The sequence below is a fragment of the Protomyctophum bolini genome (genome assembly GCF_963924005.1).
Source record: "Protomyctophum bolini genome assembly, chromosome: 10".
In the NCBI taxonomy this organism is placed as follows: domain Eukaryota; kingdom Metazoa; phylum Chordata; class Actinopteri; order Myctophiformes; family Myctophidae; genus Protomyctophum; species Protomyctophum bolini.
The window spans coordinates 22,403,487-22,547,665 of record NC_137871.1 but is presented as its reverse complement, the minus strand read 5'-3'; the positions used below and the strand labels follow the sequence as shown (position 1 = coordinate 22,547,665).

At 39.7% G+C, this 144,179-nt stretch overlaps 3 protein-coding genes across 9 annotated transcripts in view; all 3 read right to left on the bottom strand.

Moving 5' to 3' along the window:
- Positions 1-57,606: 57,606 nt before the first annotated feature.
- Positions 57,607-105,704, bottom strand: cyfip2 (cytoplasmic FMR1 interacting protein 2). Of its 2 annotated transcripts, XM_080773189.1 has the most exons (31): positions 105,562-105,704; positions 96,399-96,550; positions 94,367-94,456; positions 92,411-92,488; positions 89,997-90,098; positions 89,537-89,718; positions 88,784-88,880; positions 87,796-87,924; positions 87,295-87,399; positions 87,058-87,146; positions 85,438-85,675; positions 82,631-82,783; positions 81,834-81,973; positions 81,539-81,686; positions 78,973-79,126; positions 76,447-76,603; positions 75,940-76,036; positions 75,754-75,830; positions 75,499-75,607; positions 74,652-74,771; positions 73,997-74,196; positions 71,933-72,020; positions 71,636-71,779; positions 71,051-71,141; positions 70,632-70,762; positions 68,466-68,538; positions 67,016-67,110; positions 63,669-63,907; positions 61,605-61,752; positions 60,073-60,259; positions 57,607-59,033 (listed from the first exon to the last, which is right to left on the bottom strand). In XM_080773189.1, exons 2-30 carry the CDS (start codon positions 96,513-96,515, stop codon positions 60,092-60,094), a joined length of 3,759 nt encoding a protein of 1,252 aa, XP_080629315.1. In that variant the 5' UTR covers positions 96,516-96,550; positions 105,562-105,704; the 3' UTR covers positions 57,607-59,033; positions 60,073-60,091. The 2 variants fall into 2 exon arrangements, with proteins under 2 accessions (XP_080629315.1, XP_080629314.1); XM_080773188.1 differs by having other exon boundaries at positions 57,607-60,259.
- A 2,332-nt stretch (positions 105,705-108,036) lies between these two features.
- itk (IL2 inducible T cell kinase) lies at positions 108,037-120,408 on the bottom strand. The gene is made up of 17 exons (XM_080774668.1): positions 120,246-120,408; positions 119,639-119,743; positions 119,166-119,247; positions 118,932-119,057; positions 118,662-118,699; positions 117,606-117,763; positions 117,195-117,260; positions 116,696-116,750; positions 115,309-115,388; positions 113,358-113,500; positions 112,495-112,548; positions 111,623-111,803; positions 110,846-111,062; positions 110,070-110,134; positions 109,778-109,896; positions 109,196-109,353; positions 108,037-108,604 (listed from the first exon to the last, which is right to left on the bottom strand). Exons 1-17 carry the CDS (start codon positions 120,381-120,383, stop codon positions 108,539-108,541), a joined length of 1,851 nt encoding a protein of 616 aa, XP_080630794.1. The 5' UTR covers positions 120,384-120,408; the 3' UTR covers positions 108,037-108,538.
- Positions 120,409-141,194: 20,786 nt separating this feature from the next.
- The window catches only part of zcchc9 (zinc finger, CCHC domain containing 9), a 9,257-nt gene continuing 6,272 nt past the window's right edge, over positions 141,195-144,179 (bottom strand). For all 6 annotated transcript variants that reach the window (XM_080774115.1, XM_080774119.1, XM_080774120.1 and 3 more), the window contains exons 6-9: positions 144,175-144,179; positions 143,986-144,078; positions 142,700-142,768; positions 141,195-141,733 (exon numbers count right to left, since the gene is read on the bottom strand). The exon at positions 144,175-144,179 is cut by the window's right edge and continues 146 nt beyond it. In XM_080774115.1, the coding sequence (XP_080630241.1) occupies positions 141,621-141,733; positions 142,700-142,768; positions 143,986-144,078; positions 144,175-144,179 (280 nt within the window). In that variant the 3' untranslated portion in view covers positions 141,195-141,620. The remainder of the gene's footprint in view (positions 141,734-142,699; positions 142,769-143,985; positions 144,079-144,174) is intronic.

Sequence of the window (144,179 nt, the reverse complement as noted above, 5' to 3'; positions counted from 1 at the left end):
TATAGTCAAGATTCAAATTGAGCGTGTAGGCTCTCTCTTTTTATTTATTTATTATTTTGCAAAATTGAAACTAATGACTGATTTGGACCTGTAAATTATAAAACAAAAACTAAGGCACTGGTGTGGTACTCCTGGTTTACCAGAACGGGGTTCAACTCCCTGCGGTGCCCTCAATTTGTTGTATTTACATGGTTCATTTTCTGCTCATTGTTTCCTTTTCATAGATGATAACTCCCAGGTTCTTTACTGTGTTTGTACTCCCTACAGTTGGGTTACAAGTCTATTTAGGGACCAAGCCCGAAGGGACTCTTGGTCCCTTATTTTTCTCTTCTCCTTCCACCAAAAATGTTAGTTCTGGCTGAACTGTGCTGTCGGGTTTTCGTCAAACTTGGCAATATGGTAGCCCTCTATTTTTTTTTTTTGGGCTCTCAATAATTTGAAAATGATGCTTTGCCCTGATTTCCCATCACCCCATCTGATCAGGACAACCTAGAGGGCAATGCCAAACGGCGAGGACACAAAGCCCACAACCATTGTCCAATGGGTGGCGCTATAGCACTCAACTGAAAATTCAAACTTTAAACGGGCATAGCTCATGAACCGCTTGACCGTGAGCAATAAAACCTTGATACCCATGTGTAGGGATGGAGCTCGATACCCGAAAAAAAAAATCCTTAATAAACTTGAGTACCAGTTATCAATAAGCTTTGGGCTTGTTGAGCATAGTCGTCCGTTCATGTTTAAATAATCAGAATCAATAAATGCCAACCAGCACTATCCAGGTAAACACAATTACGCTTTTAAAGTGGCGGAACATATTAACCTGTTAACAGTTTATTTAATATTTTATTCTTAAAAAGGTCAATTGCCCTAGTATAAGATACTGGTTCTGTTCAGAATTTATTGTCTCCTGTCTTTCCACAAAATAATATAAATTCCTCAAAGCCTGATCGTTATCGATATAAATTAATGAGCTGACACCCATGTGTCTCCTCTTGCCTCACTTTCGTATTCTGACTTTTGGATCTTTGCTAAAAATGCCTAAACATTTCTATATGAAAATTAAGTAAAAGACTGAGTTTACTACAAACTGTAGTCCTGTCCGAACCTGGAAGGACCACAGACAAGGTTTTTACATGTATAACAATCTTTATTAAAGTAAATACTCAGTGGGTTATAGAACCTCACTAGAATGAGGCAAAACGGTAAACTACGACAAGACATTTCATATATGCAAAGCACTTAAACACAAACTCCCATCACATAATAAAGCCTTTCTCTATAAAATACTATAGCCTATTACGTGTACATGATATACTGTATATACAACAGTGTTTGGTTGTGCAATTAACTGGCCCTGGTGGCGTGACCACGCCGAGGGCTTTGGTGGAGGCCAGGGGTTCTCTTCTCACCCTTTTTACTCTGTCGGGTGACCTTTTGTCATAGAGGTTTTTAATCTAGTCTTGACCGTGCAGAGCGTGTCACCCCCGAGGACAGATGCCGGGAGAACTTAAACGCTCTGCCTCCTATTGTAACTTTTGATATTCAGGACTAAACATTGTTGTAAACTATGAACACACTGTTCTGTTAAGATTGTAGGGATCGATTTAGTTCTCTGAGATATTCTGGTGCCTGACCATTGTGGGCTTTATATGTAGGTGAGGAGGATTTTGAACTCTCTTCTGTATTTAACCGGGAGCCAGTGTAGAGAGGCCAGTGATGGTTCTCTGACCCCTAGTATAGGGGTTCCTTGTTACTACAGAAGAGTTCCAAATCTTTGATTGCAACTTTTTTCATTGAATATTCGTTCGTATCGTTAATGTAATAAATCCAATTTTCATTCATGAATTTACTACATTAATTACATTAACCCTAGAATCACTATTCAGAGGGGAACACTGGCAAAAAAAATCTGATCTACAAGCTCTACAAGCTTTAAGAGGATTGGAAAAAGCTTTCATGACGATGCCAGGCCCAGGAAATGAATCCCAATGCATTTTTCCCATAGACATTTCAAAGTATTTATTTAAAGACCCAAGTGTCGTACAAAGCAGAGTGGTGACGAATCATGACAACAAACACAATATCTTGGACCAAACAAAGAAGAAAAACAAAGTGTTGTACCTGCCGTTTTTTTTTCTAATTCTTTGTTTTGCCCAAAACATTGTGCCGTCATGATTTGTCACAACTCCAGTTGTCTTTGTCCGCGGTGTAAACGTCTTTAAATAAATACTTTCTGAAAAGTCTGAGGAAAATGAACAGGGATTTCTTTTCCGGGTCTCTCGAGGGGGCGGGACTGCGACGCTCTATAGTATGCCGTGGTGCAACTCAGCAGAGTTGCAGCACTTACTTCACACGGGTGTGATTTTTCAAGATTTTGGAGGATTTGAAAAAAAGATTAATCAGGTAAAAAAGGTATACTATAGTCCATGGTTTTGCATGACGTTTCTCATGATTTTGCAGGATTTGAGTACAGGATGAAAATAATGGACCTGTAAATTACAATAAAACGAACTAAGGCACTGGTTGTGGTACTCCTGGTTTACCAGAACGGGCTTCAAGTCCCTGCAGTGCTCTGCTCAATTTGTTGTATTTACATGGTTTATTATTTTCTGCTCATTGTGTTGCCTTTTCATAGATGATAACCCCAAGTAGTAGTATACTGATATTTATAAGTAGTATAATAAGTATAAGTAGTAGTATACTTAGCGGCCCATGGTCAAAAATGATGAAAAACGATGATTTGAAAAAAGACGAAAATCACTCCAAGACCATGGGCTATATATAGTCCATTGTCTCGAGTGATTTTCGTCTTTTTTTTCAAATCCTCAAAAATTATGAAAAACTCCATGCTATAGTAAGACTCCATATAGGCCTATCTGCCGTTTGTTTGACAGACAGACAGAAAGACACCCATGTTGTTGCTTCATGTACTGCATACGTACTGTACTGTACTTTACATACTGTATGCTCAGTGAATATACTGCTGTACAGATAGTTTCTAGCAGATGTGGAACCGCTTCTCCACGTTTTGCATTCAATAAACCATGAAAGCCTTTCGGTTTAATATCTATGTCATATGATATCGTTGCATGACAATAATATAGATGCTGTACATTGTCCTGACTGTCATGCCAGAGGGAGGGGGGGGGATGGGGGGGCAGTATTCCCTTCCTGCTGCTGTCTGTGTTCCAGACCAGAGAACAGCTGGGCTCTCAAGTTTTAACACATTCTGACCTGAGATCAGATTCTAAAAATGTATATTTCATCCTGACAGTTTCATTATTGACCCATTCTGACCTGAGATCAGATTCTAAAAGTTTCATTGATTTTTCAAAAATAGCAGAACCTAAAAGCTCATAGCGCGCCACTCGGTGGCGCGCTATGAGCTTGTAGATCTGCTATTTTTAAATAGCTGAAGCATAACGTAATGCTAACACCAAAAGGGGTTCCCGCCCAAAATGCATTAACCTGGTTTGACTCCTGGAAACAATGCAGATCTCAGAGGATGCCAGAGGGAGCGAAAAGGGGGGGGGACAAAATGGCAAGAGTCCAATCGGAAAATGTTGGTCATTAATGATTTTTGTCTGTTTCCCTTTTTTTTCGGGGGGGTTTAACCCATTTTGGGCGGGAACCCATTTTGGTGTTGGCATCATGTCGTACTTTAGCTATTGAAAAATAGCAGATCTACAAGCTCATAGCTCATAGCGCGCCACTCGGTGGCGCGCTATGAGCTTGTAGGTCTGCTATTTTTTGATTTCGTCATTTTTTTCAAATCTTCAAAAATGATGAAAAACTGCGCGCTATAGTATGCCGTACGATATGGGCTATAGCCCACGGTCCAAAATGATGAGAAACGAGGCTAACTTTTTTTTCCAAATTTTCAAAAAACATGGGCTATAACCCATCGTTTTTGTCATTTCGTCATTTTTTTCAAATCCTCAAAAATGATGAAAAACGGCGCGCTATAGTATGCCGTACGATATGGGCTATAGCCAATGGTCCAAAATGATGAGAAACGAGGCTAACTTTTTTTTTCAAAATTTCAAAAAACATGGGCTATAACCCATCGTTTTTGTCATTTCGTCATTTTTTTCAAATCCTCAAAAATGATGAGAAACGGCGCGCTATAGTATGCCGTACGATATGGGCTATAGCCAATGGTCCAAAATGATGAGAAACGAGGCTAACTTTTTTTTTCAAAATTTCAAAAAACATGGGCTATAACCCATCGTTTTTGTCATTTCGTCATTTTTTTCAAATCCTCAAAAATGATGAGAAACGGCGCGCTATAGTATGCCGTACGATATGGGCTATAGCCCACAGTCAAAAATGATGAGAAACGAGGCTAACTTTTTTTTTTCAAATTTTCAAAAAACATGGGCTATAACACATCGTTTTTGTCATTTCGTCATTTTTTTCAAATCCTCAAAAATGATGAAAAACTGCGCGCTATAATATGCCGTACGATATGGGCTATAGCCCACGGTCCAAAATGATGAGAAACGAGGCTAACTTTTTTTTTCAAAATTTCAAAAAACATGGGCTATAACCCATCGTTTTTGTCATTTCGTCATTTTTTTCAAATCCTCAAAAATGATGAAAAACGGCGCGCTATAGTATGCCGTACGATATGGGCTATAGCCCACGGTCCAAAATGATGAGAAACGAGGCTAACTTTTTTTTTCAAAATTTCAAAAAACATGGGCTATAACCCATCGTTTTTGTCATTTCGTCATTTTTTTCAAATCCTCAAAAATGATGAAAAACTGCGCGCTATAGTATGCCGTACGATATGGGCTATAGCCCACGGTCCAAAATGATGAGAAACGAGGCTAACTTTTTTTTTCAAAATTTCAAAAAACATGGGCTATAACCCATCGTTTTTGTCATTTCGTCATTTTTTTCAAATCCTCAAAAATGATGAAAAACGGCGCGCTATAGTATGCCGTACGATATGGGCTATAGCCCACGGTCCAAAATGATGAGAAACGAGGCTAACCTTTTTTTCAACATTTCAAAAAACATGGGCTATAACCCATCGTTTTTGTCATTTCGTCATTTTTTTTAAATCCTCAAAAATGATGAAAAACTGCGCGCTATAGTATGCCGTACGATATGGGCTATAGCCCACGGTCCAAAATGATGAGAAACGAGGCTAACTTTTTTTTTCAAAATTTCAAAAAACATGGGCTATAACCCATCGTTTTTGTCATTTCGTCATTTTTTTCAAATCCTCAAAAATGATGAAAAACGGCGCGCTATAGTATGCCGTACGATATGGGCTATAGCCCACGGTCCAAAATGATGAGAAACGAGGCTAACCTTTTTTTCAACATTTCAAAAAACATGGGCTATAACCCATCGTTTTTGTCATTTCGTCATTTTTTTCAAATCCTCAAAAATGATGAAAAACTGCGCGCTATAGTATGCCGTACGATATGGGCTATAGCCCACGGTCCAAAATGATGAGAAACGAGGCTAACTTTTTATTCCAAAATTTCAAAAAACATGGGCTATAACCCATCGTTTTTGTCATTTCGTCATTTTTTTCAAATCCTCAAAAATGATGAAAAACGGCGCGCTATAGTATGCCGTACGATATGGGCTATAGCCCATGGTCCAAAATGATGAGAAACGAGGCTAACTTTTTTTTCAAAATTTCAAAAAACATGGGCTATAACCCATCGTTTTTGTCATTTTGTCATTTTTTTCAAATCCTCAAAAATGATGAAAAACTGCGCGCTATAGTATGCCGTACGATATGGGCTATAGCCCACGGTCCAAAATGATGAGAAACGAGGCTAACTTTTTTTTTCAAAATTTCAAAAAACATGGGCTATAACCCATCGTTTTTGTCATTTCGTCATTTTTTTCAAATCCTCAAAAATGATGAAAAACGGCGCGCTATAGTATGCCGTACGATATGGGCTATAGCCCATGGTCCAAAATGATGAGAAACGAGGCTAACTTTTTTTTTCAAAATTTCAAAAAACATGGGCTATAACCCATCGTTTTTGTCATTTTTTTCAAATCCTCAAAAATGATGAAAAACTGCGCGCTATAGTATGCCGTACGATATGGGCTATAGCCCACGGTCCAAAATGATGAGAAACGAGGCTAACTTTTTTTTTCAAAATTTCAAAAAACATGGGCTATAACCCATCGTTTTTGTCATTTCGTAATTTTTTTCAAATCCTCAAAAATGATGAAAAACTGCGCGCTATAGTATGCCGTACGATATGGGCTATAGCCCACGGTCCAAAATGATGAGAAACGAGGCTAACTTTTTTTTTCAAAATTTCAAAAAACATGGGCTATAACCCATCGTTTTTGTCATTTCGTCATTTTTTTCAAATCCTCAAAAATGATGAAAAACGGCGCGCTATAGTATGCCGTACGATATGGGCTATAGCCCATGGTCCAAAATGATGAGAAACGAGGCTAACTTTTTTTTTCAAAATTTCAAAAAACATGGGCTATAACCCATCGTTTTTGTCATTTCGTCATTTTTTTCAAATCCTCAAAAATGATGAAAAACTGTGCGCTATAGTATGCCGTACGATATGGGCTATAGCCCACGGTCCAAAATGATGAGAAACGAGGCTAACTTTTTTTTTCAAAATTTCAAAAAACATGGGCTATAACCCATCGTTTTTGTCATTTCGTCATTTTTTTCAAATCCTCAAAATTTATGAAAAACTGCGCGCTATAGTATGCCGTACGATATGGGCTATAGCCCACAGTCCAAAATGATGAGAAACGAGGCTAACTGTTTTTTTCAAAATTTCAAAAAACATGGGCTATAACCCATCGTTTTTGTCATTTCGTCATTTTTTTCAAATCCTCAAAAATGATGAAAAACTGCGCGCTATAGTATGCCGTACGATATGGGCTATAGCCCACGGTCCAAAATGATGAGAAACGAGGCTAACTTTTTTTTTCAAAATTTCAAAAAACATGGGCTATAACCCATCGTTTTTGTCATTTCGTCATTTTTTTCAAATCCTCAAAAATGATGAAAAACGGCGCGCTATAGTATGCCGTACGATATGGGCTATAGCCCATGGTCCAAAATGATGAGAAACGAGGCTAACTTTTTTTTTCAAAATTTCAAAAAACATGGGCTATAACCCATCGTTTTTGTCATTTCGTCATTTTTTTCAAATCCTCAAAAATGATGAAAAACTGCGCGCTATAGTATGCCGTACGATATGGGCTATAGCCCACGGTCCAAAATGATGAGAAACGAGGCTAACTTTTTTTTTCAAAATTTCAAAAAACATGGGCTATAACCCATCGTTTTTGTCATTTCGTCATTTTTTTCAAATCCTCAAAAATGATGAAAAACGGCGCGCTATAGTATGCCGTACGATATGGGCTATAGCCCATGGTCCAAAATGATGAGAAACGAGGCTAACTTTTTTTTTCAAAATTTCATAAAACATGGGCTATAACCCATCGTTTTTGTCATTTCGTCATTTTTTTCAAATCCTCAAAATTGATGAAAAACTGCGCGCTATAGTATGCCGTACGATATGGGCTATAGCCCACGGTCCAAAATGATGAGAAACGAGGCTAACTTTCTTTTTCAAAATTTCAAAAAACATGGGCTATAACCCATCGTTTTTGTCATTTCGTCATTTTTTTCAAATCCTCAAAAATGATGAAAAACGGCGCGCTATAGTATGCCGTACGATATGGGCTATAGCCCACGGTCCAAAATGATGAGAAACGAGGCTAACTTTTTTTTCAAAATTTCAAAAAACATGGGCTATAACCCATCGTTTTTGTCATTTCGTCATTTTTTTCAAATCCTCAAAAATGATGAAAAACGGCGCGCTATAGTATGCCGTACGATATGGGCTAAAGCCCACGGTCCAAAATGATGAGAAACGAGGCTAACCTTTTTTTCAACATTTCAAAAAACATGGGCTATAACCCATCGTTTTTGTCATTTCGTCATTTTTTTCAAATCCTCAAAAATGATGAAAAACTGCGCGCTATAGTATGCCGTACGATATGGGCTATAGCCCACGGTCCAAAATGATGAGAAACGAGGCTAACTTTTTTTTCCAAAATTTCAAAAAACATGGGCTATAACCCATCGTTTTTGTCATTTTGTCATTTTTTTCAAATCCTCAAAAATGATGAAAAACGGCGCGCTATAGTATGCCGTACGATATGGGCTATAGCCCATGGTCCAAAATGATGAGAAACGAGGCTAACTTTTTTTTTCAAAATTTCAAAAAACATGGGCTATAACCCATCGTTTTTGTCATTTCGTCATTTTTTTCAAATCCTCAAAAATGATGAAAAACTGCGCGCTATAGTATGCCGTACGATATGGGCTATAGCCCACGGTCCAAAATGATGAGAAACGAGGCTAACCTTTTTTTTCAAAATTTCAAAAAACATGGGCTATAACCCATCGTTTTTGTCATTTCGTCATTTTTTTCAAATCCTCAAAAATGATGAAAAACTGCGCGCTATAGTATGCCGTACGATATGGGCTATAGCCCACGGTCCAAAATGATGAGAAACGAGGCTAACTTTTCTTTTCAAAATTTCAAAAAACATGGGCTATAACCCATCGTTTTTGTCATTTCGTCATTTTTTTCAAATCCTCAAAAATGGTGAAAAACGGCGCGCTATAGTATGCCGTACGATATGGGCTAAAGCCCACGGTCCAAAATGATGAGAAACGAGGCTAACCTTTTTTTCAACATTTCAAAAAACATGGGCTATAACCCATCGTTTTTGTCATTTCGTCATTTTTTTCAAATCCTCAAAAATGATGAAAAACTGCGCGCTATAGTATGCCGTACGATATGGGCTATAGCCCACGGTCCAAAATGATGAGAAACGAGGCTAACTTTTTTTTCCAAAATTTCAAAAAACATGGGCTATAACCCATCGTTTTTGTCATTTTGTCATTTTTTTCAAATCCTCAAAAATGATGAAAAACGGCGCGCTATAGTATGCCGTACGATATGGGCTAAAGCCCATGGTCCAAAATGATGAGAAACGAGGCTAACTTTTTTTTCAAAATTTCAAAAAACATGGGCTATAACCCATCGTTTTTGTCATTTCGTCATTTTTTTCAAATCCTCAAAAATGATGAAAAACTGCGCGCTATAGTATGCCGTACGATATGGGCTATAGCCCACGGTCCAAAATGATGAGAAACGAGGCTAACTTTCTTTTTCAAAATTTCAAAAAACATGGGCTATAACCCATCGTTTTTGTCATTTCGTCATTTTTTTCAAATCCTCAAAAATGATGAAAAACTGCGCGCTATAGTATGCCGTACGATATGGGCTATAGCCCACGGTCCAAAATGATGAGAAACGAGGCTAACTTTTCTTTTCAAAATTTCAAAAAACATGGGCTATAACCCATCGTTTTTGTCATTTCGTCATTTTTTTCAAATCCTCAAAAATGATGAAAAACGGCGCGCTATAGTATGCCGTACGATATGGGCTAAAGCCCACGGTCCAAAATGATGAGAAACGAGGCTAACCTTTTTTTCAACATTTCAAAAAACATGGGCTATAACCCATCGTTTTTGTCATTTCGTCATTTTTTTCAAATCCTCAAAAATGATGAAAAACTGCGCGCTATAGTATGCCGTACGATATGGGCTATAGCCCACGGTCCAAAATGATGAGAAACGAGGCTAACTTTTCTTTTCAAAATTTCAAAAAACATGGGCTATAACCCATCGTTTTTGTCATTTCGTCATTTTTTTCAAATCCTCAAAAATGATGAAAAACGGCGCGCTATAGTATGCCGTACGATATGGGCTAAAGCCCACGGTCCAAAATGATGAGAAACGAGGCTAACCTTTTTTTCAACATTTCAAAAAACATGGGCTATAACCCATCGTTTTTGTCATTTCGTCATTTTTTTCAAATCCTCAAAAATGATGAAAAACTGCGCGCTATAGTATGCCGTACGATATGGGCTATAGCCCACGGTCCAAAATGATGAGAAACGAGGCTAACTTTTTTTTCCAAAATTTCAAAAAACATGGGCTATAACCATCGTTTTTGTCATTTTGTCATTTTTTTCAAATCCTCAAAAATGATGAAAAACGGCGCGCTATAGTATGCCGTACGATATGGGCTATAGCCCATGGTCCAAAATGATGAGAAACGAGGCTAACTTTTTTTTCAAAATTTCAAAAAACATGGGCTATAACCCATCGTTTTTGTCATTTCGTCATTTTTTTCAAATCCTCAAAAATGATGAAAAACTGCGCGCTATAGTATGCCGTACGATATGGGCTATAGCCCACGGTCCAAAATGATGAGAAACGAGGCTAACTTTTTTTTTCAAAATTTCAAAAAACATGGGCTATAACCCATCGTTTTTGTCATTTCGTCATTTTTTTCGAATCCTCAAAAATGATGAAAAACGGCGCGCTATAGTATGCCGTTCGATATGGGCTATAGCCCACGGTCCAAAATGATGAGAAACGAGGCTAACTTTTCTTTTCAAAATTTCAAAAAACATGGGCTATAACCCATCGTTTTTGTCATTTCGTCATTTTTTTCAAATCCTCAAAAATGATGAAAAACGGCGCGCTATAGTATGCCGTACGATATGGGCTAAAGCCCACGGTCCAAAATGATGAGAAACGAGGCTAACCTTTTTTTCAACATTTCAAAAAACATGGGCTATAACCCATCGTTTTTGTCATTTCGTCATTTTTTTCAAATCCTCAAAAATGATGAAAAACTGCGCGCTATAGTATGCCGTACGATATGGGCTAAAGCCCACGGTCCAAAATGATGAGAAACGAGGCTAACCTTTTTTTCAACATTTCAAAAAACATGGGCTATAACCCATCGTTTTTGTCATTTCGTCATTTTTTTCAAATCCTCAAAATTGATGAAAAACTGTGCGCTATAGTATGCCGTACGATATGGGCTATAGCCCACGGTCCAAAATGATGAGAAACGAGGCTAACTTTTTTTTTCAAAATTTCAAAAAACATGGGCTATAACCCATCGTTTTTGTCATTTCGTCATTTTTTTCAAATCCTCAAAAATGATGAAAAACGGCGCGCTATAGTATGCCGTACGATATGGGCTATAGCCCACGGTCCAAAATGATGAGAAACGAGGCTAACTTTTTTTTCAAAATTTCAAAAAACATGGGCTATAACCCATCGTTTTTGTCATTTCGTCATTTTTTTCAAATCCTCAAAAATGATGAAAAACGGCGCGCTATAGTATGCCGTACGATATGGGCTATAGCCCACGGTCCAAAATGATGAGAAACGAGGCTAACTTTTTTTTCAAAATTTCAAAAAACATGGGCTATAACCCATCGTTTTTGTCATTTCGTCATTTTTTTCAAATCCTCAAAAATGATGAAAAACGGCGCGCTATAGTATGCCGTACGATATGGGCTATAGCCCATGGTCCAAAATGATGAGAAACGAGGCTAACTTTTTTTTTCAAAATTTCAAAAAACATGGGCTATAACCCATCGTTTTTGTCATTTCGTCATTTTTTTCGAATCCTCAAAAATGATGAAAAACGGCGCGCTATAGTATGCCGTTCGATATGGGCTATAGCCCACGGTCCAAAATGATGAGAAACGAGGCTAACTTTTTTTTTCAAAATTTCAAAAAACATGGGCTATAACCCATCGTTTTTGTCATTTCGTCATTTTTTCAAATCCTCAAAAATGATGAAAAACTGCGCGCTATAGTATGCCGTACGATATGGGCTATAGCCCACGGTCCAAAATGATGAGAAACGAGGCTAACCTTTTTTTTCAAAATTTCAAAAAACATGGGCTATAACCCATCGTTTTTGTCATTTCGTCATTTTTTTCAAATCCTCAAAAATGATGAAAAACTGCGCGCTATAGTATGCCGTACGATATGGGCTATAGCCCACGGTCCAAAATGATGAGAAACGAGGCTAACTTTTCTTTTCAAAATTTCAAAAAACATGGGCTATAACCCATCGTTTTTGTCATTTCGTCATTTTTTTCAAATCCTCAAAAATGGTGAAAAACGGCGCGCTATAGTATGCCGTACGATATGGGCTAAAGCCCACGGTCCAAAATGATGAGAAACGAGGCTAACCTTTTTTTCAACATTTCAAAAAACATGGGCTATAACCCATCGTTTTTGTCATTTCGTCATTTTTTTCAAATCCTCAAAAATGATGAAAAACTGCGCGCTATAGTATGCCGTACGATATGGGCTATAGCCCACGGTCCAAAATGATGAGAAACGAGGCTAACTTTTTTTTTCAAAATTTCAAAAAACATGGGCTATAACCCATCGTTTTTGTCATTTCGTCATTTTTTTCAAATCCTCAAAAATGATGAAAAACGGCGCGCTATAGTATGCCGTACGATATGGGCTATAGCCCACGGTCCAAAATGATGAGAAACGAGGCTAACTTTTTTTTCAAAATTTCAAAAAACATGGGCTATAACCCATCGTTTTTGTCATTTCGTCATTTTTTTCAAATCCTCAAAAATGATGAAAAACTGCGCGCTATAGTATGCCGTACGATATGGGCTATAGCCCACGGTCCAAAATGATGAGAAACGAGGCTAACCTTTTTTTTCAAAATTTCAAAAAACATGGGCTATAACCCATCGTTTTTGTCATTTCGTCATTTTTTTCAAATCCTCAAAAATGATGAAAAACTGCGCGCTATAGTATGCCGTACGATATGGGCTATAGCCCACGGTCCAAAATGATGAGAAACGAGGCTAACTTTTCTTTTCAAAATTTCAAAAAACATGGGCTATAACCCATCGTTTTTGTCATTTCGTCATTTTTTTCAAATCCTCAAAAATGGTGAAAAACGGCGCGCTATAGTATGCCGTACGATATGGGCTAAAGCCCACGGTCCAAAATGATGAGAAACGAGGCTAACCTTTTTTTCAACATTTCAAAAAACATGGGCTATAACCCATCGTTTTTGTCATTTCGTCATTTTTTTCAAATCCTCAAAAATGATGAAAAACTGCGCGCTATAGTATGCCGTACGATATGGGCTATAGCCCACGGTCCAAAATGATGAGAAACGAGGCTAACTTTTTTTTCCAAAATTTCAAAAAACATGGGCTATAACCCATCGTTTTTGTCATTTTGTCATTTTTTTCAAATCCTCAAAAATGATGAAAAACGGCGCGCTATAGTATGCCGTACGATATGGGCTATAGCCCATGGTCCAAAATGATGAGAAACGAGGCTAACTTTTTTTTCAAAATTTCAAAAAACATGGGCTATAACCCATCGTTTTTGTCATTTCGTCATTTTTTTCAAATCCTCAAAAATGATGAAAAACTGCGCGCTATAGTATGCCGTACGATATGGGCTATAGCCCACGGTCCAAAATGATGAGAAACGAGGCTAACTTTTTTTTTCAAAATTTCAAAAAACATGGGCTATAACCCATCGTTTTTGTCATTTCGTCATTTTTTTCAAATCCTCAAAAATGATGAAAAACTGCGCGCTATAGTATGCCGTACGATATGGGCTATAGCCCACGGTCCAAAATGATGAGAAACGAGGCTAACTTTTCTTTTCAAAATTTCAAAAAACATGGGCTATAACCCATCGTTTTTGTCATTTCGTCATTTTTTTCAAATCCTCAAAAATGATGAAAAACGGCGCGCTATAGTATGCCGTACGATATGGGCTAAAGCCCACGGTCCAAAATGATGAGAAACGAGGCTAACCTTTTTTTCAACATTTCAAAAAACATGGGCTATAACCCATCGTTTTTGTCATTTCGTCATTTTTTTCAAATCCTCAAAAATGATGAAAAACTGCGCGCTATAGTATGCCGTACGATATGGGCTATAGCCCACGGTCCAAAATGATGAGAAACGAGGCTAACTTTTCTTTTCAAAATTTCAAAAAACATGGGCTATAACCCATCGTTTTTGTCATTTCGTCATTTTTTTCAAATCCTCAAAAATGATGAAAAACGGCGCGCTATAGTATGCCGTACGATATGGGCTAAAGCCCACGGTCCAAAATGATGAGAAACGAGGCTAACCTTTTTTTCAACATTTCAAAAAACATGGGCTATAACCCATCGTTTTTGTCATTTCGTCATTTTTTTCAAATCCTCAAAAATGATGAAAAACTGCGCGCTATAGTATGCCGTACGATATGGGCTATAGCCCACGGTCCAAAATGATGAGAAACGAGGCTAACTTTTTTTTCCAAAATTTCAAAAAACATGGGCTATAACCATCGTTTTTGTCATTTTGTCATTTTTTTCAAATCCTCAAAAATGATGAAAAACGGCGCGCTATAGTATGCCGTACGATATGGGCTATAGCCCATGGTCCAAAATGATGAGAAACGAGGCTAACTTTTTTTTCAAAATTTCAAAAAACATGGGCTATAACCCATCGTTTTTGTCATTTCGTCATTTTTTTCAAATCCTCAAAAATGATGAAAAACTGCGCGCTATAGTATGCCGTACGATATGGGCTATAGCCCACGGTCCAAAATGATGAGAAACGAGGCTAACTTTTTTTTTCAAAATTTCAAAAAACATGGGCTATAACCCATCGTTTTTGTCATTTCGTCATTTTTTTCGAATCCTCAAAAATGATGAAAAACGGCGCGCTATAGTATGCCGTTCGATATGGGCTATAGCCCACGGTCCAAAATGATGAGAAACGAGGCTAACTTTTTTTTTCAAAATTTCAAAAAACATGGGCTATAACCCATCGTTTTTGTCATTTCGTCATTTTTTTCAAATCCTCAAAAATGATGAAAAACTGCGCGCTATAGTATGCCGTACGATATGGGCTATAGCCCACGGTCCAAAATGATGAGAAACGAGGCTAACTTTTTTTTTCAAAATTTCAAAAAACATGGGCTATAACCCATCGTTTTTGTCATTTCGTCATTTTTTTCAAATCCTCAAAAATGATGAAAAACTGCGCGCTATAGTATGCCGTACAATATGGGCTATAGCCCACGGTCCAAAATGATGAGAAACGAGGCTAACTTTTCTTTTCAAAATTTCAAAAAACATGGGCTATAACCCATCGTTTTTGTCATTTCGTCATTTTTTTCAAATCCTCAAAAATGATGAAAAACGGCGCGCTATAGTATGCCGTACGATATGGGCTAAAGCCCACGGTCCAAAATGATGAGAAACGAGGCTAACCTTTTTTTCAACATTTCAAAAAACATGGGCTATAACCCATCGTTTTTGTCATTTCGTCATTTTTTTCAAATCCTCAAAAATGATGAAAAACTGCGCGCTATAGTATGCCGTACGATATGGGCTATAGCCCACGGTCCAAAATGATGAGAAACGAGGCTAACTTTTTTTTCCAAAATTTCAAAAAACATGGGCTATAACCCATCGTTTTTGTCATTTCGTCATTTTTTTCAAATCCTCAAAAATGATGAAAAACTGCGCGCTATAGTATGCCGTACGATATGGGCTATAGCCCACGGTCCAAAATGATGAGAAACGAGGCTAACTTTTTTTTTCAAAATTTCAAAAAACATGGGCTATAACCCATCGTTTTTGTCATTTCGTCATTTTTTTCAAATCCTCAAAAATGATGAAAAACTGCGCGCTATAGTATGCCGTACGATATGGGCTATAGCCCACGGTCCAAAATGATGAGAAACGAGGCTAACTTTTCTTTTCAAAATTTCAAAAAACATGGGCTATAACCCATCGTTTTTGTCATTTCGTCATTTTTTTCAAATCCTCAAAAATGATGAAAAACGGCGCGCTATAGTATGCCGTACGATATGGGCTAAAGCCCACGGTCCAAAATGATGAGAAACGAGGCTAACCTTTTTTTCAACATTTCAAAAAACATGGGCTATAACCCATCGTTTTTGTCATTTCGTCATTTTTTTCAAATCCTCAAAAATGATGAAAAACTGCGTGCTATAGTATGCCGTACGATATGGGCTATAGCCCACGGTCCAAAATGATGAGAAACGAGGCTAACTTTTCTTTTCAAAATTTCAAAAAACATGGGCTATAACCCATCGTTTTTGTCATTTCGTCATTTTTTTCAAATCCTCAAAAATGATGAAAAACGGCGCGCTATAGTATGCCGTACGATATGGGCTAAAGCCCACGGTCCAAAATGATGAGAAACGAGGCTAACCTTTTTTTCAACATTTCAAAAAACATGGGCTATAACCCATCGTTTTTGTCATTTCGTCATTTTTTTCAAATCCTCAAAAATGATGAAAAACTGCGCGCTATAGTATGCCGTACGATATGGGCTATAGCCCACGGTCCAAAATGATGAGAAACGAGGCTAACTTTTTTTTCCAAAATTTCAAAAAACATGGGCTATAACCCATCGTTTTTGTCATTTTGTCATTTTTTTCAAATCCTCAAAAATGATGAAAAACGGCGCGCTATAGTATGCCGTACGATATGGGCTATAGCCCATGGTCCAAAATGATGAGAAACGAGGCTAACTTTTTTTTCAAAATTTCAAAAAACATGGGCTATAACCCATCGTTTTTGTCATTTCGTCATTTTTTTCAAATCCTCAAAAATGATGAAAAACTGCGCGCTATAGTATGCCGTACGATATGGGCTATAGCCCACGGTCCAAAATGATGAGAAACGAGGCTAACTTTTTTTTTCAAAATTTCAAAAAACATGGGCTATAACCCATCGTTTTTGTCATTTCGTCATTTTTTTCAAATCCTCAAAAATGATGAAAAACGGCGCGCTATAGTATGCCGTACGATATGGGCTATAGCCCACGGTCCAAAATGATGAGAAACGAGGCTAACTTTTTTTTTCAAAATTTCAAAAAACATGGGCTATAACCCATCGTTTTTGTCATTTCGTAATTTTTTTCAAATCCTCAAAATTGATGAAAAACTGCGCGCTATAGTATGCCGTACGATATGGGCTATAGCCCACGGTCCAAAATGATGAGAAACGAGGCTAACTTTTTTTTTTCAAAATTTCAAAAAACATGGGCTATAACCTATCGTTTTTGTCATTTCGTAATTTTTTTCAAATCCTCAAAAATGATGAAAAACGGCGCGCTATAGTATGCCGTACGATATGGGCTATAGCCCACGGTCCAAAATGATGAGAAACGAGGCTAACTTTTTTTTCAAAATTTCAAAAAACATGGGCTATAACCCGTCGTTTTTGTCATTTCGTCATTTTTTTCAAATCCTCAAAAATGATGAAAAACTGCGCGCTATAGTATGCCGTACGATATGGGCTATAGCCCACGGTCCAAAATGATGAGAAACGAGGCTAACTTTTTTTTTCAAAATTTCAAAAAACATGGGCTATAACCCATCGTTTTTGTCATTTCGTCATTTTTTTCAAATCCTCAAAAATGATGAAAAACTGCGCGCTATAGTATGCCGTACGATATGGGCTATAGCCCATGGTCCAAAATGATGAGAAACGAGGCTAACTTTTTTTTTCAAAATTTCAAAAAACATGGGCTATAACCCATCGTTTTTGTCATTTCGTCATTTTTTTCAAATCCTCAAAAATGATGAAAAACTGCGCGCTATAGTATGCCGTACGATATGGGCTATAGCCCATGGTCCAAAATGATGAGAAACGAGGCTAACTTTTTTTTTCAAAATTTCAAAAAACATGGGCTATAACCCATCGTTTTTGTCATTTCGTCATTTTTTTCAAATCCTCAAAAATGATGAAAAACTGCGCGCTATAGTATGCCGTACGATATGGGCTATAGCCCATGGTCCAAAATGATGAGAAACGAAGCTAACTTTTTTTTTCAAAATTTCAAAAAACATGGGCTATAACCCATCGTTTTTGTCATTTCGTCATTTTTTTCAAATCCTCAAAAATGATGAAAAACTGCGCGCTATAGTATGCCGTACGATATGGGCTATAGCCCACGGTCCAAAATGATGAGAAACGAGGCTAACTTTTTTTTCCAAAATTTCAAAAAACATGGGCTATAACCCATCGTTTTTGTCATTTCGTAATTTTTTTCAAATCCTCAAAAATGATGAAAAACTGCGCGCTATAGTATGCCGTACGATATGGGCTATAGCCCACGGTCCAAAATGATGAGAAACGAGGCTAACTTTTTTTTTCAAATTTTCCAAAAACATGGGCTATAACCCATCGTTTTTGTCATTTCGTCATTTTTTTCAAATCCTCAAAAATGATGAAAAACGGCGCGCTATAGTATGCCGTACGATATGGGCTATAGCCCACGGTCCAAAATGATGAGAAACGAGGCTAACTTTTTTTTTCAAAATTTCAAAAAACATGGGCTATAACCCATCGTTTTTGTCATTTCGTCATTTTTTTCAAATCCTCAAAAATGATGAAAAACTGTGCGCTATAGTATGCCGTACGATATGGGCTATAGCCCATGGTCCAAAATGATGAGAAACGAAGCTAACTTTTTTTTTCAAAATTTCAAAAAACATGGGCTATAACCCATCGTTTTTGTCATTTCGTCATTTTTTTCAAATCCTCAAAAATGATGAAAAACTGCGCGCTATAGTATGCCGTACGATATGGGCTATAGCCCACGGTCCAAAATGATGAGAAACGAGGCTAACTTTTTTTTTTCAAAATTTCAAAAAACATGGGCTATAACCTATCGTTTTTGTCATTTCGTAATTTTTTTCAAATCCTCAAAAATGATGAAAAACGGCGCGCTATAGTATGCCGTACGATATGGGCTATAGCCCACGGTCCAAAATGATGAGAAACGAGGCTAACTTTTTTTTCAAAATTTCAAAAAACATGGGCTATAACCCGTCGTTTTTGTCATTTCGTCATTTTTTTCAAATCCTCAAAAATGATGAAAAACTGCGCGCTATAGTATGCCGTACGATATGGGCTATAGCCCACGGTCCAAAATGATGAGAAACGAGGCTAACTTTTTTTTTCAAAATTTCAAAAAACATGGGCTATAACCCATCGTTTTTGTCATTTCGTCATTTTTTTCAAATCCTCAAAAATGATGAAAAACTGCGCGCTATAGTATGCCGTACGATATGGGCTATAGCCCATGGTCCAAAATGATGAGAAACGAGGCTAACTTTTTTTTTCAAAATTTCAAAAAACATGGGCTATAACCCATCGTTTTTGTCATTTCGTCATTTTTTTCAAATCCTCAAAAATGATGAAAAACTGCGCGCTATAGTATGCCGTACGATATGGGCTATAGCCCATGGTCCAAAATGATGAGAAACGAGGCTAACTTTTTTTTTCAAAATTTCAAAAAACATGGGCTATAACCCATCGTTTTTGTCATTTCGTCATTTTTTTCAAATCCTCAAAAATGATGAAAAACTGCGCGCTATAGTATGCCGTACGATATGGGCTATAGCCCATGGTCCAAAATGATGAGAAACGAAGCTAACTTTTTTTTTCAAAATTTCAAAAAACATGGGCTATAACCCATCGTTTTTGTCATTTCGTCATTTTTTTCAAATCCTCAAAAATGATGAAAAACTGCGCGCTATAGTATGCCGTACGATATGGGCTATAGCCCACGGTCCAAAATGATGAGAAACGAGGCTAACTTTTTTTTCCAAAATTTCAAAAAACATGGGCTATAACCCATCGTTTTTGTCATTTCGTAATTTTTTTCAAATCCTCAAAAATGATGAAAAACTGCGCGCTATAGTATGCCGTACGATATGGGCTATAGCCCACGGTCCAAAATGATGAGAAACGAGGCTAACTTTTTTTTTCAAAATTTCAAAAAACATGGGCTATAACCCATCGTTTTTGTCATTTCGTCATTTTTTTCAAATCCTCAAAAATGATGAAAAACGGCGCGCTATAGTATGCCGTACGATATGGGCTATAGCCCACGGTCCAAAATGATGAGAAACGAGGCTAACTTTTTTTTTCAAAATTTCAAAAAACATGGGCTATAACCCATCGTTTTTGTCATTTCGTCATTTTTTTCAAATCCTCAAAAATGATGAAAAACTGCGCGCTATAGTATGCCGTACGATATGGGCTATAGCCCACGGTCCAAAATGATGAGAAACGAGGCTAACTTTTTTTTTCAAAATTTCAAAAAACATGGGCTATAACCCATCGTTTTTGTCATTTCGTCATTTTTTTCAAATCCTCAAAAATGATGAAAAACGGCGCGCTATAGTATGCCATACGATATGGGCTATAGCCCACGGTCCAAAATGATGAGAAACGAGGCTAACTTTTTTTTTCAAAATTTCAAAAAACATGGGCTATAACCCATCGTTTTTGTCATTTCGTCATTTTTTTCAAATCCTCAAAAATGATGAAAAACTGTGCGCTATAGTATGCCGTACGATATGGGCTATAGCCCATGGTCCAAAATGATGAGAAACGAAGCTAACTTTTTTTTTCAAAATTTCAAAAAACATGGGCTATAACCCATCGTTTTTGTCATTTCGTCATTTTTTTCAAATCCTCAAAAATGATGAAAAACTGCGCGCTATAGTATGCCGTACGATATGGGCTATAGCCCACGGTCCAAAATGATGAGAAACGAGGCTAACTTTTTTTTTCAAAATTTCAATTTCGTCATTTTTTTCAAATCCTCAAAAATGATGAAAAACGGCGCGCTATAGTATGCCGTACGATATGGGCTATAGCCCATGGTCCAAAATGATGAGAAACGAGGCTAACTTTTTTTTTTCAAAATTTCAAAAAACATGGGCTATAACCCATCGTTTTTGTCATTTCGTCATTTTTTTCAAATCCTCAAAATTGATGAAAAACTGCGCGCTATAGTATGCCGTACGATATGGGCTATAGCCCACGGTCCAAAATGATGAGAAACGAGGCTAACTTTTTTTTTCAAAATTTCAAAAAACATGGGCTATAACCCATCGTTTTTGTCATTTCGTAATTTTTTTCAAATCCTCAAAAATGATGAAAAACGGTGCGCAATAGTATGCCGTACGATATGGGCTATAGCCCATGGTCCAAAATGATGAGAAACGAGGCTAACTTTTTTTTTCAACATTTCAAAAAACATGGGCTATAACCCATCGTTTTTGTCATTTCGTCATTTTTTTCAAATCCTCAAAAATGATGAAAAACTGCGCGCTATAGTATGCCGTACGATATGGGCTATAGCCCATGGTCCAAAATGATGAGAAACGAGGCTAACTTTTTTTTTCAAAATTTCAAAAAACATGGGCTATAACCCATCGTTTTTGTCATTTCGTCATTTTTTTCAAATCCTCAAAAATGATGAAAAACTGCGCGCTATAGTATGCCGTATGATATGGGCTATAGCCCACGGTCCAAAATGATGAGAAACGAGGCTAACTTTTTTTTCCAAAATTTCAAAAAACATGGGCTATAACCCATCGTTTTTGTCATTTCGTAATTTTTTTCAAATCCTCAAAAATGATGAAAAACTGCGCGCTATAGTATGCCGTACGATATGGGCTATAGCCCACGGTCCAAAATGATGAGAAACGAGGCTAACTTTTTTTTCCAAAATTTCAAAAAACATGGGCTATAACCCATCGTTTTTGTCATTTCGTCATTTTTTTCAAATCCTCAAAAATGTAGAAAAACGGCGCGCTATAGTATGCCGTACGATATGGGCTATAGCCCATGGTCCAAAATGATGAGAAACGAGGCTAACTTTTTTTTTCAAAATTTCAAAAAACATGGGCTATAACCCATCGTTTTTGTCATTTCGTCATTTTTTTCAAATCCTCAAAAATGATGAAAAACTGCGCGCTATAGTATGCCGTACGATATGGGCTATAGCCCACGGTCCAAAATGATGAGAAACGAGGCTAACTTTTTTTTCAAAATTTCAAAAAACATGGGCTATAACCCATCGTTTTTGTCATTTCGTCATTTTTTTCAAATCCTCAAAAATGATGAAAAACGGCGTGCTATAGTATGCCGTACGATATGGGCTATAGCCCATGGTACAAAATGATGAGAAACCAGGATAACTTTTTTTTTCAAAATTTCAAAAACATGGGCTATAACCCATCGTTTTTTTCATTTTTTCATTTTTTTCAAATCCTCAAAAATGATGAAAAACGGCGTGCTATAGTATGCCGTACGATATGGGCTATAGCCCATGGTCCAAAATGATGAAAAACGAGGATTAAAAAAAAACAAAAACGATGGGCTAAAAATAGACGTCTAAAACACGTCTAAAATAGACGTGTTTTATACGTCTATTTTTAGACGTTTTCTGACGTCTATTTGCAGATGTTTTTCATCCCATTTTTAGACGCACGTCTAATAGCCGGCTATTGCTCAGTGGGATGGTCCAAAATGATGAGAAACGAGGATAACTTTATTTTTCAAAATTTCAAAAAAAAGGGCTATAACCCATAGTTTTTTTCATTTTTTCATTTTTTTCAAATCCTCAAAAATGATGAAAAACGGCGTGCTATAGTATGCCGTACGATATGGGCTATAGCCCATGGTCCAAAATGATGAGAAACGAGGATAACTTTTTTTTTCAAAATTTCAAAAACATGGGCTATAACCCATCGTTTTTTTCATTTTTTTCAAATCCTCAAAAATGATGAAAAACGGCGTGCTATAGTATGCCGTACGATATGGGCTATAGCCCATGGTCCAAAATGATGAGAAACGAGGATAACTTTATTTTTCAAAATTTCAAAAAAAAGGGCTATAACCCATCGTTTTTTTCATTTTTTCATTTTTTTCAAATCCTCAAAAATGATGAAAAACGGCGTGCTATAGTATGCCGTACGATATGGGCTATAGCCCATGGTCCAAAATGATGAGAAACGAGGATAACTTTTTTTTTCAAAATTTCAAAAACATGGGCTATAACCCATCGTTTTTTTCATTTTTTTCAAATCCTCAAAAATGATGAAAAACGGCGTGCTATAGTATGCCGTACGATATGGGCTATAGCCCATGGTCCAAAATGATGAGAAACGAGGATAAGTTTATTTTTCAAAATTTCAAAAAAAAGGGCTATAACCCATCGTTTTTTTCATTTTTTCATTTTTTTCAAATCCTCAAAAATGATGAAAAACGGCGTGCTATAGTATGCCGTACGATATGGGCTATAGCCCATGGTCCAAAATGATGAGAAACGAGGATAACTTTTTTTTTCAAAATTTCAAAAACATGTGCTATAACCCATCGTTTTTGTCATTTTTTCATTTTTTTCAAATCCTCAAAAATGATGAAAAACGGCGTGCTATAGTATGCCGTACGATATGGGCTATAGCCCATGGTCCAAAATGATGAGAAACCAGGATAACTTTTTTTTTCAAAATTTCAAAAACATGGGCTATAACCCATCGTTTTTTTCATTTTTTCATTTTTTTCAAATCCTCAAAAATGATGAAAAACGGCGTGCTATAGTATGCCGTACGATATGGGCTATAGCCCATGGTCCAAAATGATGAGAAACGAGGATAACTTTTTTTTTCAAAATTTCAAAAACATGGGCTATAACCCATCGTTTTTGTCATTTTTTCATTTTTTTCAAATCCTCAAAAATGATGAAAAACGGCGTGCTATAGTATGCCGTACGATATGGGCTATAGCCCATGGTCCAAAATGATGAAAAACGAGGATTAAAAAAAAACAAAAACGATGGGCTAAAAATAGACGTCTAAAACACGTCTAAAATAGACGTGTTTTAGACGTCTATTTTTAGACGTTTTCTGACGTCTATTTGCAGATGTTTTTCATCCCATTTTTAGACGCACGTCTAATAGCCGGCTATTGCTCAGTGGGATGGTCCAAAATGATGAGAAACGAGGATAACTTTATTTTTCAAAATTTCAAAAAAAAGGGCTATAACCCATAGTTTTTTTCATTTTTTCATTTTTTTCAAATCCTCAAAAATGATGAAAAACGGCGTGCTATAGTATGCCGTACGATATGGGCTATAGCCCATGGTCCAAAATGATGAGAAACGAGGATAACTTTTTTTTTCAAAATTTCAAAAACATGGGCTATAACCCATCGTTTTTTTCATTTTTTTCAAATCCTCAAAAATGATGAAAAACGGCGTGCTATAGTATGCCGTACGATATGGGCTATAGCCCATGGTCCAAAATGATGAGAAACGAGGATAACTTTTTTTTTCAAAATTTCAAAAACATGGGCTATAACCCATCGTTTTTTTATTTTTTTCATTTTTTTCAAATCCTCAAAAATGATGAAAAACGGCGTGCTATAGTATGCCGTACGATATGGGCTATAGCCCATGGTCCAAAATGATGAGAAACGAGGATAACTTTTTTTTTCAAAATTTCAAAAACATGGGCTATAACCCATCGTTTTTTTATTTTTTTCATTTTTTTCAAATCCTCAAAAATGATGAAAAACGGCGTGCTTTAGTATGCCGTACGATATGGGCTATAGCCCATGGTCCAAAATGATGAGAAACGAGGATAACTTTTTTTTTCAAAATTTCAAAAACATGTGCTATAACCCATCGTTTTTGTCATTTTTTCATTTTTTTCAAATCCTCAAAAATGATGAAAAACGGCGTTCTATAGTATGCCGTACGATATGGGCTATAGCCCATGGTCCAAAATGATGAGAAACCAGGATAACTTTTTTTTTCAAAATTTCAAAAACATGGGCTATAACCCATCGTTTTTTTCATTTTTTCATTTTTTTCAAATCCTCAAAAATGATGAAAAACGGCGTGCTATAGTATGCCGTACGATATGGGCTATAGCCCATGGTCCAAAATGATGAGAAACGAGGATAACTTTTTTTTCCAAAATTTCAAAAACATGGGCTATAACCCATCGTTTTTGTCATTTTTTCATTTTTTTCAAATCCTCAAAAATGATGAAAAACGGCGTGCTATAGTATGCCGTACGATATGGGCTATAGCCCATGGTCCAAAATGATGAAAAACGAGGATTAAAAAAAAACAAAAACGATGGGCTAAAAATAGACGTCTAAAACACGTCTAAAATAGACGTGTTTTAGACGTCTATTTTTAGACGTTTTCTGACGTCTATTTGCAGATGTTTTTCATCCCATTTTTAGACGCACGTCTAATAGCCGGCTATTGCTCAGTGGGATGGTCCAAAATGATGAGAAACGAGGATAACTTTATTTTTCAAAATTTCAAAAAAAAGGGCTATAACCCATAGTTTTTTTCATTTTTTCATTTTTTTCAAATCCTCAAAAATGATGAAAAACGGCGTGCTATAGTATGCCGTACGATATGGGCTATAGCCCATGGTCCAAAATGATGAGAAACGAGGATAACTTTTTTTTTCAAAATTTCAAAAACATGGGCTATAACCCATCGTTTTTTTCATTTTTTTCAAATCCTCAAAAATGATGAAAAACGGCGTGCTATAGTATGCCGTACGATATGGGCTATAGCCCATGGTCCAAAATTATGAGAAACGAGGATAACTTTTTTTTTCAAAATTTCAAAAACATGGGCTATAACCCATCGTTTTTTTATTTTTTTCATTTTTTTCAAATCCTCAAAAATGATGAAAAACGGCGTGCTATAGTATGCCGTACGATATGGGCTATAGCCCATGGTCCAAAATGATGAAAAACGAGGATTAAAAAAAAACAAAAACGATGGGCTAAAAATAGACGTCTAAAACACGTCTAAAATAGACGTGTTTTAGACGTCTATTTTTAGACGTTTTCTGACGTCTATTTGCAGATGTTTTTCATCCCATTTTTAGACGCACGTCTAATAGCCGGCTATTGCTCAGTGGGATGGTCCAAAATGATGAGAAACGAGGATAACTTTATTTTTCAAAATTTCAAAAAAAGGGCTATAACCCATAGTTTTTTTCATTTTTTCATTTTTTTCAAATCCTCAAAAATGATGAAAAACGGCGTGCTATAGTATGCCGTACGATATGGGCTATAGCCCATGGTCCAAAATGATGAGAAACGAGGATAACTTTTTTTTTCAAAATTTCAAAAACATGGGCTATAACCCATCGTTTTTGTCATTTCGTCATTTTTTTCAAATCCTCAAAAATTATGAAAAACTGTGCGCTATAGTATGCCGTACGATATGGGCTATAGCCCATGGTCCAAAATGATGAGAAACGAAGCTAACTTTTTTTTTCAAAATTTCAAAAAACATGGGCTATAACCCATCGTTTTTGTCATTTCGTCATTTTTTTCAAATCCTCAAAAATGATGAAAAACGGCGCGCTATAGTATGCCGTACGATATGGGCTATAGCCCACGGTCCAAAATGATGAGAAACGAGGCTAACTTTTTTTTTCAAAATTTCAAAAAACATGGGGTATAACCCATCGTTTTTGTCATTTCGTCATTTTTTTCAAATCCTCAAAAATGATGAAAAACTGTGCGCTATAGTATGCCGTACGATATGGGCTATAGCCCATGGTCCAAAATGATGAGAAACGAAGCTAACTTTTTTTTTCAAAATTTCAAAAAACATGGGCTATAACCCATCGTTTTTGTCATTTCGTCATTTTTTTCAAATCCTCAAAAATGATGAAAAACTGCGCGCTATAGTATGCCGTACGATATGGGCTATCGCCCATGGTCCAAAATGATGAGAAACGAGGATAACTTTTTTTTTCAAAATTTAAAAAACATGGGCTATAACCCATCGTTTTTTTCATTTTTTTCAAATCCTCAAAAATGATGAAAAACGGCGTGCTATAGTATGCCGTACGATATGGGCTATAGCCCATGGTCCAAAATGATGAGAAACCAGGATAACTTTTTTTTTCAAAATTTCAAAAACATGGGCTATAACCCATCGTTTTTGTCATTTCGTCATTTTTTTCAAATCCTCAAAAATGATGAAAAACGGCGCGCTATAGTATGCCGTACGATATGGGCTATAGCCCACGGTCCAAAATGATGAGAAACGAGGCTAACTTTTTTTTTCAAAATTTCAAAAAACATGGGCTATAACCCATCGTTTTTGTCATTTCGTCATTTTTTTCAAATCCTCAAAAATGATGAAAAACTGCGCGCTATAGTATGCCGTACGATATGGGCTATAGCCCACGGTCCAAAATGATGAGAAACGAGGCTAACTTTTTTTTTCAAAATTTCAATTTCGTCATTTTTTTCAAATCCTCAAAAATGATGAAAAACGGCGCGCTATAGTATGCCGTACGATATGGGCTATAGCCCATGGTCCAAAATGATGAGAAACGAGGCTAACTTTTTTTTTTCAAAATTTCAAAAAACATGGGCTATAACCCATCGTTTTTGTCATTTCGTCATTTTTTTCAAATCCTCAAAATTGATGAAAAACTGCGCGCTATAGTATGCCGTACGATATGGGCTATAGCCCACGGTCCAAAATGATGAGAAACGAGGCTAACTTTTTTTTTCAAAATTTCAAAAAACATGGGCTATAACCCATCGTTTTTGTCATTTCGTAATTTTTTTCAAATCCTCAAAAATGATGAAAAACGGTGCGCAATAGTATGCCGTACGATATGGGCTATAGCCCATGGTCCAAAATGATGAGAAACGAGGCTAACTTTTTTTTTCAACATTTCAAAAAACATGGGCTATAACCCATCGTTTTTGTCATTTCGTCATTTTTTTCAAATCCTCAAAAATGATGAAAAACTGCGCGCTATAGTATGCCGTACGATATGGGCTATAGCCCATGGTCCAAAATGATGAGAAACGAGGCTAACTTTTTTTTTCAAAATTTCAAAAAACATGGGCTATAACCCATCGTTTTTGTCATTTCGTCATTTTTTTCAAATCCTCAAAAATGATGAAAAACTGCGCGCTATAGTATGCCGTACGATATGGGCTATAGCCCACGGTCCAAAATGATGAGAAACGAGGCTAACTTTTTTTTCCAAAATTTCAAAAAACATGGGCTATAACCCATCGTTTTTGTCATTTCGTAATTTTTTTCAAATCCTCAAAAATGATGAAAAACTGCGCGCTATAGTATGCCGTACGATATGGGCTATAGCCCACGGTCCAAAATGATGAGAAACGAGGCTAACTTTTTTTTCCAAAATTTCAAAAAACATGGGCTATAACCCATCGTTTTTGTCATTTCGTCATTTTTTTCAAATCCTCAAAAATGATGAAAAACGGCGCGCTATAGTATGCCGTACGATATGGGCTATAGCCCATGGTCCAAAATGATGAGAAACGAGGCTAACTTTTTTTTTCAAAATTTCAAAAAACATGGGCTATAACCCATCGTTTTTGTCATTTCGTCATTTTTTTCAAATCCTCAAAAATGATGAAAAACTGCGCGCTATAGTATGCCGTACGATATGGGCTATAGCCCACGGTCCAAAATGATGAGAAACGAGGCTAACTTTTTTTTTCAAAATTTCAAAAAACATGGGCTATAACCCATCGTTTTTGTCATTTCGTCATTTTTTTCAAATCCTCAAAAATTATGAAAAACGGCGCGCTATAGTATGCCGTACGATATGGGCTATAGCCCACGGTCCAAAATGATGAGAAACGAGGCTAACTTTTTTTTCAAAATTTCAAAAAACATGGGCTATAACCCATCGTTTTTGTCATTTCGTCATTTTTTTCAAATCCTCAAAAATGATGAAAAACTGCGCGCTATAGTATGCCGTACGATATGGGCTATAGCCCACAGTCCAAAATGATGAGAAACGAGGCTAACTTTTTTTATCAAAATTTCAAAAAACATGGGCTATAACCCATCGTTTTTGTCATTTCGTCATTTTTTTCAAATCCTCAAAAATGATGAAAAACTGCGCGCTATAGTATGCCGTACGATATGGGCTATTGCCCACGGTCCAAAATGATGAGAAACGAGGCTAACTTTTTTTCCCAAAATTTCAAAAAACATGGGCTATAACCCATCGTTTTTGTCATTTCGTCATTTTTTTCAAATCCTCAAAAATGATGAAAAACGGCGCGCTATAGTATGCCGTACCATATGGGCTATAGCCCACGGTCCAAAATGATGAGAAACGAGGCTAACGTTTTTTTTCAAATTTTCAAAAATTATGGGCTATAACCCATCGTTTTTGTCATTTCGTCATTTTTTTCAAATCCTCAAAAATGATGAAAAACTGCGCGCTATAGTATGCCGTACGATATGGGCTATAGCCCATGGTCCAAAATGATGAGAAACGAGGCTAACTTTTTTTTTCAAAATTTCAAAAAACATGGGCTATAACCCATCGTTTTTGTCATTTCGTCATTTTTTTCAAATCCTCAAAAATGATGAAAAACGGCGTGCTATAGTATGCCGTACGATATGGGCTATAGCCCATGGTCCAAAATGATGAGAAACGAGGATAACTTTTTTTTTCAAAATTTCAAAAACATGGGCTATAACCCATCGTTTTTTTCATTTTTTTCAAATCCTCAAAAATGATGAAAAACGGCGTGCTATAGTATGCCGTACGATATGGGCTATAGCCCATGGTCCAAAATGATGAGAAACCAGGATAACTTTTTTTTTCAAAATTTCAAAAACATGGGCTATAACCCATCGTTTTTTTCATTTTTTCATTTTTTTCAAATCCTCAAAAATGATGAAAAACGGCGTGCTATAGTATGCCGTACGATATGGGCTATAGCCCATGGTCCAAAATGATGAGAAACGAGGATAACTTTTTTTTTCAAAATTTCAAAAACATGGGCTATAACCCATCGTTTTTGTCATTTTTTCATTTTTTTCAAATCCTAAAAAATGATGAAAAACGGCGTGCTATAGTATGCCGTACGATATGGGCTATAGCCCATGGTCCAAAATGATGAAAAACGAGGATTAAAAAAAAAAAAAAACGATGGGCTAAAAATAGACGTCTAAAACACGTCTAAAATAGACGTGTTTTAGACGTCTATTTTTAGACGTTTTCTGACGTCTATTTGCAGATGTTTTTCATCCCATTTTTAGACGCACGTCTAATAGCCGGCTATTGCTCAGTGGGATGGTCCAAAATGATGAGAAACGAGGATAACTTTATTTTTCAAAATTTCAAAAAAAAGGGCTATAACCCATCGTTTTTTTCATTTTTTCAGTTTTTTTCAAATCCTCAAAAATGATGAAAAACGGCGTGCTATAGTATGCCGTACGATATGGGCTATAGCCCATGGTCCAAAATGATGAGAAACGAGGATAACTTTTTTTTTCAAAATTTCAAAAACATGGGCTATAACCCATCGTTTTTTTCATTTTTTTCAAATCCTCAAAAATGATGAAAAACGGCGTGCTATAGTATGCCGTACGATATGGGCTATAGCCCATGGTCCAAAATGATGAGAAACCAGGATAACTTTTTTTTTCAAAATTTCAAAAACATGGGCTATAACCCATCGTTTTTTTCATTTTTTCATTTTTTTCAAATCCTCAAAAATGATGAAAAACGGCGTGCTATAGTATGCCGTACGATATGGGCTATAGCCCATGGTCCAAAATGATGAGAAACGAGGATAACTTTTTTTTTCAAAATTTCAAAAACATGTGCTATAACCCATCGTTTTTGTCATTTTTTAATTTTTTTCAAATCCTCAAAAATGATGAAAAACGGCGTGCTATAGTATGCCGTACGATATGGGCTATAGCCCATGGTCCAAAATGATGAGAAACCAGGATAACTTTTTTTTTCAAAATTTCAAAAACATGGGCTATAACCCATCGTTTTTTTCATTTTTTCATTTTTTTCAAATCCTCAAAAATGATGAAAAACGGCGTGCTATAGTATGCCGTACGATATGGGCTATAGCCCATGGTCCAAAATGATGAGAAACGAGGATAACTTTTTTTTTCAAAATTTCAAAAACATGGGCTATAACCCATCGTTTTTGTCATTTTTTCATTTTTTTCAAATCCTCAAAAATGATGAAAAACGGCGTGCTATAGTATGCCGTACGATATGGGCTATAGCCCATGGTCCAAAATGATGAAAAACGAGGATTAAAAAAAAACAAAAACGATGGGCTAAAAATAGACGTCTAAAACACGTCTAAAATAGACGTGTTTTAGACGTCTATTTTTAGACGTTTTCTGACGTCTATTTGCAGATGTTTTTCATCCCATTTTTAGACGCACGTCTAATATCCGGCTATTGCTCAGTGGGATGGTCCAAAATGATGAGAAACGAGGCTAACTTTTTTTTCCAAAATTTCAAAAAACATGGGCTATAACCCATCGTTTTTGTCATTTCGTCATTTTTTTCAAATCCTCAAAAATGATGAAAAACTGCGCGCTATAGTATGCCGTACGATATGGGCTATAGCCCACGGTCCAAAATGATGAGAAACGAGGCTAACTTTTTTTTCAAAATTTCAAAAAACATGGGCTATAACCCATCGTTTTTGTCATTTCGTCATTTTTTTCAAATCCTCAAAAATGATGAAAAACGGCGCGCTATAGTATGCCGTACGATATGGGCTATAGCCCACGGTCCAAAATGATGAGAAACGAGGCTAACTTTTTTTTTCAAAATTTCAAAAAACATGGGCTATAACCCATCGTTTTTGTCATTTCGTCATTTTTTTCAAATCCTCAAAAATGATGAAAAACGGCGCGCTATAGTATGCCGTACGATATGGGCTATAGCCCATGGTCCAAAATGATGAGAAACGAGGCTAACTTTTTTTTTCAAAATTTCAAAAAACATGGGCTATAACCCATCGTTTTTGTCATTTCGTCATTTTTTTCAAATCCTCAAAAATGATGAAAAACTGCGCGCTATAGTATGCCGTACGATATGGGCTATAGCCCACGGTCCAAAATGATGAGAAACGAGGCTAACTTTTTTTTTCAAAATTTCAATTTCGTCATTTTTTTCAAATCCTCAAAAATGATGAAAAACGGCGCGCTATAGTATGCCGTACGATATGGGCTATAGCCCACGGTCCAAAATGATGAGAAACGAGGCTAACTTTTTTTTTCAAAATTTCAAAAAACATGGGCTATTACCCATCGTTTTTGTCATTTCGTCATTTTTTTCAAATCCTCAAAAATGATGAAAAACTGCGCGCTATAGTATGCCGTACGATATGGGCTATAGCCCATGGTCCAAAATGATGAGAAACGAGGCTAACTTTTTTTTTCAAAATTTCAAAAAACATGGGCTATAACCCATCGTTTTTGTCATTTCGTCATTTTTTTCAAATCCTCAAAAATGATGAAAAACTGCGCGCTATAGTATGCCGTACGATATGGGCTATAGCCCACGGTCCAAAATGATGAGAAACGAGGCTAACTTTTTTTTTCAAAATTTCAATTTCGTCATTTTTTTCAAATCCTCAAAAATGATGAAAAACGGCGCGCTATAGTATGCCGTACGATATGGGCTATAGCCCATGGTCCAAAATGATGAGAAACGAGGCTAACTTTTTTTTTTCAAAATTTCAAAAAACATGGGCTATAACCCTTTGTTTTTGTCATTTCGTCATTTTTTTCAAATCCTCAAAATTGATGAAAAACTGCGCGCTATAGTATGCCGTACGATATGGGCTATAGCCCACGGTCCAAAATGATGAGAAACGAGGCTAACTTTTTTTTTCAAAATTTCAATTTCGTCATTTTTTTCAAATCCTCAAAAATGATGAAAAACGGCGCGCTATAGTATGCCGTACGATATGGGCTATAGCCCATGGTCCAAAATGATGAGAAACGAGGCTAACTTTTTTTTTTCAAAATTTCAAAAAACATGGGCTATAACCCATCGTTTTTGTCATTTCGTCATTTTTTTCAAATCCTCAAAATTGATGAAAAACTGCGCGCTATAGTATGCCGTACGATATGGGCTATAGCCCACGGTCCAAAATGATGAGAAACGAGGCTAACTTTTTTTTTCAAAATTTCAAAAAACATGGGCTATAACCCATCGTTTTTGTCATTTCGTAATTTTTTTCAAATCCTCAAAAATGATGAAAAACGGTGCGCAATAGTATGCCGTACGATATGGGCTATAGCCCATGGTCCAAAATGATGAGAAACGAGGCTAACTTTTTTTTTCAACATTTCAAAAAACATGGGCTATAACCCATCGTTTTTGTCATTTCGTCATTTTTTTCAAATCCTCAAAAATGATGAAAAACTGCGCGCTATAGTATGCCGTACGATATGGGCTATAGCCCATGGTCCAAAATGATGAGAAACGAGGCTAACTTTTTTTTTCAAAATTTCAAAAAACATGGGCTATAACCCATCGTTTTTGTCATTTCGTCATTTTTTTCAAATCCTCAAAAATGATGAAAAACTGCGCGCTATAGTATGCCGTACGATATGGGCTATAGCCCACGGTCCAAAATGATGAGAAACGAGGCTAACTTTTTTTTCCAAAATTTCAAAAAACATGGGCTATAACCCATCGTTTTTGTCATTTCGTAATTTTTTTCAAATCCTCAAAAATGATGAAAAACTGCGCGCTATAGTATGCCGTACGATATGGGCTATAGCCCACGGTCCAAAATGATGAGAAACGAGGCTAACTTTTTTTTCCAAAATTTCAAAAAACATGGGCTATAACCCATCGTTTTTGTCATTTCGTCATTTTTTTCAAATCCTCAAAAATGATGAAAAACGGCGCGCTATAGTATGCCGTACGATATGGGCTATAGCCCATGGTCCAAAATGATGAGAAACGAGGCTAACTTTTTTTTTCAAAATTTCAAAAAACATGGGCTATAACCCATCGTTTTTGTCATTTCGTCATTTTTTTCAAATCCTCAAAAATGATGAAAAACTGCGCGCTATAGTATGCCGTACGATATGGGCTATAGCCCACGGTCCAAAATGATGAGAAACGAGGCTAACTTTTTTTTTCAAAATTTCAAAAAACATGGGCTATAACCCATCGTTTTTGTCATTTCGTCATTTTTTTCAAATCCTCAAAAATTATGAAAAACGGCGCGCTATAGTATGCCGTACGATATGGGCTATAGCCCACGGTCCAAAATGATGAGAAACGAGGCTAACTTTTTTTTCAAAATTTCAAAAAACATGGGCTATAACCCATCGTTTTTGTCATTTCGTCATTTTTTTCAAATCCTCAAAAATGATGAAAAACTGCGCGCTATAGTATGCCGTACGATATGGGCTATAGCCCACAGTCCAAAATGATGAGAAACGAGGCTAACTTTTTTTATCAAAATTTCAAAAAACATGGGCTATAACCCATCGTTTTTGTCATTTCGTCATTTTTTTCAAATCCTCAAAAATGATGAAAAACTGCGCGCTATAGTATGCCGTACGATATGGGCTATTGCCCACGGTCCAAAATGATGAGAAACGAGGCTAACTTTTTTTCCCAAAATTTCAAAAAACATGGGCTATAACCCATCGTTTTTGTCATTTCGTCATTTTTTTCAAATCCTCAAAAATGATGAAAAACGGCGCGCTATAGTATGCCGTACCATATGGGCTATAGCCCACGGTCCAAAATGATGAGAAACGAGGCTAACGTTTTTTTTCAAATTTTCAAAAATTATGGGCTATAACCCATCGTTTTTGTCATTTCGTCATTTTTTTCAAATCCTCAAAAATGATGAAAAACTGCGCGCTATAGTATGCCGTACGATATGGGCTATAGCCCATGGTCCAAAATGATGAGAAACGAGGCTAACTTTTTTTTTCAAAATTTCAAAAAACATGGGCTATAACCCATCGTTTTTGTCATTTCGTCATTTTTTTCAAATCCTCAAAAATGATGAAAAACGGCGTGCTATAGTATGCCGTACGATATGGGCTATAGCCCATGGTCCAAAATGATGAGAAACGAGGATAACTTTTTTTTTCAAAATTTCAAAAACATGGGCTATAACCCATCGTTTTTTTCATTTTTTTCAAATCCTCAAAAATGATGAAAAACGGCGTGCTATAGTATGCCGTACGATATGGGCTATAGCCCATGGTCCAAAATGATGAGAAACCAGGATAACTTTTTTTTTCAAAATTTCAAAAACATGGGCTATAACCCATCGTTTTTTTCATTTTTTCATTTTTTTCAAATCCTCAAAAATGATGAAAAACGGCGTGCTATAGTATGCCGTACGATATGGGCTATAGCCCATGGTCCAAAATGATGAGAAACGAGGATAACTTTTTTTTTCAAAATTTCAAAAACATGGGCTATAACCCATCGTTTTTGTCATTTTTTCATTTTTTTCAAATCCTAAAAAATGATGAAAAACGGCGTGCTATAGTATGCCGTACGATATGGGCTATAGCCCATGGTCCAAAATGATGAAAAACGAGGATTAAAAAAAAAAAAAAACGATGGGCTAAAAATAGACGTCTAAAACACGTCTAAAATAGACGTGTTTTAGACGTCTATTTTTAGACGTTTTCTGACGTCTATTTGCAGATGTTTTTCATCCCATTTTTAGACGCACGTCTAATAGCCGGCTATTGCTCAGTGGGATGGTCCAAAATGATGAGAAACGAGGATAACTTTATTTTTCAAAATTTCAAAAAAAAGGGCTATAACCCATCGTTTTTTTCATTTTTTCAGTTTTTTTCAAATCCTCAAAAATGATGAAAAACGGCGTGCTATAGTATGCCGTACGATATGGGCTATAGCCCATGGTCCAAAATGATGAGAAACGAGGATAACTTTTTTTTTCAAAATTTCAAAAACATGGGCTATAACCCATCGTTTTTTTCATTTTTTTCAAATCCTCAAAAATGATGAAAAACGGCGTGCTATAGTATGCCGTACGATATGGGCTATAGCCCATGGTCCAAAATGATGAGAAACCAGGATAACTTTTTTTTTCAAAATTTCAAAAACATGGGCTATAACCCATCGTTTTTTTCATTTTTTCATTTTTTTCAAATCCTCAAAAATGATGAAAAACGGCGTGCTATAGTATGCCGTACGATATGGGCTATAGCCCATGGTCCAAAATGATGAGAAACGAGGATAACTTTTTTTTTCAAAATTTCAAAAACATGTGCTATAACCCATCGTTTTTGTCATTTTTTAATTTTTTTCAAATCCTCAAAAATGATGAAAAACGGCGTGCTATAGTATGCCGTACGATATGGGCTATAGCCCATGGTCCAAAATGATGAGAAACCAGGATAACTTTTTTTTTCAAAATTTCAAAAACATGGGCTATAACCCATCGTTTTTTTCATTTTTTCATTTTTTTCAAATCCTCAAAAATGATGAAAAACGGCGTGCTATAGTATGCCGTACGATATGGGCTATAGCCCATGGTCCAAAATGATGAGAAACGAGGATAACTTTTTTTTTCAAAATTTCAAAAACATGGGCTATAACCCATCGTTTTTGTCATTTTTTCATTTTTTTCAAATCCTCAAAAATGATGAAAAACGGCGTGCTATAGTATGCCGTACGATATGGGCTAAAGCCCATGGTCCAAAATGATGAAAAACGAGGATTAAAAAAAAACAAAAACGATGGGCTAAAAATAGACGTCTAAAACACGTCTAAAATAGACGTGTTTTAGACGTCTATTTTTAGACGTTTTCTGACGTCTATTTGCAGATGTTTTTCATCCCATTTTTAGACGCACGTCTAATATCCGGCTATTGCTCAGTGGGATGGTCCAAAATGATGAGAAACGAGGCTAACTTTTTTTTCCAAAATTTCAAAAAACATGGGCTATAACCCATCGTTTTTGTCATTTCGTCATTTTTTTCAAATCCTCAAAAATGATGAAAAACTGCGCGCTATAGTATGCCGTACGATATGGGCTATAGCCCACGGTCCAAAATGATGAGAAACGAGGCTAACTTTTTTTTCAAAATTTCAAAAAACATGGGCTATAACCCATCGTTTTTGTCATTTCGTCATTTTTTTCAAATCCTCAAAAATGATGAAAAACGGCGCGCTATAGTATGCCGTACGATATGGGCTATAGCCCACGGTCCAAAATGATGAGAAACGAGGCTAACTTTTTTTTTCAAAATTTCAAAAAACATGGGCTATAACCCATCGTTTTTGTCATTTCGTCATTTTTTTCAAATCCTCAAAAATGATGAAAAACGGCGCGCTATAGTATGCCGTACGATATGGGCTATAGCCCATGGTCCAAAATGATGAGAAACGAGGCTAACTTTTTTTTTCAAAATTTCAAAAAACATGGGCTATAACCCATCGTTTTTGTCATTTCGTCATTTTTTTCAAATCCTCAAAAATGATGAAAAACTGCGCGCTATAGTATGCCGTACGATATGGGCTATAGCCCACGGTCCAAAATGATGAGAAACGAGGCTAACTTTTTTTTTCAAAATTTCAATTTCGTCATTTTTTTCAAATCCTCAAAAATGATGAAAAACGGCGCGCTATAGTATGCCGTACGATATGGGCTATAGCCCACGGTCCAAAATGATGAGAAACGAGGCTAACTTTTTTTTTCAAAATTTCAAAAAACATGGGCTATTACCCATCGTTTTTGTCATTTCGTCATTTTTTTCAAATCCTCAAAAATGATGAAAAACTGCGCGCTATAGTATGCCGTACGATATGGGCTATAGCCCATGGTCCAAAATGATGAGAAACGAGGCTAACTTTTTTTTTCAAAATTTCAAAAAACATGGGCTATAACCCATCGTTTTTGTCATTTCGTCATTTTTTTCAAATCCTCAAAAATGATGAAAAACTGCGCGCTATAGTATGCCGTACGATATGGGCTATAGCCCACGGTCCAAAATGATGAGAAACGAGGCTAACTTTTTTTTTCAAAATTTCAATTTCGTCATTTTTTTCAAATCCTCAAAAATGATGAAAAACGGCGCGCTATAGTATGCCGTACGATATGGGCTATAGCCCATGGTCCAAAATGATGAGAAACGAGGCTAACTTTTTTTTTTCAAAATTTCAAAAAACATGGGCTATAACCCTTTGTTTTTGTCATTTCGTCATTTTTTTCAAATCCTCAAAATTGATGAAAAACTGCGCGCTATAGTATGCCGTACGATATGGGCTATAGCCCACGGTCCAAAATGATGAGAAACGAGGCTAACTTTTTTTTTCAAAATTTCAAAAAACATGGGCTATAACCCATCGTTTTTGTCATTTCGTAATTTTTTTCAAATCCTCAAAAATGATGAAAAACGGTGCGCAATAGTATGCCGTACGATATGGGCTATAGCCCATGGTCCAAAATGATGAGAAACGAGGCTAACTTTTTTTTTCAACATTTCAAAAAACATGGGCTATAACCCATCGTTTTTGTCATTTCGTCATTTTTTTCAAATCCTCAAAAATGATGAAAAACTGCGCGCTATAGTATGCCGTACGATATGGGCTATAGCCCATGGTCCAAAATGATGAGAAACGAGGCTAACTTTTTTTTTCAAAATTTCAAAGAACATGGGCTATAACCCATCGTTTTTGTCATTTCGTCATTTTTTTCAAATCCTCAAAATTGATGAAAAACTGCGCGCTATAGTATGCCGTACGATATGGGCTATAGCCCACGGTCCAAAATGATGAGAAACGAGGCTAACTTTTTTTTTCAAAATTTCAAAAAACATGGGCTATAACCCATCGTTTTTGTCATTTCGTAATTTTTTTCAAATCCTCAAAAATGATGAAAAACGGTGCGCAATAGTATGCCGTACGATATGGGCTATAGCCCATGGTCCAAAATGATGAGAAACGAGGCTAACTTTTTTTTTCAACATTTCAAAAAACATGGGCTATAACCCATCGTTTTTGTCATTTCGTCATTTTTTTCAAATCCTCAAAAATGATGAAAAACTGCGCGCTATAGTATGCCGTACGATATGGGCTATAGCCCATGGTCCAAAATGATGAGAAACGAGGCTAACTTTTTTTTTCAAAATTTCAAAGAACATGGGCTATAACCCATCGTTTTTGTCATTTCGTCATTTTTTTCAAATCCTCAAAAATGATGAAAAACTGCACGCTATAGTATGCCGTACGATATGGGCTATAGCCCACGGTCCAAAATGATGAGAAACGAGGCTAACTTTTTTTTTCAAAATTTCAATTTCGTCATTTTTTTCAAATCCTCAAAAATGATGAAAAACGGCGCGCTATAGTATGCCGTACGATATGGGCTATAGCCCATGGTCCAAAATGATGAGAAACGAGGCTAACTTTTTTTTTTCAAAATTTCAAAAAACATGGGCTATAACCCTTTGTTTTTGTCATTTCGTCATTTTTTTCAAATCCTCAAAATTGATGAAAAACTGCGCGCTATAGTATGCCGTACGATATGGGCTATAGCCCACGGTCCAAAATGATGAGAAACGAGGCTAACTTTTTTTTTCAAAATTTCAAAAAACATGGGCTATAACCCATCGTTTTTGTCATTTCGTAATTTTTTTCAAATCCTCAAAAATGATGAAAAACGGTGCGCAATAGTATGCCGTACGATATGGGCTATAGCCCATGGTCCAAAATGATGAGAAACGAGGCTAACTTTTTTTTTCAACATTTCAAAAAACATGGGCTATAACCCATCGTTTTTGTCATTTCGTCATTTTTTTCAAATCCTCAAAAATGATGAAAAACTGCGCGCTATAGTATGCCGTACGATATGGGCTATAGCCCATGGTCCAAAATGATGAGAAACGAGGCTAACTTTTTTTTTCAAAATTTCAAAGAACATGGGCTATAACCCATCGTTTTTGTCATTTCGTCATTTTTTTCAAATCCTCAAAATTGATGAAAAACTGCGCGCTATAGTATGCCGTACGATATGGGCTATAGCCCACGGTCCAAAATGATGAGAAACGAGGCTAACTTTTTTTTTCAAAATTTCAAAAAACATGGGCTATAACCCATCGTTTTTGTCATTTCGTAATTTTTTTCAAATCCTCAAAAATGATGAAAAACGGTGCGCAATAGTATGCCGTACGATATGGGCTATAGCCCATGGTCCAAAATGATGAGAAACGAGGCTAACTTTTTTTTTCAACATTTCAAAAAACATGGGCTATAACCCATCGTTTTTGTCATTTCGTCATTTTTTTCAAATCCTCAAAAATGATGAAAAACTGCGCGCTATAGTATGCCGTACGATATGGGCTATAGCCCATGGTCCAAAATGATGAGAAACGAGGCTAACTTTTTTTTTCAAAATTTCAAAGAACATGGGCTATAACCCATCGTTTTTGTCATTTCGTCATTTTTTTCAAATCCTCAAAAATGATGAAAAACTGCACGCTATAGTATGCCGTACGATATGGGCTATAGCCCACGGTCCAAAATGATGAGAAACGAGGCTAACTTTTTTTTCCAAAATTTCAAAAAACATGGGCTATAACCCATCGTTTTTGTCATTTCGTAATTTTTTTCAAATCCTCAAAAATGATGAAAAACTGCGCGCTATAGTATGCCGTACGATATGGGCTATAGCCCACGGTCCAAAATGATGAGAAACAAGGCTAACTTTTTTTTCCAAAATTTCAAAAAACATGGGCTATAACCCATCGTTTTTGTCATTTCGTCATTTTTTTCAAATCCTCAAAAATGATGAAAAACGGCGCGCTATAGTATGCCGTACGATATGGGCTATAGCCCATGGTCCAAAATGATGAGAAACGAGGCTAACTTTTTTTTTCAAAATTTCAAAAAACATGGGCTATAACCCATCGTTTTTGTCATTTCGTCTTTTTTTTCAAATCCTCAAAAATGATGAAAAACTGCGCGCTATAGTATGCCGTACGATATGGGCTATAGCCCACGGTCCAAAATGATGAGAAACGAGGCTAACTTTTTTTTTCAAAATTTCAAAAAACATGGGCTATAACCCATCGTTTTTGTCATTTCGTCATTTTTTTCAAATCCTCAAAAATGATGAAAAACTGCGCGCTATAGTATGCCGTACGATATGGGCTATAGCCCACGGTCCAAAATGATGAGAAACGAGGCTAACTTTTTTTTCCAAAATTTCAAAAAACATGGGCTATAACCCATCGTTTTTGTCATTTCGTAATTTTTTTCAAATCCTCAAAAATGATGAAAAACTGCGCGCTATAGTATGCCGTACGATATGGGCTATAGCCCACGGTCCAAAATGATGAGAAACGAGGCTAACTTTTTTTTCCAAAATTTCAAAAAACATGGGCTATAACCCATCGTTTTTGTCATTTCGTCATTTTTTTCAAATCCTCAAAAATGATGAAAAACGGCGCGCTATAGTATGCCGTACGATATGGGCTATAGCCCATGGTCCAAAATGATGAGAAACGAGGCTAACTTTTTTTTTCAAAATTTCAAAAAACATGGGCTATAACCCATCGTTTTTGTCATTTCGTCATTTTTTTCAAATCCTCAAAAATGATGAAAAACTGCGCGCTATAGTATGCCGTACGATATGGGCTATAGCCCACGGTCCAAAATGATGAGAAACGAGGCTAACTTTTTTTTTCAAAATTTCAAAAAACATGGGCTATAACCCATCGTTTTTGTCATTTCGTCATTTTTTTCAAATCCTCAAAAATTATGAAAAACGGCGCGCTATAGTATGCCGTACGATATGGGCTATAGCCCACAGTCCAAAATGATGAGAAACGAGGCTAACTTTTTTTATCAAAATTTCAAAAAACATGGGCTATAACCCATCGTTTTTGTCATTTCGTCATTTTTTTCAAATCCTCAAAAATGATGAAAAACTGCGCGCTATAGTATGCCGTACGATATGGGCTATTGCCCACGGTCCAAAATGATGAGAAACGAGGCTAACTTTTTTTCCCAAAATTTCAAAAAACATGGGCTATAACCCATCGTTTTTGTCATTTCGTAATTTTTTTCAAATCCTCAAAAATGATGAAAAACTGCGCGCTATAGTATGCCGTACGATATGGGCTATAGCCCACGGTCCAAAATGATGAGAAACGAGGCTAACTTTTTTTTCCAAAATTTCAAAAAACATGGGCTATAACCCATCGTTTTTGTCATTTCGTCATTTTTTTCAAATCCTCAAAAATGATGAAAAACGGCGCGCTATAGTATGCCGTACGATATGGGCTATAGCCCATGGTCCAAAATGATGAGAAACGAGGCTAACTTTTTTTTTCAAAATTTCAAAAAACATGGGCTATAACCCATCGTTTTTGTCATTTCGTCATTTTTTTCAAATCCTCAAAAATGATGAAAAACTGCGCGCTATAGTATGCCGTACGATATGGGCTATAGCCCACGGTCCAAAATGATGAGAAACGAGGCTAACTTTTTTTTTCAAAATTTCAAAAAACATGGGCTATAACCCATCGTTTTTGTCATTTCGTCATTTTTTTCAAATCCTCAAAAATTATGAAAAACGGCGCGCTATAGTATGCCGTACGATATGGGCTATAGCCCACGGTCCAAAATGATGAGAAACGAGGCTAACTTTTTTTTCAAAATTTCAAAAAACATGGGCTATAACCCATCGTTTTTGTCATTTCGTCATTTTTTTCAAATCCTCAAAAATGATGAAAAACTGCGCGCTATAGTATGCCGTACGATATGGGCTATAGCCCACAGTCCAAAATGATGAGAAACGAGGCTAACTTTTTTTATCAAAATTTCAAAAAACATGGGCTATAACCCATCGTTTTTGTCATTTCGTCATTTTTTTCAAATCCTCAAAAATGATGAAAAACTGCGCGCTATAGTATGCCGTACGATATGGGCTATAGCCCACAGTCCAAAATGATGAGAAACGAGGCTAACTTTTTTTATCAAAATTTCAAAAAACATGGGCTATAACCCATCGTTTTTGTCATTTCGTCATTTTTTTCAAATCCTCAAAAATGATGAAAAACGGCGCGCTATAGTATGCCGTACGATATGGGCTATAGCCCACGGTCCAAAATGATGAGAAACGAGGCTAACGTTTTTTTTCAAATTTTCAAAAATTATGGGCTATAACCCATCGTTTTTGTCATTTCGTCATTTTTTTCAAATCCTCAAAAATGATGAAAAACTGCGCGCTATAGTATGCCGTACGATATGGGCTATAGCCCATGGTCCAAAATGATGAGAAACGAGGCTAACTTTTTTTTTCAAAATTTCAAAAAACATGGGCTATAACCCATCGTTTTTGTCATTTCGTCATTTTTTTCAAATCCTCAAAAATGATGAAAAACGGCGTGCTATAGTATGCCGTACGATATGGGCTATAGCCCATGGTCCAAAATGATGAGAAACGAGTCTAACTTTTTTTTCCAAAATTTCAAAAAACATGGGCTATAACCCATCGTTTTTGTCATTTCGTCATTTTTTTCAAATCCTCAAAAATGATGAAAAACGGCGCGCTATAGTATGCCGTACGATATGGGCTATAGCCCATGGTCCAAAATGATGAGAAACGAGGCTAACTTTTTTTTTCAAAATTTCAAAAAACATGGGCTATAACCCATCGTTTTTGTCATTTCGTCATTTTTTTCAAATCCTCAAAAATGATGAAAAACTGCGCGCTATAGTATGCCGTACGATATGGGCTATAGCCCACGGTCCAAAATGATGAGAAACGAGGCTAACTTTTTTTTTCAAAATTTCAAAAAACATGGGCTATAACCCATCGTTTTTGTCATTTCGTCATTTTTTTCAAATCCTCAAAAATTATGAAAAACGGCGCGCTATAGTATGCCGTACGATATGGGCTATAGCCCACAGTCCAAAATGATGAGAAACGAGGCTAACTTTTTTTATCAAAATTTCAAAAAACATGGGCTATAACCCATCGTTTTTGTCATTTCGTCATTTTTTTCAAATCCTCAAAAATGATGAAAAACTGCGCGCTATAGTATGCCGTACGATATGGGCTATTGCCCACGGTCCAAAATGATGAGAAACGAGGCTAACTTTTTTTCCCAAAATTTCAAAAAACATGGGCTATAACCCATCGTTTTTGTCATTTCGTAATTTTTTTCAAATCCTCAAAAATGATGAAAAACTGCGCGCTATAGTATGCCGTACGATATGGGCTATAGCCCACGGTCCAAAATGATGAGAAACGAGGCTAACTTTTTTTTCCAAAATTTCAAAAAACATGGGCTATAACCCATCGTTTTTGTCATTTCGTCATTTTTTTCAAATCCTCAAAAATGATGAAAAACGGCGCGCTATAGTATGCCGTACGATATGGGCTATAGCCCATGGTCCAAAATGATGAGAAACGAGGCTAACTTTTTTTTTCAAAATTTCAAAAAACATGGGCTATAACCCATCGTTTTTGTCATTTCGTCATTTTTTTCAAATCCTCAAAAATGATGAAAAACTGCGCGCTATAGTATGCCGTACGATATGGGCTATAGCCCACGGTCCAAAATGATGAGAAACGAGGCTAACTTTTTTTTTCAAAATTTCAAAAAACATGGGCTATAACCCATCGTTTTTGTCATTTCGTCATTTTTTTCAAATCCTCAAAAATTATGAAAAACGGCGCGCTATAGTATGCCGTACGATATGGGCTATAGCCCACGGTCCAAAATGATGAGAAACGAGGCTAACTTTTTTTTCAAAATTTCAAAAAACATGGGCTATAACCCATCGTTTTTGTCATTTCGTCATTTTTTTCAAATCCTCAAAAATGATGAAAAACTGCGCGCTATAGTATGCCGTACGATATGGGCTATAGCCCACAGTCCAAAATGATGAGAAACGAGGCTAACTTTTTTTATCAAAATTTCAAAAAACATGGGCTATAACCCATCGTTTTTGTCATTTCGTCATTTTTTTCAAATCCTCAAAAATGATGAAAAACTGCGCGCTATAGTATGCCGTACGATATGGGCTATAGCCCACAGTCCAAAATGATGAGAAACGAGGCTAACTTTTTTTATCAAAATTTCAAAAAACATGGGCTATAACCCATCGTTTTTGTCATTTCGTCATTTTTTTCAAATCCTCAAAAATGATGAAAAACGGCGCGCTATAGTATGCCGTACGATATGGGCTATAGCCCACGGTCCAAAATGATGAGAAACGAGGCTAACGTTTTTTTTCAAATTTTCAAAAATTATGGGCTATAACCCATCGTTTTTGTCATTTCGTCATTTTTTTCAAATCCTCAAAAATGATGAAAAACTGCGCGCTATAGTATGCCGTACGATATGGGCTATAGCCCATGGTCCAAAATGATGAGAAACGAGGCTAACTTTTTTTTTCAAAATTTCAAAAAACATGGGCTATAACCCATCGTTTTTGTCATTTCGTCATTTTTTTCAAATCCTCAAAAATGATGAAAAACGGCGTGCTATAGTATGCCGTACGATATGGGCTATAGCCCATGGTCCAAAATGATGAGAAACGAGGATAACTTTTTTTTTCAAAATTTCAAAAACATGGGCTATAACCCATCGTTTTTTTCATTTTTTTCAAATCCTCAAAAATGATGAAAAACGGCGTGCTATAGTATGCCGTACGATATGGGCTATAGCCCATGGTCCAAAATGATGAGAAACCAGGATAACTTTTTTTTTCAAAATTTCAAAAACATGGGCTATAACCCATCGTTTTTTTCATTTTTTCATTTTTTTCAAATCCTCAAAAATGATGAAAAACGGCGTGCTATAGTATGCCGTACGATATGGGCTATAGCCCATGGTCCAAAATGATGAGAAACGAGGATAACTTTTTTTTTCAAAATTTCAAAAACATGGGCTATAACCCATCGTTTTTGTCATTTTTTCATTTTTTTCAAATCCTCAAAAATGATGAAAAACGGCGTGCTATAGTATGCCGTACGATATGGGCTATAGCCCATGGTCCAAAATGATGAGAAACCAGGATAACTTTTTTTTTCAAAATTTCAAAAACATGGGCTATAACCCATCGTTTTTTTCATTTTTTCATTTTTTTCAAATCCTCAAAAATGATGAAAAACGGCGTGCTATAGTATGCCGTACGATATGGGCTATAGCCCACGGTCCAAAATGATGAGAAACGAGGCTAACTTTTTTTTTCAAAATTTCAAAAAACATGGGCTATAACCCATCGTTTTTGTCATTTCGTCATTTTTTTCAAATCCTCAAAAATTATGAAAAACGGCGCGCTATAGTATGCCGTACGATATGGGCTATAGCCCACAGTCCAAAATGATGAGAAACGAGGCTAACTTTTTTTATCAAAATTTCAAAAAACATGGGCTATAACCCATCGTTTTTGTCATTTCGTCATTTTTTTCAAATCCTCAAAAATGATGAAAAACTGCGCGCTATAGTATGCCGTACGATATGGGCTATTGCCCACGGTCCAAAATGATGAGAAACGAGGCTAACTTTTTTTCCCAAAATTTCAAAAAACATGGGCTATAACCCATCGTTTTTGTCATTTCGTAATTTTTTTCAAATCCTCAAAAATGATGAAAAACTGCGCGCTATAGTATGCCGTACGATATGGGCTATAGCCCACGGTCCAAAATGATGAGAAACGAGGCTAACTTTTTTTTCCAAAATTTCAAAAAACATGGGCTATAACCCATCGTTTTTGTCATTTCGTCATTTTTTTCAAATCCTCAAAAATGATGAAAAACGGCGCGCTATAGTATGCCGTACGATATGGGCTATAGCCCATGGTCCAAAATGATGAGAAACGAGGCTAACTTTTTTTTTCAAAATTTCAAAAAACATGGGCTATAACCCATCGTTTTTGTCATTTCGTCATTTTTTTCAAATCCTCAAAAATGATGAAAAACTGCGCGCTATAGTATGCCGTACGATATGGGCTATAGCCCACGGTCCAAAATGATGAGAAACGAGGCTAACTTTTTTTTTCAAAATTTCAAAAAACATGGGCTATAACCCATCGTTTTTGTCATTTCGTCATTTTTTTCAAATCCTCAAAAATTATGAAAAACGGCGCGCTATAGTATGCCGTACGATATGGGCTATAGCCCACGGTCCAAAATGATGAGAAACGAGGCTAACTTTTTTTTCAAAATTTCAAAAAACATGGGCTATAACCCATCGTTTTTGTCATTTCGTCATTTTTTTCAAATCCTCAAAAATGATGAAAAACTGCGCGCTATAGTATGCCGTACGATATGGGCTATAGCCCACAGTCCAAAATGATGAGAAACGAGGCTAACTTTTTTTATCAAAATTTCAAAAAACATGGGCTATAACCCATCGTTTTTGTCATTTCGTCATTTTTTTCAAATCCTCAAAAATGATGAAAAACTGCGCGCTATAGTATGCCGTACGATATGGGCTATAGCCCACAGTCCAAAATGATGAGAAACGAGGCTAACTTTTTTTATCAAAATTTCAAAAAACATGGGCTATAACCCATCGTTTTTGTCATTTCGTCATTTTTTTCAAATCCTCAAAAATGATGAAAAACGGCGCGCTATAGTATGCCGTACGATATGGGCTATAGCCCACGGTCCAAAATGATGAGAAACGAGGCTAACGTTTTTTTTCAAATTTTCAAAAATTATGGGCTATAACCCATCGTTTTTGTCATTTCGTCATTTTTTTCAAATCCTCAAAAATGATGAAAAACTGCGCGCTATAGTATGCCGTACGATATGGGCTATAGCCCATGGTCCAAAATGATGAGAAACGAGGCTAACTTTTTTTTTCAAAATTTCAAAAAACATGGGCTATAACCCATCGTTTTTGTCATTTCGTCATTTTTTTCAAATCCTCAAAAATGATGAAAAACGGCGTGCTATAGTATGCCGTACGATATGGGCTATAGCCCATGGTCCAAAATGATGAGAAACGAGGATAACTTTTTTTTTCAAAATTTCAAAAACATGGGCTATAACCCATCGTTTTTTTCATTTTTTTCAAATCCTCAAAAATGATGAAAAACGGCGTGCTATAGTATGCCGTACGATATGGGCTATAGCCCATGGTCCAAAATGATGAGAAACCAGGATAACTTTTTTTTTCAAAATTTCAAAAACATGGGCTATAACCCATCGTTTTTTTCATTTTTTCATTTTTTTCAAATCCTCAAAAATGATGAAAAACGGCGTGCTATAGTATGCCGTACGATATGGGCTATAGCCCATGGTCCAAAATGATGAGAAACGAGGATAACTTTTTTTTTCAAAATTTCAAAAACATGGGCTATAACCCATCGTTTTTGTCATTTTTTCATTTTTTTCAAATCCTCAAAAATGATGAAAAACGGCGTGCTATAGTATGCCGTACGATATGGGCTATAGCCCATGGTCCAAAATGATGAGAAACCAGGATAACTTTTTTTTTCAAAATTTCAAAAACATGGGCTATAACCCATCGTTTTTTTCATTTTTTCATTTTTTTCAAATCCTCAAAAATGATGAAAAACGGCGTGCTATAGTATGCCGTACGATATGGGCTATAGCCCATGGTCCAAAATGATGAGAAACGAGGATAACTTTTTTTTTCAAAATTTCAAAAACATGGGCTATAACCCATCGTTTTTGTCATTTTTTCATTTTTTTCAAATCCTAAAAAATGATGAAAAACGGCGTGCTATAGTATGCCGTACGATATGGGCTATAGCCCATGGTCCAAAATGATGAAAAACGAGGATTAAAAAAAAAAAAAAACGATGGGCTAAAAATAGACGTCTAAAACACGTCTAAAATAGACGTGTTTTAGACGTCTATTTTTAGACGTTTTCTGACGTCTATTTGCAGATGTTTTTCATCCCATTTTTAGACGCACGTCTAATAGCCGGCTATTGCTCAGTGGGATGGTCCAAAATGATGAGAAACGAGGATAACTTTATTTTTCAAAATTTCAAAAAAAAGGGCTATAACCCATCGTTTTTTTCATTTTTTCATTTTTTTCAAATCCTCAAAAATGATGAAAAACGGCGTGCTATAGTATGCCGTACGATATGGGCTATAGCCCATGGTCCAAAATGATGAGAAACGAGGATAACTTTTTTTTTCAAAATTTCAAAAACATGGGCTATAACCCATCGTTTTTTTCATTTTTTTCAAATCCTCAAAAATGATGAAAAACGGCGTGCTATAGTATGCCGTACGATATGGGCTATAGCCCATGGTCCAAAATGATGAGAAACCAGGATAACTTTTTTTTTCAAAATTTCAAAAACATGGGCTATAACCCATCGTTTTTTTCATTTTTTCATTTTTTTCAAATCCTCAAAAATGATGAAAAACGGCGTGCTATAGTATGCCGTACGATATGGGCTATAGCCCATGGTCCAAAATGATGAGAAACGAGGATAACTTTTTTTTTCAAAATTTCAAAAACATGTGCTATAACCCATCGTTTTTGTCATTTTTTAATTTTTTTCAAATCCTCAAAAATGATGAAAAACGGCGTGCTATAGTATGCCATACGATATGGGCTATAGCCCATGGTCCAAAATGATGAGAAACCAGGATAACTTTTTTTTTCAAAATTTCAAAAACATGGGCTATAACCCATCGTTTTTTTCATTTTTTCATTTTTTTCAAATCCTCAAAAATGATGAAAAACGGCGTGCTATAGTATGCCGTACGATATGGGCTATAGCCCATGGTCCAAAATGATGAGAAACGAGGATAACTTTTTTTTTCAAAATTTCAAAAACATGGGCTATAACCCATCGTTTTTGTCATTTTTTCATTTTTTTCAAATCCTCAAAAATGATGAAAAACGGCGTGCTATAGTATGCCGTACGATATGGGCTATAGCCCATGGTCCAAAATGATGAAAAACGAGGATTAAAAAAAAACAAAAACGATGGGCTAAAAATAGACGTCTAAAACACGTCTAAAATAGACGTGTTTTAGACGTCTATTTTTAGACGTTTTCTGACGTCTATTTGCAGATGTTTTTCATCCCATTTTTAGACGCACGTCTAATAGCCGGCTATTGCTCAGTGGGATGGTCCAAAATGATGAGAAACGAGGCTAACTTTTTTTTCCAAAATTTCAAAAAACATGGGCTATAACCCATCGTTTTTGTCATTTCGTCATTTTTTTCAAATCCTCAAAAATGATGAAAAACTGCGCGCTATAGTATGCCGTACGATATGGGCTATAGCCCACGGTCCAAAATGATGAGAAACGAGGCTAACTTTTTTTTCAAAATTTCAAAAAACATGGGCTATAACCCATCGTTTTTGTCATTTCGTCATTTTTTTCAATTCCTCAAAAATGATGAAAAACGGCGCGCTATAGTATGCCGTACGATATGGGCTATAGCCCACGGTCCAAAATGATGAGAAACGAGGCTAACTTTTTTTTTCAAAATTTCAAAAAACATGGGCTATAACCCATCGTTTTTGTCATTTCGTCATTTTTTTCAAATCCTCAAAAATGATGAAAAACGGCGCGCTATAGTATGCCGTACGATATGGGCTATAGCCCATGGTCCAAAATGATGAGAAACGAGGCTAACTTTTTTTTTCAAAATTTCAAAAAACATGGGCTATAACCCATCGTTTTTGTCATTTCGTCATTTTTTTCAAATCCTCAAAAATGATGAAAAACTGCGCGCTATAGTATGCCGTACGATATGGGCTATAGCCCACGGTCCAAAATGATGAGAAACGAGGCTAACTTTTTTTTTCAAAATTTCAATTTCGTCATTTTTTTCAAATCCTCAAAAATGATGAAAAACGGCGCGCTATAGTATGCCGTACGATATGGGCTATAGCCCACGGTCCAAAATGATGAGAAACGAGGCTAACTTTTTTTTTCAAAATTTCAAAAAACATGGGCTATAACCCATCGTTTTTGTCATTTCGTCATTTTTTTCAAATCCTCAAAAATGATGAAAAACAGCGCGCTATAGTATGCCGTACGATATGGGCTATAGCCCACGGTCCAAAATGATGAGAAACGAGGCTAACTTTTTTTTTCAAAATTTCAAAAAACATGGGCTATAACCCATCGTTTTTGTCATTTCGTAATTTTTTTCAAATCCTCAAAAATGATGAAAAACGGCGCGCAATAGTATGCCGTACGATATGGGCTATAGCCCATGGTCCAAAATGATGAGAAACGAGGCTAACTTTTTTTTTCAACATTTCAAAAAACATGGGCTATAACCCATCGTTTTTGTCATTTCGTCATTTTTTTCAAATCCTCAAAAATGATGAAAAACGGCGCGCAATAGTATGCCGTACGATATGGGCTATAGCCCATGGTCCAAAATGATGAGAAACGAGGCTAACTTTTTTTTTCAACATTTCAAAAAACATGGGCTATAACCCATCGTTTTTGTCATTTCGTCATTTTTTTCAAATCCTCAAAAATGATGAAAAACTGCGCGCTATAGTATGCAGTACGATATGGGCTATAGCCCATGGTCCAAAATGATGAGAAACGAGGCTAACTTTTTTTTTCAAAATTTCAAAAAACATGGGCTATAACCCATCGTTTTTGTCATTTCGTCTTTTTTTTCAAATCCTCAAAAATGATGAAAAACTGCGCGCTATAGTATGCCGTACGATATGGGCTATAGCCCACGGTCCAAAATGATGAGAAACGAGGCTAACTTTTTTTTCCAAAATTTCAAAAAACATGGGCTATAACCCATCGTTTTTGTCATTTCGTAATTTTTTTCAAATCCTCAAAAATGATGAAAAACTGCGCGCTATAGTATGCCGTACGATATGGGCTATAGCCCACGGTCCAAAATGATGAGAAACGAGGCTAACTTTTTTTTCCAAAATTTCAAAAAACATGGGCTATAACCCATCGTTTTTGTCATTTCGTATTTTTTTTCAAATCCTCAAAAATGATGAAAAACGGCGCGCTATAGTATGCCGTACGATATGGGCTATAGCCCATGGTCAAAAATGATGAGAAACGAGGCTAACTTTTTTTTTCAAAATTTCAAAAAACATGGGCTATAACCCATCGTTTTTGTCATTTCGTCATTTTTTTCAAATCCTCAAAAATGATGAAAAACTGCGCGCTATAGTATGCCGTACGATATGGGCTATAGCCCACGGTCCAAAATGATGAGAAACGAGGCTAACTTATTTTTTCAAAATTTCAAAAAACATGGGCTATAACCCATCGTTTTTGTCATTTCGTCATTTTTTTCAAATCCTCAAAAATGATGAAAAACTGCGCGCTATAGTATGCCGTACGATATGGGCTATAGCCCACGGTCCAAAATGATGAGAAACGAGGCTAACTTTTTTTTCCAAAATTTCAAAAAACATGGGCTATAACCCATCGTTTTTGTCATTTCGTCATTTTTTTCAAATCCTCAAAAATGATGAAAAAAGGCGCGCTATAGTATGCCGTACGATATGGGCTATAGCCCACGGTCCAAAATGATGAGAAACGAGGCTAACTTTTTTTATCAAAATTTCAAAAAACATGGGCTATAACCCATCGTTTTTGTCATTTCGTCATTTTTTTCAAATCCTCAAAAATGATGAAAAACTGCGCGCTATAGTATGCCGTACGATATGGGCTATAGCCCACGGTCCAAAATGATGAGAAACGAGGCTAACTTTTTTTTCCAAAATTTCAAAAAACATGGGCTATAACCCATCGTTTTTGTCATTTCGTCATTTTTTTCAAATCCTCAAAAATGATGAAAAACGGCGCGCTATAGTATGCCGTACGATATGGGCTATAGCCCCATGGTCCAAAATGATGAGAAACGAGGCTAACTTTTTTTTTCAAAATTTCAAAAAACATGGGCTATAACCCATCGTTTTTGTCATTTCGTCATTTTTTTCAAATCCTCAAAATTGATGAAAAACTGCGCGCTATAGTATGCCGTACGATATGGGCTATAGCCCACGGTCCAAAATGATGAGAAACGAGGCTAACGTTTTTTTTCAAATTTTCAAAAATTATGGGCTATAACCCATCGTTTTTGTCATTTCGTCATTTTTTTCAAATCCTCAAAAATGATGAAAAACTGCGCGCTATAGTATGCCGTACGATATGGGCTATAGCCCATGGTCCAAAATGATGAGAAACGAGGCTAACTTTTTTTTTCAAAATTTCAAAAAACATGGGCTATAACCCATCGTTTTTGTCATTTCGTCATTTTTTTCAAATCCTCAAAATTGATGAAAAACTGCGCGCTATAGTATGCCGTACGATATGGGCTATAGCCCACGGTCCAAAATGATGAGAAACGAGGCTAACTTTTTTTTTCAAAATTTCAATTTCGTCATTTTTTTCAAATCCTCAAAAATGATGAAAAACGGCGCGCTATAGTATGCCGTACGATATGGGCTATAGCCCACGGTCCAAAATGATGAGAAACGAGGCTAACTTTTTTTTTCAAAATTTCAAAAAAACATGGGCTATAACCCATCGTTTTTGTCATTTCGTCATTTTTTTCAAATCCTCAAAAATGATGAAAAACGGCGCGCTATAGTATGCCGTACGATATGGGCTATAGCCCACGGTCCAAAATGATGAGAAACGAGGCTAACTTTTTTTTTCAAAATTTCAAAAAACATGGGCTATAACCCATCGTTTTTGTCATTTCGTCATTTTTTTCAAATCCTCAAAAATGATGAAAAACGGCGCGCAATAGTATGCCGTACGATATGGGCTATAGCCCATGGTCCAAAATGATGAGAAACGAGGCTAACTTTTTTTTTCAACATTTCAAAAAACATGGGCTATAACCCATCGTTTTTGTCATTTCGTCATTTTTTTCAAATCCTCAAAAATGATGAAAAACGGCGCGCTATAGTATGCCGTACGATATGGGCTATAGCCCATGGTCCAAAATGATGAGAAACGAGGCTAACTTTTTTTTTCAAAATTTCAAAAAACATGGGCTATAACCCATCGTTTTTGTCATTTCGTCATTTTTTTCAAATCCTCAAAAATTATGAAAAACTGCGCGCTATAGTATGCCGTACGATATGGGCTATAGCCCACGGTCCAAAATGATGAGAAACGAGGCTAACTTTTTTTTCCAAAATTTCAAAAAACATGGGCTATAACCCATCGTTTTTGTCATTTCGTAATTTTTTTCAAATCCTCAAAAATGATGAAAAACTGCGCGCTATAGTATGCCGTACGATATGGGCTATAGCCCACGGTCCAAAATGATGAGAAACGAGGCTAACTTTTTTTTTCAAAATTTCAAAAAACATGGGCTATAACCCATCGTTTTTGTCATTTCGTCATTTTTTTCAAATCCTCAAAAATGATGAAAAACGGCGCGCTATAGTATGCCGTACGATATGGGCTATAGCCCACGGTCCAAAATGATGAGAAACGAGGCTAACTTATTTTTTCAAAATTTCAAAAAACATGGGCTATAACCCATCGTTTTTGTCATTTCGTCATTTTTTTCAAATCCTCAAAAATGATGAAAAACGGCGCGCTATAGTATGCCGTACGATATGGGCTATAGCCCACGGTCCAAAATGATGAGAAACGAGGCTAACTTTTTTTTTCAAAATTTCAAAAAACATGGGCTATAACCCATCGTTTTTGTCATTTCGTCATTTTTTTCAAATCCTCAAAAATGATGAAAAACGGCGCGCAATAGTATGCCGTACGATATGGGCTATAGCCCATGGTCCAAAATGATGAGAAACGAGGCTAACTTTTTTTTTCAACATTTCAAAAAACATGGGCTATAACCCATCGTTTTTGTCATTTCGTCATTTTTTTCAAATCCTCAAAAATGATGAAAAACGGCGCGCTATAGTATGCCGTACGATATGGGCTATAGCCCATGGTCCAAAATGATGAGAAACGAGGCTAACTTTTTTTTTCAAAATTTCAAAAAACATGGGCTATAACCCATCGTTTTTGTCATTTCGTCATTTTTTTCAAATCCTCAAAAATTATGAAAAACTGCGCGCTATAGTATGCCGTACGATATGGGCTATATCCCACGGTCCAAAATGATGAGAAACGAGGCTAACTTTTTTTTCCAAAATTTCAAAAAACATGGGCTATAACCCATCGTTTTTGTCATTTCGTAATTTTTTTCAAATCCTCAAAAATGATGAAAAACTGCGCGCTATAGTATGCCGTACGATATGGGCTATAGCCCACGGTCCAAAATGATGAGAAACGAGGCTAACTTTTTTTTCCAAAATTTCAAAAAACATGGGCTATAACCCATCGTTTTTGTCATTTCGTAATTTTTTTAAAATCCTCAAAAATGATGAAAAACGGCGCGCTATAGTATGCCGTACGATATGGGCTATAGCCCATGGTCAAAAATGATGAGAAACGAGGCTAACTTTTTTTTTCAAAATTTCAAAAAACATGGGCTATAACCCATCGTTTTTGTCATTTCGTCATTTTTTTCAAATCCTCAAAAATGATGAAAAACTGCGCGCTATAGTATGCCGTACGATATGGGCTATAGCCCACGGTCCAAAATGATGAGAAACGAGGCTAACTTATTTTTTCAAAATTTCAAAAAACATGGGCTATAACCCATCATTTTTGTCATTTCGTCATTTTTTTCAAATCCTCAAAAATGATGAAAAACTGCGCGCTATAGTATGCCGTACGATATGGGCTATAGCCCACGGTCCAAAATGATGAGAAACGAGGCTAACTTTTTTTTCCAAAATTTCAAAAAACATGGGCTATAACCCATCGTTTTTGTCATTTCGTCATTTTTTTCAAATCCTCAAAATTGATGAAAAACTGCGCGCTATAGTATGCCGTACGATATGGGCTATAGCCCACGGTCCAAAATGATGAGAAACGAGGCTAACTTTTTTTATCAAAATTTCAAAAAACATGGGCTATAACCCATCGTTTTTGTCATTTCGTCATTTTTTTCAAATCCTCAAAAATGATGAAAAACTGCGCGCTATAGTATGCCGTACGATATGGGCTATAGCCCACGGTCCAAAATGATGAGAAACGAGGCTAACTTTTTTTTCCAAAATTTCAAAAATTATGGGCTATAACCCATCGTTTTTGTCATTTCGTCATTTTTTTCAAATCCTCAAAAATGATGAAAAACGGCGCGCTATAGTATGCCGTACGATATGGGCTATAGCCCCATGGTCCAAAATGATGAGAAACGAGGCTAACTTTTTTTTTCAAAATTTCAAAAAACATGGGCTATAACCCATCGTTTTTGTCATTTCGTCATTTTTTTCAAATCCTCAAAATTGATGAAAAACTGCGCGCTATAGTATGCCGTACGATATGGGCTATAGCCCATGGTCCAAAATGATGAGAAACGAGGCTAACTTTTTTTTTCAAAATTTCAAAAAACATGGGCTATAACCCATCGTTTTTGTAATTTCGTCATTTTTTTCAAATCCTCAAAATTGATGAAAAACTGCGCGCTATAGTATGCCGTACGATATGGGCTATAGCCCACGGTCCAAAATGATGAGAAACGAGGCTAACTTTTTGTTTCAAAATTTCAAAAAACATGGGCTATAACCCATCGTTTTTGTCATTTCGTCATTTTTTTCAAATCCTCAAAAATGATGAAAAACGGCGCGCTATAGTATGCCGTACGATATGGGCTATAGCCCATGGTCCAAAATGATGAGAAACGAGGATAACTCTAATTGTAGTAGTGGTGAAGATGTTGGCTTTCCACGTGGGAGACCAGGGTTCGATTCCCGGCTGTTACACTATCATACAAAAGAAGACCTCAACAGCGCTAAGAAAGATCTGATTAATATGATGCTGTGTTATTTAAACTTTACTAACTGAAGGCTAACGAACAAAAGATCACTTCAAAATTACCAGGAGACTTTGCCTGAGAGTGTCTGACTGATGGTGCAGTGGTCTAATCATCAGGGTTTCAGTACAGACATTCCATGTTCAAGGCCTGTTCCTCCTACAGCTCAATGCTGCAGTAATTTGAACTTTTTAAGGCTAGAATAAAAAATAGAAACTCAAAAGCACCCGGAGACATCTGCTGAATGCCCAAAGGTGCTGTGGCGTAATGGTGTGGAGCGCTTGGCCCGATGCCTCTGCTACAGTCAGTTGGCCGGTTCAAGTCCCATGTCATGACATCAAGGTGCTGGAGGACCATCGGGAGTTCCTCCTACAGCTCAATGCTGCAGTAATTTGAACCTTTCAAGGCTAGAATAAAAAATAAAAACTCAAAAGCACCCGGAGACATCTGCTGAATGCCCAAAGGTGCCGTGGCGTAATGGTGTGGAGCGCTTAATGCATTTTGGCCCATCATCTGACAGAATAGTCTGTGACTATATGAATTTGACAATGAAAAACTGCAAATTGCGGAAATTGCGGAAATTGCAAATTTGGGAAATTGGAAATTGCGGAAATTGAGGAAATTGAAAATTGCGGAAATTGAAAATTGTGGAAATTGAAAATTGCGGGAATTACTATAGCGCGCTGTTTTTCATCATTTTTGATGATTTGACAAAAATGAAAAAATGAAAAAAACAATGGGTTATAGCCCATGTTTTTTGAAATTTTGAAACAAAAAGTTATCCTCGTTTCTCATCATTTTGGACCATGGGCTATAGCCTATATCGTACGGCATACTATAGCGCGCCGTTTTTCATCATTTTTTATGATTTGACAAAAATGCAAAAAACATAAGAGTAACTGAAATTAATTGGACAGCCAACTAGTGTTGCACGAATCTTGCTCAAATTTAGAAATGAGATTGCATATAGGTGTCTGAATCTAGATCTCGATCTTGCAGCATTAACCTACATCAAATCATGAAAAGTAATTACATCCGTGGACTAATCTACACTCAGTACTAATCTACAGTCAGATGAAATCTGTAAAGTGTTCCACAAATAGCCTATGTGTAGAAATCCACTATCAGACAACAGAGAAACATGCAATAGTTTTAAGATTTTTTTTTGTTAGATATTTTTATTTCATGGAAATACAACATTTCAAATCCTTCACAGGACCATTATTGTTGTACATCTTATAGTCTTTTCTCTCTTTTTTTGTATTTCAAAACATGGTCACTCATACAACAATATAAACAAAACCTCATGTCACAAATGGAGTCATTGATGACAATAAATTACACTTGCCATGCTAAGGTTTGAAGATGATGCATTGGTACCTTCATTCTTATTTTATTATTTTCTTCTTCATTAGATTAACCCTTAAATGAACAATAAGTTGGACCTGTGTGGATAAATATAATAAAAGTACCACTGGAATTACAAAAGAAGCTTCATTCAAAAATGGAACAGATAAAGGTAGACAAAACCAAGTGGGTGTTTGTAAGTTTTCCCTCTAAAGATTTCACACAGTTTTGCTTAATAAAAACAAAAAATAAAATAAAAAATAGGGACTATTTTTTGCATATTTTGATAAGACTGCTAAATCTAAAGCAAAATTCCAACAATAGTAAATGCTGAATATATTTGTGGAAACATCCCTTGAGATGATATTTCTTTTTCCTAAAAAGGGATATAATTTCCCTTGGGGGAGATTTAAATGTACAGATTAATTTGCAGGTCTTCTTTCCAGACCAACTTCCATTCACACTCAAAACTGGGTAATCTAATACAGCATTGTCTTCATACAACCTAGAGGTATTTTCTAAAATGTTTGCTTCTTTGTTTTTACCCTAAACACATTTTGCGCAGATGAGGATGTGTCTTTAAAAATGGTAAACAATATCACTGTATTCATGTACAGAATATTAAAAATGAAAAAGTTTAACAAACTGACAAAAGAGAAGGAGAAAAAGAAAATAGTTGATGAGGTTTCCGGTCAGTAGACGAGGCAAGTATACATAGAGTAGGATGTAAATTAAATTATCAATAATTAAAAAAACAATAACAATTACAACACTCAAAACACTTAACTTCTTTGTGAAATTTACAGTGGGGGTGGTACCCAATCCAAGGCAAGAAAACCGGAAAGCAGGTAATAAAAAATAAATAAAAAATAAAAGCAAACCAATGAATGATGCCGTTACCTCATTCCATTGAAAGCGGGGGAGGTGTGCTGTGAGGTGAGAAGTACTGTAATGTACGGCATCACTAAGAAAATCTAGTTTTAAGTGGTTACGGGTCTGGGGTCATAACACAAAAAACAATGATGTCTGCAGCAGTACTTACAGCATAGTAGTACTTATCAGAACACAGCATGGGACGTAAACCATCAATCACTTTAGGCTACAATAATACTCGTACAAAATTAGTCGTTGAGTTAATCGGGTATATGTTTTCAACCCCGTTTAGTTCATCGATATCTCGACTGTTAATTGGATTTCGTCTGCCAGGATCGCTGGACAGCTTCAGAATGACCATGAGGACAAAATTAGGCATAGAGATTATAGTGTACTTAAGTCTGTTGGCATTTTGAATAAGTGGCAGACATGCATGAGTGTGAGTGACAGCCACACGGATAGGAAAAGTAAATACAAAAAAGAGAGAAAGAAAGAAAGAAAACAAAAGAAAGAAAAACGGGAAATGGTGTCAATATTACACTTTCACCATTGGTCTCATCCACGTCACAAGTTGCTAAGATTTTGGAGGGTTTAGAGCAGTGGTTCCCAAAGTGGGGTCCGGGGACCCCCAGGGGTCCTTGAGGGAGTTCCAGGGGTTACCCACCACCTGTAAATGATAGTTTGGAACCTTATGTAACTCTGAGAGTGTACAACTGGAACCAAATGGACCCGTTAGTCAGTCTAGTCTAGTCTAGTCTAGTCTAGCACGGGTCCATTTGGTTCCATTTGTACACTCTCAGAGTTACATTAACATTGATTTTACAATATAAATCGGGGGTCTCAGAGATAGAAATGCCATTAAATGGGGGTCTGTAGACTAATATGCATGTCAAACTGGGGGTCCTTGGAATTAAACGGGCTGAGAATCACTGCTAGAGCCGTCAAAATCTTCTCTTATGGAGGTCCATGGCATATTTTTTTTTTCAAATGGGGGTCCGCGGGCTCATCAGTGTCAATTTGGGGGTCCTTGACATGAAAAAGTTTGGGAACCACTGGTTTAGAGGGGTTCAAGAGCCACAAACAACAAGAGATGACAACGTCAAGTTGTAGCTTTTCTACCATACAGACAGTTCTTATGGCCGTTGTAGCTTCAAGCATTATTAGAGACAGCCACATTCTGGACCCCATCATGACAAATTTCCAAGGCCATTTGTCTTGGTATATATACTAATACTATACCATCAGAGTACATATAGTAGCTCTGAATGACGGACCGACCGACCAGTGAGAGGCAGAGTGTGGATCACAGCTATGGAGAGAGAGAGTGTGTGTGTGTGTGTGTGTGTGTGTGTGTGTGTGTGTGTGTGTGTGTGTGTGTGTGTGTGTGTGTGTGTGTGTGTGTGTGTGTGTGTGTGTGTGTATGTGCGTGTGTGTTTTAACCTGTGCAACGGGTGTGTCTTCAGCAAGTGGTGGCCAGGGACTGGTGTATAGGAGGCTGGAAGCAGCGGACATGCTCCACGGTGGAGCTGTCCGTCTCCACGGCCTTCATGTACTTGTTGAGGATGGCGAAGATCTCGTTGTTCAAGATCTGGTACTTCCTGATGCGATCCGCCATCTTCTTCAAGGGCTGTGGGTTACACGACAAAACAAGGAGAGAGAGGACAGACAGTGGTTTTCAACCAGTGTTCCTTCAAGGGGTCCCAACTTCCGGTTCCCCAGCTAAATGATGGAAAGTTGGTAACCAAATGGATGGACCCTTATAGATCTTTAAATGAAACCATTTGGTTTCAGTTTACACTCTCAAGAGTTCAATTATTGTTAAACATCTGCATTGGTTAATCTACAAGAAGTCTACACAATTAAAGAATGTACTAGCGCACTGAGCGCACTGTGAAATGCAAACCAATAGGCAAGTGCCCTCCAGTGCGGAATTTTCAAACGCGCCCAAATTGTTATTTTGATCAACATTTGCCTGTTCTTTCTCCTATGGTACCAACATCAAGACAAAATATTATATATTTTTTATACCGTATACATAACGGTAGCACAACACTGCTTGTGTATCCATATTTCAACTTTTTAAGTTTTCTTCCTTGCCAAAATGAAACGATTCCATGCCACCATTGACTGCGGTGCTGTGGCATCAGTGCCAAAAGAATGCACGAAAAAAGCCGCGAAGAAGACCCCGTGAACCAGCCCCTTGAACCGGAAGTAGTAATCAGTAAGCCATTTTCGTGCCAACGTGTGTTCCCTTCTCTATAGCACAGGTTCCCAGAGTTAAAACACTGTTAGTTTAACAGAGTTAAACGGTGATTTTACAATATATAAATTGGGGTCTCAGAGATAGAAATGCCATTAAATGGGGGTCCGTGTAGACTAATGCATGTCAAACTGGGGGTCCTTGAAATTAAACTGGTTGAGAATCACTGCTAGGGCCGTAAGAATCCTCTCTTATGGGGGTCCCAGGCATATATTTTAAAATGGGGGTCCGCAGGCTAATTAGTGTCATTTTGGGGGTCCTTGGTACGAAAAAGTTTGGGAACCACTGCTCTATAGCATCAGAAATGCTATTATGCTAACTGGGAGGTCACACTAATTTGTTATTGAGCTCCTAACATCGTCCCTCACCTCTCATATCACCTCAATCTGAGTAAATTCTGAGAAAACGCAGCTAAGATCGCGTGTGACTCAAAAATAGCAGATCCAGTGTCGGGAGCTGGACGCCTTATAACTCTATGGGAGAAGCATGTGCAGCGATAGTGCTGGCGGTGCGCCTGAACACACGCACGTTCATTCATTCACTGGGTGCGCAAATGCAAAAGGTGTCGTTCTTGACACCTTTTGATTTGGTGAAGCGCCAGGGCCCTCAGAGGGGTTGATAAATATTTAAGAAATGCAAAATATTAACACTTACTTTAAAATACAAATAAACCTAACGTGAAAAAAAGAATAGAAATCCATTAGAAACCCACCACATTCTTGATGATCTCATCTTTGCCGTCCTGTCTTTGCACCTTGAGCAGGTGATAGCAGAAGTCAAAGAGGTCGAAGCGGCGCTGCTGGCCCAGCAGAACGATGATGGAGCAGCCGGCCCAGTTCAGGCCATCACCGAAGCACTGTCTGGAAGGACAGAAACAACACATACACAGTTCAGGACATCACCAAAGCACTGTCTGGAAGGACAGAAACAACACATACACAGTTCAGGACATCACCGAAGCACTGTCTGGAAGGACAGGAACAACACATACACAGTTCAGGACATCACTGAAGCACTGTCTGGAAGGACAGAAACAACACATACACAGTTCAGGACATCACTGAAGCACTGTCTGGAAGGACAGAAACAACACATACACAGTTCAGGACATCACTGAAGCACTGTCTGGAAGGACAGAAACAACACATACACAGTTCAGGACATCACTGAAGCACTGTCTGGAAGGACAGAAACAACACATACACAGTTCAGGACATCACTGAAGCAGAAGCACTGTCTGGAAGGACAGAAACAACACATACACAGTTCAGGACATCACCGAAGCACTGTCTGGAAGGACAGAAACAACACATACACAGTTCAGGACATCACCGAAGCACTGTCTGGAAGGACAGAAACAACACATACACAGTTCAGGACATCACCGAAGCACTGTCTGGAAGGACAGGAACAACACATACACAGTTCAGGACATCACTGAAGCACTGTCTGGAAGGACAGGAACAACACATACACAGTTCAGGACATCACTGAAGCACTGTCTGGAAGGACAGGAACAACACATACACTGAGTACACAGTTCAGGTCATCACCGAAGCACTCAAGAGTTACATTAGTATTGATTTTACAATATAAATCGGGGGTCCCAGAGATAGAAATGCCATTAAATGGGGGTCCGTAGCCTAATGCATGTCAAACTGGGGGTCCTTGAAATTGAACGGGTTGAGAATCACTGCTAGAGCCGTAAAAATCTTCTCTTATGGGTGTCCCTGGCATATCTTTTCAAATGGGGGTCCGAAGGCTACTTTGGGGGTCCTTGACATGAAATAGTTTGGGAACCACTGATGTAGACGATGCATGCAGATTGACATGAATACAGAATGTGTGTGCAGTGCACGGTGCACACACATTCACCCATAACACATATATAATAGCGCAGGGTTCCCCAATACATTTTCCTCAAGGGCCATATTTTGACTAGGGCTGGGGGCCGAGTCCACGCACGTGAAAAATTGGGGTTTTTATTTTTTGTAGATGTAGAACTGTGGTTCTCAACCAGTGGCCCGGTGACCACCAGTGATCCTTGAGGGGGATCCAGTTGGTCCCCAGCTAAATAATGTAGAGTTGGTAACCAAATGGACCCTTATAGATCTTTAACTCTTGAGAGGGTAAAATTAATTCATTTTCATGGCAAGACCCCATTTGAAAATATAATGGCAGGGCTCTAATAATAATGATAATAATAATAAAACTTATTTGTATAGCACCTTTCATGACATGAAATGCAGCTCAAAGTGCTTTACAGAGCAATGGAGAAAGAAAGAAAAGAAAAGCAAGGCATAAAACATAAAAAATAATAGCAGTAATGCAATACAGTGAGGACATGAATAACAAACATTTTAAAAGATCAATTAAAAGCAAGAGTGTAGAAGTGGGTCTTGAGCTGTGCTTTAAAAATGTCTACAGAGGCTGCCTCATGTCGAAAGTACAGTGGGAGCAGTGATTATATCTGGGACCTCAATTTATTATAACTTGTATTTATTTTATATCGTAAAATCAATGTCAACTCAACTCTGAGAGAGTACAAATGGACCATGGACCATAACAGGTCCATTTGGTTCCATTTGTACACTCTCTGAGTGCCAAAAACCCTTGAATATGATTAAGGATTACTGTCATTATGGTAATCTCACACTTCAGGTCTTTCATTAGACCTAAGACCAGGGGCCACAAGGGGGGTACCTCGTAGGCTGCAAATGGCCCGCGGGCCACCTATTGGGGAACCCTGTAATAGCGTATATAAATGGTAACTCACTCTGCCGTGAACTCGTGCGTGCCGACAGGGATGCAGTAGACAAACTGCATGGCGCTCCACAGGCGGTGGAACTCCATGCACTCGTCCACGTGCATGACGCCATTGGTGGGCGGGGGCCCACGCCACACGGCGTCCTGCAGAAAGCTGCGGATGCGCGTCAGGATGACCTCGAACATGGAGAGGCCGCAACACAGGCGCTCTTTGGTCAGCAGGTCCCCCTCGCGGGCGATGGCGATTTGCTGAGGGATGGCCGGCCGTGGGTTTTGCCAGAAGAAAGAGAAGAGAGGACACAATTATACGTAGATCAAAGAATATAATGTTTCCACTTTCCAGTATTGATTATTTTCTTGTGAATTACTTTTTCGATTAATTTAAATAATGTTTTTGTTAAATCAACATTCAACACAAAACATTGTTCATGGCAGGCTGTACCTTTGCCGCTCGACTGAGGCCTACTGTAGGCAAAGGCCTACAGTAGGCCTCAGTCGAGCGGCTTTTTGTGTATTATTTGCTATGTAGCCTATATATTTTGCCATATTCAAGACTGACAGACAGTGTATCAGACAGAGACAGGAGAATACTCTCTGTGTCCTGCGTGTCTGGAAGGTGTTGGGTCTTTTCACACTCTAGTTAGTGTGAAACGTCTCGGCTAGGTGCCTGTATGGCTGCATGCAATTCAATTCAATTCAAAGGGCTTTATTGGCATGAGAAAAAATATGTTTACATTTCCAAAGCAGAAAGAACAATACAACAATACAGCAATACAATAAAAACAAAAATTATGTACTTTGAAGGTCAGAATCTTCAATAGATCAACTTCTGTGTACCAAGATCACTCGATGCAGGTATAGTGCAGGAATATACACAATGATTAGTCTTTAGGGTGGTTATGTTCCATTTGATATCCTTCTCCTATCACAGCAACTCACAAATCTTGCTGCTGTGTTTGCACATTGTTGTACTTCGCCCAGCAGATATGTGAGTTTTTTGTCATTGGTCATGTTTTCAAAATCTCTGTGTGTGGTTGTAATCTGTGGGAAGTATGTGTCTCTGATGTCTTGGTACAATGGACAGATGGTTAGGAAGTGTAGCTCGGTTTCCACTTCGTTTAGTGTGCAGTGGGTGCATAGTCTGTCTTCTCTCGGGATACAGGTCTGCCTATGACGGCCTTTCTCGATCGCGAGACTGTGCTCACTGAGTCTGTACCTAGCATCCCCCCAGAACCGGTTTTCACGTCACGACATATAAAACACCAAACACACAATGTTCTGACCTCATTCTCCATATGATTCCTGAGACAGCAGAAAATGGGGGATATATCATGCTATGATCGAGGAGCCACCAATATCCATTTACATGGCTTGAATACAGCCATGGATATACAGTGTTTGTTTTTTTTTGTTTGTTTTTTTGGCTTTCGCCTCTATTTAATTTTAATTTGTTTATGGAGGGACAGACAGTAGGCTGACAGGAAATGGGGAGAGAGATGGGGGAAGACATGCAGTAAAGGCCGTCGGGATCGGGAGTCGACTGGATTACCAGCCAAGGTGCCTGGACCACTGAGCCATGGCCCAGGCCGGATATACAGTGTTTTGACACGGACATTTAAAAGAGAACTAATAGGCAGACAGATTATGATGTGATTAACAGTGCTTGTGGTTCAAGAAAGTACAAAATAAAAGTGTATGTCGTTGTCATGTCATGGTTAATTATTTACCAATCATCTAATTATTGTACCTTATAAGCTAAAACATACATTGTAGTCGGTTACTACAAGTTCAAATACATTTCAAACTCGGACCGAAGTGGGTGATCCGAGACCTCCAGGAGGGAGGAGGCTCTCTTAAACATCTGCTTCTTGTAAAGGTCTATGAGCTGGGCTTGGGTTCTCCCAGAAATCGTACTGGCCACTTTGACGAGGCTGCTGAGCCTGTTCTTGTTAGCCAGGGTCAGATTACCGTACCAGGCAACAATACAAACATAAGAACAGATTCAAAAAAGCTTCTGTAGAAAAAGAGTCATTATATACACGAGACATTAAAAGAACGCATTTTCCTCCAAAAAAAAAAAAAGACGCTGCTGGACGTTTTCAATGTCAATGGGGGTCAATGATCCAGCCAACAAGGTTAAGATCCAGTTTAAAGAAATTGATTAGCTTTTGGGATAAAAAAAAAAGTGGCTGGCTCGTGTTAATGGCAGAGGAAAAATCAACGCCACCTCAAGGTGGCGATACAGAAAATGCAATAGGGTGATAGTGGCATCATCTACACCAGTGTTTCTCAACCTTTTTTGTCCCAGGGCACACTTTTCATAGCCTAAAAATCTCGGGCACACCTAGATATACGGTGTGTGTATATACCGTGTATATATATATATATATATATATATATATTCTACACGTACCTCTGCCAGACCTGAAAGCAAACTGCAGGGGATCCAGAGATTCCTTTCTAAGGATTTCATTACTAAGGAAGTCAAAGCAACAGGCCTAAAATCATTTAATGTCTTTGGGTCCTAATTTTGGCGACTGGGACAATTGTGGACTGTTTCCATAACTTAGGGACCCGCTTTTGCTGAAGAGATAAATTAAAAATAAAATGAAAGATGCTGCAGAGCTGTTCAGCACATGTTGAGAGAACCTTAATGCCACAGATGTTTTGAGTGACAACAAGTTGACAACAAGTCAACTGACAACAAGTTTGCTTGTTGGTTTCACCCAACAAACTTATACAAAGTTTATATATCAAATGGTGTGTTTCCTTTTATTTTCATGACATACGTACAAGAAAGACCCGCACTATGCAAATACTTATTCAAGTCTTCATGTCCTCACTGTAACTATGAGAGGTACAAAAGAAAAGTTTGAAAACCACTTGGTCTTCAGAGATTGTCTGTCCTGGGCTGGCATCCATGAGCATGAGTATGATATTATGCTCTGTGTGTCCTTCACCAGCACTGGAAGCACCGTGTGTGTGTGTGTGTGTGTGTGTGTGTGTGTGTGTGTATTAAGTCATTTGACACTTGTTTGCATGCTGAAAATAGCAGATCTACAAGCTCACAATGTGTCACGCTGCGATGCGTTGTGAGCTTGTAGATCGGCTATATTCAGCAAGTGTAAAATCAGTCATTACGACGGCATCAAGGCCTGCCAAAATGCATTTTAGTCGGCCAAATCAACTGTAGATTTAGTCGACTAAAATCTTATATTTAGTCGACTAAAACTAGACACAACACTAAAACATTCCAGGTGGCAAAGATGTGACTAAAACCAAATTAAAACTATTCAAGAGACTGACTAAAACTAAAATCTAAATTTGCTGTCAAAATCAACAATGTGTTAGACTCACCTGTGGGGTTCCCAGCCTCTCGATCAGAGGCACGAGGTGTAGAGGAGCATATTTGGCCTCCAGCCTTTTCATCCTCACTTCAAGGCGCTCTCCCTCTGTACACCAGCAATTCAAGATAGTGTAAGTAAAAAGCTCTATATTGTGATTATTGGGATATATTTCGATTTTTGAGTACTCATTGCTCAGTGATGTAAATAGGTTTTCAATGTAATGAGATGCAGGGATGTTTTTTTAGATGAGTCCCAGGGACATTGTATGAGTCCCACTTCAACGACGTTAAGAGTCATATTTTGCCATTTTTACAAAATTTACTCCCATTTAATTTTATATGGTTATAATGTGGTTATATTCATGTAGAAAACAGAAGAAGAGATGATTATTATAACTAAAGCTAGCAAAATAAACTAGAATACAAAACAGTACAGTAGTGCATCCCGTGGATGCTGAGGTCGTTTTATTGCGTCCCTTAACTATAAACTGCATTGTGTGATGCAAAATGCACGCTATTTTAATCTCTGATTTCTATAGAGTGTTTGTTGCAGTAACAGGAGTCCCCATGTCTCTCCAGCCGTTTATTAAACAGAAAATGCATTGTCAGAAACGGAAACTGGGATAACAATTTTAGCCAATCAGGATAGAGAACGCAGTCAGGAGGATACAGATTAAGCCATAATTAGACCTGAGCACAATTCTACAAATGTCTGCTAAATCATGATAGTTTTCAGAAAAACCCATGTTTTCAGTCGTTCTCAAACATGTCAAGGACCCTATCCTAAAAGTCCTTCTGCACACCTACAATGGACAGTTGCGTCGGATAACTGGAACTAGAAGTAGAGAAAAAATAATCATGTCAAGGACCCCTAAAAAATTTGGCCTCCGAGTCCGACCCCATCTCAAAATATGTTGTTCCAGGGACACCACAGAAGCAAAGATTTGAGTTAAAAATGTTCGCTCTGAAAGAATATAATATATTTGAAATGTGCGCCACATTTTCACGATTTTTCTAAAATAGCAGATCTACAAGCTCAAGCTATGAGCTTTTAGATCTGCTATTTTTTCAATAGCTAGTGGAAAGTGGAATTGTAAGTGAGGACACAAAGAAATGAGCAGACACTATTGGAACTGGGACACAACAATATTAAGCTCATAAGTAGCTACTCTCCTGATTGGCTGAAATGTTTGTCACCTGCTTGAAAATGTATTTTCTGTTTATTAGAGACAGGGAGACCCCTGTGACTGAACAAACACTCTATAGCAAATAGCAATGATTACTATCAGAATATATTGATTTGACCTTTTAACAAAAACCTTTTTGTTTTAAAATATCACTCACACTACTTTTAAACACACACGCACGCACGCACGCACGCACACACGCACGCACGGTTGAATCTGTCTTCAGTCTTGTGTGAGAGAAGCGAATGGGCCTGACTGTCCTGAACGTATGTACCTTTGATGTAGACTCTGGGAAGAATGTTCTGGAAGGGCGCCGCGTGAAGCAGGTCACACACTTCCTCCTGGGACTGAGGTTCAAGCAAACAAACAAAGAGAGACAGGTTCTCTAAAACAGAGGTTTTCAACCTAGAGAGCGTTCCAGGTGGTCCCCAGCTAAATGATGGAGAGTTGGTAACCAAATGGTGACCCTTATAGATCTTTAACTCTTGAGAGCGTGAAATGAAACCAAATGGACCCTTTACGGGTCCATTTGGTTTCATCTTACGCTCTCAAGAGTTAGAGGAATTATTATATTGATTGACGTTTGCCTGTTATCTCTCCTAAATGGTACCACATCAATACAGCATGGACATCTTATCCAACGATAACAAAATATTCAAGGTTTCGGCCGGATCTGAGAGGCTAAATGTCATCAAATGGTGGTCCGTGGCTCAAATGCTGAATAAATAATGGGCCTTGATATGAAAAGGGTTGAAAACCACTGCTCTAAAACAACAGCCACTCAGACAGTATACTAGTAGAAACACTTAAGCGTCTAGTTTTAAAGAGCATGGGGTAGAGTGGCCAGTAGAGCGGCCGGATGACTGTGTGAATGGGAGAATGTAATGCACAATCTATGTAAAGCGCTTTGGGGAAAAGCGCTATATATAAATGCACCATGAACATATTTCAGAATTAAGCTCATAGTAGCAGTGTCGTAAAGGAAAGCTGATGTTCATGTAACTGGTCATTCTTCTTATGTAGGTTGGCGGTTGCATTTGTGTTAATGGTTTAGACCAAATTAAACACCACACTTTACCCTAAGAAAAAAAAAAGAAGAGGGCATGCAAGGATAAATGACACACTGCACCACACACTCACACGTCTATGGATGAAACCGTTACAATTCACTACAAAAAACATGCTACCATTCACAGAGCATGGCAGTCAAAGAGAAATGAAGCAAAAGTTAACAGTTGGCTAGTGTTGCATTAGAAAGGCATTACAGGTGCTGGCATGCAGTATGCAGGCAGAGGCACTAGAGTGAAACAGAGATGTACCATCACCTCTGCCATGGAAGCATTCAGCATCAATACCCACTTTTTTGTGTCAAATTTTTCTTCTTCTATATTTAGTATTTGTGTGCGTGCGTGCATGTGTGTGTGTGTGTGTGTGTGTGTGTGTGTGTGTGTGTGTGTGTGTGTGTGTGTGTGTGTGTGTGTCTGAGTGATATATTTTACAAAACATTTACTGAAATCATGTAATGTAACAATTTTAGCAAGTCTTTGTAAATATTAATAAGCTAACAATGTAGGCCAGTTGCCTCCATGGCTGTTTGGAGGTGAAACTCTGTGTGCTACAGAAAGACGGTGAAAAAGGACATAGTGGTGCGACAGAGAGGGAGACACAGAGAGAGAGAAGCCTAGTCTCTCGTGTCATTATCAGTGACAAATACTAAATCCTTACCACCTGTGGTAGTTGCCAGCGTGTAATGAAAAATACAGTTGCATTTCAGAAAACAGATTAAGAAGATGCAAACAGACACAAAGGAAGGCTAGGGATCTGTATCCAATATTCATAAGCTCATAACATCCTGTTGTGTCTGAATCAGAAAGAAACATTCAATCACCCAGTTACCCTCTCACCAACACAATTCAATTCATGATCATTGCACTGTACAGCATTTGCAAATAGCTCCACATTAGCAGTCCCTGTTGAGCATGCATTGAAAGAACAGCAATAATATAAAGATAACTTATTTTTAAAGCTACAATCGGGGACTTATATTAATTTAACCAATCTGTGTGGTAGATTAGAAAACAAAAGGAGGACAGAGAGAGAGAGAGAGAGAGAGCTGGCTCAACAGTAAAATGTTCTAAACAAGCTCAAACGTATCAGCTGTTGTTCCACAGGCTATGGGATCTGTAGTTCCAGTTGCAGACTTGCAGTCCTCCCAAGTGTTAAGTGTGCACCCCAGGTATGCCTAGTACATATAGGTCTAGTACAACAGAACTAGTACATATAGGTCTAGTCCAACAGTACAACAGAACTAGTACATATAAGTCTAGCTACTGAGAAATATCCATTGAGAAATATAGACCCTGGTGTCAGTTAGGACAGCGACTATTTTGCAATTAAATCTGTTTTTTTAGAACGCGGTCAAGAGGTTCAAGTGTCTCACCAAAGCTTGTTCGATGAGCAGGCAAAAGAGGATGGCGTTGCCAACCTCCCTCAGGCTCTGGAAGACGTCCGTCTTCAGTTCGGCATACTCGATGATATCCTTGAGCTGGTGGTGGAAGAACTCCAGGATGCCTGGTATGTCGAGAGAGAGAGATGAGTCACGTGTGTTAGAATCCTGGACACCATTTTAACGTTAGAGGAGAGAGAAACGAAGTCGGAAGATTTCAGATAAAAGTGTATTCATCCATTCGGGGATGGCTACAGGTAAGTTTCAGCAGCAGGAACAATAATATACGAATCCACCAAATAGACAATTCGACCTAAAACTCCTTCAGAAATATGTTTTTTTTCTTTTTGGAAGAATCATTGCTGAGGAATGATTCTCCTGCTCTTTGACAGGGGGGGACTTTGGGGCCTCACCTGGGGAGCCGTACTCGTGGCGCGGCAGGCGGCAGATTTTGGGCATTACTTCTATCAGCGTCTTCACATACTGCAGGATGGTCCCCTGTAACTGGGACACAGGAAGGAAAACAGACAGAATATAGAGGGCCAAGAAGCAAGTAGTGTTGATTTTGACAGACACATTTTGATTTAGTTTGTCATGTTTAGGGATGGATATCGTTAGGATTTTTGTGAGTCCGGTGAGACCTATTCCGGTTCTGCTTATCGATTCCGGTTCTTAACGGTTCCCAATTTTGGTTCCAAAATGGTATAAAATAACTTAAATAAGAGGTCAAATGTTTACTTAACAAAAAAGTTCAATGTCAATGAATAGTGTAACATCATAATTATCCTCAACAGTTGAGCCATTTGTGGATAATATAGTGACTAGTGAGGTATGTTTTCCTTATTTTAAATATATAATATAACTATTCTGTATTTAGCACGCATGCACACGCACACACACGCGCACACGCACACGCACACGCACACACACACACACACACACACACACACAAATAAAATGCCTAAGAAAAAATAAAAAATAAACAGGAAGACAAATACCAGACTCTTGACAATCTTCAGCAACTCCTCCATGACCACGGCAATGCCCTGGTAACCAAGGAGACGGCAGATGGTCTTGAAGTGAGGCGGGCCAACAAAGTTCCTGTAGGAACTGTATATGTGGGAGTAGGCAATGTTCAGAGGCTGCGGAACAGAGCGAAACAAAACAACCGTTACTCACCGGAACACTTCTATTTTGCACTGACCTCCAGTGGTTTTGCATGGCCTGTTGTTGGACATTAAGAATCGGGGCATCAAGTACTGAATAAAACCATCAAGGACAACATGCTAGCGTACCTTGGACCCATACAGGTAGTAAGGCTGCACGTTGGCTGGCTTGTCTCTTTGAGGCTCCTGGGTGAAGGGGATAGCGGTACGTACAAAGCTGACAAGGCAGAAAGAGACATGTTAATAGAGAACAATGTGCAGTTCATGTCGCCATTATCTTGCGTGGACATGGAAAAAGTGCAAGGTTGGAGTTAGCCCCATAATGCCCTCTCCCTCCGCTCATGTAGCTCCGAGATGAGGTCACACCCTGGGCCCCTCCCCTCCCCTTTGTCAGTCGCTTCCATGTTTATCAAGGAAGTTGAAAAGCTTTAGCGCCTCCCCGGCGCCTCCCCTGGTCGAAAATTTCCAACTGACTTCAGTTCACTCGACATGCACGCGCACACACACGACTTCCTTGATAAACATGGAAGCGACTGACAAAAGACGGGACGTAAAGGCTCGGTTCAAATCGCTAGTTGGATTTTCTTGGGCGTTGCTACATTTGAATTAGTGTAAACCCTTTCTGCCCCTTCACGTTTTGGATTCATTGTGCAGAAAAGGGTAAGAAGCGTGTATTGTGGAAACTTGCGCCGTTTCTGAACCGCGGTGGGAGGGGCCCAGGGTGTGACCTTATCTCGGAGCTACAGAATGAGCGTAGGGAGAGGGCACTTATGGGGCTAGGTTGGAGTAAAGGTTGTGGACCAACAACAGCCAACAGCAAGGTAAGTAGTTGAGGAGCTAAGAGAAAATCTAACATTTCACTCACGACTGATCTCTTGGATTCCACGTTGCCATCAGTAGTTTACTACTAGTTTACTATGAAATCGTGAATTTCAGTCAGTCAGTCAGTCACCCCCAGGCATGACCATATATGGTCATGACGTGACATCACGTGATATCATCAGGGATGGAGATCCCTGATGTCATCAATATTAAGCCCATATATGGAGATCCCTATCAATAATGGCCAGCAACTGTACATCTGACCTCAAACCCTTAGATCTCCATACATGGAGCTGATCTGCTCTGACTGATTCCATATGCTGATCCTCCCCGTCCATCCTTCCTCTTCTCCCTTTTGACTGATACCTGTCCATTCAAACTCTAAACGGGCCTCCCCCAAAGTTAATAGTGCAGCCGCGCCCGGCAGCCGGCGAGTTCTCAACCGGCCCGAAAATTAAGGCCCGGCCCTACCTGGGCACTCATCAAACCCTGTACACTCAAGACACTGCCCCCACTGCCACCCTTAGATCTCCATATATGGAGCTGACCTGTTCTGACATTCCATATGTTGATTTGACCTCAACAAACCCTGTAGACTCGACACGCTCCATATGGCCAGTACAGAATTCATTCCATAATGTTGATCTGACCCCCCATGCCAAAGTGTCAGCGCTCGCCCAGCAGTCTGCTGTCACCCAGGCAGATGCGTGCACGCAACCTCGCCCTCGAGGTCGTTTCTCACCCTCAGGCGTCTTACTGGTAATAATGTTAAGTTTGGATATAAAGAATTGAGCTGGCTTGTGCAGAAGGCTGCCGGTCCAGACGCGGCAACTGCCGATAACAGCTGCGGCAGTGTACCGTGGCTCCCGACATGCGTTGCAGGTAATACACATGCGTGGCTGGTTAAAACTCACCCGTGGCTTCCCTGTGAGGTTAGGGTTTGGGGTAGGGTGTCAGCGTGGCTGGTTAAAACTCACCCGTGGCTTCCCTGTGAGGTTAGGGTTTGGGGTAGGGTGTCAGCGTGGCTGGTTAAAATTCACCCGTGGCTCCTGAAATGCGTTGCCGGTTAAAAATCACCTGTGGCTTACCTGTGAGGTTAGGGTTTGGGGTACGGTGTGGGACTAATGCAGAAACACTGCCGCTGTTATCTGCAGTTGGCGGCTGCCACAGCTGCCGGAAAATGCACTCGCTATCTCTCGGTTTGTGACCAGATACACAAACGCATACTGTACACACTGCAGTGTTGATTTTGGCAGCACATTTTGATTTTAATTTAGTCGTAGTCTTTTAGTCATATATTAGTCACCTGAAACGTTGTTTTATAGCCGAACAAAATCAACACTATACACACATACACACACTGCGCCTCACCGGTTGGTGGAGCCATTGTAGCAGTAGTTGGGCAGGAAGTCAAAGTTGAGCTCCCAGAACACGTGGAGCGTGATGCGTCCGTAGGGAGCCGAGACGTTGTGGTTGGCCTCGCGGAACATGGCGTCGAAGCTGTCCAACGTCAGGTGCTTGCACAGCAGCCGGTGGGTCAGTCTGTTGATCTCCATCAGCCACTCCAGCTCCTGTCCCCCAACGGAGAGAGTTGGAGAATAATAAACATCATTTGAATAGACCGATTGAATTAAAGGGCTCAGTTGCACCTAAAAAACCTGAACTTTTAACATTCTGTCGATTTTCAGTGGTCTGGGGTTTTCTGGCTCAAAAAAGTCCTCTGATTTGCCTGTGGACTGTGAGGTAAGAGTCCACAAATCCCATATATGACATAGGAACTTGCCAGCAGAGGGATTTTGCACACTGAATCCACTGAATGTTCAAAGTTCAGGTTGTGTGTGTGAAATTGAGGTCATAAAACCTAAAAATAAAAATAAAAAAAAAGAATTATGTCATGAAACATTTAACCCATTAAGGTAGTGCATCTCTCGTTTGAGGGAGTGAGAGTGGGAGCTTGAAAACAAGTGGAACGTTTGAAAAGGCCGTTTAAGAGCTTTATATGTGTTGTTGGCGTGCGCTCTCTCACCACTATGGACGTGAGATCCTCGCTCTCGAAGCGGCTGATCGCCTGGTCCATAGACTTGTACATGGCCGCTGAGATCCTCTGCGTGATCAGGCGATTCAAGTCAATCGAACGCCCTAGCAGCTGGAAGAGATACCACACAAAGTTGAGGAAAAGTCTTCACAAAATGACACCTTTTCACTTCATGTAGAAATCAGAGAGATCAGATGTAGAAATGGAAGATTTAGAATTACGTTTTTTGTGTTAAAGGGAAGGCGGCAGTTTACTTGTTAAGTGGGTAAATGGCCTTCATTTATACAGTGCCATTATCCAATGGGCTATACGTGAAATACAAGGTGTCCTTGTCAAGCCTGGAGTTTTTTTTTACGGTAATATTTAAATAGTTGTGCAGTTGTTGGGTGTTTATATTGTTTTAATTGCATTGTATTGTTTTGTACTGTCCCCTTCCACCGGTATTCCTCATCCTCAGGTATCTAACCCTTAACCCCTAGTGCGGAAGGCACAGCCATACTTTGCCCACAAGGACATTTTCTTGCTTGGGTGGACATAAGTGCAAATACACATACACATACACATGCCATCATGCAACACAACATAATTTGCTTGCACATAATGACAGCAATGGAAATAAGCCGTTGGCTTTTTTTCCTTATTATAATGGTGTGACAATGTATGTATGTACTGTACTGCATTTTTTTCCCATATGTTTATTATCAAGAAATATATCGAAGTAAGTACATTCACCAATTCACACTGAAGGCAGAGGCACCATTCTGCTCATCAGGAGCAGTTAAGGGTTCAGTGTCTTGTTCAATACTTTAGGCACAATTACTTTGTTCAAGTTCAGTACCTGTACGTGTCTCTGTTTGAGCAGGGTCTCGTAGCGGTTCGATGGAGGGTACGGAATGATCACGCCATAGTTTTTACACTCTGCTCTGAATCGCTTGTCTAGAAGGACACTATATGGAACACAGAACACATGTGAGATTGGGTTCTAACAAATTTACAAATTTACAAAATTACTTTACATTAATTACAGTAATGTTCAGGATCTTTTGTGCACCATCAAGGACAAATGTGTAAAGAGTAAATACACTACTCTTACCTTCCGGCCATTGCTTTGTAGTAGGCAAATATCTGATCGGCTAACTTGTAGACAAACTGATCAAAGCAAAGGTTGACCTGGAAACAAGAGGCAGGTTTTCATGCTGGTGTTTTGCCAATATTTCATTTAAATGGACTGGCGATGAGTCTACGAGACTATTACTTTTAGAGAGCAACATCATGTTACCTCAGCTTCTATTTCATCATAAAGGAACTGCTTCTTGAACTTGGTGAGAGCGTAGTATCCGCTGTCGTTGTAGAGGTCGAGAGGATACAAGACATATCTGGGGAGAAGGAACATATTTCATACAGCCTCAATAGAACATGCACTGCACTCAATCATTTAACTATTAATGATAAAAGCAGTATCAGTATCAATACTGATACTATAATTAGACCCTCCAGGGAATATTTCACAAATTTGTGCATATTTCACCTCATAAGATCACAAAAAACCCTGCATATATTCACATATTCCACACATTTCGCATAAAACTGCATATCCCATTGACAAATGAATTAATTTAGCTCGCATGATCAAGGATATGAGCCCGCATAATCATAGATTTTTGCCCGTGTTTTTACTGGAGGGCCTAGATAACAGATTTCTATATTTCAAATCAGTATTTTTATTTTTATTTGTTTGGCTACTGAAAGGACGTGATCATATTACATTAGAAACATTTAGGCTTACTCCATCATGGAGGGCTCCTTGGTCTCCAGGATGTGGTCTGTGAGGATCCAGGGCATGGACATCTCAATGGGGAACTGGATCCTGCGACCCATGGTCAGTTCCAGGAAGAACTCTCTGAACCAGAGCTGGGACAGATCGCAGCAGTGCTGGAGGGCCTCTGGACAGAATCACATGGTATCACCGTCAGTAACTGTATATGCCTTGGTTAATACTTGTGCACTAGGTTCATAGAAATGAAGCAACGCAACATTTCTTCAAACATAGCAGGTCTACAAGCTCATAGCGCTGCACCAAGTGCCGCACTATGAGCTTGTAGATCTGCTATTTTTCAATAGCTAAAGTGTAACATAATGCTTACACCATCAAAAGGGGTTCCCGCCCAGAATGTGTTAAGAAAAAGATCAATATTAAAACGGAACTTAAGAAATAGCTAAATATTAACACAAAAAAAGGATATTAGTCACGAGAATTTAAAATGTAGGCATTTAGCGGACACTTGCCGGGGAATCTTTCAGAATAAAGGCAGATTTAATTCTGAAAACGACCGCCTTCCCTGTAACCCATCTTGCTTCGGGACAACAGTACAGTATGTTCAATGGCAGCTCAAACAAAAACTCTCAAATCTTGACGGATTTACAAACGGGTTGGTCTATTACCAACGTTGTCAACGTGGCTATGATTCAGGAGGCGTATCTGCTTAAGTTTTTTATATGAACGTTGTATAAAAGCATATAAGTATGCGGACGTCTCTGACCTTTATAACAAACCAAATCGGTTGAAAATTGAGCAAGTTATGGTTATTTAAAAGTACATGCCCCATAGACAAAATGTTTGCTGCCCCGAGGTAAGATGGCCACCCCGTAGCAACATCGCTCTCCATTGGCCAGAGCACGGGTGAGCCATCTAGCTTTCTTATATATATCTATGGTGTAAGCGACATGCATAATCAAGTCAGAAATGAGAACAGAACATCCACGTTGTGATCAATCTGCGTAGAGGCAGCGTAGATTCCGAGAAAATAGGTGGGGTCGTTGGGGCTGTAAACAAGGAAATGAATGGGTGTGCGGACTGTGCGCGCACTGGAATGAGCAAGCGCTGCCTAGCAACGGCCGTTTCCAAAAACTAGATTTTAGTGATCACGTTTTATATGGATAAAAAAGACCTTAAGACGCCTCCACATGTCCGAGGCACCCCACGTTTGTATTTGATAAGACATCCAAAGCATCCAACGTGTTAAAGGTGTCATACAATAATTTGAATGTGTCTGGGACTAATAGTATACTCATGCTGGTATCCAGTTTGGACTAATGGTATACTCATGCTGGTATCCAGTTTGGACGTGTCTGGGACTAATGGTATACTCATGCTGGTATCCAGTTTGGACTAATGGTATACTCATGCTGGTATCCAGTTTGGACTAATGGTATACTCATGCTGGTATCCAGTTTGGACTAATGGTATACTCATGCTGGTATCCAGTTTGGACTAATGGTATACTCATGCTGGTATACAGTTTGGACTAATGGTATACTCATGCTGGTATCCAGTTTGGATGTGTCTGGGTCTAATGGTATACTCATGCTGGTATCCAGTTTGGACTAATGGTATACTCATGCTGGTATCCAGTTGGACGTGTCTGGGACTAATGGTATACTCATGCTGGTATCCAGTTGGACGTGTCTGGGACTAATGGTATACTCATGCTGGTATCCAGTTGGACGTGTCTGGGACTAATGGTATACTCATGCTGGTATCCAGTTGGACGTGTCTGGGACTAATGGTATACTCATGCAGTGCTGGTATCCAGTTTGGACTAATGGTATACTCATTGCTGGTATCCAGTTTGGACGTGTCTGGGACTAATGGTATACTCATGCTGGTATCCAGTTTGGACTAATAATAATAATAATATATACGATTTATATAGCGCTTTTCTAGGTACCCAAAGTCGCTTTACAGAAAGAGTACAGACATATTTATTAGAAAACTATTTAAAAAGGTTTAAAAGGTTAAAAACTAGAAATCAAAATCAAAAGAGGGACAAACAAGAAGGGGTGTGTCAGTGTGTATGGGGGGGGGTTATGTATGGAAAGCCAGTTTGAAAAGGTGGGTTTTGAGTGTGCTTTTGAACATTTCGAGGGTGGGGGCAGCTCTGATGTGAGTTGGGAGTGAACTAATGGTATACTCATGCTGGTATCCAGTTGGACGTGTCTGGGACTAATGGTATACTCATGCTGGTATCCAGTTGGACGTGTCTGGGACTAATGGTATACTCATGCTGGTATCCAGTTGGACGTGTCTGGGACTAATGGTATACTCATGCTGGTATCCAGTTTGGACTAATGGTATACTCATGCTGGTATCCAGTTTGGACTAATGGTATAATCACATGCTGGTATCCAGTTGAATGTGTCTGGGACTAATGGTATACTCATGCTGGTATCCACTTTGAACGTGTCTGGGACTAATGGTATACTCATGCTGGTATCCAGTTTGGATGGGGCAGAAGTGTGAGCTTCTCTGTACCGCTGAAGTTGAGCAAGTGTGTGAAGAAGAAGGAATGCTTGTGGAAGTCTTCGATGGCTAGAACTATGGGCCCGTCCAGACAACTGCGCAGTGTCTTCTTAGAACCGCTCTTATCTGCGATGAGAGACTCCAGCATGGTACGCACCATGTACAGCTAGAGAGAGAGAGAGAGAGAGAGAGAGAGAGCGAGAGAGAGAGATTCAGATACCATTATTTGCCATTGTGTAAAACACATAGGAATTTGCTTTGACATTTGACATGTGTGCATTTCTTATTCCTTTTTTCACATATAACAAAAAAAAACAACACAAATACAACACCGTGCAGGAAGAATAACTATCTCTGAGGTGCTCTTTATAGTTTCACAAGATAGTGATAGATGAATGTATTTTATTTGCTATTTACCTGTTATTTACCTTTATTTTATTCCTATTTATATTCAATATTTATTTGTACATAGGCTACATTGTTTTATCTTGATAGTTTTGTTCCACTTTTGCTTTGGCAATGTAAACATCTGTTTTCCCATGCCAATAAAGCTCCTTTGAATTGAATTGAATTCAATTGAATTGAATTCAATTGCTTACCGGCATATTTGGCAACATCTAAACAATCATGGCATTAAAATACATGGAATTGAAATGAGAAGAGCAGATATATTCCCTCTGATTTGACGCATCTGACATTTACATCTGCATATCGTTGCTGTCGGGAGCATACCTAACTCCATTTTGAGGTTTTATATGTTTTTTGCATAAATCAGTGCTATTGAACACCCTTTATGTCTGTGTTGGTTAAAACCAATATTGAACCAATGGAATGTAATAAAAAGTGATCCGGACAAAAACTCCATTGGATCCTCAAACTGTCACCTCTCCACCACCTCTCCCCCTCTAATGCAAGTAATTGACAATAATATAAAGTCACAACACAAATTTTGATGAGGCAGTATTGCTTTGTTTTCAAAGTATAAGCTTTTCTTAATTTTATGTTAAAATCTGAAAACATTTTTGTGGTTTTGATTTGATTTGATTATCTTTATTTTGAAACCTTCAGGTAAAACAGTCAAATAAGATAATAATAAAAAAACAATATATATATCCACAATGCATGTATATTTATTTTTTGAATGAAATAAGAAAAACAATGTGATCATTGGTCTTGCACCTGAAGTTCAAAAAGGAGTAGGAAGAAGTAAAAACTTATTTACTCCTACCCCCATCTTAAATATTCACCAATAAGTAATTGCAATAAACATATAATCCAAGTGTTACTGCATCCATACATACATACACACGTACATATGTACATGCATAATAGTATGTAAGAACAATAATTAAGTAAGCAAGTATAGCCCGAGACAATCAATGTGCCTCATCCTCCACTCTGTAATAGTTAAGTATGTCATTTTTATACATCCTCTTAAATTGTACAATGTTGGTGCTTTGTTTGAGTTCTACAGCCAGACCATTCCACAAATTGACCCCACAGATTGTTATACATTGACTTTTCATGGTAGTGTGGACAAGAAGTTTCTTCAAATTTAGCTCCCCTCTTAAATTATAACCCCCCTCTCTGTCAAAAAACATGTTCTGTATGTTCACTGGTAATCTATTTCTTGCTTTAAACATGACTTGTGCTGTTTTGAACTTGACCATATCAATGAATTGCAATGCCTTTAACTGTAAAAAAGAGCGTTTGTGTGTTCCTGATATGCGACATTTTTCACAATCCTTATTGCTCTCTTTTGAATTATGACCAATGGATTTAAGTTGCTTTTATAGGTATTACCCTTAGAGTATATATGAATAGAGACCGCACCGGATTCCTCCTCCCATCCACTTGCATTAAGTTGCTTAAAAGCGCATGAGGCGATTTCACTCCACCTTCCGTGTAGGAACAGAGTGCATTCTGGGATGGATTTGCCCCAAACACATGAACGCGCTGCCGTTGACTATAATTGTGCCATTTGTGCGCGTTCACGTATGAAACATTCGTTCACGTGTCATGGCCCCAATAACATGAACGTGCACAATGATAGTCAACGGACCAGCGCTGGCTCGAGCTGCAATACCAAATTCGGCCACTATGTCCATTTCCCCTCAGGGTTTCCTCCGGGTGCCGTCTCTATTCATATATACTCTAAGGTATTACCCCAGATCTCCACACAATAATTAAGATAAGGTAAAACCAGTGAACAATACAGAATGTACAAAGCCCCTTGATTTAGAATTTGTTTTGATTTCCACAGTATAGAGACACTTCTGGCCATCTTGGCGCGTACATATGAAATATGGGGTTTCCAGCTGATTTTGTGGTCTAGTATCACTCCAAGAAAATGTATTTGATAAACTCTTTCTATATTTACATTATCTATTGTCACAGTTGCTTGTGTATCTATTTTACGATTTCCAAAGAACATGATCTTTGTTTTACTCAAATTTAATGACAGTTTGTTTTTGTCAAACCACCGTTTCAATTTATTCATTTCTGATGTGATCATCTCCAAAAGCAGCTGCAAGTGCAAATGTTTTTGGTTGTTTTTAGTCTCCTTCCATCTCCTCACCTGTGTGCTGGAGGGGCCTACAGCCCTGCGGGGCACCTTGATATCAAAGCCTCCCTTGGGGTCCTTCTCCCCCCTCAGACATGGGTCGTTGGGCGGTTCCCTCGCACCCTCCCAGTCACAAATTGTCTTACGAATGGCCTGGAGAACACTGACAATGCAGGAGAGAAGCACGAGTGAAAACCTGCCGTATAGCGACAATTTACCACCGCTTAGTAATGCCAAACCACAGATCCATTATTATGTTCTGGGAGTTTAATCCAATTTAGGATCAGGGTTCCCTTCCTCCATTAAGTACCTGATGAGGACATTCTTCTTCTTGCGAACAGCCTGACGAAGAGGCTCTCTAAGCGTCATCTGGGCAAAGTCCTGCAGCGCTGCATAGATGGTGTTTCTGATAGCCTGGTTGAAGACAGACTCCATACGTCCCATCAGAACCTATAGCACAAAGAACCCATCAGAACCATCAATCACCACGTCCATTATGCTAATGAGCATATCAACAAATCCCAATTTACAATTTAGGCATTTAGCAGACGCTCTTAATCCAGAGCGATTTACAGTAAGCAAGAACAACACATGGTAATACATCAAATACATAAAATAGTCATCAAGAATCATACGTAAGCTAAGAATATAACATCCATCGAACAGTGGAATATCTATACAATATAAAACGTATGCGTATAAGCCAGGGGTATTCAACACTCGGCCCACGGGCCGCCAGTTGATTTATTTATTTTATTTTTTGAAAGTTTTCCCACATGGGAGATTGTGAGATTACCAGTGTGAGATTACCAGAAAGACATCATGGGCTTTTGGAGATAAATGACACTCCATTCACTTTAGACTAGAGCACTGCAGACTGCAGAGGGCAGTTGATGCTCGTTAATGTCAAGGCAATTATGTTTATGCACTGTCAAATAGGGCTACATGCTATTCTAAGGTAGCATATATCTGTATGTCTATAGACATATTATCCTGCTCATTACTGTGCACAAATGTATTATAAATATTTGTGTTTGAGCACAAAATAAGAGTGGTGTACTTTTAAGTACACCACTGTGTATGTATTTTTGTCAGGTGAACTTGAACCTGCAGGCCTTTGATCATGGCGATGACCTCCACCAGGGCAAACTTCTCCTCGCTGGTGTAGTTGTAGCGCGTGGCCCGCTCGTACTCCTCCGCTGTGCCAGGGCAGTCCTTGTTGCAGAACTTATCTGTCGGGTGGACCAGCTTCCACGAGTACTAGAGAGAGAGAGAGAGAGAGAGAGAGAGAGAGAGAGAGAGAGAGAGAGAGAGAGAGAGGTCAATGAGAGACCAGTGCAGTACCAACTATAGTATCAACTATCCTAGAATAAAAAACAACACCAACTGCTAAGAAGGGGGGGGGGGGGTATGTTTTTGTACAGTAGCATAAATGGACCATGGAGAAAGTTAACCACTTTCAACTTGGTGTCCCTTTTTTGGGCAAAAATCACGTAAAATGTATTTTACGTGACACCTCTGTACGACAAAGTATAAAATATGACAGCAATTTACTCGATTATTTAAAAGAAACATGTATGTCAATGTGTTTTTGTTTCATTCATCAATTCATTAAAATATAAAAACTGTGCTTCTTGATCATTCAATTAATCGGAAAACATAATCAATAGAATAATCGGTAAGAAGATAATCGATAGTTTCAGCCCTACACACAAGCAGATACACGAACACCATTACATTTGAGACCTTTCCGTGATGCGCTGGCCTGACAATATACACGGACACACGACATTCATTGGCTCCCGGTCGCTGCCCGCACAGAATACAAAACACTGATGCTGGCATTCAAAGCAAATGGCTCCCCCATATCTTACAAGTATGATCGTACCCTACAAACCCTCCCGCACACTCAGATCAGCCAACACAGGGAAGCTGGAAGTACCTTCACTAAAAACGCCGGGACAACGCCCCACACGTCCCAAACTCTTCTCCTTTCTGGCTCCAAAACTATGGAATGCACTTCCCATCACAATCAGAACTGCAGCCTCACTCTTCCGCCGTAGACTGAAAACCCACCTTTTCAGACTCCACCATGGCCCGTAGCACTTGCCCTAGCCCCTTAGATAGCACTTTAGGTAGACTTAGATAGTATTTTAAACAGACTTATAGCATGTTACGTAGACAGCACTAGAATTGCATTTCATGTAGTCATAGCACTTTATAGTACACATGTATAATATATAATATAGTATAGTATGTATAGTAACTTTACACTACACTGTTACGTTCTTAGCTTACGCATGTTTCATGATAACTACTTTTTATATATGTGATGTATGCCATGCTTTTTGTTATTGCTTAATCTAAGTCGCTCTGGATAAAGACCTACCCAGCACTAGGGGTGGGTCCTGAACCTCGGGACCAAGCCTGTACCGAACCGAACGTGCTTGGGTACGGGCGAAATTAATAAGCCACCAGTGGTCTGAGGTTACCTTGTATTTTAAAATGGCTGAGAGTGTATCCAACCCTCTCACACATTATAAAATACACAGACCTCGCATGGCTTATTGCTTTTCTAAAACGGTTACAAACAATTGACAATATTGAACTCGAAAAACTATTCCTACTGGAGAAAGTACAGTAGTTACACTTTACGGCCACCAGATAGAGGCATAGAGCCACTTCCTTGTTTACTCAGCCAGTCCAGTCAGGCTTTGTTACATTGTCAACTTTTGCCAAAGGAACAACATTGACAAACAACAACAATCTCATGGTAACGAACATATTCGAGAGAAATATCCAGCAGATTTAGCTGATATGTATGTGAACATCACGTAAAAAATGCTAGCATGGATTAGCTACAACGCACCTTGGATTGATATAAACTGATTTAAGGTGTAGATTATCATGACATTTAGTATGCGGTCTAATCAGAAACCAGCCAATAAGAATTATTTGGGACTAACCATTTTAGAAGGAAAAATATAATATCACAATCACAATATTTTTTTAAAGGGAGTGACAGACCATTTAGACCAAAATACTTTTGGCAAACGAAACCGTCGTTCTACAAGTATAAATAAAGACATTCACTGTATCGCGATATATACGATATCTCTGAAAGGGCACATCGTGGAGACATTTTATCACAATAGGATATTTATCATTATCGCCCCCACCACTACGCTTTAGGCACGCAACTCACCAGTGGTGAGTACCTCTAATACGATGAGAAAAAATGTTCGTCGACTAACCTTTTTTCACTGACAAAAACTAAATGAATACCAAGCTATGATGACAATTGACAATATATTGACAATTTTGTCAACAAATAAAAACTAGACTAACATGTTAGGAAGGGTGGACAATAATACATCCAGTATATAAGTCATTTTACACTTGGTTGCATGATGAAAATAGTGCAAAAGAAAACAATATTAGCTACACTACATAAGTGTAAAATCAATCATTACGATGGCATCAAATGGTACCGCTAAAATGCATTTTTGTCGACAAAAAACAACTGTAGATTTAGTCGACTATAATTGTACGATATAACACTAAAACATTTCAGATGACTAAAATATGACTAAAACCGAATTAATTTTCATTCCAAAGACTATGGCTAAACTAAAATAGAAATGTGCTGCCAAAAAAACAACACTGACACACTGGGCTCAGGCACATCTTCGCGCACAGCCGACGTCAAACCCGGCCCACCCCCGGAGAGCGTTTCCGGGAATCTGTCCGTCGCGTCAGTCAGCCGCGGAGGTGGAGCTTCTTTTCCATCCACCAGCTGTCTAAAAAGCCGGGGTTGACGTCGGGCGTCAGGTTCTTCTGACGTGGCTGTGCGCGAAGGTCTGCCTGCGCTGACTCCCACACAGGGGGCATAAAACATGAACCTCTCTACTCACCACCTCCATGACGTGCGTGCTCCACTTGGAGAGCAGCTGCAGGCCCCGCAGGGCCAGATCAAACAGCTCACGGTACTCCTCGTCCGACTTCTGGCTGTCCAGGCCTGAGCCCGTCACCACCTCGCTGTTGCTGTAGCGCGCCAGCTCTGAGATGAAGCGGATGTGGTCCTCCCTGATCTGCACCATCTGCTCGCACAGGTTGTACTGTGGAGAGATGCTGCTCTGAGTGCAGGTCCACCTGTTCATGCAGACAGACACAGACAGACATGGGGGGAGGGGGGTCAAGGTTTTGGCATGTGTTTTGTGGAAGGCAAAGTGGTGTGCACTGACAACGTCCAACGTCGTCCATCCAGGGGAAAGGAACTGGTTGGAATAACGTGTTCCTTCCACGCGCTACGTCCAACCAGGGAAACTCCCCCCTGTCAGGTGTAAAGGAGCAACTTGGACACTCAGGCATGAAGGGAGCACGAGTTAAGTCCGTTGCTCTCCCCAGGTTGGCGGAGGGTGTGTAGAGCCCAGGATCACAGTAGATGATTGGCACAGGGGTGAAAAATGGGTTACAAAATCGTGGGATAAAAAATATATTTAAGAGACAACGTCCATCCCGATCCGATCATGTGAGTGGAAATCGGGGGCCGATCACGTAATCGGGAGCAAAAAATAATGTGATGGGGACATCCCGAGTATCAATATTATATCCATATCATGATATCATCGACTGGATTTTTGATGGTGTACTAATGTGATGTGAAGGGTTCTATAAAAGTATAAATATCGTTTCGGAGAAAATCGGTATCGGCAGATATCCCGATCCCGGGTATATTAGGTGTCGTTTAACTCTAAATCTAGCATAGAATAGCAATTTGGTGGTCAAATGTAAAGGTCAAGTTAATATTAACACATTTTTGTACATAACATCTGAACTATTCATTGCACAATGATAGCATTTGAAAGCTAGTCTCAATCCATTTTACACGCCTGTACTGGGTTTCACTCTAACCATGATGTAACACAACAACAGTGGTGGAACTGTACTTAAGTACAATTTTGAGGTATTTGTTATTTGTATTGGTATTACTTGAGCATGTCAAAATTTCAGTACTTTTACTTTCTACTCCACTACATTTATTACAAACATTGTACTCTTGCTCCACTACAATTATTTTGAACACTTTAGTTACTTAGTAGATTTTGATTACCGGTATTATTACCAAACATGCATTAACCCTATATACATTCCGGCCATTTGAAAATAGCCGATCTACAAGCTCACAATGTGTCGCGGCGCATTGTGAGCTTGTAGAGCTTCTATTTTCAAAATATCTTTGTACATTTGAAAACTTGGAATGGGACATATTCTGCATAAAGTACTTTTTACTTTTGGTACTTTAAGTACATTTTGATACCAATACTTTTGTACTTTTACTCAAGTAAATTGTGAATTCCAGACTTTCACTTGTAACGAAGTATTTTTATATTGCAGTATTGATAGTTTTACTTAAAAAATGTGTAAAAAAAATAATTTGAGTACTTTTTCCACCATTGCGCAACAATGTTAATTGATTTGTTTGGCATTTCATGGCTCAACCATGCACACATCCATGTCGCTCTGGTTCTTACTTGGACTTGTTCTCTTCGTAGTGTGCGCTGGTCTCGATGTAGCGGGACAGTTCTATCTGCATGTCCCCAAACAGAGGCACTACTTGGAGCTGAGGAGATACAAAGACAAGGTACAAGACTCTTGCATCTTTATTTGCTATTTTGTGTTCATGACAAATGATTCAAAGTCAAAGGATTATACCAAAATTAACTTTTGTTTCATTGAAGAAGTTACACAGTATGACTTTAGAGCCTTACTTTGAAGAACTTGTCAATCTTGCCCAGGTTAATTCTCTTCTTGGCGTCTAGTTTGTAGATGTTACTGACGTTCCCGTCCATCAGGTATAACCCAAAGCCCATTACCTGACACATGAAGAGAGGGGTTTCAGTTTACATAGGGTGTGATTTGGAAGAAAAATACTTGTAGGATATGTTCCAGCAATCTTTTGTTTCTTTTGAACAAAATAAATAATAATACAAAAATGGGTAAGTTTCCCACTGGCTTAGAGGAAGCCTATAGAGACGAGGCAGCCAATCGTGAAAAAGTGTCCACTACGGTCGCTATTAGAGGTAGCAGTGAATGTAGGCCAGGATGCTTTTAAAGCACCTGGCAAAAATGAAAGAGCAGAGTGGAGACATCAAAAGCAGAGACATGGATCCCCCCCCCACCCCCTCATCCACCCTAGAAAATCAAACCCTGACTTTCAATGATGACCTCATAAGACACAGAGGCGTAATGACATACTGTATGTTATGTACCTTGAGCAGCATGTGCTTCTCACTGGGTGTGAGGTACATCTTGTTCTCGTAATAGTCAACACTGATGTTGACGATGTCCGCCAACAGCTCCTCGTAGCCAGGAATCACCTCTAGCTGTTGGTGCAGGCACTGTATGTAACAGGAAACACACAACGGAGCATCGGTTATAGCTTTGCAACTTGCTATTCGGGAGGACAGTACTTCATTAGACACCCTGGAGTCATTTGTATGTGCAATGATGTATCCCCTTTTAGGATTTATTCCTGGAGGCTGAACCCTTGACAGTCAAACGTGCCAATGAAAAAACCAGTAATATAGTGACATCACATTATCAGCACCTCCCCTAACCCCTCCCCCTTTATCATACAACTACAGCTGTGGGTGCGGCTTATCACCACCCCTCACCACCAACCAGGCAAACCAGGCATACTTAATGAACTGGTGGGGGTGCCCACATAAAAACAACATTTTAACAAATCTTATACTGTACACTTTTTTGGAAAAAATCTTCCTCCTTATATCAATAAGACCTGATGATCATGTTTTAGGGTGGAAAAAAATCATGGCAATCCATCTTTAAAAATCTTTGGTTTCACGTTCACTACCAGGCATTTCCTGGTTGGTCAAACTGTTAACACTGCAATACTTTTGTACTTTTACTCATGTACATTTAAATTTGCATGTACATGAGTACATTTGTACTATAACAGAGTAGTTCTACATTGCAGTATTGATGCTTTTATTTATTTATTTAATTCTGAGCTCAATTGCGCCCCAAAAACCTGAACTTTTAACATTCAGTAGATTTTCTGTGGTCTGCGGTTTTCTGGCTCAAACAATCCCATATATGACATAACAACAATTTCAACAAACAAAAAAACAACAGCACTCGCTTAAAAACCATTACTGTCTCGACGGCCTAGTTCTGAAACGAATTTGTCCGTATAACGATGAAACCACGCAACGCTACGACAGCATGCATGCCGACCTGAGTGATCCTGTTGTGGTTGGCTAAAAACATGGACAGGTTCTGAGATTCTTGAATGGACTGAGGATCCGCCATCTTCCTCAGGAACTGGGCTGCCCTGGAGACAGGACAAGAAGGACAATAGATTTGAGACCATTAAGTTAATTTTAGCTAGGTTGTTTTTTTTCTGTGCTGGGAGTCCTGGGAGCATTATTGTAAAATTGTACCACTATACTATTTGTAAACTGTTAAGTATTCAATCAATCAATCATTTGATCAATCAATTATAATAATAATAATACATACAATTTATATAGCGCTTGTCAAGGTACCCAAAGTCGCGTTACAGAGCAAAATAATAAAACTCAAACATGTTTGTGTCACCCTATACCCGTGGTTCCCAAACTTTTTCACGTCAGGGACCCTCAAATTGACACTAATTTAGCCTGCAGACCCCAATTTGAAAAGATATGCCAGGGAACCCCATAAGAGAAGGTTTTTACGGCTCTAGCAGAGATTCTCAACCCGTTTAATTTCAAAGGACCCCCAGTTTGACATGCATTAGGCTACAGACCTCCATTTAATGGCATTTCTATCTCTGGGACCCCAAATTTATATTGTAAAATAAATGTTAATTTAAGTGTACAAATGGAACTCTGAGTTACAGACCCATAAGAGTGTTCCAAACTGTCATTTAGCTGAGGACCCCCTAAGAACTCCCTCAAGCACCCCTGGGGGTCCCCGGACCCTACTTTGGGAACCACTGCCCTATACCTCTTGTAGGCGGAGTGGTCGTTCTTGACGCTGCACTTCATGTTCTTGAGTTCATCCAGCACAGCGAACATGTTGATGAACTTGCCCAGCGTGAGCAGGTAGGCCTCCGACACAAAGTCCTTCCTCCTCTCAGCGTGGCACAGTCGCTTCACCTCCCCGCAGAACCGCTCGATGGCCTTCCGCTGGACACACAGGAGCAACGACAATGTATCACACAATGTACTCTAACACAGAACCTCTCGGTGGCCTTCCGCCGGACACACAGGAGCAACGACAATGTATCACACAATGTACTCTTTCAGTGGTTCCCAAACTTTTTCATGTCAATGACCCCCAAATTGACACTAATTAGAAAATATATGCCAAGGAACCCCCCAACAAGAAAAGTGTTTTAAGGCTCTGGCATGTGATTTTGAACCATTGTGACCTTGGTGACACTCATCATTACTGAATCTCTAACCTGGAAGTACATGAACTTCATCAACTTGGTGACCTCTGGCTCCAGAACCTCCACAGTCTTCTCATAGATCTCCACCCTGTTGGGCTGCTCATTGCATTTCACCTGTAGAACAGAAGAGGGTGCTGTTACACAAACTGGTATGGATGAAGGCAAGGCAGGCGATGAGGTAATCCTGCTCTCTGTGCTGTGCTGTGCTGTGCTGTGCTGTGCATTTCACCAGTAGGAAAGTACGTTTCTAATTTATTTTATTTATTAGCCAATGTAACAAATTTGTCATTACCTCTAGTTTGTGGTGTGTGCACTGTAGAAACCTTTCTACTTATGTCGGCGGTTTTGTTGGTTTCTAAAATGTCTCTGTAAAACTGAAAGGATGAACTGAATGCAAAGAGGAACAACAGCATTAATCAATGAAGCTGCTTTGGTGCTTTAGTTCTTTAGCTCTACTCTACTGAATGTTATGTTGAGTCTGATGGATTGTGTAAGTGAAACGGACAAATATGGAGAGTGGAACAGAATTGCTAATTCCAAGAGGAAACTATATTGGGTAATTATAAAGAGACATACTGTAATGACCTATATTCATACATTTTAGGTGATAAGGTGACTACCAAAAACTACAACATGACGTCACACCGCGGTGGTAAGCGACTCACTGCTCACCCAAACACATCTATATAAAGCTGCTATAAAATAATAAAGCTCCAGACAGTGGCCTTGTGGTTAGAGTGTCCGCCCTGAAACTGGGAGGTCAGGAGTTCGATCCCTGGCCGGGTCATACCAAAGACCTCAGCATCAATGGGTTGGATTGGGGTTCAAATCAACTAATGATTCCTGAGTGCGGCGCACACTGCGGCTCACTGCTCCAAGAGATGGGTCAAATGCGGAGAACAAATGTCACTGCGGTAACGCGTGTGACTAATTGTACGACTTTGACTCTCTCTTTTTACTCACCACCTAAAACTGGAGTATGAATAGGTAACAGTGAGCAAAACAGGCAGAGAAACAGAAACACAGAGAGAGAAAGAGAGAGAGAGAGAGAGAGAGAGAGAGAGAGAGAGAAAGAGAGAGAGAGAGAGCTATGTCTTTAGACTTACCTTCTCGCATGAATAAAATAAAATAACTGCAGGAGTATTATCAAATCAAATTGCTACTTTGTTTGTACATATGAAACATGTGGAAGAAACAGGACATCTATCCAATCATTTCATTTAATGCTCCTCTAAATTAATCAGTAAGTTAACTGACTGAAATTGGTTCATGTAACTGCAGCTGACAAGGCATACTGTATAATGTATCGATAATGTCAATATATATATATATATATATTCTTTTCTTTTTCATGGCCATCTGTAACAGTTCTAGTCCAGTCTAATGTGTATTTATTTATTTTCACAACTGTTCACTATTAACCCTGTTCTTCTTAACCCTGTTCTTTGTGTTTTTATCAAATGAACAATAAAATAAAGTATTAGCCTTTATCAAAGGTAAACTCAATGAAGACCTATATTTTCTATACTGGTCCACGGTTGCGTCTGAGGGGTGTACTGTATGTGTTTGGCCCCTACAGTCCTACTAACCTCACACTTAACCTACCGCACATGTTGGGAAACACGGGTTTGAACCTGCTTCATGTCAGGAGTCACGTTTAGTTGTAACCAGCAGCACATTTCGGGAGCGACGGTGTTGTCGAACTAATGCCTGTCGGACTGTCAGTATACTCTAACAAACAACGTATGCACCCCGCGTCGAAACCAAACCATTGCAGCGTGTGAGCCACTGCGGTCGAAAATAAGCTCTTGTCAGCAAACAAAGTATAAGGTTTATTTACGCTTTGCTGCAACGCATGCCTAACAAAATGCCGATCTAAATCAGGCTTAAATGAAACACAAGAACAAGTGATGAAAAGGATGGAGCGGTTGGCTGGGCTTACGGCAGCCAAAAAGATCATAGCCCAACGCTGGAATCCCCCACATGACATTTCAAAAACACATTGGCTGCGAAGCTTTCTGGACATTGCTTACCTGGAACTGTCATCGGCAAGGATTAATCAGGCCCAAGAGGGCACAATTTCAATGTGGACAGACCTAATATTAGACCTGAAAGACTTACTGACCCGGTGATATTGTAATTGAGGTGTTGTGGGTTGATTGTTCTGTGAATAGGATGGGGAGGGGGAGGGAGGGGTTTCTGTGTGTGTGTGTGTGTGTGTGTGTGTGTGTGTGTGTGTGTGTGTGTGTGTGTGTGTGTGTGTGTGTGTGTGTGTGTGTGTGTGTGTGTGTGTGTGAGTGAGTGAATGTTTTGAGTTCAATTTTATACACTGTATAATGACTGCTCTGTGTTTTGTTCAAAAAACTAATGAAAATTGAATGAGAAAAAAAATAAATATATATATAATGAAAAGGATGGAGCGTTACCTGGGGGATGGCTCTGGAACAACTCCTCCAGGTGTAGAGCATCACGGCATACTCATGTCCCTCCTCCAGCATCTCGTTCTAACACACAGACACAGACACAGACACAGACAACAACAGAGTCTTGCTCAAGGACACTTCGACACCAACTCTGGGGGAGCCTGGGATCGAACTGGGAACCTCACGTTTGCCATCTGGCTGTTCTACCGGCCACTCTACCGCTGAGCACTGCCGCCCCTGAGCCGCTGAACACTGAGCAATGAGCATCAATCAATTCATAGACCGTCACAATCAAGCACTATAAAAACCGTGCCAGCCAACTCAAGTGGGTGCATGGCAGAATTCACACCACAACTCTAACAGTGGTGAGCAATAGAGTATAGTTATTATTATTATTACCCTTATTATTACGCTTATTATTATTATTATAGTAATGCTTGATGCACAATGCTCACAGCACGTCAGGTATCATCTGAAAGTTCCATACTGTGTCTGTGTTATGGCAATGCGTGACGTCATTAAAATGACGTGGTACCAAAACAAAAATCACCATTACACCACTGCCCAGTCTATGGACCTGTTTGGAAGATGGGGATGTGGAGTCAGGGGCAGTTAAGAGTTCTGAAACTCAACAAAAGTGTCTAAAAGCCATGCTGACAGGAAAGAAACAGAGGAGAAACGGCATTGGCCCAGGTCCCCATGCTGATTTCTCAGGGCAGGATAATAAAGGCCACTGTTGCTTCAGAGCATATTCATATTTGTTGCAGAGAATATGGCAAACTGAGGGGTCAAGGATGGTCATCCTCCATTAAATGCCTCCCCTGGTGAGTGGAGAATATTTTTGAAAGCAACAACAAAACATACAGTATGTATTAACCAGAGTGTAGAGTAGGAGAGTAGCGACACGTTTTGATCTCGCCACAAAGCGGGTGCCTATGGGCTATAGTTCCAAACATTGCTCCTATGGCTGGAACTATCCCATTGAGATAGAATGAGCACTTCCGCATTCCATTGTTACAATGGGAGTCAACGACACTCTCTTTGGTAAATATTAACATATAGATTACATTTCTGCTTCCAAAGCACTTCCACTGAGAAGTGTCAGGGTAGAACACCCACTCGCATCCTGCGACTAAAATAGCGCTAACAGAAGTTGTCGGACAACACATTTATAAGGAATGGTTTATGCTTATTAAAATTATGCCAGCGTTAAATAATATGGAAAAACAACTTTAGTTTAACTGAAAAATCTAGCCAGTATGAATTCAAACACTTGGCTAAATGAAAGACTAAAATATGTTGTTGTTGTCAACAGAATTCAAGGATAATGGCCGGGGTCCTATAAGCATTTAATCAGTTGTTCCATTTTCCGCTCAGAGACATTGTTCCAGGCAGCAGTATAGCCGGCGAGACAGAATTCTCAATCACTCTGGCTAAAAGAGGAAAGGCCTCAAATAGAGTGAAGACCTCCATGGGACTTCCTCATTTAAATAGGAGGTTAACTTGAAGCAGTGCTTCCCCTCTTTGCCAGTCAAATCACATTCTTTATTCATCTCCCACCAGGAGGTGTGTGTGTGTGTGTGTGTGTGTGTGTGTGTGTGTGTGTGTGTGTGTGTGTGTGTGTGTGTGTGTGTGTGTGTGGCTACGTGCGTGCGTGCGTGCGTGCGTGAAAGAGCCTCGGCTGAAGCCAAAAACTCAGAAAGGAACCAAAGGAAAAAGTAATCCACTACAACACAAAGCACTCTTTGAGTATGCAAGGATGTGTCTCTCAAATGAGTTTGTGTTGGCAGACACGGAATTGCCAGTGAGAATAATGCGAAGACACGAGACCCACATTCTGATGATCACTGACTAATTTAAGCACATTTGGATCAACATGCATCAATCAAAACAATAAACAACATGTTACGAGAACAATCCAAACAGACAGTTTAGTGGAATTCAGTCTTTTTGTCTTACCATGCTGGAGTGGACTGTAGCTTGCTCTATGTAACGGGCAATGCCCGTCACAAATGCATTCCTGTCTTCAAAGTTTGTGTCAAAGTTTGCCTGGAAGAAGAACAGAGGAAACAATATTCAATATTCAAAATTAAATTAATGAATGTAATGTGCTCTAAATCAGCACTGAAAGTATGTGAAGCACTTGCAATTGTAGCCTCCAATAAGGCTACAAAGGGGAGGCATACTATAATCCGACGGAGCATTAGTTCGACATGCGTCCGCATCTCGGACTAGCGCCTGCTCCCGTGCTTGTGGGTATGGTTAGGTTAGGGTTTGAGGTGGGTTGTCGTTTTTCGGACCAATGACTAGTCTGCCTAAAGTACTGTACCCGCTACAAAGTTTTTTTTTTTTTTTAAAGTCGCATTAAACTCCCGATTGTAGTTCGACAAGATAAATCCTGAGTGGGGGGCCAGCCCGACACATATTTGCATAGTATATAACAAGCACATGCTAAACAAATTAGCGCTTAGCACAAACTAGTGAAAATAGCAGATCTACAAGCATACAATGCGTTGCGCTGCGACGCAGTGTGCTTGCAGATCAGCTATTTTCAGAGTGCAACACCGGAGTGCAACCAAACATAAAATGATTCATATATATATATATATGAATCGTGGGTGCGTGCGTACTGTGTACACAGTAAAATTTAATTTTAGTTTAGTCATAGTCTTTGGAATAAAACTATTAGTCACATAAAGATTTAGTCACATTTTAGTCATCTGAAATGTTTTATAGTTTTAGATCAAACACACAATACGTCACTCTGCGACATATTGTGTGCTTGCAGATTGCCTATTCGCCGGAGTGCAACACCGAGTACAACCAAACATAAAAATTATATTTTGTCCACTAGTCCCTACTCCCTCCCTAACATTTTATTGACGAATTTGTCAATAGATTTAGTCTTAGTTTTAGTCATAACTTAGTTTTCATTTAGTTTCCATTTAGCTTTTGTCAGTGAAAAAACGTATAGTCGACGGAACATTCTATCAACACTGGTGTGTACCCATAGAGTTAAGACGCCACCGGATTTCTTCTCTCATCCACTTGCATTGAGTTGCTCACCCGGTGCATGAGTGTTCTTCCGGGTTGGAACCAGTGCATTCTGGGATTGGTTATGGGCCATACATGAACGCACTGGGCCGTTGATATCATTGCACGAGTTCACGTATGGAACATAGCGTTCACGTATGGAACATAGCGTTCACGTATGGAACATAGCGTTCACGTATGGAGCATAGCGTTCACGTATGGAACATAGCGTTCACGTATGGAGCATGGCGCGCGTTCACGTGCTATGTATAGTGCTGGGCCCATACTGCAATACCACTGTCGGCCACCATGTCTTTTGCGCTTCAATGTTTCCTCTCTGTGACATCTCCATTTTATATATATATACTCTAAGTGTGTACCTGGTACATGATGGAGGAAGGCGGAAGCTCCTACCTGGTACATGATGGAGGAAGACAGAGGCTCCTACCTGGTACATGATTGAGGAAGGCAGAGGCTCCTACCTGGTACATGATGGAGGAAGGCAGAGGCTCCTACCTGGTACATGATGGAGGAAGGCGGAGGCTCCTACCTGGTACATGATGGAGGAAGGCGGAGGCTCCTACCTGGTACATGATGGAGGAAGGCGGAGGCTCCTACCTGGTACATGATGGAGGAAGGCAGAGGCTCCTACCTGGTACATGATGGAGGAAGGCGGAGGCTCCTACCTGGTACATGATGGAGGAAGGCGGAGGCTCCTACCTGGTACATGATGGAGGAAGGCGGAGGCTCCTACCTGGTACATGATGGAGGAAGGCGGAGGCTCCTACCTGGTACATGATGGAGGAAGGCGGAGGCTCCTACCTGGTACATGATGGAGGAAGGCGGAGGCTCCTACCTGGTACATGATGGAGGAAGGCGGAGGCTCCTACCTGGTACATTATGGAGGAAGGCGGAGGCTCCTACCTGGTACATGATGGAGGAAGGCGGAGGCTCCTACCTGGTACATGATGGAGGAAGGCGGAGGCTCGATGCATGGCTGCTGGTCCGGGAGAGGCAGCTCCTCCAGGAGGTCCACGTTGGACAGCGCATCCTCCAGGGTGACGTGGGTTGTCATGGTAACGATGTGGGGTCACTCACACAACACCCAACCTGTCACAGAACGAAGGAGAGAGAGGCGTTAAAGAAAACCTAACGCCGGTCACGACTCGAGTAAATACAAAGAAATCCCATTTTAATTTCCTACATTTCAAAATATTTCAAAAGATCTTTCTTTTTTATATACGGTATATATATATATATATATATATATATATATTTGTTTTTATACATTTTAAAACAAACAAACAAATAAATCTAAGACATTCCATTAATAAAACATAATAATGATCCCTGGTCTATACTGTAAGACACACATGCCGATACCAGGATAGGCATCGTACCCAAACATCTGCCATTGTTCGGTATCTATACTGTACTTCAAAATCACAACAAGCCTTTTAGGGAAGTGTTAAGTATTGTATCAATGGAGGGCGCATCTGTCAAACACCAGGCAGTTATTAATGGACAAACATATCCACTGCAGAGTGACTCAACCGCTTCTCACAGAAATGCGGCGAAATAGCACGAAATTGCAATTCCGTACATACACGCCTAGAAAACCCCAAAATCCATACATAGTACACGACTACTATTTTGAACGCAACGGAGGCGTGGCTTTCACTAGTAAAGAAGTGCTATTTCACTGTGGCTGGGTGATGAGTTCGGGTTTGACATCATTTACTATTCTGTCCATATCGGGTAACAACCAGGACGGGGCTGAGTTGGCTCTATCGAATTGGCTCTACTGAGTTGGCTCTACACTCGACACGGCAACTCGCGGCCCTTCGGGCCACTCAGTGGCGTCTCCCATGGCTCAAGTTCGATGTTCAAGTTCAAGTTCGATGACAGCGCTCGTCTGTCATCGTCTATGGGGAGGTATTTCAGTGTCATATGTACGGATTTGGGTTTTCTAGGCGTGTATGTACGCCGGCATTGCAATTTCGTGCTATTTCACCGTGTTTGGGTAAGACTGGGTGAGTGACTAGCACACTAAGGCATGGCCATGTGTGACGGTGCGAGACAAGCTATGAAAGAGGAAGGCGAAGAAAAAATAATAACATGTGAGGCAGGGACAAGAATACACATTCTATAAACAGAAAATATTTGCAAATGCATTAGAGTCACAGCCAAAGTATAATACTGAGTATCAAAAGTAGGCAAGCTGAAAAATGCATAATGGCTGTAGGTTACATTATGTCAAGCTATAATTGCTCAACTTTCTACTGAACAAAAACCCTTTGGAATCTGTTCCAACACACAGGACGTAGAAAATTATATTCTGATGGTGTACAAGCCTTGATAATTCCTTGGCAGCAAAAACTGTTAGTTTGCCCCCTTCCATTCATCCTTGGACCTCAAGCCCTCCATGAAATGGCTCAGTATGTGCAGCAAAAAGCCTATAGTCAACACTACTGTCCCCATACAAATCGCCAGCATTAGCAGTAGGACTAACATATTTTCCTTTACATAGTTGAATGCTTTGAAACACTTTCTGAGCATTCATTTAAATAGACTTGTTGGAGAACTCGATATAGGCCTTACTACAAATAAATGCGTGCGTGCGTGCGTGCGTGCGTGCATGCGTGCGTGTGTGTGTGCATGCATGCGTGCGTGTGTCTGAGCCCATGTGAGTGTAGCTGCCTCTCACATGCCTCTCAGTAGATCAGAGTAATTCACCTTCTGATCTACAGCTGACATGGCTGATACTAAGCTTTTATATTCCCAGCCTACATGAACCCTGAGAACAGAGACCAAAGGGGGACAGGGACAGTGGTGGACAAATGGACATCAAGAAAGGACAGAGAGCTGAGCTACTCTCCCACCTACCAAAATGTGGAACGCAGAGAGCACACATGGCATTATATGCAAAACAATGCTGTTCTTCCATTTCAAACAAGAAAGAGGAATGAAATCAATCGTGCACGTTTCATATAGGAGGGTGTGTTGGTTATAGTATCCCATAGCAACCCAAAGCGTCATTGAGTGCCCCTAGCAAAGTAGGTGGTTGTAAACGCAGAACAAGGTACTTGTGACCTATCGATTATTTTATATGGATCGCCAGTGACATCTTGGTTACCCATGGTCTATTGTGGGCGAAAACTGTAAAAATAATTAAATGGACAGTCATGTTATTGGATCCTAATAGACTTTCACTGAAACACGGCACTATTTTGTATTTTGTAATTCGTGTATTGTTTGTCTTGAAAATGTGTTTACCGGTATTTAATAAACATACTGTAAGAGGGCCACAATGGAATATGTCCTGGACGTTTGTGTTATCCTTTTTTAAGTTTTAACTCTATGTTGATTATTTTCAAATAAACTATACTAAACTGAACACTAGGGTTGCTAATAACGATAATTTCTGTAGCGATTATAGGCAGGGTAAGTGATATTAATTTATTATTAATTAATTGTTTAATAAAACACTTTTTTGCTGCTTTAACTCCGTCTGGTCTCCCCTCTTTGTTAAGGCCCATGAGCCAGCCTTAACACATATTCAAAGCTCTATATTCTCCGTAATCATTGCTATAGAGCAGCGGTTCTCAAACTATGGGTCGAGACTAGAGATGTCCCGATCGGAACACTGCCCGATATTCCCTAATTTGGTCATATCGGGTCATAACGGTATCGGCGAATATGCCAGTCTAACCACTGATCCGACACAGGGGTAAGGGGTTGACATGCAGGTAAATAAAATGTTGGGGCAAGCAGAGTTTGCTTTTGAGTTGCCCATACTGCAAGTGTACGTTTGAGTGAGGAGTCTGCTATAAACACTACACGAGATATATAGCTAGATAGCTTTTGTTGCATGTTCCGTGAGGTTCCCTACTAGTCCAACACAGAATGCACACAACACAGCTGACCGGTCAAAGCTTAGTACAGCAAGTGTCGACGAATGTTAGACGAATGAGTCAAATTTGACGAATGTCCTGGTCGGTGGACTTCTTTTGTTTTTCTTTTCTATTAATTATTATAAATGTTATTCTCTGGTATCAGATCGGGAATTTCCAGACCCACGCGTCCGAAACAGTTGAGAAATGAGAAATTACATGAGTTAACGTGTGGGGGTCTCTCTACAATCACCATATATACAGTTAATATGAGCGTGTGTGTGTGTTTGTGTTAGGTTGCGCACAGGTGGTGAAATACAACCATGCTGTTTTGGTGCTCAGACGCACCCACCCAGCCAGCCACCCACACACATAGCTCAGTAAGGGAGTACTCAAAAAAGCAGAGGTTCTGCTCAGCCATCCAGGGAGTGTGTGTGCGCCGTTTCGCAGCGACTGGGCCAACAGTGCCGGAGATTAGCTGGACTAACGGACGGACAGCTGGTCACAGACAGACGGACTGACGGACGGACAGCTGCTCACAGACAGACGGACGGACAGCTGCTCACAGACACGGACTGACGGACGGACAGTGCAAAATATAGTCTCAGCCAGGCCGACAATTGTGACTATTTTAACAATGTTTCAATATCACCAATATAAATATCTTGCATGTAGAATTATGACATTTAGGACAGAGTTCCATGGTGTAATAAAAAATCTATTTGGGGGCCTGAGACCTGAAAACATTTACAAAAATGTCCCTGACCTAGACTAAGACAAGGTTAGGGAACGCTTTTTATATTTCTGAAGCTGTATTGCACAACTGTAACCTCAACTGTAATCTCAACTGTAAATCATTCAGCTTGCTTCCCCTCAAAGTAGAGGTGTTATTTGACTCTTGTTGTCACCATTAACGATGGCGTTTCATTACATTTTACCGTCTTTAGGGTTAACAAGTATCCTAAATATTAGAGAAATATCACTGTTGGGCAGCATCTCCATATTTATTCATCTTAATTTGTCTCCAACACCAGGCCGAAGTTATGGCCGAGACTATGGTTACTTAGCACCCTGTCCGTCCGTCCATGTGTCCGTCTCTCTGCGACCAGCTAATCTAGCTCTGGCACTGTTGGCCAGATCAGATCAGATTTGCCTATTTTACCTCGCTAAATTCTAACCTCCCTCTCCCAAAGATGATGAGCGTTTTTAGAGCAGAGAGGGAAACAATGATATAGAAAAGCTGCGTTGCCATTTATCAAAGTAAATATTGCAATTATATATTTAGCAAAATTGCCACAATAATAGGCTTTTATATTTTCCCCCCTCAATACCATGTATGATCCCACCTTTAGTTTGTCTAACTCAAAGGACTTGGTCTGAATTATCAGGGTCTATCAGAGTACAAATGTTCCAATTGAGCGCTGAACGTACACATGTTGTGTGTTGATGTGTAAACATCATAATGTACTATAGTAGAGCCATCTGTACGATAACAGAAGGGAAGGCTTGTTTAGCTGTTAGAGACATTATCAGAAGAGTCTTTGTCAAATGGATAACCGCCATGCTCACGGCTATTGAACCCCCATCCGTGCTTGGGAATACAGACACGACTCAAGTCTGGATTGACTGAATAAACTTTCCCACACTGTGCTACACACTGTTCGACAGTAAGAAAGTGTGTGTGTGTGTGTGTGTGTGTGTGTGTGTGTGTGTGTGTGTGTGTGTGTGTGTGTGTGTGTGTGTGTGTGTGTGTGTGTGTGTGTGTGTGTGTGTGTGTGTGTGTGTGTGTGTGTGTGTGTGTGCGTGCGTGCACACAGCGACTGACCCATTCATTCCCCTCTGAATTCCTAGCTGTAGCTGTAGCTATCAGCTCTGCTAGATCAACTACAACTCACAACAGAAACCCTGTGGGCTGTGGCATATCTTGTCTGGGATTTTGTGATATCGTGATAATGGCAAGTGGTGAAAATAGTTTCCCATAGATGGATAGAAAAGATCACATCATCACAACACTAGATATTATTATTATTATTGTCACAATAACAATGTTGAGGTATTTAGTCAATGATATTGTGCGAATCGTCCAGCCCAAACCTAAAGGCAGGCCACAGAATGCTTCTGTCAGGACTGTAGGGATGGGGTTATACGCTGGCTCCATGTATTCATTTAACACAAACATTTGGGAGAACCATTATGCTCTAGTATAGGCCGTGCTTTCTGCAACCATTCAAACCAGCCTGATAATTGCACAGCTTCAAGTACCCTCTAGCCCAGGGGTTCCCAACCTTTCTATTACCACGGACCAGCTGACAGTTCATAAAACTTGGGATTCCCTTCTCGCATACCAGTGGCCCACGTACCAGCACTGATATCAGTGGTTGGGAATCTCTGCCTTATAGCCTATAGAGAACATTAAAACACAGCATGCAATGGACAGAAAAATGGCAAGATCTCGGCATTGTGCAAGAGGCTAAATGTGAGAGAATAAAGACTGCAAAGAAAAACACGTCGAAGTGTAGAACTACGGGACATAGGAAAATAAAATGAGTTTGATGAAGAACTGTTGATGTTGTTGTGCACTTCTCCGAGACGAACCACATTATAATACTAACCGAATAAAACACAATTATTATGTTGGCATGGCATATCTGTGCAGGACAGTTAAACGTTACCCACACTTTTGTGGATTGTTCATGTATCTTTAGAGAGAGAGAGAGAGAGAGAGAGAGAGAGAGAGAAGATGGGTACGAGAAAGTGAGAGACAGAGCTAAAGTGAGAGACAGACAGAGAAAAGTGTGTCAAGTCAGGGTCACTCAATGGGATGTCCCCCCCAGGCATAATGTGTGGCATCATCCTCACACTGAGCTGCTCCGATTGGTCGAGAGAGAAAGACATCCTTCCTGATGCATAACAACACACCCACAATCCCACATACATGATGACCGTACACGATACGAAAAAAATATGACTTACACACACACACACACACACACACACACACACACACACACACACACACACACACACACACAAACACAAACACAAACACGATCATTAAATATGGCTCACAAGCGGATCAAATGTCGTATCCAACAGTACGCCACATTGTGTCGCGGAAGCAACACCAGCGGAGGAATTTGTGCCGGAGGGGGTGACTGTCATTTAGTCCATGGGTGACAACATGAGGGCCTCACAAAAACTACTGTTGTCCCATGATCCCCCATGCATGATGTCATAGCCCGCTTTCTACGCCAGCGACAATGAATGGCAGATGAATATTCATGAGGGAGGAATTGAAGCAGGGTATAAAACGTGGAGCTCGTTTGGATCACAGGACCCAAACTGTGTGAGTTTAAATTACTATACCAGTGGTTCCCACAGTGGGGTCCGGGGGGTCCCCAGCTAAATGATACCCTGATGGGTCTGTAACTCTACAAATGGCTCCATTTGTACACTCTCAGAGTTAAATTAACATTGATTTTACAATATAAACTTGGGGTCCAAGTGACAGAAATGCCATTAAATGGGGATCCGTAGACTAATTCACATCAAACTGGGGGTCCTTGAAATGAAATGGGTTGAGAATCATTGCTAGAGCCGTAAACATCTTCTCTTATGGGGATCCCTGGCATTATCTCTTCAAATGGGGGTCCGTGGGCTAATTAGTGTCAATGTGGGGGTCCTTGACATGAAAAGGTTTGGGAACCACTGTACTACATTGTACAAGCTCCCCTGTCACTGCAGGCTACTAGTGGACACAGCACAATCCTCAGTGTTGTTGATGTATCCATTTTCAGACAGCCTACAAATACCAAATAGACCCTTTTATGGTTATGACCATTACACAGTGGTGGAAAAAAGTACTCAATTGTTTTACTATAAGTAAAGTATAAAGTATAAATACTGCAATGGAGATGTACCAAGTCCAGTGGCGTGCACAGGTATTTTGAGGGGCAGGTGCTCAAGTGAAAAAAGTGCACCTTGTGCGGCGCGTGGAACCGCTGGCTGCATAGTGTGTGAGATTTATAGATTTTGGGCCATAAATAATATATTAGCAGTGAATTGGTCGATGTCACCATATACTGTACAGTGTACAAAACAAAAATCAAAATTACCAAACTGTACAAAAAACAAACTTTCAAAAGGGCATATTGTCTGTCCAGAGGGCCAAAGGGCTCGTGTTTATCTGTGCACACCACTGACCAAGTCCCGCATACAAAGTGTATACTCAAGTAAAATGTATCAGCATCAAAATAAGCTACTTAAAGTAGTAAAAGTACTCATATTCCCATTTCACAAGTTCAAAATGTGTACAAAATCTTTTGAAAATAGCCGATATACATTGCGACACATTGCAGGCTTGTAGATCTGGTATTTTCAAATGGCCGTAGCCTATAGGGCTGACGTGGTTAGTGAATATGTGATTTCTAATCAAAATTATAATCTCCAAAGTAACTAAAGTTTTAAAATAAATGCAGAGGAGTAAAAGTAAAAAATTTGGCTCTGAGATGTAGTGTAGAAGTATACAGTACAGTAAGTATACTGCAGTACTTAAGCAAATGTACTTCATGGGTCACTTTTTCCACGACCATCAGCCCATTACTGGGCCAGCCAATGGGCCAGCTGGGCCCAAACGGATCTAGAAAGATGGCGATTTACAATACAAGGACCGACAGGCTTCATTTTACGTTCATGTTAGACCTGGGGAACGCTTTGTCCATATTATTACAGTCTATGCCGTGGACCCCCATTTGAAAAGATGTGCCAGGGACCCCTAGAGAAGATTTTTACGGCTCTAGCAGATTCTCAACCAGTTTAATTCTAAGGACCCCCAATTTGACATGCATTAGTCTACACAGACCCCATGCAATTAATGGCATTTCTATCACTGAGACCCCAATTTATATTGTAAAATCAATGTTAATTCAACTCTGAGAGTGTACAAATGGAACGTGTCCATTTGGTTCCATTTGTACACCATTTGGTTCCAAATTATATAATTTAGCTGGGGGCCCCCTGGAATAGCCTCAAGGAGCAAGGACCCCTTGGGGTCCCCGGACCCCACTTTGGGAACCACTGTAGTGTACTGTAGTCTCGATTTCGCCGTTGATTCTGTGACTATATTGTATACCGCGTCCGTGGCGACACAAAACGACTGACGTTAATGTGGTCACATTTCAGAGATGGCTAGCTACCATAGAGCATAGACACACTACAGTGACTGAAACGGAAGTAGGCGAACCTGCTGCCGTTTGTTGTGTTGTGGCCACCTCAGAAACCGGCTGTGTATACGCTACATGTGTGCAATGATCATTTATTCTGCAATAAAAGCCTTTAGCACTTCCCTATACAGCCTACGTACAGGCTATTCGATAAGGTGCCGACAAGGTTTTCACTATAATTATGGCCAATAAAAACAAATTGTTGAAAAGGCGGACGAGGTTTTTGAGCCAGCTAAAATTGCACATTGCGTGGCCATGTTGGCCAGCATCCCCCCCACCACCCCCTGCCCAGGTTTTGTATGAAAAAAGGGGATATCGACAATATCATTGTCTCTGTGCAGCGAATGAATCATAATTCTCCATACGTGTCTTCTCACATGAAAGCAAGCAGCCACTTGCTACTCTCGTCTCTAGTCCTCACCCCACCCATCTCCCCTTCCGAGTAGGCTACAGCTACAATGAAATGATGGTCAAATGGGCTAAACTAACGGGATTCCATTCATAGCCTACGTTAGAAATGTGAATATAGACGCGGCGAAATGCGATTCGGATTGATATATATCAGTCTATATCTAACGGGTCATAAAAACAAAAGGCACACGTTCTGAATTTACGTTAACAAAATAATTAAAGCGCTTGTTATATTATTATATTGAATCATCTTTAATACTCGTATCGCTATTTATAAGGGCCTTGGAATAAACGCTCCGCGCGAGATCATATGCGTGATTCGTATACAGAAAGATAGGCACATTATTCTGTCTGTCGTTTTACAAAGAACCGGAGAGGTACACTGCACTGTGCAAAAGAGAAAACGCCAGAATTCACCGACACGGGGTCTCCAAACATATCGTCAACCAACCACCATCATCATCACCACCACCACCACCACCCCCATCATCATCATCATCGCTACACACACACACAGACTGAGACGCACATCTCCGTTAGTACATTTTTTTAAACCGTGCAACTCGTCCATTCGGCTGCGTTTTTTTCCACCTACCTGTAAATTAATTGCATGTCCGTCCGTCAAAATACGGGGCGGACAATGTCGCTAGTCTGCGACGATGATCCACTGCTTATTCCTGGGGGGTTTCTCGCCTTTTTCCAACCCCAGATAGATAGATAGATAGATGCTCTCGATCGTTTCGACCAGCGGCAGCAGTGCCTAGTATCCGCTATTCCACCACCACCCCACACACACACACACACACACACACACGCGCGCGCACACACGCACACTCACACTCACACACACAAAGAGCAGAAAATGGCTGCAAGTGCATTTTCTTAAAGGGACAGTCACCATAGAGTGGAACCGGTGCTGATGGTGCCGATGGATGTAGTAGTAGTAATCAGAGTTTTATTGTTATTGTTTCTATATGCTTAATTAAACAAAATATCAGTAGCCCTACCACAGAAATACTCATAGCTGGTACAAAAGTACTGTGTTAAAATATTTAGGCTACTTTAGTAGGCTACAAAGTACACGAGTACAGCTGGCAGCCTACTGTAGGCAAAAGTATACTCAAATGTTTTACTTGTTAAAGTAGTACTTGTTTTACTAGTGAAAGTATAAATACTGTAATGTAGATGTACTCTGTTACAAGTATAAGTCCCATAATAAAATTGACTCAATAAAAAGAACAAAAGTATCAGCATCAAAATGTACTACTAAAAGTAAAAGTACTCATGTTGCAGAATGTCCCATTTCAGAAGTTCAAAATGTACAAAATCATTTGAAAATAGCCGATCTACAAGCTCACAATTAATGCATCACGTCGCGACACATTGTGATCTTGTAGATCGGCTATTTTCAAATGCCCAAAATGTATAGGGTTGAAGTGGTTAATGTATATTTTCTAATAAAAATTCAAAAGTTTTCAAAGAATTGTAATGGAGTAAAAGTTTAAAAAAAAATGGCTCTGAGATGTAGTGAAGTAGAAGTAAAAGTATTGGAAATACTCAAGTAAAGTACAATTTATACCTCCAAATTGTACAAATTGGCCTACAGTACTTGAGTAAATGTACTTAGTTATTTTACACCACTGACTACCAAACAAGTAGACGCTAGACGGTAGGCTACTTTGATTAATTTTGCTTTCTTTTTTCCCTTTTTTTAAAGATTTGTTTTTGGCTTTTGTGCCTTTATTGATAGTTACAGTGAAAATGGACAGGGGAAGCAGGGGAGAGAGGGGAGCATCCGACATACCATTGGTTCGAAGGAGCATTGGTCCGACTCGGGATAGGGTTGGGGGTTAGGTTTAGGTGTGCACCGTGCCTGCACATCTGTGGCCAAAGTACAAGACAAGACAAACAGAATACAGAAATATTAAAAAGAACAGTGGTGATGTGACGCTGAAAAAGCTCCTCAGGAAGTTTTATTGCATGTCCTGATGAAGATCCAATAAGATCTTCACAGGAGGACTTCAGAGGAGTTTTTCAGCATCACCAGAGGGAAATAAATTGTGTGTGTCACGTTTACACTGATTGCTGGCCGGACCGACCCGGATTGGTAACAGGTACGAAGCCTTTCCTGGCACTGAAACAAAGCTATCATTCAAAATGGGCTGCATACTTAGTTTAGACTAGTCATTGGTTAGACATGGGTTAAGGTTAGATTTAGGTGTGCTGCCCCATGGGAGGTTAGGTTTAGGGTGAGGGTTTGAGATAGGTTGTAGTTGTAGGACTAATGACTGGTCTAACCAATGACTAGTCTAAACCAAAAACTAAGTACTGCACCCTTGAAAATATCTTCACTAATAATAAGAGGTTGAGCAATTATCTATGCCTGGGTAATTAACCAAACAACAAAACCAATATTTAGAAGAAATAACCAAATTAATCTTGCTCACATATAGACTAATGAAATGATTAGTCTATATATAATTTCTTTATATCAGCACAAAAATATAACCTACAGCGTACATACTAATATTTTGTTTTATAGTTGACAAAATCGATTAGTCTCATTAACCACTTCACCCTTTATTATACTTCGCTGTACAATGATGGCGTGCAAAATCATTGAAAATGGCAGATCTGCAAGCTCACAGCTTGTAGATCCCATTTATCAGCTTAATTGTTTTAGTGTTCCAGTTCCAAGTTTGTCAGCTCATTTATTTGTGCCATCACTTACAATTCCACTTTCTGCCCATCCTGTCTGAGTTCTCTAATCAAAATTATAATCAATAAATGATTGAATGAAATCATACCCACCTGAAAATGCACTTTCTGCTTAATAAAGAGTTGGAGAGACATGGAGACCCCGCTGTCAATAAACAAACACGTGTTTGTTCTATAGAGTCTAAAACAATGAGTATTAGAGCTATTTCAAACACATTTATCAAATGAAATCACTTACCCTACCTTTAAATAAACTTTAATGAAATGCAAAAAATCTTCAGAAATAGGCAAAAACAAGTTCACAATCTCCCAGACTTTTTCTATCACTATTACTGGAGATCACCAAATGTCCCAAAAATAAATGATATAATTAACAATGGGTCAACGTATATAATTCAATAATGCATATTTAGTTGAGACTTAGCATTGAAAATGGTGCCCTCTAAAGGACAAAACCTAAAGCTACCACAGAGAGCTGTAAACAGAAAAAAGGGGTTATAATAAAAACGGGTTGTAGAAATTAACAATACAATTCAATTGTTGCTTTATGAAATGAAGTGTAGTTCTACAATACATACCTTTTTCAATAAAAATGTCAACGAACAGAACATAAATCAATAAATAACATAGATAAACTATATAGTATATGTTTTCTTATATAATGATAGGCAGGCACTGATATGAAAATTATTGGCCGATACAGATATTTAAAACAAACAAAGTGGCAGGGAAATAAATACATCTTCAACACGAGAAATAAAATCTTCAGAATCTACAACTTGTACAGATAACCAACACACCAACATACAGTAGGTGCATCCATAGTATATGACATTTGGTGTAAACTCTCACATTTACAGGTCTGAGAGGGAGGCCAGTTCATGCAGAAGGACGGCAAACGACGGGCGGTCTTCTGGTTTCTGAGAGTGAAGACAAGCAAGTCACCACTGTGTTGATTTTGACAGGACATGTTGACTTTAATTTATTCATAGCCTTTGGAATGAAACTTCATTTAGTTTTAGTCACATGTCAGAACCTGACATTCCATATGTTGATCCTTCCCCATCCATCCTTCCTCTTCGATGTCTCCCTTTTAACTGATACCTGTCCATTCAAATTCTAGAGTCTAGACGGGCCTGCCCCAAAGTTATTAGTGCAGCCACGCTGGCAGCCTGCAAAAACTAGTGTTCTCAACATGCCCGAAAATGAAGGCTGGGCCCTCTACCTGGTCCCTCATCAAACCCTTCCCTGTACACTCAAGAGAAAGTCCCGACTCCCCGCTACCACCCTTCGATCTCCATATATGGAGCTGACCTGTTCTGACATTCCATATGTTGCTCTGACCTCATCAAACCCTGTACACTCAGGTATTTGATTTGAATTAATAACTTATTCGTATGGCATGTGTATGCATGTGTCTATTACTGGTCTGTCTGTCTGTCAATTACTGGTCGATTACTGGTCTTACTGTCTGTTTGTCTGTCTGTCCGTCCGTTAGTCTAGTCTCTCACCTCCTTCCAGCACCTCTCCATGAGCAGGTGGACAGGCTCTGGTGTGGAGCGAGGCTTCAGCAACCTCAGGCCTGCGTTCAGTGACTCCACCACCTGGCCGTTGGAACGGTGCTCGTAGGGCAGGTGTCCCTCGCTGTACACCTCCCACATGAACACACCTGCAGTGGCGGAAAAAGGTACTCAAATGTTTTCCTTGAGTAAAAGTATATCAATATATATCAATATATTGCGGTATATCAATACCGCAATGTAGAACTCCTCCGTCACAAGTAAAAGTCTGGAATTCAAAATCTACTTGAGTAAAAGTATTGGTATCAAAATGTACTTATCCCACTCTGGACAAGAACCCCTTTGGTGTTTTAAGCATTTAAGCACTAATGTTTTCAAATAAATGTAGTTGAGTAAAAGTACAATATTTGTACTGCAAATTGGAAATACTCAAGTAAAGTACAAATAAAATACCTAAAAACTTTACTTAAGTACAATACTTAAGTAAATGTACTTAGTTACATTCCACCACTGCTAAAAGAAAACATCAGAGCAAGTGATAATCAATTGATTGATTGACAGTTATTAACATACCAAATGACCAGACATCAGACTTGCTGCTGAATCTGGAGTACTTGATGACCTCGGGAGATGACCACTTGACGGGGAATTTGGAGCCGTGGGAGCTGGTGTACTGGTCATCGAGAACGAATCTGAGCAAACATACACGACACACTATTGACGAGTCCGACGAGTCATACAATATGAGCGTATGCAATAAGAACATGACAAATGCACTGATTTAAAACAATAATTTACACACGATAGTGTGTAAAACACGAGGGATCATACACCAAAACACATTTGACAGCTGTCTATACCCTACCGTGTCATGCCGAAATCACACACCTTGACCTCATTGTTCTTGGAAACCAGACAGTTCCTCGCCGCCTAAGGAAGGAAGGGAAACACAGTATAACTAATGTTGACATAAAACAACAGTACAGAACTGTAATGTAAGAACAGATATTTTTTTAATTATTGTTTCTTTATTTTTTCATCCAGGCAGTGTTCATTTCGTCGACCAAAAGTATGACAAAATCGTCTAAATAAGAACTCAATAAAAGACTAAAACTAAGACTAAATACAAAAAAAAAACAGTACAGTACAGTACTACTCGAGAAGAGAGCCAGTAGAACTATTAAAGACAAGTAATTTTATGCTCTGTTGCGGCAGGTGTCGCACTCCGGCAGAAATAAAATATAAAATACAGTTCAGTCAACTAAATAAACTGTGATTTTAAAATATTTCGGATTAATCAAAATATCACTTAAAGGACCACTTCACCACATTTCAACCTATCTTCATATAATTGGTCCTCAGTAATGATCATGATAAAATAGCACAAATTATTTCCTACTCAGTCTGTGTCTCATAGGAGGGCTGTGGGCAGTTCCGAAACCCGTCCACCAGATTCAAAATATATACCGGCATATTAGATTTTTATAATCGTGAGAACGATGGCTTCCATCCCCCCCCCCCCCCCCCCCGAAGCGGCTGCAGCCTGTAGGAAGGACCAGGCCTGCGTACAGGTCAAGTTTTTTATTCAAAAGACAACAACAAAAAAAATCCAAATTTGCTTATCAAAATGAACACTGATACCAGGTCTCTGTGGATGAATCGGTTTCTCTCCAGGTATGCCATCCCTTCACTGACGTCCAGACACATCCCCAACATGGAGACTTGAGACAAGCGGCCCCTCTTGTCACGGAGGAAGTCCGACAGGCAGCCGTTGTCCATGAACTCAAAGAGCAGACACATGGGGCAGTGTTGTGTGCACACGCCATACAGCTGCACCAGTTTACAGTGGGACAAGCTCCTGTCCACACACACACACACACACACACACACACACACACACACACACACACACACACACACACACACACACACACACACACACACACACACACACACACACACACACACACACACACACACACACACACACACACAGAGCCACAAACAGGAAGATTCAAAATCAAATGATTTTTTTAAGCCCAAAGCTTGGCAGTGAGGGTCACAAACAAAAAGTAGCTGTAAGCTAGCTCAGGAAACTCAGGAGAACATACGTGACCTGCTGTGGCGCTTATTTACTGCACCATTGTGAGGTCAGTTTAAAAAAAGAACGTATACAAGCACACGCTGCACACCGAATAGTCGCTCAATGTAAACAAACCAGACAAGCCAAAGTATGGCGGCTGCTACCACGTGACACATATGTTGACGCCCCCTCAAAGACATTTTGGTACACTTGGTACGCAGGTAAATTACAGTGCGACACACACACACACACACACACACACGATAAGCAGAGGCATGGGCTTTCACTTTGAGGAGCAAAATATGAACTGGACCTCCTTTACAGTCAAAACTTACATCATGACCCGTGCCTCCTCTATGAACTCCTCCTCTGACATGGCTCCCGCTTTCACCATCTTCACGGCCACCTTCCTGTCGCGCCATCTCCCCTCCAACACCAGGCCGAACTGCCCACTGCCCACCTCCTGCCCCAAGGTCAGCTCCGTGGGGCTCACCTCCCACCTGTCTGACATGATACCTGAGCAGAAGCACTCAGGTTTTTTCACTTAAAGTAAAAGTACTCTGTTACAAGTAAAAACGGCCTGTAGGACCGTAAGGCCTGTATTCATTCATCTTCATATTACTATCGGCATCAAATAAGCAAAATCTTTTGAAATGATGCCCCCACCCCACCAATTCAAGGCCAAATGACCACAACAGCATGACCACATTGTGAAATGGGTGGACAAGTTATTTCTAGGAAACGTTATCATGCAATGTCCTGCCAAGGTTATAATGGTTGTTTCACTGTTGGCAGTGACAAGTTTGTGATGTGTGGTTACATCACAAACACATGTTTCCTGTGCAGGCCCCATGACTCCCATTAAGATATCTGATCTGGAAGTGCGTTGTAACCTGCTATCTGCTGTTTTTCCCTATTTCTTAAGATCTCTTTTTGTCAGGTGAAACATGACTAGTGAATGCTCATGAAATGTAGACGACAAGATCGCCACCTAGTCGACAAGATCGTGATTGGCTGCTTCTAGCCAATGGGACGGCAAAGCGGCCTCTGGGCAATGAGAAGGGGAGAGGCAAATATCCCTGACAGCCACACAGGCTGCAGACAGACAGTGCAGAGCAAAGCATCAGAGATACATGATCACAGTCACAAAACGGAGACAGCGCTTCTTTCACCTGACAAATATCACTATGTGATCATTTCTTGTTACCTCTCAGCCAACCTCTGTCTTGGGAGATGGGATGACGCAAACGTGTGATCAGACCTAAAGGTGTGAATGCACGGACACATGACAAAGCACACAACGATTTAAAGTTACAATCTCAATTAAACTAATTCTAATGATTGAAACATTATTCTAACCAAACTTTATAGCAGAATATGTTAAATAAAATATAAATAGCACATATTATGCAGTGATTTGGAGGTGGTCTCCTGCAGCAAAGGTCTTCGCCGACGCTGGGGGAATTCAAACCTGTGACACGCTATAGGTGTCCGGACCGCTACGCCACTGGCCCCGGCCGAAATTATGTTTTTGAGTAGCCCTGCCTCAAGGTCATTAACAACGATTTAAAAATGAGTCTGACCTGTTGCTAACAGTACGGTGCACCCATTTAGGAGGATTGAGGCAGATAAAAAAAATGGAAAAATATTCACAAATTACAAAAATGTTATGCTGCTATACTATAACCCCAAAAGGGGTACCCGTTCTGAATGGGTTAAGAATCTTATATTTTGATGAGCATTCGATTGAGCATTCTTCATTATACTCTGACCCAGCATTATTATTGTTCTTATATTCTTATTCCAATTTATGATCTGTCGTACAAAATAGTAGATCTACATTATTGTATATGTATACTGTACATGTCACAGATGTAACACGTTGTGAGCTTTTGTAGATCGGCTATTTTAGTATGAATCGCGTTTTAGCTTGTGATATTTCACAAAATACTGAAGGTTTTTCATCGTGCTTGGGGGGATATGGATGAATGAATAGAATGTCTAAGCTCTGGTTGTGTGTTGATGATGCATAATGGTGTTACGTTTCATTAGGTCGGTCAGCTCAGTTACCTGCAGCATTATGTTGATGGTAACGGATGAGCTCAGGAATGGTAGGAAACAGGTACTTCTCCGCCAAGTAAAACTTAGAGTCCTCTGTCTTTGTCTCCCTTATTTGATAATGCTTCACTCTTGGATTCTTCTCTCCGTTAGACCTGAAGTTGGACAACAGATGCTTCCATTAGTGCGGCATTTGGATTGATTGATTGATTGATTGAAGTATTTATTAACAGTTTGTAGAATTACAGTATACATTTCAAGCACAACTCAATACAAAAACTCTGTGAGTGGACGACCTTCACGACCCAATAAAGCATTACACTGGGTCCACCTTGTTCAATTCATCAAAACATTTAGAGACGTACAAATATACACTAAGATATACTGTACCAAATATACCAAAGAACAGAACAGGAATTCATCATGAGGGGAAAAGGGGGTGGGTGGGAATTCAGATTTTACGGGGCCAGTTTCGAATTGCAGCCGGCCATAGGTGCCCTTTGAGAGCGGTTTTGAAGGAGTCAAGGGATTTGCATGTCTGTCATGACTGTTGGTAGGGCGTTCCACATTTTGGTGGCATAGGAGCGAAAATAATTTAGTCCCTTGTTTGTGCCGTTCACCTCCACCATCTGTTCTCTCCCCTCCAGGTAGGATCGCATCCATCTCACTGATGTGCTATCAAAACCAATTGCTTTTAGCTTGTTAACCAGAGTGGTTCACGGTGTCAAAAGCCTTTTGGAGGTAACCATGCCGCAGTATTTGCTAGCATCCAGTCCACCTTGTGTTTGATGTGGCCACTCAAATAGAGGAGGCATGTGTCAGTGGAGTGGGATGTTCTGAAGCCGGATTGAAATTCATACAAGTCACAATTTGTCGCAAGATATGTTTCAACCTAGACATCTACAACATAGACAATTTTTTCCATCACTTTCGAGATGCTAAGAGGAGCTAAGAATAGAAATAGGGCGGTAGCAGGGCCAAATGGGGCCAGTGGGGCCGTGTTCCAGGGGCCCTTGGCTCTCAGGGGCCCTTAGGGGAAATTGGACCGCTCTGTACTGGGTTTGAGGCCCTGAAAAGGGCTCCTGGAGACCTTCATTGGCCATTGATTTTGTTAAATTTAGGTTAGAAAAATGATAAAAACATGAAAATTCCATTCCAATTCTATGCCCCAGAAAATGTACCGGCCCTCATGGGGGTTAATCCGTCCCTGGGCGGTAATTGCCGGGGTCTAATTTGCTCCCTTTCTTGTGCAGGGAGATTACTTTGTCCAGTTTGAAATCTTGGGGGACATGTCCCTGTTTGATGGAGAGGTTTATTATGTGGGTGATGATTGGAGCTATAGAGATGGCAGAGTCTCTGAGGAATTTGGAGGGAATATTGTCATGGCCAGTCGCCTTGTGGGGTTGAAGGGCACTCTGTTTTTTAAGTACCTCCTCCGCTTTCACTATCTGTTCAGTTAAACAGTTTGTCATACAAACTCTATTTCTCCTGCTGTAGCTTTCTTCTGTCCTAGCAGCTGAACCCCACAACTGACACTAAATGAATTAGTCTTAAGGTCTATTTTATACTTCATTGTCCAACAGTGTGTCACACAAACAAAAACTAGAAGATCTACAATCACAATGTGTCACATCAACACATGATGTAGATAGGCTATTTTTGAAATGCTAACTGGAACTGGCACTGAGAGGAATTAAGTGACAGATCTACCCAAACCAAGAAGATGTGTCACTTCCGGTATTCTCTTAGCCCTAAACCACTCTTACAGCAAATATCACTTCACGCAATAGCTGGGAACTCTGTGCCTGATGTAGTTTAGTGTAATCGGCATAGGGCCCAAATGGAAACAAGACCGCAAGGACTTTTCTTTGGTGCTATCCCTTTTGGACTAAGTGTTTGACTGTTTACATTCTGTCCAATAATAAACAATCAATCAATCAATACAAGATGGTAGCAGAATTACCCCGGTGCCTTGGTGAAAACAGACACGGTGTAGACTCCTGCTTGCCTGGAATCACGTACCATGAATGCACCCTCCTTTGCCTATAGGAACACAGTATGGAGTCATTGAAAACAATCACCAAGATTACTGTTAATCTAAATGTTGCATATGATTTAATGACATTTCATCACTGCACCTTCTAGCAGCACTGTGGATCTAGCAGCACTGTCAGATCTGGAAAGTAACTGAGTTACTAAGTACATGATTACACAAATACTGTACTTTAAGTATAATTTTGAGCCGGTATTGTTTTACTTTACTTGGATATTTACATGTTTTGATTTACATGGTTCTTCTTCATCTCAGAGGCGAATATTGTACTTTTTTATTCTGCTACAATTATCTGACAACTTTATTCACTAGTTACTTTCCTGTTTGAACCAAGCCCTGTTTTATACATTGGTTATTTGAAAATAGCAGATCTACAAGCATTACTATTTTTTGAAAAGCCAAAGCATAAAATATGGCTTAAGTGGTTAATTTAAGTCTGCAAAGTAACTAGTAATTTTGAATATAGGCCTTTTAAAAGTATACTGTATCTTTGTTTTTTAATTATTATTATTTTGGTATTGCTACTTTGACTCTTATAAAATCTTCTCCCAAAACTGGTGTCTTGATTCTGCACCTGCAGCAAACTGGAAAGGGGTTACTGCAGGTTAGGCTTAGGGTTTTACCTTTTGCATGCAGCATGACACATTTATGACAGGAAATCCTGAATTGTAGCACAAACTGTGGCTTTGAGATAGACATCTGTTCTTTCCCACAAATGCTCATGTATGCATATCTGCATTCATCTTGCAATGTTGCTCTGGTCCATAGCCCTAATGCCCTTTGCTGCTGTTGCATTAAGGCTCTGCCACTCTTTGCTTCATGCCCTCGCATTAAATGCATAGTAGCCTCTCCTCTGTAGCCTACTTTCCTTAGTGGATGCACTTTGAACCCCCCACCACACGTATAAAATGCACTTTTTGGCCAGAAAGGGATTGTTTTTCCACCGGAAAAAAATACTTTTAGTTATTGCCAAGAGAAAATCTCATAGACAAGAATTTTCCTTCCGGATCATACCAAAGACTATAAAAATGGGACCCGTCTCTCTGCGTGGCACTCAGCATCAAGGAATGGACTGATGTTAAGTCCCTGCCACATACTAGCATCATGTCCAGGGGGTGTACTTGCACATCAAGCTGCCTCACCCTACAGAAACAGGAGATAGGCTACTGCCATATGGGCCTCATGGCTCAGCAACGCTTACAATCAATCAGAACTTTACGTTTCTGTTGCTGTTATTAATGTGTTGTTATTCCTATTGTAAGGTGGACACAAAACTCCTGACATGGAATTATCTTACCTCTCTCATCAACAGTTCTTCTGCTTCACCTCTGCATATGTCTTTGTTGTACCATCTGTGGAAAGGCAAAAATAACTACAGTAAAATAGAGTACAACTCAACAGACGAGATACATTTGGAGTCGATTCACCTTGGAGCTCTACCAGTAGGCATACAAGGGAACATAAATTAAATACAAACAAAGAAGTAGCTAGCACACAATGTCCTTTTCACATGGTTTATTTACCTCTCATGGACAAGCAAGGGACACGTTTCTACCTGATAGGCCTTCCTCAGCGTTGTGACACATGTGCTGACTACTTCTTTATTTCTATTTCATTATTATTTTGAGTCCTGCCCTGCACCAAAAGACTTTCATCTAAACTGTGTGTGTGTGTGTGTGTGTGTGTGTGTGTGTGTGTGTGTGTGTGTGTGTGTGTGTGTGTGTGTGTGTGTGTGTGTGTGTGCAGGCCTTCTGCTTTTGCAGATATTTTCTCTCAACATGAAATAAATGACTCACTCAAATCTGTCAAAGTTGGTGTCAGATTTTTCAGCCACATATGTGCTGGGTACAAAGCCGACATACCTGATGAGAGACAGGAGAAAGCATTCACAACAAACATCTGTTGATGAGTCTAAGGTGCTGATACTGACAACGCAGATCTCAGAAACACTTGATTATTTAGGAAGTAGGAACTACCAACTGAATAAATGAACATACAGGGCTCAAACATACAGCAATTCAACAAATGTAAAAGTAATGTTATTATGTCTATATCTTCCTCGTGTGTCACTTGCTGAAAATAACATATTTTGTGTTAAATGTTGTGCTACGTTCCTACGTATATACAGTATTAGGAAAGAATTAAAATTGACAATAAAAGCAGAGCTGAAGTAGCTACTATGCAGATACAGTATGATTGTGATATACCCCATGTTGTCCTGTACGGTCCACCATTCAGCATTGGATGTGTCTGTCAGAATGTACTCCTGGTCCTTGTGAAGTGGCAGGTCATTATTAGCTCCAGTAGGCGTGTAGTCACGCAGAGCCACCACCACCCTCTGTCCTGGATCGTGTATATCCACCTCCTAGTAGACACAGGATTCATTTATCTTTTAGTAAACGTTTATGTCCTTTTAACACATTCAGTCTATACCTGGAGACGCTTCTGGAGAACTGCTCATACCATTGACTTCACACCAGTGGTGGAAAGTAACTTTAAGTACTTTTACTTAAGTACTGTACTTAAGCCCAATTTTGACTTTTTGAGGTACTTTTACTTTACTTTTTCCCATTCTATTTCTATTTCCATTTTTTTGGTGCTTTTACTTCTACTCTGCTGCATCTCAAAGGCAAATATAGTACTTTTAACATTTATTTGAAAACTTACTTACTTTTCATTATTATTAGAAAACATACATAACCATTTCAGCACTATACATTTCGCCTATTTGAAAATAGCCGATCTAATAGATCTGCTATTTTCACATGATTCTTTTTATACGTTTGAAAACTTTAAATGGGACATTCTGCACAATGAGCAATTTTACTTTTAGTAAAGTACATTTTGATACCAATAATTTTGATACCTGACTTTTACTTTTACTAACAGAGTAGGTCTACATTCCAGTATTGATACTTTTACATAAGTAAAACAAGTACTTTTTCCACCACTATCGCCAACTGTGAGTCGATCAGATGAATGGTTCTGGACATATATGAGTTCACACACACACACACACACACACACACACACACACACACACACACACACACACACACACACACACACTAAATAGGCTGCTAACACTTTCAGTGCATGCATGATATTTCTAAACGTGAATTTTATAAATACATCGTTTGACTGTCTGGTTGATTGAGTAGTAGATCTACCTATAAGGAATGTAAATAGTAAATACGTACGTACAGAAGACTGCAGTCAGTGTCTAACATTTCAACACATCACATTTCAATCAAAGTATTTACCTGTGGTTCTGGTATCTGGGGGAGAGGTCCTTTAGAGGCTGTAGAGTGATGGGGAGGAGGGTAAAATCAAATTAAAGAACTATCGCGCATGATGTATGGCATTGATTTCATACTTTACTATTGGAACATAGGAATGTTTTGGCACACTACTGAATGTATGGGGTACGCATTTTTCCGCTATGCTATCAGAGGCCAATGTTTTCCTTTCCTATTGAATTTGACAGTCGGAAGACATTTTTATATTGTACTATTTCAATGAAAGATACAAACCATATCCCATAGGGTCATATTCATTACAGCCTGAAGCCAACTTCTCTGTTTGGTGACAGCACTTCCACCTGCCATCCATCCAGAAGTTTGCGTGGTATTTTACAACAAGGTTGTTAAACTTTGTCTCTGTGTAGAGTAGGGATGGAAATGAACATTGTTGTATGGATACATGAATTATGAAACACATATACGCAACTACTTTTGTACTTTTATAAAGCAACAAGTACTTTATACCCTCTTTGAGAGCTTTGACCCATCTCTGACGGCAGTCATTGTCTGGTGCAAAAATATACAGGTAATGGTTGTCATGAAAGACCTGTGGAGACATTTTGCGAAATTATACTTTTATATTCTGTGTTATAGTGTTTCCCAATACAAAGAAAAATGTGTATGCTGCGTTCACACGGGTAGATGCAAAGCTACAGTCTACCATTCATTGTCAATGGAAGCCAGCGACGGGAAGATGCAAAGATACATCCGGCATTTGTAAGTTGTAACAGCAGCTACAAATACAGTACACTGTGTCGGCGTGTGTCGCTTTGCATCTGACCGTGTGAACGTATTACAGAAGCTAGTCATCATAGCCTGCGTCAAAGACTGAAAGTCATTAGTCAGATTAGTATTAGATTCTGAGTATTAATTCATTCTTGATTTTTAGAGTTGTGTAATTATTCATTTGTGCATAAATTGTGAATATGTTATCTCACCTGGAAAGGGTACTTGTAGCTGCATGGTATGGGAACATCACTACACACAATTTCCACACATTTAATTCTGGACAATGCAATACAACCTTTAAGTGTGGGTTTTTTCTAGGAGAGGGGAAATAAAAAACAAAATATATATGTTGCACATTTCCAAATGTTTTCCTTATATTATCTGTACAACTCTTTAATGTGAGCATATTATAACCCTTTCCCTCTCAATTCAAGGCTCAACTATGAATTATTGAATTGATTTGTCCTACCACTATTGTAGCCATGCCGTGAGGTCTGTGTGAATCCCACATCAAAATGAGTTACCACTTTATTACTATTTTATACTTTGGATATTTGAAAATTGTCAATCTACAATCTCATGCACTGCCTTGTGAATTGTGCTATTTTTTGGCAGAATGTAAAATAAATCCTCTTTTTTGGGAGTCCTTGGCACACAGGCAGATACAGAGATCTCCATGTGGGACACAGACAGACAGTTAAAACGGGTATTAGTAGGTTCCCAAGTTGCATCATTCTAAAGTAGGCCGGTGACCGACGGGCATGTACAGCCTAGGTCTAGTATCAATAAACCACTGGTCTATACCTATAGACTCACCCCAGGGCGGCGTTCTGAATACTTTAGATCTTGGGTGTCCAAGACAAAAAATCTCTCCTTATAGTTGCATGGCGATGTCCTTCTCTTCTGCTGTGATTTCTTTATCATTGTTCCTTTCAAGATGACCCTGGGGAACATGGTAAAAATCTGCAGTACCTGCAACACATTGGGAAACTGCCCGGAGACACAGAGCACTGAGAGCACCTTGTGAGAGTGAGAGAGAAAAAAATAACGGGTGCGGGTTAGTGATGATGTCACATGAGTTTCCGGCTTGAAGTTGATACGAGAGGAAAACCACATCCTTGTGAGGTGCACACACACACACACACACACACACACACACACACACACACACACACACACACACACACACACACTCTGGTCGGGTCTATATTTTTTTCTTTTTTGTGTTATTTCTATTTTGTTTGTTTGTTTTTAAAATGGTGACTTAATTCAAACAGTAGAGACGTTGCTTCTGTTGAGCTTTCTATTAACTTTAATTACATTTGATGAAAGAAAAGCACCCTTTCTCTTAAGAAATATGCTGCAAGTGTAGTATTTCAAACTAAATTCTTAATCTGTTGCTTTTATTGTATTCAACAAACCTGATGTAGGGCTGCACAATAATCTCATTGTAATCGTGATCACAATATTGGATTCCCTCAATTTAATGATTCTATCCATCTCCGATTACAGGGTGTGCTCTGCGCCGTACGCTCCACTGATTACAGGGTGTGCTCTGCCCCGTACGCTCCACTGATTACAGGGTGTGCTCTGCCCCGTACGCTCCACTGATTACAGGGTGTGCTCTGCCCCGTACGCTCCACTGATTACAGGGTGTGCTCTGCCCCGTACGCTCCACTGATTACAGGGTGTGCTCTGCCCCGTACGCTCCACTGATTACAGGGTGTGCTCTGCCCCGTACGCTCCACTGATTACAGGGTGTGCTCTGCCCCGTACGCTCCACTGATTACAGGGTGTGCTCTGCCCCGTACGCTCCACTGCAATGCACGTCAAGCACTCCCTAAACTGCTGCCGCAGATTGCGCGGATTAACCCATTTTGGGCGGGAACCCCTTTTGGTGTTAGCATTACGTTATGCTTTAGCTATTTAAAAATAGCAGATCTACAAGCTCATAGTGCGCTACGAGCTTGTAGGCTAGGTGTGCTATTTTTTTTAAATCAAAGAACGACTGACATAGAAACATAGCTTTTTCAGAAAACTGTCATTTTCAAACTGTCATTTTTGGAATCTGATCTCAGGTCAGAATATTACATTGATTATCGCAAATGTAGCACTGATAATGAAGGAGACCCAATGCAAATGTGGAAGGACTGGCTCAGAAACACTGCATTCCACCCCATCTCTCTACCAAGCTACCCCACCACTGGCTAAAGTTATTTATAGGAATACTGACAATGAATAATCATGATCTCAATATTGATCAAACTAATTTTTTATTGTGCACATAGCTACTTTATTATTTTACTCTATGTTTAAATTGCCTAATGCGTGGACGGTGGATGCCACCGGCTGATGACGCAGTTGCTCAAATCCACACCAAATACTGTTCATATCACACATGAAGCAGCTCTCAGGCCCAGGGGCCACATAGCTCTGATCCATAGCCCTAATGCTAGAGCTATGGATCAGAGCTATGGGCCAGTGGGGCCACACACTGCACACAGGCAAAGTGTCGCTCCAATCCACACATATATTGTTCAGGGCTCTGCCATGATGACAATGGCTGGGTTTCCCAAACACATGGTGTAAGACTTGTAGTGCTCTGGTATGGTAGGCACCTGCAGCCGAACATACGCATACGCAGCCGAAAACAGTACTTGTGCAAGCTCTGCTCGCCTCAAGTAATAATGGTCCTTTTTTATGAGTTGAAAACAACTGTTCTATTCCTTCGCCAGTTCTCTTATAAAACTCAATGGGCAGTACCCTCTCTCTGCAGTATCCAACCATCCGTTATCAGAGTGCTGGAGACCAGTCTGGATGGAACCGTGTGAAACTCCATATTTGGGACGGCTTACCTCAGGTGACAACATCAAAGTGACGTAGTTATCTCTATATTTGCCGTCCCAGTGAGAGCAGCAGATTACTGACACAATATGGACTACGAGAAGGAGAACCAGCCGCTGACTGAGGATGATAATGATGAGATTGATTATACGAGGAGCGAATATCTTTGTGAATACACCGACGAGTTTTATTGCGACTATGACTCAACGTGGGATATGTCAAGACGCCATCCCCAGTGGGCTATCCGTCCTAAGACATTTAATCCTCACAAAATAAATGCTCTCAATGCATTTAAGAATGCATCAAGAGACATGCAGAAATACCGGCGCAATTACCCTGGAAAGATCAGGAAATTTCATTGGAAATTACCCATGCCTAGTTTGGATTTCTACCTCGGAAAGAAGCCTTCTCCCGATGGCATCTACATACACGAGTATCATTGTCAATGGTTTCAGGACTATTACAAATTGGAGAGAGGGGATTCTTTTATACGATGGTTGTTCCCAATCCAAGAGCCAGGAGTCAGGGAAAGCTGTGAAGAGAGGGAACTGACGAAAGAGGAAATTGAGGCTTTCCTCGAAGATGATGTTGCAAAGGCCAACCTGCTGAAGTCTTATAAGCTCATGTTGGATTTATATGGTATTGAGCTGGTCAATGAGGAAACGGGAGAGGTTCAGAGATCATCCGACTGGAAGGAAAGATTTGCATACCTGAATAGAAATGATCAAAGCGACCAGGACACCACCCGCATCCTGAAGTGCCTGGGAACCCTCGGGTTCAGCCACTACCAAGCCCCCCTGGTTCGCTTCTTCCTGAAGGAGACTCTTGTCCTTGAAGAACTCGCTTCTCTCAAGGACAGTGTGCTCAACTATTTCATATTCACTGTGCTTGATAAGCGAAGACGCAGGAATCTCATCAAATATGCCTATCATAACTATCAGCCTAGAGGACTATTTGTTTGGTGCCCAAGGAAAATACAGACGGCATGGAATGTATTATTTAGCCTATGGAACAATGGTTAACTAAGTATAATTATACAGATGAACCTCTGTCTCAGCACTGGGTTGTTTATCCTGGATCTTGTTTACCTCACACACTCTCCTATCCACTATTGTGGGACTTCGTACCATGTAGTCTGAGGATCTGCCATCAAAATGTTACAACTTAATTTTTTAGTAAACTGCTGTTTCTAAGTAACTTACAGTAACAGTAGAGAAGAGACACAAAGGTGCATGCATCTGTTACCCACGTAGCATACTTACATGAATCAGTGGACACTAGCAGTTTAACTTGAGCAATCAGAGTGTGCCGCATGCCCTATTTAAAGTGTCATATCAACAGACAACAAGAACCCTTTTGAAGGTATCAGGTTAGTATCAATAACAGACGTCAGGTGAGGAAAGGAAACAACATGAGCAGGTTAGTTCAATCATTTCAGTACCTGAAACACAGGTATTACTCGCAGATACTCATTGGAAAGTGGAACACATTTATTTTTATTTCCTCTTCTTTTATATAGAAAATCACAGCTATGTAAAGTTAACATTTTTTCTCTTCATTTTTATTTTTAGGTGTTTATGGGCCCAAGGAAGGAGCGAAATATGGCTTCAGACATACTGCCAAAATTCTAGATTATTTTTTCTCTTATGTTTTCCTACAGTTGAGTTGATTTGAATTATATTTTATTATAATGTATATAGCCCCATTATACTTCCTGTCACTGCTGTTCTATTTTCTGTTTCATTCAAATTGTTTATGTAGGCTGTGGTAGTCTAATTATTATTATTAGGCTATGATATAAATGTAGATCTGGGCTGTACATTTAACTGGCATACACCACGCTGGTATCTGATAGTGAGCCAATTATTCATCCCTTTTTTGTAGAATGTATTTCCAAATGATGCAGCCAATAGCTGTTTTTGTTGAGGCGCGTCTATGCCCAGCTTCCCGGGTTTGTGTAAACACAAACATTGAAGATAAAAGTGAAGACGCAAATTGTGATTGTCCAGAATGAGATGATGTATGATGATAAGAGCACCCCTCACACGGGTGTGGTTTTTATTTTATTCTTAGGCTATCCTCTTTGCTGTTTTCATTTGATCTAGATTGTATAATTACTGAGTTGAATTTGTTGTTATCATATTGTGGTCTAAACATTTTTAAGTTGTTTAGTTTTAGGGTTTATTTTCTCCCTCTCCTTCGAATCCATCAGTTGCCCTTTTCTGTTATTATGGCTTGGACTTGTGGATTTGAATCGCCACAATGAGGTCTTACAACTGGGGTGTCTTTTAGAGTATTGGCTTTGCTTTATTGCCACAATATTGTTTTTTGTTGCTAGCTAGCCCATCCAATGCATGGCTTTTGAAGATTACATCATATAGCAGCCATATGACGTAATGTAAACCGGTTTAATGTTTGTTTAGAGCATTTATGACAAATTGTTTGCCAGGGAAGTCTATGGACTTTAATGTTTGTTTAGGGCACTAAATGACGACCTAGGACCCTGTGGCTGATATAAATACAATGGCTCTTCACACAATTGTGATTTTTTTGATCAGGATTATATGATCATTATATATCAGCAACTAGAACTGCACTCTGCCGAGTGCATACTTGCTTGTTGCACACTAGTAGGCCATAAATGGCCTACTAGTGCGCAAGCAGAGCGCGCAAGTACTTTCGACCGCTGGAAAGTATCACATCTCAGTATCTCTGTGAAGGAACGTTTGAAATGTATAATCATTACGTGTAACTATTTGCTACCTAACTACTTTTTTACAGAAAAATGAATCATTGATATGTGATGAAAAAAAAGGTATATAAACTGAATTAAAATATATTATACAGTATAATTATTTTATTACTTATTGTTAATTGTCAATTGTTTTAAATGTATTTCATTTTTGTAATTTATTTTTGTACTATAGTGATATTAATACTAAATCATGATCAGAGTAATATGTGTCTCTAACTTCAATTTCTGTAATAATACTTTCAAATTTGTTGAAATATACATGATCTAAAATACTTCCGAAATCTGTAGTTGGATTTGTATTTAATAGTTTAAAGCCTAATCTTGACATGAAGGTCTTTATATTTATATCTTTTTCAGTATAATGGTCTTCATTGAAATCTCCTATTATCATAATTGTGGAAGTCGGAGATGATAGATACTTTACCATTTTCTTGAGAAATGTGTTTAATTCCGTAAGGTTTGTTTTAGGTGATCTGTAGTTTCTGTACATAAGAATGATATATAGATCTTTATTTTTTACATGTATACATACGTGTTCTACTTTTTCTAATATCTCGATTTCTTTTTGAATTATTTCAATGGCAATATCTTCTTTTATAGCAAACATAACTGAGAGCTGGGACCAGAGTACACGGTGTGTATATGTATGACTAGCTCTCAGTGATGACGTAAGAGATATGGTCATCTGTGTAGTCTGGTCCCAGCAGACCAGGCACAGATTTACAAATTACAAATCACATTACAACTACATGATACAGAGTATGTAGTTGTAATTTGATTAGCAGTATACTGTGGTTACTTGGTTCCAAAAAGTGAAGCCAAGTTTTTTTCAATCGTAGGTTTGTGCCTGGTTTGCTGGGACCAGTTACAACATTACGTCATCGTTGTGAACTGGGACCAGAGTACATGGTGTGTATATGACGTAATGTTGTAACTTGTAACTTGTAACTAGTCCCAGCAAACCAGGCACAGACTGTATGTAGTTGTTCTAGTTACAACTACATACAGAGTATGTAGTTGTAATTTGATTAGCAGTATACTGTGGTTACTTGGTTCCAAAAAGTGAAGACAAGTTTTCTTCAACGGTAAATCTGTGCCTGGTTTGCTGGGACTAGTTACAACATTACGTCATCCTTGAGAGAGTACATGGTGTGTATATGACGTAATGTTGTAACTTGTAACTTGTAACTAGTCCCAGCAAACCAGGCACAGACTGTATGTAGTTGTTCTAGTTACAACTACATACAGAGTATGTAGTTGTAATTTGATTAGCAGTATACTGTGGTTACTTGGTTCCAAAAAGTGAAGACAAGTTTTCTTCAACGGTAAATCTGTGCCTGGTTTGCTGGGACTAGTTACAACATTACGTCATCCTTGAGAGAGTACATGGTGTGTATATGACGTAATGTTGTAACTTGTAACCTGTAACTAGTCCCAGCAAACCAGGCACAGACTGTATGTAGTTGTTCTAGTTACAACTACATACAGAGTATGTAGTTGTAATTTGATTAGCAGTATACTGTGGTTACTTGGTTCCAAAAAGTGAAGACAAGTTTTCTTCAACGGTAAATCTGTGCCTGGTTTGCTGGGACTAGTTACAACATTACGTCATCCTTGAGAGAGTACATGGTGTGTATATGACGTAATGTTGTAACTTGTAACTTGTAACTAGTCCCAGCAAACCAGGCACAGACTGTATGTAGTTGTTCTAGTTACAACTACATACAGAGTATGTAGTTGTAATTTGATTAGCAGTATACTGTGGTTACTTGGTTCCAAAAAGTGAAGACAAGTTTTCTTCAACGGTAAATCTGTGCCTGGTTTGCTGGGACTAGTTACAACATTACGTCATCCTTGAGAGAGTACATGGTGTGTATATGACGTAATGTTGTAACTTGTAACTTGTAACTAGTCCCAGCAAACCAGGCACAGACTGTATGTAGTTGTTCTAGTTACAACTACATACAGAGTATGTAGTTACAAGTTACAAGTTACAAGTTACAACATTACGTCATATACACACCATGTACTCTCTCAAGGATGACGTAATGTTGTAACTAGTCCCAGCAAACCAGGCACAGATTTACCGTTGAAGAAAACTTGTCTTCACTTCGAAGAGACCAAGCGAAACGATTACTTGCGCGCTCTGCTTGCGCAAGTAATTAAGCTCAGGGAATCATGAAGGATTCAAGCCATCCCAACCGCATGACTGTTTGAGATGCTGAGGATTTGAGGATATTACAATCGATGTTTGTTTAGAGCACCTATGACGTAAATTGTTTGTCAGCCAAGTCTAAGGACTTTAATGTTTGTTTAGGGCACTAAATTATGACGTAAGACGTCATGTAGCCGATATAAATACAGTGTGATTTTTTGCCTAGTAAAAGTGGTAAATGGTGCATTTATATAGCACCTTTATCCAAGGTGCTTTACATAGATTGTGCATTACATTTACCCATTCACACACACATTCATACACCGATGGCGGTGGAAACCATGCATGGCACCAACCAACACATCAGGAGCAATTAGGGGTTCAGTGTCTGGGGGAGCCTGGATTCGACAGCAGGTCCAGGGTTAATAGCGACCTGGGCAGATGAGGCTAGTTAACCTTGGCTGGTAGCTTATGCTAAGTGAAGGAAAACACTGACCTCAAACCTCCGCTGCCTTATGGCCACACAAGAAAGGCTTCAGGAGTCAACCCAGAGCAAAAACCAGGAGCTGGAGTCTAAGGCAGTGATTCCCAAACTTTTTTCATGTCAAGGACCCCCATTTGACACCAAGTAGCCCGCGGACCCCCATTTGAAAATATATGCCAGGGACACCCATAAGCGAATATTTTTACGGTTCTAGCAGTGATTCTCAACCCGTTTAATTTCAAGGACCCCCAGTTTGATATGCATTAGTCTACGGACTACCCCATTTAATGGCATTTCTATCTTTAGGACTGCAATTTATATTGTAAAACCAATGTTAATTTAACTCTGAGAGTGTAGAAATGGAACCCGTCAGGGTATTTATGGAAATGATCATAAAGGCCATATTAATGGAAATGACCTGGCAACTCCTGCGACGGCGTTGGAACCAAGTGTTTTGGCTCTGCCTTTCCTTTGGACCTTTCCAACGACGTGGAGAGTGGGGACCTGTTGCATGGGTAACATACTGTATAGGTACCCAGGAGGACACTCCAGCTTTGCTATGCAGCACAAAACAGGAAGCAGCAGACTCCTGGCTGTAAGTCTTATGCTCATTTAACACTTTGACTGCGGCCTGGTAGCCACAAGTGGTAAATAGCTTGCGCAGGCCGGAATTGGGGAGATTACTCCTCAAGTGTAAGTTGTAAGAAAAGGCTAATGTTAGCATTAGCTCACGCTAGCTATCTTTCTCGAGAAACATTTATATTTCGATTGGAATGCGATGAAAAATCTGAAATCAGATCCGAACCTCGGATGTCTGATCGGCACAATGGACAGTGGCTGCAGTTTTCGAGTAAAGAGCCATAGAAGATCCTAACAGTAAACTGCAAACAATAGTTTACAGAACACACGTTCTGTGCGTGCACTGGAGAGCAAGGCGTTGCCTAGCATCCGGGTCAGGGAAAAAAGTTGCTTTTTAGCGGTGCTGTTTCAGATCCATATAATTAAAGCGATATAAAACTTATATATGTCAATATACAGACCAGCGTCAGTCTTCCCCTGTGTGAAGTGCGGAAGGGAATGCAAATCCTGCATAGGTCTATTCAGACACAACCAATGCTGCACCAAAAGCAGAAGAACCCCTATCCAGAGTGTGACTCCATAGTCTATTGCGACTGACGGATGCCAATGATGTTAAATCTTGTATATGGTCATGACATGAAACTTCGAAGCTTTAATGTGATGGGAGCGAATCCCCATAACTGGATTAGTTCAGTTATGGGACCGACCAACGTCAAACATGGCGCATGCATCGGAAAGGACTTGTGTTTGGATGTGTTCATGGGCACTGATGACGTCATGGAGCTCCATATATGGGCATAAAAACCAAAAGGACTGAAGGATACAGATATCTATATATGGGCATAAAAGGGACGTGTTAGATGTGTTGTTTATGCACCCATATATGGTCACATCAGTCGGGTCATCGATGTGAAATAGCTGTTCTAATACAAGTGCAAGCACTGCATGAACGTTTTGAGTAGACAGTTGTTACCCAAGACTTCATCGTGACTTCATCTTGATGTCACCACCACAACATTAAGATTATATAATAAGGTTCATGTCGGCAGATAAGTGACAATGGCTCTTTTCCGGTTTCAATCGATACTGCCATTTTGATGTTCGGTAAGATGTCCACGTTGTTTAGTTTTCTCCATTATCTCAGAGCTATATTCGTAGCACTTGTATCCAACCTTTTTGAGTGGTTTGCGTTCATCCCGCAGGTGCTGTCAGGAGAAAACAACAAAGACAACATTGTCAAAGTCTCATCCGAAATGGCAGAGGAAGAAACCAGTAAGATTCATTGTGATGCCACCCCAGGAACAACGGAGGAACATGAAGGACAAAGCGACGATGACAATGACTTTGTTACGGTCGCATCTGACCTGACGACTGAATTAATAAGCAGTGTTACGGTCGCATCTGACCTGACGACTGAATTAATAAGCAGTGTTACGGTCGCATCTGACCTGACGACTGAGGTAATCAGCAGTGTTACAGTCGCATCTGACCTGACGACTGAGGTAATAAGCAGTGTTACAGTCGCATCTGACCTGACGACTGAGGTAATCAGCAGTGTTACAGTCGCATCTGACCTGACGACTGAGGTAATCAGCAGTGTTACAGTCGCATCTGACCTGACGACTGAGGTAATAAGCGTCGCATCTGACCTGACGACTGAGGTAATAAGCGTCGCATCTGACCTGACGACTGAGGTAATAAGCGTCGCATCTGACCTGACGACTGAGGTAATAAGCAGTATTACTGAGGCAATGGCCAGTGTAATCACTCGTGATGACACCGCCAGTGTCACTCGTGATGACACCGCCAGTGTCACTCGTGATGACACCGCCAGTGTAATCACTCGTGATGACACCCCGACGGGTAAAAGAGCAGAAGATTCCTGTCAAGATAACGGATCCATGAAGCAGCCAGGACCCGATGAAGATGTTGGAAGCAGCGAATATCTCGTTGAAGACAATGATGAGTTTTACTGCGAGTATGACTCGACCTGGGAGTTGTCAAGAAGCCATTCCCAGTGGAGTGGTAATTCGAGGCCATTTAATTCCAAATTTGGTAGATTTAGGAATGCAGCAAGAGACATGCAGAACTACCGACATGATTACTCTGAAAAAACAAGGTACAAGCATCGTAAACCAGGCTTGGACCACATGCATAATTTGGATTTCTACCTTGGAAAGAAGCCTTCTTCTCCCGATGGCATCTACATAGATGAATATCACAGCGAGTGGTTTCAGAACTATTACAAATTGGAGCATGTGCATACATTTATTCAGTGGTTGTTCCCACTCCAAGAGCCAGGACTCAATCATGAAGCCAAGGAACTGACAAAAAAAGAAATTGAGGCTTTCCTTGAAGAGGAGGTTGCAAAGGCTAACCTGTTGAAGTCCTATGAGCTCATGTTGGACTTCTATGGTATTGAGCTGGCCAATGCAGAGACAGGAGAGCTCCGTAGATCATCCAACTGGGACAGAAGATTTGCTAACCTTAACAGAAACTCTCACAACAACCAACGCATCACCCGCATCCTGAAGTGCCTGGGAACCCTGGGGTTCAGCCACTACCAAGCCCCCCTGGTGCACTTTTTCCTGCAGGAGACTCTTGTCAATGGAGAACTTTCATCTGTCAAGGAAAGTGTGCTTAATTACTTCGTGTTTGCTGTGCTTGACAAGAGAAGACGCAGGAGTCTGATCAAATTTGCCTATCAAAACTATAACTCTCGAGGAGAATTTGTGTGGTGCCCAAGTAAGATACAGATGGTGTGGTCAAGGGACCAGCATTTGCCTCAATCCTGACAGATTGGTCCACAGATCAGCTGTTGATGAGAAGATCCAAAAATAAACCCTGACCACAAAGAGGCCACTGATTCCTTCCATTTTACTTTGTATATCTTTGTTCCTTCCTCCAAAGTTCCTCCAGATCATCAAATAATTCCTGCTCACCTTCCCCCACTAAGGCAGCAGATTATGCAAGAGTTGGGGAAACGAGCAGTGTTTACTATCCAGAGAACCTCTGGAAAGAAATGTCAATAATGAAGGAAGAACCTACCAGGATCTCACCCGCAGCCTGCACATTTAAAAAAACAAACAAAGATTCTCGAGGATAGAGACCAGAGACCAGAATATTTGAGGGGTGCTAGCCCTCAAACAATGTTTGTTTAAGAAAACGCCATAGACAATACAGAGAAATCTAATGTTTGTTTTGAGGACTTAAACGAACATTAGCCCCCGTTGCTTAAACAAACAAGATGTTGTAAGATGATGAGAGCGCCCCTCACTTCACACGGGTGTGATTTTTATTTTAATATACAACATCATAGTGTTGTGTACAAATCCTACATTCATTTTTATGCCATAGATTTTTTTGTGTGTGTGGCTCTAGCACCTATAGAAAAAGGGTGTGTGTGTGTGCGTGTGTGTGTGCGTGCGTGTGTGTGAGAGTGTGAACACGCTTGCGTGTGATGCATGGACAGGTCATGTTGTGCGACACACGCCTTCCAAAGCATGTGCTCTACTCAGAGCTAAATACTTGGTCAAAGAGCTCCAGGAGGTTGAAGGACAACATCATGATCAACCTCAAACATTTTCATTAACAGAGCAAGCTGGGAAGACCTTGCTCAAAACAAAGCCCAATGGAGGAACAGTCCGTGAACACAATCTTCACCGGGCTGCTGCAGTCATAAAGGGTAACCAGGGTAACCACCGCCAAAGAGGCTGTTCCACATTCCAGAATTGGACTCTTCCATATACTCGACTCGAGTGATAGCCAATATTATTAAAATATTTAACTCTTGATTGATTGATTAGTTCATTGAACATGAATTCAAAAGGATAAAAACACAAGAAAGCTCACAGGCTTGTTTCCATTGTGGTCCCATGGGGAAAGCGGAACACGAAGCAACAATAAATTACAAATACAAAAATATTTCACGCACGCACACGCACACGCACACGCACACGCACACACACACACACACACCCCGCTGGGCGATCGGTTGGGCGGGCCCCCATGACGATTATAAAAACATTTCGTCTCTGAGTCACAGTCATACGTACTAGATACTGTATGTCAGATTATCGGCCTGTGGCCCCAGGGATGGTGGGCCGGGGGGGGGGGACATATTGCCGCTTAATTACACTTTACACCTTCATCCAAAGCTCATTACATTCACACACCAACCCGTTTCACTTTCTACTATACATTCCGTAAGCCTATAACACATACAGCCATAGAATATTCTTAAATTCCTTGTTCGTGATATATACAGTATTAAAAGCAACATTTTGAAAGTAAAGTATAGTAAAGGATTCAGAGCCACGGTATCCATTTTACCAGCACACACTAAGCATACTACAAACTTGTGCATTTGAAATTATAGCATCTAATATCAATCAACAAACAACGTCACCAGAATACAGAACATTATGGTACAGTAACCACAGCTTTTACTGTTTGAGCTATACGTTCAGTGTCGTTCAAAATATTTTAAAACCAACACTTTATCATAAGGGGTTATTCCCAATTATCTCATCTCAAGTAGTATCAAGTAAGCTAATGGGCACAATAACATTCGAAGAAGATATATACACAACCAAAAAGCAGACTTACAAAAGAATGAGGTATACACAACATAACAAGGCAATTAAAATCAATGCTAAAGTACATTTATAAGGCGTGTGTGTTTTTCGGTGTGTAAAACCAAAGAAAACGGCATAAAACAGCATCACTATCATGGGCCACATGTGGTTGATCACATGCAGGGAGAGAACTGAGATGAAGAGGAAATCAAATGTGCCAAGTCCAATTTAGGAAACAAATATACAAAGGGGAGGGGAAACGGAGGGAGATAATGCTGGATACAAAAAAGAAGGTAGACTGGTCAGGGGGAAAATAGAAAGAGGGGCAGGGTGGCTTTGGAGGAGAACTGTGCTCATTCCGTCTCAGTCTCCATGATAGATCTGTGTGCTCTATAGTGGCTCTGCAATATCTTCACCAATCATTCCTCATTGAGAAGATGCACCACTCTGTTTACTTGAAGTCTGGTCAATAAAAGCAGAGGTCAGGTGAGTATCCAGTAGGATAAAAGTTACAGGTGATGTTGCCAAGTATACGTGCATTGATATGCTTATTGCTTATGAATAATTCTGTTTTGGTCTCTGATGATAGTTGAGGATCTTTTCAGAAATACCAATGCATCTGATTTAGTTGGATATGAAATGTAGGCCTACAGTATATGCTCATACCAGCGATCTTGTGAGTCATTTGTGTCTTTTTGCTTCACATCGTGTGTAGCATAGTTTATTAATTTTGTGCGCAGCAACCAGTCACACGTTTGCATCCCTATCAGTGCGGGTAAACAGTGTTCTGCAACACCCTTGCACACTTCTGTTTTTGTCCACGGGTGTGTGTGTGTTTTTTTTGTCCACGGGTGTGTGTGTGATGTTGTTTTTGTGCCTTATCACTGGGGACAATTTCACTGATCAGTTGGCGTGCACAAAGGCTACGTCAGCGGCTTCATTATGACCACTGGCCCAATTCATCTCATCCATATCTCTATCAGTTCAAGTGGGTTCAATGTGCTTTATTGGCATGATTGTCGAATGTAATTGAATCCACTTGCGCTCTCAGTTCAGTACATTACCAGGGGTCCTTGAGGGAGTTCCAGGGGGTCCCCAGCTAAATGATAGTTAGAAACCAAATGGACCCTTATGGGTCTGCAACTCTGAGTGTACAAATGGAATTTGTACACTCTCAGAGTTAAATTAACATTGATTTTACAAATTAGGGTCCCAGAGATAGAATTGCTATTAAATGGCGGTCCGTAAACTAATATGCATGACAAACTGAGGGGGTCCTTGAAATGAAACGGGTTGAGAATCACTGCTAGAGCTGTACAAATCTTCTCTTATGGGGGTTTCTGGCATATCTTTTCAAATGGGGGTCTGCGGGCTAATTAGTGTCAATTTGGGGGTCCTTGGCATGAAGACAACATATCTAATGAGTAAAAGAGCTAAAGGCAACCAGTGATGGAAGTATAAGGCCTACTCACATGTTTTGCTTAAAGGGCCACTTCACCCCTTTTGCAACCAGATCTTATTTTAATGATGTTTCGGCTCTTCGGTGCTACTGAAAATTTCTGACGAGCCGAAATCATTTCGGTATGAAACGGCCCTTAGTCTACAGACCCCCATTTAATGGCATTTCTATCTCTGGGACCCCCAATTTATATTGTAAAATCAATGTTAATTGAACTAGTGTATTTAAATAGTGTACAAATGGAACCAAACGGACCCTAACAGGTCCATTTGGTTCCATTCGTACACTATCAGAGTTACAGACCCTAAGGGTCCATTTGGTTCCTAACTATCATTTAGCTGGGGACCCCCTGGAACTCCCTCAAGGACCCCCAGGGTTCCCCGGACCCCACTTTGGGAAACACTGATCTACATGACTCCATGACATTTCCAGGTCCTTCATGACTGTAGGAAACCTGCCTCCAACTCATTATGAATGCTACTCCCAGCTGTTCGTCGACAATGCCGAGAGGTTACAAATCCGAACCAAACTTCAAAGGGCCATATATTGCAGCTGAGGTCATCATAGCCCTGCTGGCTATTGTAGGTAACTTCCTCGTTTGTCTGGCCGTGAGCCAGAACCACAAGCTTCGCACAGTCACCAATTATTTCCTGGTAAGAACCGAAACACAATTGGTCAAATTATCTATTCTTCCTTCCAACTGTACAGGTTGTTCGTCTCCTCCACCTGTCCTTAATTGGCTCACTAACACAACTAAACAATGATTGAGAGCAAATATGGTCAAGTTACCACTTTGCCTTTCTGTTGGTTGAGGTCCTGTAAGATGTGTGGTTGAACTCCACACAAAGCATGAGATGTGAATTTGCTTCACCAGACGTGAATGCTGAATGGTGATTTAGGCTACCCTTTTCCTTGCATATAGCATGGAAGTGAAGTGGAGACGAATTTAGTGCAGTCTGCTCTAATTATATCACATTCAATGCCATTGATAATGAATGGCCAGTTTTGAGTGTTTGTGTAAACACAAACATTGTCCTAATTGTGATTGGCCGGAATGAAATGATGTATGATGATGCATGATGATAAGAGCGCCCCTTACTTCACACGGGTGTGATTTGATATAACCTTCCTACTATTCGGTGCTATTTCAGCCTAGTAACTTTTTCAAAACAAAATATATTTTTTACAGGATTTATTTTTATTACAATGTTCAGAGCTGTGTACATATTATATTGCATGTTACAAATTCTTGCCTAGGCCTATGTTATTTTTTTAATGCTATTGGTATTTTTCTTTTTGTGTGTGCATGCGTGCGTACATATGCGCGACTGCGTGTGTATGTGCTGTCCAAGGTATCGCTGTCTGTCGCAGATATCCTGGTGGGCCTGCTGGCTATCCCCTGTGCCGTGATGACTGACCTTGGCTTTCCCCGTCACGACATGCCCTTGTGTCTTCTACTGCTCAGCATTATGATGGTGTTGACACAGGTAGAGGAAGCACTGTTGATTTTGACAGCACATTTTGATTTAGTTAGAAACTTCATTTACTTTTAGTCATATTTTAGTCATCTGAAATGTTTTATATACAGTTTTTGTCATTTTTTTTTACTTTTATTGCTTATTGCTTATTTTTATCCCACGATTTTGTATCCCATTTTTCACCCCTGTGTCAATTATCTAATGTGATCCTGGGCTCTACACACCCTCCCCCAACCTAGTCCCCATATGGGGGACATGGGGAGAGCAACGGACTTGAACTCGTGCATGCTTCCTTCATGCCTGAGTGTCCAAGTTGCTCCTTTACACCTGACAGGAGGGGGGGGGGGGGGGATGCATTTTTGCAGGCCTTGATGGCGTCGTAATGCCTGATTTTACACTTGGTTGCATGCTGAAAATAGCTGATCTATACAAGCTCACACCATGTCGCACTGAGAGTCTGCGACGCGTTGTGAGCTCATATGTCTGCTATTTGCAGCATGCAACCAAGCATACAATGACTTTTTTTTGTTCTACTTGATCTCAATTGTCCACTATAGTCTCTGTCAGACATTTTAGTCTAGTTTGTATTTGTTGACAAAATTGTTGGTATATTTAGTCTTAGTTTTGGTCACCATACCTTAGTTTTTATTTAGTTGTCGTCAGTGAAAAAGGTAGTCCATGAACATTTTTCGTCATAGTTTTAGTTCACGAAATCAACACTGGGAGGAAGTGAAGTTTTGAACCAGCTATTTATTTTACTCACAAAAACGGCAACATGGATGTGATTTAGTTTGGCATTATTGCAATCGTGCTTCCATTTTGTTGCGTCACTAAATTGACACAACTACAAGTCATTATTATTACAACAATGTATTACAAGCCAGGGTGTTTGAGTTAGTTTAGATTTGACAATTTAGTATTTTATCATAAATAGTAAAGTTTTTGTTCATGAGTGTATTGATCAAGGACACATGGAACATTGGCCATGAGAAGTCATGCGGAAGGGAGGGACAGACATCCGATGTCAGCTGATAAGTGTGCTGGAATAAATGGTAAATGGTGCATTTATATAGCGCCTTTATCCATGGCGCTTTACATAGATTGTGCATTACATTCACCTATTCACACACACATTCATACACTGATGATGGCAGAGGAAACCATGCATGGCACCAACCTGCTCATCGGGAGCAATTAGGCGTTGTGTGTCTTGCTCTGGACACTTACCGGTAATTGCTCACCTGGAAACTCCGACACTAACTGGGTCGGGGAGCCCGGTTTTCGAGCTGGCAACTTTGCGGTTCCCATCCGGCCACTCCATCCTGAGCCACCGCCGCCCCTGGAACTATAGAAGAGCTGTACAATTTACAATAAAACTGTATATTTTGGGGTGCCCGCTGGCCAAGTGGTCCAGGCGCTGATCGTGTGTTCGAGTCCCGTTCATGACGACCTTTGCTCCATGTCTCCCCCGTCTCTCTCTCCCTCTTATTCTTCACTTGGGTCTATCAATAAAGGCAGAAACAAACAAATGTTTATTTCTTTGTCCTTTCTCCCAGAGCTCCATGCTGAGCCTGTTAGCGGTAGCAGCAGAGCGCTACGTGGCCATCCTGCTGCCGTTCCAGTACCAGCGCATCATGAGCCCCAGGAACGCCCGGCTGGCCCTGCTCCTCACCTGGAGCCTGGCTATCATCTGCGGCTCTGTGCCTCTCATGGACTGGCACAAACAAACCCCAGGGGCAGAGTGAGGATTCATTATTCACCAGTGTTGATTTTGACAACAAATTCAGATTTTAGTTTTAGTCATAGTCTCTTGAATAGTAGTTTTAGTCACATTTTAGTCACCTGGAATGTCTTAGTGTTAGTCTGGTTTTAGTCGATTAAATCTACAGTTGATTTAGTCGACTAAAATGTATTTTGGCGGGCCTTGATGCCATCGTAATGGCTGCTTTTACACTTTTGCTATTTTCAGCATGCAACCAAGTGTTAAATGACTCGTTTTCGTTAGTGATAAAAGGTAGTCGACGAATATTTTTTTTTGTTGTAGCATTAGTCGATGAAATCAACAGTTATCCACGTGTTAAACACATTACATCGTTGCAATAATGTATTACAACTTAGTGAGTAACATTACGACAGACAGTACAGTACAAGAAGACAAGTTAAACAGTCAAATTAAAATGATTGTGGCCATGACATATGCGTGAATAGTTTACAAGCCTGCGTTTCTCCCCCAGTATGTAAAGAGGACGCAAACACTAAGGTTAAGGTTTAGGCTTAAGGTTTTGACTATTATCCTACAGGGTGTCAGTCAAAACACAACTTTACAGTAATACAACGGTGACTGAATTTGAGGTATAATGCATAAATGTTGGATCACACTGGACAACTATTTAGACTAGAGCCACTGCCTTAACCACTTAATTAAACCCTATATTATTCTATACATTAGCATGTCTACAAAGGCACAATAAAAGTGTTCACCTATATGTTTGCCAAATTATTCCATTACAAGAAATAACTCTACTGTATATATCCTGTTGTCACAGTTACTGCATCTTCACGTGTGTGGTGGACATGGAATACTTGGTCTACTTCAACTACTTTGGTTGCCTTCTCGTTCCCATTGTCGTCATGTTCATCATGTACGGCCACATCTTCATCACGATCCGACGCCAGCTGAGGCGAATCAGTGTGGCCAGAGGACCTGCGGTGGAAATTGGGCGGAGTAATGCCGGAGCTGTCGGCAAAGCGGGGACAGGGAACCGGACCGAGGAATCCAGGGACGTCGTAGAACTCACTCAGGGGAGCATAGAAGTTGCAATTCATGCAGCGGGGACAGTGAATGAAAGAAGTGCAGAAACAGGGGAGAGATCTGGACCTGAATACAGGTTTGAGTCTGGGACCACTTATAAGGTTAGGGGTGACGTTGATGCTTCTGGAGGCAAAGCGAGGTCTAATAATGTACGGACTGGAGCAGAAGCTGGAGCAGGTGTGGAAGGAGGAGCACGACCTAGAGTAGATGTGGAAGATGGGACTGGAATAAGACACATGACCAGGACCAAAGCTGAAGCTAGATTTGGAGATGGGATGGTTAGGTCTACTGCAGAGGGGACGGGTGGAGATGCAGATGGGATGGGTAGACCTACTGCAGAGGAGACGGGTGGAGATGTAGATGGGATGGGCAGACCTACTGTAGAGGGGACGGGTGGAGATGCAGATGGGATGGGCAGACCTACTGTAGAGGGGACGGGTGGAGATGCAGATGGGATGGGCAGACCTACTGTAGAGGGGACGGGTGGAGATGCAGATGGGATGGGCAGACCTACTGTAGAGGGGACGGGTGGAGATGCAGATGGGATGGTTAGGTCTACTGCAGAGGGGACAGGTGGAGATGCAGATGGGATGGGCAGACCTACTGTAGAGGGGACGGGTGGAGATGCAGATGGGATGTGTAGGTCTACTGCAGAGGAGACGGGTGGAGATGCAGATGGGATGGTTAGGTCTACTGCAGAGGGGACAGGTGGAGATGCAGATGGGATGGGCAGACCTACTGCAGAGGGGACGGGTGGAGATGCAGATGGGATGGTTAGGCCTACTGTAGAGGGGACGGGTGGAGATGCAGATGGGATGGGCAGACCTACTCTAGAGGGGACGGGTGGAGATGCAGATGGGATGGGCAGGCCTACTGTAGAGGAGACGGGTGGAGATGCAGATCGGATGGGCAGGCCTACTGTCGAAGGGATGGGTGGAGATGCTACTGGGTTAGAGGTCAGAGAAAGAGTTTTAAACAGAGCTGGGGTAAGACCTGAGGTAGGGTCAGGGACCAGAATAGAGACCGAACATGGTCGTTCACATGATGGAACTGGACTTGCTTTAGAGAGTTCGAATAGGGCTCGGGCTAACGTTAGGCTGTTAATTGAAAGGGCGAGGAATGCCGCTTTGGGTTCAAAACCAGGATCGACAATGGGGTCCGCTGGTTCTAGTAGCTCTGGTTCTACCGCTGTCTTTGTGATCGATACCTGCCCGAGGCCAGCTATTGAGGACAAACCCGCCATGCGTACCCGCCAGGAGTTCCGCAAGGCCACGTCTCTGTTCCTGGTCCTGTTTCTCTTCATGTTGTGCTGGATGCCAATACATATCATCAACTGCGTCTTGTTCCTCTGCCCGCACTGCCCCGTGCCCATGCCACTCACCCTGACGGCTATTTTACTGTCCCATGCGAACTCAGCCCTCAACCCACTCCTGTACGCGTACAGGATGAGGTCATTCAGACAAACTCTCAGAGGGATGTGTGTGTGGACCTTAAAATTATAACTAGAGTGCTGGACAAAGTACAGCAGCACGCCAGTTTTGCAACAAACAAAAAAACACTCATTGGGCTAAAACAGCTATAGCCACTTTTGTGATGACAACTATGGCCGTTTTTATCTCAAGGAGTGTTTTTTGTGCAAAACTAATGCTTGGAAGGCAGAAACAAAATGTTTTTATAATCGTCATGGGGTGAGACCTGGCGCGGTATCGGGACGTACCGAGGCGAATAGGCTATAGTGTATATATTCAGGTCTAATTCCTCATGGGGGCTGGAGCCCCACCGCCCCCAGAGTATCTACGTCACTGTTGGAAGGGTTTCAGCATCATGAAAACCCCCAACTTTGACACATGCTACTTAAATGCATGATGAAATTTAGATAGTTTTTTCCTTATTGGTTGTTAAGAAGACCTTGTATTGAAATGTGCTTTCCTCAAACTGTGTTTACTCTACAATCTGTTCAATTTTCAATCCATCAATTAATCACAGAGGGCTCGGTCCCCATAAGATGTTCTAAAAACTGATTAAGTGAGATGTGAATAATGAATATAGTAGCATACGTGTAATCAGTATGGACATATTACAAAATAAATAAAATGTGTCCCACTCCCAGTGCTCAATATCGTTTTCCATTATTAACTGTCTTTGTTGCTGGAGTCTTCTTTGGTCTGGGGACCTTGAGGGGGTCCTTGAGGGGGTTCCAAGTGGTCCCAAGCTAAATGATGGAGTAGTTGGTAACCAAATGGACCCTTATAGATCTTTAACTCTTTGGGTCGACTTGGTGTCATTTTATACTCAAAGAGTTAAAATGTTGTTAACCCATTCTGGGCGGGAACCCCTTTTGGTGTTTTACCCCCTCAGGCCGGGAACCCATTTTTGGGTTCTGTACAGTATGTACAGTATTCAAAAATGTTTTTCAGGATGACACAATTACAGAATGTAGAAGACCTGTTATCATTCTTATGGTACCTACATCAATAGAGAATGTAGAAGACCTGTTATCATTCTTATGGTACCTACATCAATACAGCATGGAATTGTATAAAAAAAGAAAAGAAAATGTCTCCTTTTTGTTTCTTTTATTTTCTTCGGTCTGAGAGGCTAAATCTCATCCCATTCTGAATAAATAATTGACCTCGATATGGAAAGGAAAACCACTGACGTGTGTGTGTGTGTGTGTGTGTATGTGTATATATATATATATATAGCGATATATCTGGGGTATAGCTGGGGTAAGATTATTTGTATTATGTGGTTTAGAATAGTGGCTCTCAAAAATGGCAGAAGCTCAAGCTGCGAGTACATCTGATATTTTTGAAAAATGTTTGAAAATTAAAGTGTTTCGATACTTTTGAACAAATCTCTTCTGGTGGTCCATGGCAAGAAACGTTTTCAAATTGGGGGGTGGGGGTTAGAACAAATGATTTAGAAGGCACTTGTAGAATCGGCCTCAGGACTTTATGGGTCAACTCTGAGATTGTACAAATAGAACCAAACGGACCCGCAAAACGGACTAAGACGTTGAGAAGCGGCGATGCGTCCGGTCAGAGGTCAGAACTTCACCACCTTGGCTTGTTTTGGTTTTTCTCTCTTCTCTGGTTGGTCGACGTCCTCGTGGTCAGCGCTCATGTTGTTGGACAGCCATCCCACTGTCACCGAGTTAGCTAAAACATAAATATAAAACAAATATGAAGCCATCCCACCGTCACAGAGGTAGCTAAAACATAAATATAAAGCCATCCCAGTGATTCCACCGTCACAGAGGTAGCTAAAACATAAATATAAAGCCATCCCAGTGATTCCACCATCACAGAGGTAGCTAAAACATAAATATAAAGCCATCCCAGTGATTCCACCGTCACAGAGGTAGCTAAAACCTAAATATGAAGCCATCCCACCGTCACAGAGGTAGCTAAAACATAAATATGAAGCCATCCCACCATCACAGAGGTAGCTAAAATATAAATATAAAACATAAACAAGTTATCTACGAACATATCAATATTTAACGTATGAAACCATTCACCTGAAGCTTGGTGCTCTGGGTTAGAGTTAGGGTTACACTATGAAGGAGGGTCTGGGTCAAGGACTATTCATAGTCCAGTTTTCAGTGAAGAGGTGACCACCGAAACGGTGGTTAGTAAAAAACAGAGGCATGTGTCGTGTGAGCGGTGACCACCGCTGCGTGACGTCATGTTGTAGTTTTTGGTGCGTCACCTCTTCACCGAAAACAGGACTATGAATTGGTCTTTACACCAGTGGATCCCAAAGTGGGGTTAGGGGACCCCTAAGGGTCCTTGAGAGAGTTCCAGGGTCCCCAGCTAAATGACAATTAGGAACCAAATGGACCCTTATGGGTCTGTAACTCAGAGAATGTACAAATGGAACCAACCTTGTACACTCTCAGAGTTACATTCATTTTACAATATGTATTGGGGTCCCAGAGATAATATTAAATAGTGCAGGCCGGTCAAACCGGGGGCCCTAGAGCCGGAACAATCTTCTCTTATGGGGGGCCCTTGGCATATATTTTCTAATGGGGGTCCGCGGGCTAATGAGTATAATTTTGGGGGTCCTTGACATGAAAAGGTTTTGGAACCACTGCTTTCCACTATGGAGGAGTGACTCACCTGTAGCTTGGTGCTCTGGGCAGTCCTTCTGGAAGTGTTCCACTGAACCACACACACGACAGCAACCTCCTGCAATTAATTAATAATGTTAATTAAACATGTTATCATTTAATATTAAACAATCTCCCGGCAATTAATAAAGACGTTAAACACGTTTATCATTTAACATTAAACAACCTCCTGCAAATAATTCATAATGTTAATTAAACACTAAACACACGGCAGCAACAATCTGCAATTAATGAAAGGGTCACCCAAAATCACTTTTTCTTAGATTTTAACAACGTTAATTGTGGCCTTTGTGATAGGGAGCAATGATATAGTATAATTTACTCATGTGCTTCTGGTTTCAGAGATTTCTGCTATTTCTGTGAATTTCCAGGTTTCTGAGTAGAAAAGAAAGGTTCGGCACCACTCATTACATACATACTTTTCTCATTGGGTGTTCGATTACAGGGGTGTGTGGTTTCCCTGTTCCTTCATTGCTGGCGAGTAGAGAGACAGGGTTCATTGAGCAGACCGGCGCCCGCTTCCATATTTACGGGTTCTCTTCTCTTCGTCTCAAAACAGACATTTGTCCGCCAAAAGCAATGTGAGCGTGTTTGTGTCTGTGTGTACACTCCGGATTCCTGGGACACACACACAGCCCCCAGCGCCATGTGTGTGTATCCCAGCGGATCAAGACTTAACCAGCAAAAGAGCTCATAGTACGGGCAGCAGAAAATTAGCCCCTTTAGATACTAATCTCTGACGGCTTGTTTTGTAAATGACTTTTTAGGGGTACATTTATATGCCATCAAGTTGCGGAATCTTTATTATTTTTACACCTGGAACAGCTATTTTTGTTTTCAGAATTCGCATTTTCTAGGCGGTCAGCTTTCTGTGGCGTTGATTCTGAATATAATGATATGCACACTCTACTCCACCCTCTCACCCCCAGAACAACAGATAACCACACCTTAATTTTATGTTTCTTTTCATTTCTCAATTTCTAATCAAATAAATGACAGGGGTGTCCTGACCCTATAATGTTATCATTTAACACTAAACACACACCAGCCTTTAGGCACAGTTTACATGCTGTGGCATGGTTGTAATACCAGAGGCCTTTAGGAAGAGTAGTTGTTGTGGTTGTAATACCAGAGGCCTTTAGGGAGAGTAGTTGTTGTGGTTGTAATACCAGAGGCCTTTAGGAAGAGTTGTGGTGGTTGTAATACCAGAGGCCTTTAGGAAGAGTTGTGGTGGTTGTAATACCAGAGGCCTTTAAGAAGAGTTGGTTTTCATACCTGCTGCGTAGAGGCCTTTGGGGTTATCTGGACAGGAGGAGGACAGGTGACCATTCTGACCACAGATGAAACACTTTGCGTACGGACAGTCTCCTGGAACACATGACCAATAACATACGTTACAATACATATAGGCAGTCTTAACTAGCAGTTTGTAACAACAACGTATCAGGGCTTATGTATCCTCACCAAGA

Excerpts from the sequence above, each read along its gene's own strand:
- cyfip2 (XM_080773188.1), bottom strand. The coding sequence starts at position 96,515 with ATGACAACCCACGTCACCCTGGAGGATGCGCTGTCCAACGTGGACCTC. Across the intron at positions 68,539-70,631 it reads TGCTCATCGAACAAGCTTTG|TCCCAGGAGGAAGTGTGTGA; the intron begins GTGAGACACTTG and ends CTTGAACCTCAG. Across the intron at positions 63,908-67,015 it reads AGAGGCTGGGAACCCCACAG|CAAATCGCCATCGCCCGCGA; the intron begins GTGAGTCTAACA and ends GCCATCCCTCAG.
- itk (XM_080774668.1), bottom strand. The coding sequence starts at position 120,383 with ATGTTCCCCAGGGTCATCTTGAAAGGAACAATGATAAAGAAATCACAG. Across the intron at positions 119,744-120,245 it reads ATTCAGAACGCCGCCCTGGG|AAAAAACCCACACTTAAAGG; the intron begins GTGAGTCTATAG and ends CCCCTCTCCTAG. Across the intron at positions 117,764-118,661 it reads CCCAGATACCAGAACCACAG|GAGGTGGATATACACGATCC; the intron begins GTAAATACTTTG and ends TGTGTCTACTAG.